Source organism: Phyllosticta citriasiana, assembly GCF_038021145.1.
Source record: "Phyllosticta citriasiana strain CBS 120426 chromosome Unknown IWZ02scaffold_10, whole genome shotgun sequence".
In the NCBI taxonomy this organism is placed as follows: Eukaryota; Fungi; Ascomycota; class Dothideomycetes; order Botryosphaeriales; family Phyllostictaceae; genus Phyllosticta; species Phyllosticta citriasiana.
Genome location: NW_027117287.1, coordinates 1,059,527 through 1,188,070, shown reverse-complemented (window position 1 = coordinate 1,188,070; position 128,544 = coordinate 1,059,527). Strand labels below are relative to the sequence as shown.

The following is a 128,544-nucleotide window of genomic DNA, read 5'->3' as shown; positions in this document are numbered from 1 at the left end:
TAAGGGTGTTTATATAGAAGAACCTATAGATTCTAGAGAGTTCTATCTCTAGGTAATTAGTAATAGGTTCTTCTATTAATAGAAGACGATTTCTAATTAATCTAGACTAGAAGATTCTAGGCCTTAGTAATAAGACAATCTAGAATAAGGGCTAGAATCTGAAAGAACCCGTAGGAATAAGTTCTTAGTAATAGAAGAGGTCTAGAAGAGTCTAGAATAGTCTAGACTTATTCTTAGGCCTCTAACACTCCCTCTAACTTATTACGTAGGGTAATAGAGAGGAATTTAGTAAAGAGAGCCTTAGTAAGTACCTTAGTTAAGGCGTCTATAGGCATCTCTTTAGTAGAGATATAGGAGAATCTTATAAGATTTTCCTTAACTAGCTGCCTTAAGAAGTGATACCTTATATCTATATTCTTAGACTTTTTAGTAGCATCTTCCGTAGTAGCTATAGCCGGTATGTTATCCCCTTTAAGGACTATAGGAGTAGGTATAAGGTCTTTATAACCTAACTCTTCTAAACATCCTTTAATATAAAGGATAACCTTAGCTAGTATACTATAACCTATGTATTCTACCTCCATAGTAGAAATAGAGACATAGGTTAGTCTACTAGCTTTCTAGGCTATAGGCCCATTAGTAGAGTAAATAATATAAGCTGCTAGAGAATGTCTATTAAGCTTATTCCCTAAGTTAGAGTCGGAGTAGGATTCTAGATTAAAACTAGTACCCTTATAGGTAATAGTATAATCTTTAGTTCCTTTTAGATAGGATAAGACTCTTTTAGCAGCTCTAAGGTGCTCTACTAGAGGGCAGCTTAAATACTAGCTTAAAGAAGCTAGTATATAAGCTATATTAGGCCTAGTATAGACTATAGCATATAGAAGAGAGCCTATTAAAGATCTATACTCTTTAATAAGGTCTTCACTAGCCTAATAGTCCGCGGGTGGTCTAGGAAGCTCCTTATATAAATAAGGAGTCTTAGAAGGCGTAATAGAGCTTAGAGAGAAAGTCTCTAAGACTTTAGAAAGATAGCCTTCCTATAATAAAGATATAGTCTTTTTAGACCTATCCCGGGTGACTTGAATTCCTAAATAATAGGAAATAGGTCCTAGGTCCTTAATAGTAAACCTAGACCTTATTAATTCTTTAAAAGAATTAATAATAGACATATCCTTACTAAAAAGTAGGATATCGTCTACGTATACTAAGACCCATATAAATAAGCCTTCTTTAAAGGTCTTAGTATATAAGCAGGCCTTAGATAGAAGCTATTTATAGCCGTTCTCTTCTAAGAAGTGGCTAAAACAGGCTGCCCATGCCCTAGGGGCTTATTTTAGGCTATAGAGAGCTTTCTTTAATTTACAGACTTTATTATTAAGCTTAAAGCCTGTAGGTTAATGTACATAGACGTCTTCATTTATTTTCCTATTTAGGAAGGCGGTTTCGACGTCTATATGTATGATTTCTAGGTCTAAATAGGCAGAAAGGCTTAGTAGTAGGCGTAAAACTATAGGTGAGACTATAGGGCTAAAAGTCTCTTTATAGTTTATACCATACTCCTGATTTTAGCCTTATACTACCCATCTAGCCTTATAGCGGGTAATATTTCCCTTATTATTAGGTCTAATCTTATAGACCTATTTGCCTCTAAGAATTTTATTATCCTTAGGCGGGTCTACTAAGATCCAGGTTTAATTCTTAATAAGGGAATTATATTCTTCCCGCATAGCTCTCTACTAGTCTAGGCTATTAGGAGAATTAATAGCCTAACTATAAGTAGTAGGTTCCCCATTACTATAGAGTAAGTAATAAGAGATATCTTCCTCTATATTACTTAGGCCTTCTATAGTAACATAGCTGCTACTACTAGGGATTCTAACCTCTTTAAAGGTCTCTCTAAGGGGATAAGGTACTTCTTCTATAGGGCTATTAATAGTAGCCTCTATAGTAGTAGATTCCTTAGAGGATTTTTCTCTAAGGCGCTTACTTCTCCTAGGCTCCTCCCTACTAGTATCTATAGTAGTTATAGACCTAGATCTTAGTCTATTAGGAGGGCTAGTTATAGAAGAGGGAAATATAGGCTTAGTATAGTCTATATCTTCCTTATCTTCTATAGTTTTAGTATAGGGAGAAGGAAATTCATCCTCTTTAAAGGTAACATCCCTAGTGCGTATAATAGCTTATTTTTCTATATCCTAGCATCTATAAATATGCTCCCCCTTAAAGCCTAATAATATACCAGGCCTAGAGCGTGGAGAATACTTAGAGGATATAGTACGCTTTTCTCTAGAGATGTTTATAAAGACTTTACTTCCGAAAGTCTTTATATAAGAGAGATTTATAGTAGGAGACCTGCCCTTAGCTATATTTAGCCGGGCTAGAGGCGAAATACCCTCTAGGGACTTCTTAGGGGTCCGGTTTAGAATATAAGTGGCGGTTTTAATAGCCTCTAGCTAGAAGGTAAGGGGGACCTTAGAATTTAAGAGAAGGCAACGGGTAATAGTATCTATTAACCTATATGTCCTCTCTATAAGCCCGTTTTACTCTAGGCTATAAGAAGAACTCTTTTCTAGAGTTATTCCTTTATTTTTAGCTAGTAAATCTAGCTGAGTTCCCCTATATTCTAGGCCATTATCTAGCCTTAAAGACTAGACTTTACCATGCGGCTCTATAAGTTTAAGATGGTAAACTATCTTATTATAGGCTTCTCCTTTAGTAAATAGGGGGAATACCTATATAAACCTACTATAATAGTCTATAAAGGCTATATAGTAGGTGTATCCCCCTATTCCCTTAGGAGTAATAGGTCCTATAACATCTAGACCTATCTTCTTATAAGGTTTAGAGACTACTACTAGTATAGTAGATATAGTATGCTTAGATTTAGCTAAAGGGCATATAGAATAGTCTATTTTACTACCCTTAATAGGTAGTAGTGCCCTAAGAGCTTCTAAGTTTATATGCCCTAACCTATTATGCTATAGGTTTAAATCTACTATATATAAGTGATTTATAGTAGATTCTACCTTAGGTAGTATAAATAGGTTATTCTGAAGTAAAACTTCGGTATATATCTGCTCTCTTTTATCTATAAGTCTTAAGTTCTTTATATCTTAATATATACCATGTGTATATAGCCTAGATATAGAGATAAGATTTATAGATAAATCGGGGATATAGAGAGCGTCTAGAAGGGTTAGATTTATCCTTCTATTAGCGTACTTAAAGGTAATAGGTATAGTGCCTATTCCTTTAGTATAGATCTCTCCTTTACCTAGTTTTATAGGTAAATTTACTTCTTTTAAAGAAGTAAAGAGATCTTTATGTCTAGATATATGGGCTATAGCGCCGGTATCTAGAATCTAGTTATTTAGGCCGGGACCTATAGTAAAATAAGAGGTATAACCCGTAATATGTAGGGTATCCTCTAAATCTATAGGACTACTATTATTTTCTTTACCCTTTAAATTCCTAGCTCTTTTATAGTAGTCCTTTTCTAGATGGCCATTCTTTTTATAATAAGAGCACTTCTTAGTACTCTTATTATTATAAGTAGAGGCGTTCTTTTTAGAAGAAGATTTCCCTTTATTACTAGTTATAGTAATAAGGGTAGTATTACTTTCTTCTTCTAGTTCTTAGTGCCGAGACTCTTCTACTAGACGCTCTATAAGGTGGTCTAGAGTAGTCTCTTCTTTTAGCCCTAGCTGGGCTATGGCGCTCTATAAAGAATAGCTACTAGGTATATTACTAAAGAATATACCTAGTTTCTACCTCTCCGTTAAGGCCATCTTAGTCTAAGATAATAGGGTTATCTCATCTAATAGATTAGCCACCTAGGTATTAATATCTCCCGTATCTTTAAGGCTTAGTAGCCTTATAAAGTGTGAGACTTCCTATAAAAGTCCCTTAGATTTATATCTTTTTCTAAGGGCTTCTCCTATAGAACTTGTAGTTCTATAATGGGTAATGCTAGAATAAAGTTTAGGATCTATAGAGGTCCTAATAAAAGTCCTTATTCTAGTATTATTAACCTCCTAGGTAGGATCTTCTACTTTAGGTTAAGATTTAGAGTCTAGATAGGCTTTTAGCCCTTCTATAATCACTATATCATTTATAGTAGATCGCTAAGACTCCTAGTTCTTAGGGCCTTTAATTTTAGGAATGCTAGGGAATTCTTTTCCCATATTTCCTAGTAGAAGATGTTTCTTTCTTAAGGTATATTAAAGATTTTATACCTTATAGAGGTCTTTAGAGTATAAAACTCTATGTACTTATAGTTTTAAGCAGAAACTATAAGTGTATGAAGTCTTAAAGTTTATTAGGTGCTAATAGGCCTAATGCACCTAATAGAAAGTAGGGAGATTATTAGAGTATTAATGTTTTCTCTAATAACTTAGCCGGGAAGAGAGATATAAGAAATCTAATTTTAGATCCTTATCTGCCGAGTTTTTCTCTTTAAATCAGTATATGACTTCGCTTACTAAGTAAAGTATTCGGGTCGATGCGGGTTAAAAACGTTTTAAAGTGTTATGAAGTTTTAGTGTTCCTCATGCTAAGACACTAGCAGGAACTAGTATAAACGGGTAATACTTAGGCCTAATATGGTAAAGAGGCCGCGTAGCTACACCTTATATTAACGTAGTTAATAGAAATGTAAGGAAATCCGGAGAAAGGTAGAGAAAGGTAAAGAATAGGTAGCGAATAAGGTTATTCTAGACTACTAGAAGGTTCTAGAATAAAATCCTAGGTAGATATAGGCCTAATGGTCCTAGGAAAAATTTAATAGGCTAAGAGCCTAAGGATAGGGCTTAGGATACTAGTCCTTACCCTAAAAAAATGCCTTACTTATATAAATAAGTAGGCTTTCCCTAGACTTCTTTATAAGTTTAGCTTAATAGCTATCTACTAAGATAGTCTTACTAAGCCTTACTTATAAGAGCGGTCTAGTATAGAAAGAATAGTATATTCTTTCTTATAAGTAGGGAAGGAAGTAAAATCCTACTTATAAATTATAAGGTAAGCTATATAGTAATCTATAGATTACTATTAGCCGGGCTTATAACCTATTAGCGGTATTCTATAAAGATAAGTAATATCTTTATTATATACCGTATAGTAGATGGTTTATAGTAGAGAATGTAGTAGATTCTTTACTATAAGAGAACTTCCTTAAAGGACTAACTAGTAGGCTACCTAAGGGTGTTTATATAGAAGAACCTATAGATTCTAGAGAGTTCTATCTCTAGGTAATTAGTAATAGGTTCTTCTATTAATAGAAGACGATTTCTAATTAATTTAGACTAGAAGATTCTAGGCCTTAGTAATAAGACAATCTAGAATAAGGGCTAGAATCTAAAAGAACCCGTAGGAATAAGTTCTTAGTAATAGAAGAGGTCTAGAAGAGTCTAGAACAGTCTAGACTTATTCTTAGGCCTCTAATAATTATGTATAGTTTTCTAGTAGTAGTTACTTTCTAGGCTTAGGTTATATATAATGGTTTAGCTAGGTTTATAGGAAGGATAACCGGCTTTTATAGCTAGTAAACCTTTACTCCTAGCATATAAGTAGTATTTTTAAGGGAGTAAACTTATATAGTAAGAACTAATAATGTATTACCTACGTAACCTATCTTAGTATAATCCTATAGGATGTTACTTAGGTTATAGAGTCTTTACTTTTTACTTATATTATATATAAGGTTTATTACGTATAGGATGTTAGAGAGTACTATATTAATTACCTTCTAGGTAGTATTAAAGTTTAGATAAAATCCGAACCTAGTCCTTTTTTCTTAGTAGGTAGGGTTAGGTTTAGAGGTATCTACTAGGATAGTTCTCTTTAGCATAGTATACTATTTCTTAATTAGGCCTAGTACGATAATTAGTAGGGATAATAGGGGGATAGGACTTATTATTACGATAGCTATTAGACGCGGCTATTAGACGCGACGCGATAGCTATTAGACGCTAGTAACGTAAGCATATTATAACTATACCCTTACGCGATTACTTAATAAGCCGAAGATGATTATAACTAAGCCGTATAAACCGGCTAAGCCGTGTAAGCCGGCGGTACTAATAGATAATAAATACTACTAAGGATATATAGCCTACTTAACGGCTAATAAAACTTTACGCGGTAATAAGAAGATTAATTTCTTATCTATTTTAATAACATAACTAAAGTAGTAATTCGCGTAGTAAAGAGAGAGTTTAGTTCTTATTTTACTTCCTATATAAATACATATAGAAGATAGAAGAGTATATAGCATCTTCTATATTTATAATAATTAATAAGACTTTACTTAACTTCATCTCTTCTCTACTTAACTTTAATTAAGTTCTTTTAATTTTATATACATCTAACTAAGTAGATAGCCTTTAGGTAAAAGCCTATATATTAGCCGCTTAATAATTTATGATAGATATAGAAGATTATTCTAGGTATTATCCCTATCCTACTTTTTTATCACCTAAGGGAGGTGTTAGAATACCTAAACTAGGTATACTATATATATAGCTTAAGCCTTATATATAACCGCCTATTATTTAAGAAGGTAATTTAAGTTATCTTAGTAAGGTACATTAGTGTTATCTAAAGACTAAAGAGTATTAAGTATGTATTAACTATAGAAGTCTTTATAAGGCTATAGTATAGCGTACTAATATTAAGGAGGTATCCTCCCTATACCTACTTATAAGAAAGTAGAAGACTATTCTATGCGTAGATAGTATAGCTAAGAATTAAGCCTATATAACTAGTACTTAAGAGGAGTCTAGTAGTTAATAATAAATACCCTTACATAAAGGTACTAAATTACCTTATAAATCTAAGGAAGGAAGAGGATAGGTATTCCCCTTCTTATTATAATCTTTTTACTCCCTATTACCGGTTAAGCTTAATATATAAGTATAAGAGAAAGGTCTTTTTTACGTAATATAATTTTAGGTTAAAGAAGCTTTTAGGCATATTCTACTAGAAGAAGCTAATAACTATTAATCTAAGATTACCCCCCTCATAAAGGGATAAACATAGGATATTACTATTTATATAAAGATATAAATTAAGACTCTTAAATAAGTTATCCTTAACTTAGTAGAAAGAATTATAAGTCATTAAACGATATCGCGTAAAGATACTATTAAGTTAATAAGTTTATAGTATTTAGAAGAGAATAGATCCTAGAAGAAGAAGAAATATATACTAAGAGTACCTAACCTACCTAAATTAATAAACGGCTAAAACCCTACATATAAGTATTAGTAGCTACTTATAAATAATAAAATCCGTAGTAATAAAGACTACTTTAAAAGAGGTACTACTATAAATACTAAGGAAGCTATTATAAGTTACATCCTCTTAAGGATATAGGGTAAGGTAGTATAGTATCTAGTACTATTTTTATGTACTTACATAAAGATAGATAATCTAGTTCTTAATACCGACTTATATTACTAGCTTAAGTATTTAAGAATCCGTATTAGTAAAAGGATATAAAGAAGAAGCTAAAGGACCTTTATTATAAAATTCCTATAGATCTTTAGAAGTTCTAGTTAGAGTTTATATACCTAGCTTTAGAGGCTAATCTTCTATACGAATAATAGAAAGAGGATTTTCACTCTTTATTAGATCCCCTACTATAAACTCATTTAGTAGGAATTAAATAAGATAACTCTATCTTATTTAAAGAATACCTTTAAAAGGTATACCCTATTATATGAAGTATAATTAAGTATTAAAATAGTAGAAATATATCTTTATCATCCTAGGAAGACTATATAAAGAAATAATAATAGGAATAAGTAGGTAAATCTACTCTTTTAATAGGTAGAAGTTTAAGAGAGTAGCCTTTTTTAAGATTATTATAGAGACCTACTCCTTATATGATAACGGAAAATCTAATATATAAAGGAAAAGCGGAACTCTAAGGTAATATTAGACCCTACTATTAATATAGAAAGTTTAGACACCTTATCTAATAGTGCCTAGAAACTAAAGTAAAGATAGTTAATACTATAATAGAAGAAGAAGGAGAAGAGCGTATAATATTAGAACTATACTCTTCTTTATTAGAAAATAATAAGTCTTAGGGGAAGTCTCCTCCCTAAGATATAAGCTTAGAGCTCTATAAATTACTAATTTATAGGTAAATATTTATGACCTTATTAGAGGATACCCGTTTACTATATAAACTATAATTATAGCTAGTAGTCGTGCTATACCTATTTATGCCCTAGTTAATACTAGTATAAATAGATCTAGCTTTATTCATCCTTAACTTCTTCTATAACTTAGGGAATTAGGGATTAAGAAAAGAAAGATTACTAGTAGGAACCTTAAAGTCTCTAGGTTTAACTAACGCATAAATAAGTAACTTAATTTTATTTATTAATTATAATTCCGTTTCTAATATTAGCTAGTTATAATATACGCCTTTATACTAGATATTAGGCGCTATAATATTATTCTAGGCTGCTAGTTCCTTATATATTATCATATTCTTCTAGATTACTATAACTAATAACTCATTTAGTTAGATCCTCCGGACTAAATTTCTTTTTTAAATCTTTTAAAAGTTCTAAAATTATCTACATAAAGTAAAGATCTACGGATAAACTAATTAGTTTCTTTAATATACATCTCTAATAATATTAAAGTTAATAATTAAGAAACCTTTTTCACCTTTCTTATAGAAATTAACCTACCTATAAAAATACTAACGGAAGTAGTAAACCTCTATTCTATTATACTTAATAATATTAATAAAGCTAATAAAGATGAAGCTTTTAATAAATATCTTAATAATTATTTACCCTCTAAGTATAAAAACTACCGTGACATCTTTTTAAAACTAGAATCTAATTAGCTACTACCCTATTATATAGGAGTTAATTATTAAATTTCTCTTATATATAAGGATTCTCTATGCTTACTAATAAGTCCCCTCTATAGGATGTTCCTAGAATAGCTAGCCGTAGTAAAGGAATACGTCTAAGAGAACTTAAAGAAAGGATTTATTACTAAGAGCTATATACCCTACGCCTCTCTAGTATTAGTAGTAAAAAAACCCGGAGGTGGTTAGCGAATTTATATTAACTACTAATGGTTAAATGATTAGATAAAGAAGGACTTATATTCTTTACCTCTTATCTTAGAACTCTTATAGAGAGTAGGTAAGGGAAAAGTCTACATAAAACTAGATATTTAATAAGCTTTCTATTAAATCCGCCTTTAAAAGTAGTCTAAAGAATATACTACCTTCTATATAAGATATAGATTATTTAAATACCGCGTTTTACCTTTTAGGCTAAGTAATAGGCCTACTACTTTTTAATATTTTATTAACTAAGTTCTATTTAACTATTTAGATGATTTTATTATTACTTTTATGGATGATATTCTTATTATTTCTAAAAACCTATATAATTATACTTAATACATCATTAAAGTTCTATAATAATTATGTAGAGGGGGACTATAAGCTAATATAAAAAAGAGTAAGTTCTTAACTACTTACACGAAATTTCTAGGATACATTATCTCTACTAAGGGTATATTAATAGACCCGTAAAAAATTAAACCTATTTATACCTAGTAATTACCTATAACCCTTTAATCTCTTTAGTCTTTCTTAGGATTCTATAACTTTTATTAGAGATTCCTTCCTAACTACGGACGAATTAGCTAGCTACTAGAGAAACTATGTTTAAAAGTAAAGTAGTAATAACTTAGACTAGTTAAGGAAGAATCTTTTAGGAACCTTAAGAAACTAATATATAGTAAATTACTACTTATAAACTATAATCTAACTTTAGATACTTATACGGAAATAGATGTAAGTAATAGAGTAGTTATAGGAGTCCTATTATAATATTAAAAAGATTATAAATAGAAACTAGTATCCTTTTATTCTAAGGTAATATTAGATACTAAACTCTACTACGGAATACCTAATAAAGAACTCCTAGCTATTATATAAGGACTAGAGGAATAGAGATCTATACTTATAGGCCTTTATAAACCTTTTCTTATAATTATAGACTATTAAGTATTAGAACACTTTACTTCTAAGCACTAATTATCCGCATAATAAGTAAGATAGGCTAAGTAACTTACTAAGTACTAAGTCTAGTTTACCTACTAACTAGGAAAGGAAAATATTATTATAGATATTCTTATAAGAAAGTAAGAGTAACTTAAGACTTAAAAAGAGAAATTAAAGGCCGTATAAGAGTAGTATCTCATTCCTACTTCCTAGATAGTCCTACTTATGATGATAGAGCTAGAAGTTTCTCTACTAATAATTTTCCTTAATGAGCTCCTCTATGTAAATAGAGAAAACCTAGATCTTAAACTATAGAGGGAAATAGCCTATCTTTAACCGGAAAATAAATTATATTAGAAGTTATAGGATGGATTACTTCTTTACTATAGCATATTAGTTATTCCTAACTAGGATAACCTTCATATAAGAATAATTAAAGTAATATATACTACTTATATTACTACCTATCCTAGAATTAATAAAATGTAAAAGCTAGTATAGTAATACTATTACTAGCCTAGCTAGACTTATATAATTAAGAGATATAGCTGAAACTACTATATTTACTACTAGAACTATAAATTTACTAATAAGATACCTAGCCTTCTATATCCTCTACTAATTCCTAACTATCCCTAGTAATACCTAGCTATAGATTTTAAAGAGATACTATAAGACTAAAAGGGATTTAATTATATCCTTATTATTATAGACTAGTTATCCTAAAGAACCTTTAGTTTACCTTACATAAAGAAAATCCATGCTAAAGGAGTATCTTAACTTTTCTACAATTACGTCTACTAAATTTTCGGAAATCCTAAAAGTATACTATTAGATTAAGGTCCTTAGTTTATTTTAGCCTTTATACGGGAGCTATATAAGTTAACTAGTATTAAATAACACTTTAATTTAGCCTATTACTCTTAGATAAACGGAATTACTAAGATAGTTAATTAGGTTCTTATATACTAACTATAACCCTTTATTAATTACTATTAAAATGACTAGTCTAACCTTCTACTATTAATGGACCTAGCTTAGGCTACCCTTCTATATAAGGCTATAGGTCTTATACTAGCTAAAATAGATCTTAGCTTCTTACTATATATATATTATAACTAGACTACTTACATAATAATAATTACTTTACTAGAAGGTAGAGCACAGTCTATAGCTTAGTCTCTCTAAAAAAGAAGATAAGAGGCCTATAAGTACGCCTATAAATTAATTTAATAATTATAAGAAAAGAACTACTAATAAGCTAATAAATACTATTATATACCTAACTTTAACATTAGAGACTTTATTTACATTAAGAAGACTAGCTAGATAATAGACTAGCTAAATCTAAAATTAGATGCTCCTAATATAGGACCATTTAAGGTTACTAGAATGAAAGATTATTTATATGAACTAGATCTTCTAGAAAGTATAAAGGTGATAAACCTTTTCTATACTAATTACCTACATAAAGTAGCTATAGACCTATTACTATAATAGAGATACATAGAACTAAAACCTAAGATTATTAATAACTAGTAAGAATAGGAAGTTAACTTTATCTACGTAAGTAAGGTTACTTATAGAACTTTAAAGTATTAGGTTTAATAGGTAGGATATAATTAAGATAATAAGTAGTATATAGTAAGTTCTTTTATTAGGGCCCCCTAAAAAGTAGAGGACTTCTATACTACTAATCCTTCTACCCCTAGACTACTAAAGAACCTAGAAAAGTAGAAAAGAGCCTTCCTCTAATAAGAATTATAGGAAGAAACGTAATTAGATAACTAACCCGCCTATACTCTAGTAAAGAGAATCCTCTAATACTATAGTAAATAACCCTTATCTATATAAACTAATTTATCCTTATCTATCCTATCCCCTATTTTAATTTTATTCCTTATCTTTTATACCCCTACTCCTCTTCCTCCTCTTTAGTAGGAATTAGAGCTAACTTCTTAAGTTTAGGCCTTATTACACCTTTAATAGAGCCCTAGAGAAAGTTATTAACCTAGTTATCTATTATATAGTGAAGAGTAAGGTACTCTCTAGGCTATATCTTATCCTTACATCTTTTATATTAATTAGGAGGATAAGTACTAGTAAGGTCGCTTATAGTATAGTTAAGGTTACTAGTACCCTAGATATAGTTCGCGTAATAACCCTATAAGAAACCTAGTAACTTATAGTAACTATAGAAGATATAAGTAGAGAGATTATCCTAGTACTTAGTATAACTAGTAGCTTAATTAATACCTATATATTAAATTAAGTAAGCATCACGTGAAGAGCTATAAGATTCTATAGATATAATATTAAAATAGTCCTTAGAAACTAGGATAATAGCATAATAAGCTAAGTTACTAAGGCCTAATATATATATTATATATTAGCTAGTTTTATTACCGCTAAGAGATTTCTATAATAAGTTAGCTATTACGCGAAGATAAGTAAGTAGTAATATATACCTTAGTAAGTTTTTTAAAGGCCTTACGTAGGATAAAGACTATAATCTTATTAGAAGTATCTACCTCTAAGTCCTAATCTAAAGGTTATACTAGTAATTCCGTAGGTAAAGCGGCTAGATAAATAATACTACTATTATCACCCTTATATAAAGGTATACTTAATAGCGCGTTAGCGTAATAGCTACTAGAACGCGTATATAAGGGTAAAGTAGACGTAGTAGGCGTATTAGTATACGTAACATTTACGTAAGAATCTATAGGTAGAATAGTAATATACGCTAGCTCTTAGGAGCTAGGTACTATACCTAGACTAGTTAGCTTTACTTTACCTTTTTAAAACTCCGGATATACTAATGATTAGCTAATTACATATAATATGTTATATGATGATTCTAAGTAGCCTTAGCATCCTCTTAAGGCGTTATATTACCTTTAAGGCGCTTTAAGTAATAAGATTAATTAGATACTATTACACGATAATTAGTTAAGCGTTTTAAACTAAGGACTCACTATAAACGTAATAACTTACTATTATTACTTAAGTAAGAGAGGGAAGATGTAATAATAGGGGATTATTATTATAGGAAAAGTTAATATAAGGAAGATTAGTTATTATAGAAAGGGTAGTAGTAAAGAAGGTTAGTTAAACTATAACCCTAATAATAAGATATACCTAGTAGTCCTATACTTTACGCCCTTACTAAAATAACGCCGGTTAGTTATCTATATAAGTACCTAATAAGCTAACTTAGGCTTCCTATTAGGGGGGGAATATCATAATAGCTATTAGATACGGCTATTAGACATAACATAATAGCTATTAGATGCTAGTAACGTAAGTATATTATAACTACGCCCTTACACGATTACTTAATAAGCTAAAGATGATTATAACTAAGCTATATAAACCGGCTAAGCCGTATAAGCCGGTAGTACTAATAGATAATAAATACTACTAAGGATATATAGCCTACTTAATAGCTAATAAAACTTCGTGTAGTAATAAGAAGATTAATTTCTTATCTATTTTAATAATATAACTAAAGTAGTAATTCATATAGTAAAGAGAGAGTTTAGTTCTTATTTCACTTCCTATATAAATATATATAGAAGATAGAAGAGTACATAGCATCTTCTATATTTATAATAATTAATAAGACTTTACTTAACTTTATCTCTTCTCTACTTAACTTTAATTAAGTTCTTTTAATTTTATATATATCTAACTAAGTAGATAGCCTTTAGGTAAAAGCCTATATATTAGCTACTTAACGATTTATAATACTTATAGGGAAGTCCTAGTCTATTTCCTTAGGTTTATTAGCTAGTTAAGTAGGTAGTAGGCTAGGTAGTATAGGGGTATCTTAGTCTATTTTCTTAGGTTTATAGTTATAGCCGTCTAGTAGAACTAGGTTAGGTAGGGCCTCCCCCTAGGGGGTAGGTACGGGTATACTTATAGTATAATACTTTAGAGGGTAGGTTTTTACTTTCTAACTTTAGTTATATACGTATAAGCCCGCGCTATAGAGTTATAGTAGGTATAGTAATTTTTAATTTTTTAAAAATTTTATATATAGTAATAACTTATTAACGTGTAGGCTTTTTCTAAGAAGTAGTAGCTAAACTAAAGAAGAGTAGATAATAATAATATTAACTATTACTTACTCTCTCTATAAGTATAAACCCTATTATATCCCTTCCTATAGGCTAGAGGTAAAATAAGACTACGACGTATACTATTACTACTTATAAGATTAGTTATTTCCTATAAGTAAGTTTATTACCTAAATACTAATAAGCTTATATAAAAAGTACGGGCTCTAATAGGAGATAAGATAGATAAAAAGAAGCCTTAGAAGACTATATTAATTAGCTCTATAGCTTTAAAGGAGTTAATAAAGTGAACTAAGCTAGCAGATATGCTGTAAAGGCGGCGGCTCGGTAAATAGACATGATATCTAGCAAGGAGCAGAGAGCAGAGTCATCGGTACCGAAGACATGGCCGCTCAACGACACGGGAATAGAGGGCGAAGACAATGTCCCGATTCCGATTGTTCCGTCCTTAAGTGGAGCAAGCGTCGACTCATCCATTGACCAATATCAAGCTGCATATACGCCCTGCATGAGACGGATCTAAGCTCTTCGCAGACGTCAGGATAAGGTTAAATTTGTTTTTGCAAATCACCAAAACGACAAAAGCAAGCGCATCTTCAGCAAAACCAGGGCCAGATGACTGGGAAAAGAGCAGACGGCAAGTGGACCAAGGGGCCAGGGTGGTGTTGACGGTTCGGCGCTGGGGAATGTCGAGGTTCCGATACCGGGGATGCTGCTAGACAAGCTCCCGCACTAGTCCACAAAGGGCGGCCAAAATAATTATCTCGACAGTCATTCGCTGAGCAGGTCGCCGCAACCCAAACTGCTGCTGCGAAATCTCTGAGGACGTCAATCGACATATACCACTGCGCATACGAATTGGCCGAGGGAGCTGCTGTTGCAAGACACAATTGAGGATGCTGCTCCCAAGGTTTGCTGCTGCCGCGGCGCCGGTGCGGTCGATGCGGGCTGGCAGCTTGCAATGGCGGAACGTGTAAGTAATCCACCTCCACCACAACTCTTTTCTCTCCCTCATGACCATTTGACTCACGCCTCGCAGCCGCTCCCTCTCCTCGACCGCCAGCCGCCGCGATGACAAGGATACCGCCCTCAACAAGGTCAGCCGCAACATTACGCAGCCCAAGTCGCAGGGCGCGTCGCAGGCCATGCTGTATGCCACGGGGTTGAAAGAGGAGGACATGAACAAGGCGCAGGTTGGCATTTCGTCCGTCTGGTACTCGGGAAACCCTTGCAACATGCACCTGATGCAGCTCAACAACGCAATCAACAAGAGCGTCTTCGACGCTGGACTGGTGGGCATGCAATTCAATACGATTGGTGTCAGTGACGGTATTTCCATGGGCACAAAAGGCATGAGGTATTCGCTGCAGTCAAGAGACCTGATTGCCGACTCGATTGAGACGGTCATGAACGGCCAGTGGTACGATGCAAACATTTCGATCCCCGGATGTGACAAGAACATGCCCGGTGTCCTCATGGCCATGGGTCGCGTCAACCGGCCCTCGATGATGGTCTACGGTGGCACCATTGAGCCCGGCTGTGGACGCATGCCCAAGAATCCCAAGCTCGACATTGTCTCTGCTTTCCAAGCGTACGGTCAATTCATCACTGGTGAAATCAACGAAGAGGAGCGCTTCGACATCATCCGGCACGCCTGCCCCGGCGGCGGTGCTTGCGGTGGCATGTACACGGCCAACACCATGGCCAGCGCTATCGAAGTTATGGGCATGACTCTGCCAGGCTCGTCGACCAACCCTGCCGTGTCCAAGGCCAAGCAGCTCGAATGCATGGCCGTCGGCAACGCCATCAAGAACCTCCTCAAGGAGGACATTCGCCCCCGCGACATTCTCACCAGGGAAGCATTTGAGAACGCCATGAAGCTCGTTACCATCACCGGCGGTTCGACCAACGCCGTCCTGCACTTGATTGCCATTGCCGACTCGGTAGGCATCAAGCTTACCATTGAAGACTTCCAAGCCGTTAGCGACACGACTCCTTTCATTGCCGACCTCAAGCCGTCTGGCAAGTACGTCTTCGCCGACGTTTACGACATTGGCGGTACGCCATCGCTCATCAAGTTCCTCCTCGGCGAGGGTGTCCTTGACGGCAACCAAATGACGGTCACGGGCAAGACGCTCAAGCAAAACGTCGAGAACGCGCCATCATTCCCCATGGACCAGCAAATCTTCAAGCCTCTTGCCAACCCTATCAAGAAGACTGGTCATCTCCAGATTTTGCGGGGCAGTCTGGCGCCAGGGGGCTGCGTTGGCAAGATTACGGGCAAGGAGGGACTGCGGTTCGTCGGCAAGGCGCGCGTTTTCGACGCCGAGGACGACTTCATCCAGGCGCTGGAGAAGGGCGAGTTTAAAAAGGGCGAAAAGACAGTGGTGGTGATCCGGTACGAGGGGCCCAAGGGTGGACCAGGCATGCCGGAAATGTTGAAGCCCAGCTCGGCCATCATGGGCGCTGGACTGGGCCACGACGTTGCGCTCATCACGGACGGACGTTTCAGCGGCGGTTCTCACGGATTCCTGATCGGCCACATAGTGCCTGAGGCGCAGGTTGGCGGGCCGATCGGCCTCGTCAAGGACGGCGATCAGATCACCATTGATGCCGAGACGAGGGTGCTGGACCTGGACATCAGCGAGGCGGAGATGGAGTCGCGGCGGCAGGCGTGGATTGCGCCGCCGCTCAAATACAACAAGGGCGTGCTTTTCAAGTACTCGAAGCTGGTCAAGGATGCCAGCTCAGGGTGCGTGACGGATGCACCCGACGCGGGGGCCGAGGTGGAGGGATGACGAATCTTGTTTACTGTGGTACTGTACGATTGAGGCGTTCATGGGCGGGCAGGTGGGGGCATCGCGACGGGAATTTGTTCTATTATAATCATGTCGAGGATGGAAAAGTGAACAGAGCAATCACCGGTGTGGTGTTGATCCAAATCTCTTGGCGGTGGCAGCAGCCGAAAGGCAATTTGCAAGCTTATCTGGACCTTGAGGTCTGGAGCCTGGACGACGGGAGGTTACGTGGGTTCAGGAGGGAGCAGAGGCGGGCGGGCGGCCGAAAGCAGACGAGGAGAGGTCGGTGCGGGCACAGGAGGCTGTCCTGTCATTGGGCGTGGGCTGTACCTAGCCGCCCGGCGTGGAGTTGATGGCGCCCTGGCTAGCTTGTTTCCTGGGTGTTTGGGTGGGCCATCATCCATCGCGACCGACGGCCCGCAGCGGCACGCTATTCGACCAAGAGCCCAGGATCGATTGCTGCATGATTGAGTAACTCTGGCAAACTGTCGGTCTGGTAAGCACTTACTGCACTGTAGGCAGTCAGTGAACAGAAGTCGATGCTCGAGTGGTCCCTTCTCCTACCCTCCAGCTCCAGCTCCAGCTCCAGCTCCGTGCCCACGCCAACCAACCGACTGACAGCCCACGCCGCGCCGCTCCGTAACCACCATCCACCCCATCCCCATCTCATCACTCGTCCGTCCGTCCGTCCGTCCGTCCCTTTCTCACGCTCTTTTCTTGCCCTGTTGTTTCTCAAACCTTTGCAACCCCCGTCCCGCGCGCCCTGACCACCACCTGCACACCTGCCCTGCACACAGCTCAGCGCCCATGTCCGCATAGCACAACGCTGTCTGTACCGCACCGCACCGCACCGCACCACGTCGCCACGCCTCCCTGTTTTTTTGGACAACAGCTTGCTGCATTGCTCGCTGCCGATGCTACTGCTTCTGCTGCTCTTGGTTGTCCAGCGTTTCGTCACTTTTACCGGCCCTGTCATCTGGTGGTCGAGGGCTGCCGTGACTGGCTGCAAGACTCATTTCGGTTAGCCAGGTTAGCCGTCGTCTCTCACTCTCTCGGAGCATCCCAGCCTCTCCCAACTTCCCATTGCCTCGCGCAACCCACCTGGCCATCCCGTCTCAACTCCCAAACATCGTCCTGCACCGAGCCACGACACTGCCGGCCCGAACCTGCAGCCCAGGACAGCTGCCGCAGCGAGCGCGACACACCTAACCGCCGCCCATTTCGCCCCGTCCTCGACCTTCTGCCTCCGCGCCGCTTGCTGTTTACGGAAGCGTCATTACTCGACGCCCACACCTCTTCACGCGACAAAGCAAGGAGGACCTCTCCGTCAGCATTCCCTCAAAATTTCCCGGAACCTCTAGACATTGACGGCTCGATTCGCCCCACATGAGCCAAGAAGCTGTGCGGTCGTCGGCAGATCCGTCGACTGCGACCCAGAAGCCGACGGTCAACGACAACGGCCAGGCCGTCGCGCCCCAGGCCAACACTTCTGGTATACTTTTCCCCTGTTTTCCTGCTCAACCATCTCTCAATCCCACCTCCACCTCCGCCTCCAAACTTTCTTTCATTACTAATGGCCCCCTCCTTAGCTCAATCGGCCCCTTCCTCTGCTCCCGTCGCCCCCTCGACCGACGCCCCCGCGACAAACATTGCCAGCGTAGCCGCCGACGCGCCCTCTGCGCCCCAAGCCTCCGCTCAACCTCAATCCTCGCTCAACGTCCCTCCCGCCTCTGCCACCAAACCCGCTGAAGGGGCCTCTGCAAGCGCGACTGGACTGAGCGGCGCCACCGTTGGCGAAGGCGCTGAGAGCGTGGGAGCAGGGTCAAAGCGAAGTTTTTTGGGCAAGAGAAGGGCTGGGAGTACGGCTGGGAGCAAGCGCTCAAACAAGCCCAAGGCTGCGACCACCGAAAAGGCTGCTGAAAAGGCACAGACCTCTGGCGAGGCCGGCTCTGGCCCCCAGGAACAGCCCAAGGCGAAGGGCGTCAGAAGAATACTATTGATTCTCAGCTGTTGCGGCTCTTCGGACAAGGCCCGCAACAATGAGCCAGAGGAGCCCTCAGAGGCACCCAAAAAGCCCGCCAAGCTGCGCTCTGTCCGTAAGACACAGCCGAAGCCATCTGCTCAAAAGGGAGGAAAGGATGTCAGTGCTGCCGAGTCGAGTACTGCAGAGTCAAAAGAACAAACAGTAGAGAAGGAAAACGCTGGCGAGGGTCAGGCTTCTGCGGCCGGTAACCACGCAAAAGATGGGCTGGACAGGCACGGGGATGCTCAGGTGGACAGGCCAAATCAAGAAGCTGCACCAGCCTCGGAGGCCCCTGAAAAGCAAGAGACATCTGGATCTACTCAACCGGAGCGTCTTGACACCAGTGCCCCGGCCGCTGATTCCAGTCCTCAAGTCAACGTGCAGGCGCCTACCCCCGTGGCGCTGTCGGAAGAGCAAGCGATTGCCGACAGGACACCGGAGCAGGCGGCGCGAGACACGGACATTGAAATGACCGATGCTGGGCCATCGTTACCGCTTGCTGCCAACGAGGTTGCGGCCGTTGCCGAGGATCAAGCTGTGCAGCAAAGAGACGCCACGCCAACGAGAGTTGACCTGCCACCCCCCCCGCCACTTGCGGACCGCCAAGCGCAAACCTCTCCTCCTACTGGCACCACTCCACAAAGTCAGGAGTCGACAGTCGCTGTAGGCCCCGCCGATCAACCACAGCAAAAATGGCTTCTACCGCCTGCCAGGCCCGAGTTTCAGGGAAAGAAATGCCTGGTACTGGACTTGGATGAGACACTGGTGCATAGTAGCTTCAAGGCAAGTTTCTCCCATCTTCTTCCTACCCTTTACTGACATTCTTAGATCCTCCACCAATCCGACTTTACCATTCCGGTCGAAATCGAGGGCCAGTATCATAATGTATATGTCATCAAAAGGCCCGGCGTCGATGCTTTCATGAAGCGTGTGGGTGAATTGTACGAGGTTGTCGTTTTTACTGCATCCGTTGCTAAGGTAAGACATTCCGAACAAGCCGCTGCGGCTCTGTCTGACTGTCTCAGTACGGCGATCCTTTGCTTGACCAGCTCGATATTCACGGCGTCGTTCACCACCGACTGTTTCGGGAGAGCTGCTACAACCATCAAGGAAATTACGTCAAGGTGAGACCCAGCTTTGTATCGCTCTCAACCGGCGTGCTGATTGCATCAGGATCTCTCCCAAGTCGGACGTGACCTCAAGGACACCATCATCATTGATAACTCGCCCACCTCGTACATTTTCCACCCACAGCACGCTGTACCAATTAGCAGCTGGTTTTCAGACGCACACGACAACGAGCTGCTCGACTTGATTCCAGTCCTCGAGGACCTCGCTGGCTCCCAGGTCAGCGACGTCAGCTTAGTGCTTGACGTGGCGCTATGAGAGGAGAACGAGCCGTTACATTAGCTGCATACTTGGGCGTCCGGTGGCAGCGCGCCACGGCAACACTTTTCATCGAGACCGAAAAAAAGCCTGCGGGCACCCACGCACGTTGACAATGTTCGCGACATGTCTGACAAGACTGCTCGAACCTGGCCTTGGCGCCTGCTGGTCCCACCACCAACATTGATACACCTGCCGATGCGTCCCCTTTTGGATGCACTGGCATAGATTGTACTTCTAATGCCTGTTATCTGCTTGCCAGGGAAGAATGCAGCGTTTGTTCCTGGCGAACGAGAAATCTCTCTTCTACATGTTGACCCGGCGTCAAATGGCTGTCTTGCCTCGGGAACCACGTCAACCCGCAGGCCCCTGTCCATGCAGATACAGCGCGCCTTTTCTACACTCGGAGCTTGTCTAAAAGAAGCGATTGGCGGCACACACACACACACACACACACACACACACACACACAAAGCAAAATGGGCGTTCTCTATTTTTCTTTTTTCCTTCTCTTGCTTCGCGGCTCTCCTTTCTTGCGCGTTGCTGTCCTCGAGAGGACTTGCATGAACGTAGTCTCTGCGTTTCCAGTTGGTTAGCATTGCGGAGCATTGGCATTGGCACGTTGTCTGTCTTTTCGTTGATTCTCTTCCCCTTCACCTCCCCACCACAAGACAACCCTTTTCTCTACTTTCAAGCGCTGAAGCCATCGTCTTCTCGCAGTATACATGATTGAGCTCTCTTTCAAGAGGGCGCGACTTGAGCATGTCTTAATGCTTTGCCCCCACTCGACACTCGACTCATCCGAAGCACTCTCCTTTGTAGCATTCCTTAAGTTCGATTCTCCTTATCCCGCTTGCTGCTCAGCCCTTTATTTCCTTGCTGCTTTTCTCTTCTTGTTTTGATACCACGGCTTGTTGGCTTACTTGTGCTGGGCAGCCAGACAGCGAGAATTAAAACAACTTTTTTTCTTTCGCGTTGGCAGGAACCCTTTTCTGCAGCAAAAAATTAATGGCAAGTTGTAGGGCGGTAGTGGTTGGCAAGGTGGCCGCCGTCTTTTTTGGTAGCTGCAAAAGAATGAATTACAAATTACCGGGAGACTGATTGGCCACCCACAATGATGCAGTCAGTGACTTGCACAAACCGGAAGACGATTTCAAAGCGATGAGTGGTACATGGCATGAAGACTGACGTCGTCGGTGAGCTCGTGATGCGGCTGCTGCGGGTGGACAGCGGAGGACGTCATACGACGGCTGCGCGCCCAAACAAACAACCAAAGGAACCAGCCCTACGCGACCAGGCAGAACGACGTTAGCCACGCGACTTGCACTTCGACTTCACATGCCTGCAACGCCCTTTGCCGCACGTCCGCAACACCACACCTTCGACCCACCATGACCACCGAGCATTATCAAGATCCGAGCGCCGCTGCGCACGCCCTCAGTCACACGGGCCCCGCCCCCGCGTCGTCAACCGCCCATGATTCCATCGCTGGTGATCCATCTACCGCTACGCAGACCCACCACGACGGCAGCAACCTCGGCGCTCAGCTTCACGCGACAACCATATCCATGGACGACGCCGCCACGCAACAAGAACACAACCCGTCGCCGGCGCGCAGCAACAAGAGCGGGTGGGATGGCAAACTGAGGCTCGAGAAGAAGCCCATCATCACCAACCCCGAGGCGCTCTCCGACCCTGAGTACTCGGACGAAGATGCGCCTCCCGTGGACGTGATCGATGCCGATGAAGGTGTGTTTGTGGTTGAGGAATCTCAGGTGTCTCCCGAAAAGCAAGAAGGCTAACCGCTGGCTGGCACGCAGACTTGCTAGAGGACTATGAAGAGGATACGGATGTGAGCGCAACGTTCTGATTGAGCATTTAGGCGGCAGCTAATGCTCTAGAGCAGCAAATCGACCTCATCCACTGCAAAATCACGTCTATCCCAGCCCTTCACCTCGACCGCTTCACCAAGCTCGAGCGCCTTTCACTCCGCCAAAACCAAATCTCAGACATAGATTTCCCACAACAAATTGGAGCGACGCTGCAAGAGCTGGACTTGTACGACAACCTGATTGCGCACATCCGTGGGCTGGAGCAATTCACTGAGATGAACAACCTGGACCTCTCGTTCAACAAGATCAAGCACATCAAGCGCGTCAACCACATGAAGAAGCTGCGCGATCTTTACTTTGTGCAGAACAAGATTAGCATGATTGAAAATCTCGAGGGCCTAACGCAGTTGCGCAACCTCGAGCTCGGCGCAAACAGAATCCGTACGATTGAGAATCTCGAGACGCTGACGGGCCTGGAGGAGCTCTGGCTGGGCAAGAACAAGATTACAGAGATCAAGGTATTATTCGTCACCGCGAGATTGTGTCACGGACAAGGGACTGACATGTACGACGCAAACAGGGCCTCGACACGCTCCAAAACCTCAAAATCCTCTCCATTCAATCCAACCGGCTGACGTCGATAACGGGCCTCTCGTCGCTGCCGCAACTCGAAGAACTGCACATTTCGCACAACGCCCTCACCTCAACCTCAGGCCTGCAAGCCAACACGAACCTGCGCGTCATTGACATCACGGGCAACCCGATCGAGCACCTGACGGACCTAGCGCCGCTCGCCCAGCTCGAGGAGTTCTGGGCCTCATACTGCCAGCTGTCCGACTTCGCAGAGGTCGAGCGCGAGCTCGCCGACAAGGAGAACCTCGAGACGGTCTACTTTGAGGGTAATCCGCTGCAGACGCGGCAGCCGGCCCTGTATCGCAACAAGGTCCGGCTCGCGCTGCCCCGGGTCAGGCAGATTGACGCGAGTGAGTTTTTGTTGTCCCTTGCCCTTTCTAAAAATGTGTCACATATGTACTGACCTCCCCTTTCCAGCTTTTGTGAGGCTTTAGCCTGCTACCCGTCATCCACCTCAGCGCGCCGTCTGCCCCCTCTTTGTGACCATTCCAGCGTCTTTTTGTTCTCGACACATTCTGCCTCTATGCCCCCTTCCATACTCATCATCATAGTCTGCCGTGTCCTCCACAACGGCCTGCACGCCGCTGCCTCCTTCACGACTGCATAATCCTCGCCGCCCTTCATCATCACCGCCGTTTCCATCCATCAACGTCTGACGCTAGACCCGCATCCACTGGTGCGGTGGCCCGGCCGGCCCCTTTTCCTGCTTTCTTTGCATCATTCTGCGCCTAAGTAAGTGTCTTGTATGTAGACGGGAAAAACAATGATAAATCAAAAAGGACAAACATGTGATCGAAACAACCATACAGTCCTGAGTCAATGTCATAAAGCTGTGTCTCTTGTGGGGTGAGTCCAAGGAAACGAGGGAGGACACACAGGACGACCAGCTCCCGGCCTGCTTGGTCAACGACAGAAGAAAGAAATCACACAGGTAGACAGATGCATGTGAGAGTGAATTTCAGAGTCTATATCTAGAGTGCAAATAGTAGTAGGTTGTAGTGAGCCGCCGCCGCCAGCGTCCATTGATGATCAGCAGCCGACACAGGGAGCAGCAGAAAACGCACTCCTGTCGCTACAAGTGGGATTGATTCATACGCGGAACAAGAAAGGTAGGTGCGTTTTGAAAGATCAGAATGTGACAGAAGAAGAAAAAGATCATTTTTACAGCTTCTCGCCCCCGGCCTCCCTCCTCCTGACGTCAGTCATCGCGTGTGTTGGTTTGTTTGGTCCCTATGTCGTCAAAACATGAATGCGTCTGTCCGTTTTTGCCAATGCGGAAGACCAGCATTCTTTTTGTGCGCGCGCGCGGGACAGGAAGAGGGAGAGGATGCAGAGTAAAAGTTGGAGAGGAGAGTTGAGATTTTTGTTCGGGGCTCCCAGAATCACAACAACAGCACGCCAGGCCAGACCAGACCACGCCACGTACATATAGACTCCGATGGAATGCCGAGAGAGCTTTGGAATCGCCCAAATCAAAAGACGGAAGAAACAAAAGCTTGATATTCAAAACAGACGGCAGAATCTGGATCTCTCAAGGTGGAGACGCGGAGAGAGAGAGAGGTGGTAGGATCAACAGGTTCGTTGGGTGTGGAGAGTGGGATTCGTGACCTCTACTACGTACGTGTGTAGAAGACGACGGGGAAGGCGCGCTGGATTGCAATTGCGCGGTTTAGCGCAGGTAGGTGTCCATGTGGCGGGTCGTGGAATGGCAGCAGAGGCGCAGTTAGCGAAGGAGAATCAACCTGCTCGTTGCCTTTCCGAGGAGGGCGGCCCAAGGCGCCAGTGCTTAGAAAAAGGTCTTGCGAATCAACTGGGATAGTTTTAGCAAGACTGAAACCGGCGATTCTGAGCGAGGCAAGGCTCGATGTTTCCAGGGTTCAACTTACCGCCCAAGTGCCTGCCACACTGGCTACAATGGCACTCGAAATAGCCATGGGCTTCAGACCCCTTGTGCACTTGAAAAGCGCACCGCTCATGGCACCTGCCATAATGCTGTTGGTGGCATCGTGCTTGCCACGGTAGTGGCCAATGGTGGAGTTGAAAATGTTGTAGACCATTGCAACGATTCCGGCGCTGTTGCCCAAAAATGGTCCGCGCCGCGTGACGGCGTTGAGCACGGCGTTGAGTTTGAGGCGCGGTGCCATGTTGGGCGTCGTCTTGTTCAAGCCTTCTGCCAGTCCCCACGCGCCTCCCAGCGACAGCGCCGTCAGGTAGGTTGTGCCGGTACCGTAACACAGGTCATCAGACCAACCACGCGATGGCAGGGCGCCATGCCGCGCGCCAGGTAGGTCGGTCAGAGCACCCTCTTCGATTGTGAGGTAGTCAAGCGTGTCCTCGTTCAGCCCTGCGAGCGGGTGCAGCGAGGATGGGTCGAAGGCGCCTGGGGTGGAGAGAAATGACGAGACATCGGGAGCTGCCGGGGAGGCGTATGACGATTGAGAAGCTTGCGCGTCGGGACTGCTGGTTGTAGTGGAATGGGGCTTGGGGCCCGTGAAAGCATCCCAGATGGCCATGATAGCGGTGGTGGAGGTGATGAAGTGGGCAGCAAGCTAAGAATCAGCCAAGGAAAGAGCTGCGGTGATGATCGAGTCGAGGGCGGGTGGGGAGATGGCGGTGTTGTCACGGCGGACGAGGAGAGGGAGGGAGGGGCGCTGTCAGACGGGCACTGCACTGTCGTCACGGTATCGACGAAGGCTCTTTGCGGCTGGTGATGAGGTCGAGAACCGGCGCTCCGGCCAAAATTATTTCGTCGCTGCCGGCGCCAAGCCCGCCGCCGCTCTACAGGGATCCCGTCCCGACGCCAGTCCCGTGATTCCAAAATTTCCGACTCGCTCTTGTCCTCAAGCAGCACATCTCTTTACTTGGGATGCGTCGACGGTCCATTTTACGCGCAAGATCTATTCAAGAACTTTCTCGCAGAGAGGAGACGGGCGCAGATCTGGTCGACGACTGTGTCGCGAGCAATCGGCCTTTTGGCCGCTTCTTTTTCCACTAATCTCCCAAAATGGCATCTCTCCAAGTTCCGCTGCTGGTAAACGACCTGCGGAATCTCAGCCATGAATTGAATCATCATATCCCGGCTGCGGACGCCGTCACCGACCAAAGCGCAAAGTAAGAGGAATTATCCAGTGTCCGTGGCAGAGCCTCAACAACAACGAGCAATTGCTGATGGTCCAAAAAAGTCATCTTGCTGCCTTGATAGACGCGCTTCTCAAAACTGCGCATCTGATACACATACCAACATCTCACAAATCTGCTGCCTGCAATCCTCTCTGTTCGATCCTGGAGAGGTGCAAGGCCCATGAAGACATCAGGATTAGAGCGCTAGCCAATGTCACAGTGTTGAGCAAGCTGTTTGACATTTATCTCGAGACGTACGACAATGCAAAACCAAAGTCTATGAGACAAGTCTTGCTCACCCTTTGCTCTCTGCTCCCAAAGACCCCCGATCCTGAAGAAAAACAAGTGATTATTGGCATGACCAACACGCTCTTTGGCATTCTCTTCCACGAGGCCGACAATTCCAAAGCCAAGCAATCTCTCCAGGCACTCTCCTATCTTGTCCAGAAGGATGTCTACTTTGTCGACGAGTTGATCATGCTTGCCGACTTGGGTCGCCCACCCACGGGCAGGGCATTTCTTTCAGGACTTATGGAGTGGGTTGCGCACCAGGACACCGCGCAGACCGCGGGCAGCACAATTTGCGTCACTCTGGACTACGCAAAGCGCCAAAACAGTGATTTGCTCAAACCAAGCGCAGACGGATGTCCGGTCTGGGTGCAGCCAATCCGAGAATTCCTGTCGAAAAGACCCGGCGCTCTCCTCAATTTCAAAAGTCATGTCTTTCCAGATTTATTCAAGCCATCCCTTTCAGACTATCTGCGTTTCTTAAAGGAGATGCGCCTAGAAACCCATCTTCGCCTGAGAAGCATGATTACAAAAGAAGGTGACATGGAGATTTCGATCCTCTTCACTTCGCTTCAGGTTGGGAAAGACATGGGGATTGTCCAGGAAGTTGGTATGTTGATTTTCCTATCACAAGAATAATGAGCACTGATTGCCTCAGATTACCGATTCAACAAAAGGATTGAGATACGAGACGGCTTGGTTCTGGTCCCAGACAAGCTGCTGGGAAGACTATTGGCCCATGAGCGCCCACAAACACGGCTCTTGGCACTTGCTCTGTTGGTATCTTCTTCAGCAATCACAAGACCACTGACATTTGGGACATTCGAAGCCCTGAAGCGCAATCTACACCACTTTCACGCCGATACCGACGCAAATTTTCGCGGAGAGACCATAAGCTTAATTTTGGCCTTACTCGATCGACTTCGGGCCGCTGCATATAACCTGAACCGGACTTTGTTAAAAGAGAGCGGAATATCGGCGCAAGATTTGATGGGGAATCCATCTATTCGCGGATCAGAAACGGTTGATACCCTAAGAGCGCACATTGACTTTGTCCGGTGGCACTTGAAATTCCTGAGCTCTGAACTCATTCCCACAGCGGCGTATCAAAGGCATATTTCCGCTCTCAAGTCACTTACGCTCATAATGAAGTCTGGACTTGATCCTTTGATACCGGTAAATGTGTTGTCGAGGTCAGCACAGGGTCAAGCCAAATGGCCATTCACCATCAATGTCCTCAACCGGAAGCCCGTCAGGCAGCTGTTTGATCTCATCATGGACCCTTTCGACGATGTTAGGCATGCTTCCGCATCTATTCTCAAGCTTGGATCACCAGCCCAAGCTCAAGCGGACCAAGCATGTGCACAGTTCCTACTCAATGGAGAGCACATGATGCTGAAAAGTGGACGAGCTGATCATGCGGATGGTGTTGCGCGTGTCTATGATCTCTTGTTTGAAAGAAGGAAGGAGGCCATTGTGTCTGGCTGTGAGGCCAGCAAATCACTTCCTGAGTGGATGTACAGCAAGCATGGTATCATTAAGCATTTGATATTCCGACTCGACCAAACCATTTCTGCAGCAAAGCAAAACATGTCTACTGCTGTCAATGCATACCCTATGCATGGGACACTGTCAGCTTTGAGGTAAGGATCTAAGCCTGTTTATCTAATACTCTGACACAAGTAAGGTATATTGTCGAACAACCATCATTTTATCCATCCATTGCTGCAATGGGTTCCGAGGACTTGCAAATTTGGAAAGCTTTGCACGACCACATCTTGTCCGATCTTCGAGAGATTTGGGATTGTGTCAAAAGCGTCCTCTGTGTTGATGCTCCTGAAGGATACGTACCAGAAGACATGGAAGAAGAGCCAGATCTGACCACTAAAGACATTCTCAGCTACTCTTGGAGAGCCCTCAAGGAAGCAAGGTATTGATTCGAAGAATTTGGCCAATGGTATTTGCTGATTTTTCTCCCAGCAATCTACTGCGTGTCATCGTGTCCAAGGCACCATTCGAGCTGGCTCAACTTGTCATTCTCAGCCGGAGTGAATTCGAAGATCTGGGAAAACTTTGCTTTACCCAGCTGGCGGAGCTAAGGCATCGCGGCGCGTTCTCAACCGTTGCCCAAACTTTTGCGGCTTTCTGCCTACGTTGCAGCCGCTCCCAAGACCAGGAGATCAAGGCCCTCCTGGATAAGTGGTATGCAGAGACGCTTCGTTGTATCCGCGACAAAGGATCCATGATCACCCGTCGGTCAGCTGGTCTGCCTTCCTTGGTTACAGGCATCTTGAGCGCTGCGCCCGAAGGTCCGCTCTTTGACAAGGTCGTTGGTGACCTCAAATCCGAAGCTAGCAATGAGCCGACAGAGAATGCGAATATCGATGGCAGCCATTTACCTCAAGTTCACGCTCTGAACTGCCTAAAGGATGTGTTCACGAACACGAAGCTTTCTCGAGTGTCAGAGCCACACATGGGCGAAGGACTATCTCTTGCAGCAAGCAAACTCGAATCCAACATGTAGGTGCCTTTGAACTTTGCACACTCGCTCGACTGACGCATAACTTAGTTGGGCTATACGCAACTGTGGCTTAATGCTCTTCCGTGCCCTCATCGACCGCCTGCTCGGAAGCGGGACCACACAGAATTGGAAAGAGACCGACCACCTGAGGATATCACGCCTCTCGTACAGAAAATATCCAAACCTTCTCGAAATTATCACATCGCTTCTGAACCCTAGGTCGCGTACCGGTAGCCGAAACGAATTGACAAGCAAGGCTCTGGAAGGTGTGTTTCCGGCATTGCAAATTCTTCAACGAGCGAAACCACCTCCCGAAAAGAAGGAAGAAATCCAAGCGCTAGTTTTTAAGCTGACTGCAAGCTCACACTGGCATGTTCGTGACATGGCTGCCCGCACTATCGCGTCGCTTCTGGATCCGGAGGAGAGAGTGGAGTGGTATCTTTGGTTGCTAGAGCTGCCAACCCATGGGAAGAATGCTTTGCATGGAAGGCTTCTTACTGCCCTTTACTTAGCAAAAGAACATATCAAGTACATGTCGACCTCGTTCAACAAACAAGATTTCAAGGGTAAGCACAGCATGGACCATGAAATGAGAAAAGGCTAATCTTTCAGACGAAATGGAACTCCTCTGCTTTGCTCTTCGGGAGAATTTCAACCATTTGCACGGAAACTCCGACCCGATACGTGAAGCCAATACCCCTATGATCAAATGCCCGTTCACTAGAGCTGCGTACATGGAAATTGTCGTCACCCTGGAAATGGCATGGCGAGCGGCCTCGATCGGTATGCCGAATGGAATGAAGGTCTTGATATGCCTGACTGACAGTGACAGATTCCCCATGGACCACGGGCGGAGTTATGGGCTCTGATTTCCATCGCAGGATAGCGGCATACCGGACAAAATGGACTACCCCGCGCCCGAGACAAAGAGAGCCTAGGGATGCTCTCTTACGACGCGCAGTGATTCAGAACCTCTCGCTGACTACGCCGTGGGATGGAGAAGTCGAACGGCTTTTGGGTCCACTTGGCGATTGCTTCAATGTACTCGCTCGCCAGGATCCAGACACGTACCGCTCCTGCATCGAAATCATGCTTCCCCTATGGTCGGATCACACTCGCCACCGGTCGAAGCAACCGCACGACGCCAACGTTGGACGGGGGATTGGTCTCATCCTGAGCAAGCCGACGCTTGTAACTGAAGACGTAGAGATACACTCGACTATCCGCCAGGTTGTTGCTGAATTGGTCGACAACGGACTGCCGCTTGTTTCGACGATGCAGGGAGATGTCATGGTTGAGTTGTATGAGTGGACCAACAGAGGCTTTGGATCCCCGTCCCTGCAAGAAGCAACGCTACGTCTCCGTGGAGAAATACTGGATCTGAGACTCAAAGAAGAGGAACATTGGCGGACGCTTTCGAGAGAATATGTTCTCTTCAACAATACAGTTGCTTGTAACTTGGATGAGACCATGGTAAGATCTTCTAGCACTGTGCAACATTGAAAGACTGAAAAACGCAATGCTAACACACTGTTAGCCTTTTTCGACCCGATTCGCTGCAGTCTCTGCCCTATCGTCTCTTCGCGGCGTCTGGCATGACCCTGTCTATCTACCCCGAGACCAGGCGTCCCTTCGTCTCCTGACACTCCTATCTCTCATTCAGACGACCTACACGGCGCTCAACGACGACGACGACGAGATCCGTGACAAGGCCGCCACCATAGTCAAGCGCATCATTGGCGCGTCGGACCCGGAGACTGAATCGACGCCCTCGATCGTTCCTCTGGCAGCAGCATCCAAGTTGCTGGGCCACACAGTCCAGCTCGTCGCCTCCTTCTCCTCGACCTCGCCCGGCGACTCTCCAATCCGACACCCAACGCTCCTTTCCATCGTAAACACGTTTGCGGTCTCACGGCTCCTCGCTGCCGCTTCGCCTGCGGCCCCTTCATCCACGCCCTCGTCCTCGCCTCTTTCTTCAACACCGCACCTCAAGCCGGCCGCGGCCGCGTCGTTGCCGCAGCAGCTTTTCGACGAGCCGCCCGTGCCCGACATGCTCGACACGCCCTTTTCGACGCTGCTCGCGCTCGCCGCAAAAGAAGACACGGCGCTGTTTGCCGCCGAGCGGCAGAATCTCTTTATCGACCCGCTGCGCGAAATCACGCAATGGTCAGCCTTTATGCTGGCGCTTCCCCTGCCGCCGCCGCCGCCGTCACCAAACCACGTCGAACATCCCGCCGCCACCACCACCACCGTGTCCCCCGCGCTCGCGCGAGCCTTCTCGACCTGGACCCGCGCCGGTCTCGACGCGCTGACGTCCCTCGCCCGCGGCCGGCCTGACTCGGTGCTGGGCTGGGGCAGCCAGGCCAAGATGACGACGCTGGCGTGGGCCGTGGTGCGCGCGGCGGGCGTGGCGCTGGTGTGGCGGGTGCGCGGCGTGCGGCGCGTGAGCGGGCGCGGCAGCGAGTGGATGCGCGCGCTGTGGGAGTTGAGGGGCGCGTTGGAGGAGGCCGGCGCGCCGGCGTGGTTGAGTGAGGGAGTAGACGAGGCGTTGGCTGCTGGTGTGAGGGAGAGGCTGAAGGTTGTTGCTGCGAGGGTGAGGGGCTTGGTTGATGGACGAACGGAAAATGAGTAGGAAGCACTGTCTTTGTGCCAGGTAATAGACGATGGACATGACTGTCCGTACACTGATGTCGCAGAAAATAGAAGTACTGTACCCACGAGCACGTTTGACCAGCAGCCATAGCGAGTAGACGTGGACAGCAAAGAAATCAGATTAACAATTACAACTAGAAACGCAAAAAAACATGTTGCGTCTTTTCAATCATCCCGCAAGTCCGTCCACATTTTATCCACACGAGTCCAACTGCAAGATGTACTGTGGGGTCATGCCATGCCATGTCATCATTGTCCGTATTCTTTGATCAACGACCCAATAACTTAATCACAGCTCACCTGTCGCATAGGCGATATTTTCCTTCTCCTTTCCTTTGAAAGTGAAGGAAACGAGGAAGGGTTTATCATCGAAAAACCCTTCTTGCGAGCGTCACGCTCACGCCAAGTGGCCCAAATGCATGCATGCATGCCATGCCATGCCACGCCATGCCGTATCATTCCGTCCATTCGTTCCATCTCTTCTTCATTGTTCGTTCGTTAGAAAGACTACTAAAAGTGCGAGTAAGGATTACAAAGTGTGAAAACCCAAAGTGGAGAGAGACAGGCTGCCACACTGTGCTTGAAAGACAAAAAAGAAAGTCGAGAAGAAGGGAGGAAAGGCGAAAACAGCGGCCGCGTATGTGCAATCAGGCTCGCCGGCGCTGTGCTCTGCCTACCGCCCCACGCCTCGTGATGGTGTGCCATTCGTATAGCGACGCGGATAGCCACTTTTCTCCAAGAGGAGCGTATCGGTCTATCCAGAGGAGACTTTTTATGGGCCAGGTACCACACGAGTGTTCCAAGTGCAGCTCATGGAAGGACCTCACACCAAATGTATGGAAATATGACGACGCACGCCTTCCAAAAGACGGAAGCGGAGCTGATCAGGGCCCAGGGCTTGAGAAGCACCGGTGCGGCCGCGACGCGCAGCCAAATGGCATAGAGGGCGACGCTAAAGAAGTGGTAGAAGAGGACAAGGGGCTGGCGGATGATGCCGGCAAGAAGGCCGACGGGGCCCGAGACGCAGGAGCCACCAAGGAGGAAATAGTTGTAGCAGCCGAGTTGAAGGGCTTTGAGGGCTGGGTCTGTTGGCTCTTGTGTTAGTTGCAAATTGTAGGTTTTGGAGGGAAGAGAGATGGCGTACCGTCTGCAGCAAACAAAGCATACAGTGCCAGCGCGAGAATGTTGATGACGGCAGCCCAATTTTTACGCCGCCAATGAAACGATTTCATCTGCTTGAGGACCGCATTGGTTTCGGAAAGCGTCGGAACTTTTTCCGGGCTCAGCAACTCAGCCAGCAATACTACGTCATTGAAGGCGACCGTCATGCCACCACCAGTCAGTGGGTGCCGCATGTTCAAGGCGTCCCCGGCGATGACCAGGCCCGGGGTCCGATTGGTTGCTGGCGGCAAAAACGAGTTGGGCATGCTACGAAGCTTGCCTGCTTGCAAAGCGCGCTCGAAACTCGGCTGCACGCATTTTGGCAGAGCGGGGAGGACAACATTATGTAAATGGTTCTTGACGCCGCCGTTCTTTGGAGAAGCAGAGGGCAAACCCTCGGGCACGTCGATGAGGGCGCGGGTCTCGTGGGTTCCAATCTGGTAGAGAAGTACCGGAGGTCCGTCCGAAAGCACAACATGACCGTGATAGGGACTAGGAAGCTCGGCGTCGATAAGCTCCAGGGCATAGAACTTGGAGCGTACCTGCGGGGTATGCGGATGGTGTTGCTTGCGGAACTTGGATGCATACCCGTCGGCAACGAGGGTGATGTGTCCGAAGTACTGGAAACTTTGAGGTTAGTAACAAGTCTCAATGCTATTTCAGCTGCAGGGGCGGTGTTGTCCTACAAAGTCTTTCTCGCCCTTGGTCGAACACTCGACACCCAACACCTGTCCTGTCCATCCATTCCGAATCACGTCCTTGGCCTCTGTTTCGACAACCAGCACGTTTGGCTCCTTCATGGCAGCTTCCCGCAGCCTCTGAATGAAGCGACCGTGGTGGAAACCCCGCCCTTCTGGCCTCTGAACCTTTTCATCGACCTCTTTGCCCTTGGCTTCGTCCACAATGTTCTGCGGGTACGGAATATGTGCCGCATCGCCATAGTATATGACCTCGTATCCGTGGCATGGAATCGCATCGATCTCGTCCATGCAGTCCTCGAGGCCCAAGTCCCGTAACGCCTGCACACCACCGGGTTGCAACAACTCGCCGACAATGCGGTCAGGCATCTTGAGGCTCTTTTCGAGCAGGATCACGCTGCGGCCCTGGCGCGCAAAGGCGACGGCAGCGGCGCTGCCAAAAACGCCGGCGCCAATGATGACGACGTCGGCATCGTGGTGCAGGACACGGCGTTCCTCTTTGGCGTCACGGAATTTGCGCTGGCTGCTGCTGGCGGATGTCGACGAGGGCGTAGACTCTGACGGGGAGGGCGAGCCGTCGAGAATCAGTGGCATGGCGATAGGGCGTTTGGCGCTCGTGGGCGTCGGTGGTGTGACGATGGAGCTGTAGAAAGGTGATTGGACTTTGCGGCAGGCGCTGGTGTTGAAGCAGAGGACGAGCCAGCGTCGGGGCCGCGCGGAGGGCTCTGGAGATGTTGACTTTGGTGGGGGAGGAGTCGAAGTCGAAAGTCTTTAGGCGCGGGATAGAGGCGAAGGGTAAGGCTGCCAGTAATAAGGTTACGATTTCGTGGCGCACCGATTGGCTGTGCAAGGGGCTTCCCCAAGGCGGTCTAGCAAATGCGCTTTCACATGCGGCTGCCCGTAAGTGGTTGCCCTGACTTTCGCCGGCCGAATGTGCGAGGACCGGCCACGGTTGTCTTGGCGCTCGATGATGCGCCGTTAGCGTTGCACCATGAAATCACCACAACCACGTGCTCATCAGACCATGATGTGTCCATGTCAATACTACAAGTCCACTCTTCTCCCAATTCAGCCTACACTGTCAAATGCTTGATCCGCCATTTGACGGAAAGGACATTACATTACAAAAAAATCTACCTGCCTCTGCTGAGGCCACAAAAAAAAGTCCAAAAGGGTATGTCAGCCTCAGGCGCTCATTGACGAAAAGTCCTAGGTCAGAGCTTTGTCCCTCTGGCCGTCGTCCAAAAACCATATCAAACGAAACTAAGAAACCACAGGAACCACTTCCTCTTTGCAACTCTTTCTATCCAATTAAAATGTTTGCAAAGCCTTTGTATGTTGCCTTGTCACCCAACAAATTGACCAGCTCATCACAGAGCTCTTCCCACCGGTGCGCCACGTTTGCTATTCTTCGGCGAGAGCCTTGGCGGCATCATGCCTGGTGAAGGAGCTCTTGTAGTTTTCGACAGTCTTGATCCCGTGGCAATTTCTGCTTTGCCCGACAGGTCCAGCCTTTTGTCAAGGTTGGCTTGACTCTGGTTGAAGTACGCCTCGAAGAATTCGCTGAGGTGAGAGCCGTCGGGGCTTCCAACAGGGAGGGACGTCTCGAGAGTGCTAGTGCCAAAGCTGTAGCGACGACTCTGGGCGCTAGTGCTACGCGACGAACTCTCGTCCGTCATCGTCGTCGTGTGACCTTGGAAAGGGAAACCGCGGTCAATGGTGCTGTCGGACAGGTTGCGCGAGTGCCGGGGAGAAGAGCTACTTTTTTCGCTTCCGGAGCTGTAAAGCGACTGTCTTGCCATGTAGACGTTTGTTGGGAATGTGTAGTTGGGGACTTGAGGGTTGGAGGGCTGTGTCTTGACTTCCGACTCTGTCAACTGACTTTAGCGACCTTGGCAAATCTTGAGTGACTCGAGAAGCTACTCACGAGTTGAGTACTTCTGCGAACCAGCCGGCGACAGGGATCGAGACTCGTCTTGCGAACGCTGGGGAACATAGTGGGACATGATTTTCGACGGCGAAGGAGGCCAGTTGGTGGGAGACGCGGGGTCCGACATGCTGCTTCCACCAACGGTAAAGTCGACCGAAACAGCCATCGACTTCGTATTCGAGTCTGATTCGGATCGAAATGGCGCCATTCGTGGTACCCGTTCCACGACCGGCTGGTTCGTAGGATCGTGCATCTTGCGGACCGGAGCCAGGAGATCAGGAGACACTCTGGGGATCGAAGTCTGCTGTCCATTGCGGTTTGTCGAGGGATGAAATGCGCTCCTGGGAGCGGCCGGTGATGGGGGCACGTCCATACTCATGTCGACTCCGCCATGGTTCTTCCTGCCATTGAACTCCGCCTCGGACGGCTGCAACTTGAGCGACGAGGACTTGTTCCGCAGAATTGGAGGCAGGCTCTTGGTTGAATCATTTGTCTTGACCCGAGGCAGCTGCGTCACGCTGGCTGCGGGAGAAATGAGCTTCGGCGTAGAGCTGGTACCGATCAGGGTGTTACCGCTGATGGACGTATTACGCGAAGTACATGTCGACGTTGGGCGGGACTGGGACACGCCCCCAAAATAACCTGCCTCAAGTGCGCGGACGCCGAACAAGTCTCCCTCATCCTTGGACCTTTGGGCGAATGCGAGACGGGGGTTGTCGAGACGGCTATTTTCAGCCTTTTCAATCGACATCTTCTCCAACCTAGTCTCATCATTAGCCGGGCACGACTTGAACATAAAAGCAAGTCGACTTACCTTGATCGAGTGTACAACATCTTGATGGCACCGACGATCAGGGTCGCTGCAATCAAAAGACCAAAGATAAAGCTATGTAATTGGTTTAGCTCGGTCAAAGGCAGCGAAGAAGGGAAGGCTGTTACCAATATTTCCATGCTAGGCCAAGGCTATCCCACCAAGACATGATGAATGAATTTTCCGTCAAGTGTACCGAAGAAGGGAACAAAAACAACCTGGATTGCTGAATCAAGCGAGTGACAGTATCCAAGGAAACGAAGGGACCGGAAAGAACAGAATCGAAAAGAGTGGCAGCAACGGCAGAGACGAGACGCTCTGCGCGTGCGATCAGGAATATGGAGCAGGGAGAGGAGAGAAAGGACTCGGAAACTCGGCTCCAAGCGTCAGGCCGGTGGGTGCGCTTTGTAGGAGAGTGACTCGAGGGGCAGCGGGCGCAAGTCCCCACGATGGCTTGAAGATAAACCGACTAATCGTCTCAAATGACCGTGGTCTAAGCTGAAACGGCTTTTAGGTCCCAGTCCGCTGCAACAAAAAGATGTCGCCAGCAGAGGCACAGGAGAGTCGAAAGATTGACAGCGAGGACTGGTAGGTGGCTCGTTGTGAAGTCTGGAGAGACGGACAGTGCCGCGTGGAAGGAGAAGAGGGCAGTTGAGTAAAGCCAAGATGGCCAAGATGTATTCAGTGGCCTTGACGGGAAAGAACGTGTTTTGCGACTCGCGTGTCCTCGTCGATGGTGGCGGAGACGAGCAGAAGTCGTCTTGCCAGATATGGCTGCCAAGGATGACGCGCGCCGTTCCGAGCTTTCAGGGAGGAAGACATGAAGGCTCACTGTGGACGTTTGGCAGCCGTAAATGGGTCAGACCTAGTAGCGGTCGAGGGCATTTCGGCATCTTAGCTCCATCGAAGTCTGGGGGATGTTGTTTGTGGACATTTGGAAGAAGTCTGGTTGTGGCTTGAAGGATTCGGATTTTGCCCTGCCTCATCCCAGAGGTCGACTAGATGGGAATATGACGGCTCTGGGCATGATGTCGGAAGGCCGATCGATGCGGAAAGCCTGGTAGTTCCAAGGCATGGCCATCATGATGGGCTGTGGAAAGCTCGAAGGGACGGGATTGAATGAATGTTTGGAGTTGGCAGCAAGGGGCGTCGGGGAGGGTCGTTTGCTTGGTGGGAGGACAGGAACAGGTCTAGCGTCAGGGCCTGAGTCCAAAATAGAGCTTCGGCCAGACCTTGACACTCAAACGCCCTCGACGCTACGGCTGCTCTTCAACTCCCAAAAAGGGTCGACCTGGGGCCTAAGCAGGGGAACATCATCTACACTTACCCCTTCAGCAATCCAATGTGGTTGCCAAAGATAAAAGCTGAACTTCGCAGGCCTCGTTGATGTCGGTGGGCAAATGGTGTAGGCCGACCAGTTATTGCCCCCGCGCCACCTTCACAGCCTTCGCAACAAACACCATAACAAAACATCCTGAAGCGGGCCATACTGCACCGCTAGACTTGTACTCACCAACCAGCCCTACCTGCCTCGAGCCCGCGCCCGGCCCGTTCGAGGTGGCGCCGCCTTCTGTTGAACCGCCGTGGCCATCTCATGAGAATTCTCGTTGCATGCGCAACTGTAGCAAGCCGCGCGTTTCTCGTCTTCTCCTGCATCCCGCGTTGCACTGGCTGAACTTTGAATTGCGACTTTCCACGGTGCGAGGTCGAGTTGCATCGGTTCATCTCCCGTTTGCCAGATCGAGAAGACGCCTGGCAGGAATCATCACGAAATGCTCGGATCGGGATCCGCTAATGGGACAAAACCGTGGAACCGACTCCAAAAAGCTCAAAAGTCCCTTGCATCGCTCGGAATGCCATGACAGCGACGCAGCGGTGCGCCCTGCCCAGCTTGGCCACCGTCGAACCTCATCCTGGGTCACCGTCTTTCGATATTTGCTGACGTTGAAGCCCTTGTCCTCAGGTTGTTCGGGAGTTCCATTGGACTGGATCTTTAGTAGGTAAAATGTCGTCACCAAGCTCCATCAGAATTACACCGAAGCACTGAATCACGAATTCACGATAATGCCTTGTTCAAGACGGCTTCCCACGCAAATGACAGGGCTAAATATTTTTGGAGCTTCTGCCAAGCGCCCAGCATGATTTGCATGACAAGACGTGTGATTTTCAGGCACCCGGCCTTCTGGCTTCGCAAGGCTGTTCAAGCTGGGAAAAGTTCTGCCTTGGAGGTCTTCCACGGGCTTTGCTGAGTTTTGGATCTCACCAAACCGTCGTTCGACTTTTGACCGTATTGCTTGGTCAGATTCTTGGAAAGAACCAATTTTTTTCGTCTGGGCAAAGCTGGGCAAACACTACATGAACATGTCTACCAACTCGAAGCCTGCATGCGGCTTGGCATCACCAAAGATTTCTGCCTCCGGAAAGTTTCACACCTGTGCGACGTGGCTAATCCAAAAGGAATTACGATTACTCCAACCTGCCAGACCCACAAGGAGCGTACGCTGGAAAATCGGGACGCACAGCGCCAAACTTCCACATTGAGATTACGTTGCTGGAGACGACACGAAAACTTCCTTTGCTTTTCACAGTCAAATGTTAACGCTGCGCGTTGCAAATCTGTGGGGCTTTGGGTTGGTCATTCTCTGCAACTTGGCCTCCATTAGAACAGTCTTCTCCGCAGCTGACGACAGAGGCAAGCGATGAGCGGCATCATGTGGATTATTGCAGCCGGGGAAAAAGGGTGCCGACGGGCCATTTGGACAGCGCGCAGCACCGGCTCCACCATACCGCACGGGTTCGGCTGCTCTTTGGGTTGCTGCTCGGCCGACGGCTGCGCCCGTGGTGGTGTGTGGTTGGCAGCCTCTCTGGCATAGCCGAATGTACAAGCGAGTGGCTTGACGCAATGAGCCTCACGGCTATAATGGCCCAGTAGCCGTCCCCCCAGCATGTCTGCAAGCTCAGCCAGCCATTGATTGATTGTATTTCTCACATCACCACGACTGACAAGCTTTTGTAGATCAAACGGTCTTTGATACTCATTCAAGCAGTCAAGCTTACAGTCTACGCCCCTTCTTTGCATCCCATAATACCGCCACGAGTGTCAACAAATGCGAGTTATCCTCAACCATGCCACCGGAGAATTTGAGGGGCCGCTTGAAGACAGCGGTCGACGTCGGACCCATGAAGGCGTGGAGAATTCCTTCAATCCCATCGACATGTGCATTGGGGCCACGAAAAGCCACCAGCTGCATCTGTATCCAATTACTTGGGAAAATAGGCTACGGTCAACCTAGATCCGGTCTGCCCTATGCACGCTGCAACTTAGTTTGGTCTTCGAGCACACGCTTGCGCTGAGTTACTACTCGCATAACTCTTGGAAAGACCCTCTTTTGGCAAAGATGTACAACCTCAAAAAAAAACGACCCGAACATGCACCTGACGTGATCGCTCTCTTCGTTTTCAGCCTGCGGAGCCGGCGAAGTGAGCCGCAGCTACATCCTTCAGGCTGCAGCATATGATTAGAACACTGATGGCTTTCTAGATTTTATAAATACTCGAAGAGTTGCAGTAGTGCTCTCATGTTCTGTTTCAAGCGCTGGTCGGAGTCTTGACTTTCATTCTACTTATTTGCCCGGCACTCTACAGTCTTTCAACAGTCACATTCTGTCTGATCAGAAACCTCATTGGGCTATTCATCATGCATTTTCCCCGTCTTTTGGAAGTGGCCATCGTATGTGCCGGAATATCACACTCTTCGCCAACAAGAAGATTCAATGCCTTCAACACTTCGACCATTTCAGTGGCAGACTTTGCCTCCAACGCTCTGAACGTTGCCAAATCCAGCATCCTGTCAACCGGAGAATGCACACCGGAGAAGCTTGTTGTTCGCAAGGAATGGTAAGTCTAACTTACAGCCCAACCTCCCCCCTAGGAAAAAATATTTGTCGAAGATGGGGCTAATACACATCAGGGGCGCTCTTTCGCCTGAACAACGCATCGATTACACCAACGCAGTTCTTTGCCTGCAAAGCAAAAAAGCAAAGACACCTTCGGACCTCGTTCCAGGCGCCAAGTCACGCTTCGATGACTTTATTTCGACACACATAAACCACACTTATACGAGCCATTACACGGTAAGAACCGAAATTCCCGCCTGGCAGCAGCACTGCATAATCTGACCACCCATCAACTAGGCCTCGTTCCTCCTCTGGCATCGCTGGTTCATCTGGGAGTACGAAAAGGCGCTCCGTGACGAGTGCGGATACAAGGGTTACCAACCGTACGTACAACCTCTGTAACTCCAGACCTGCTTAACCAGGCGCCTGGCGCGTCTGACACTCGCTACTGCTCGTGCTCTTAAATTCTCCCCTGTGCCGCTGCAGCACCAGCACTATACTGTCGCGCGCATTTACTCAATCATCTAGTGTCCGATTACACCCTCAACGCTAACAACACCGCCTTGACAGATACTGGGACTGGGCCAAGACAGCCGAGACCGGCCTTGCTGTCTCGCCGCTCTTCGACGGCAGCGCGACATCGCTCAGCGGCAACGGCGAGTACATCCCCTCGAATGGCACGCACGTCGACATCAATGGGATCGACCTGCCCGACGGCACGGGGGGCGGGTGCGTCACGTCAGGACCGTTCAAAAACTACACGGTCAACCTGGGACCCGTGGCGCTGACGCTGCGGTCTTCGAATGAAAACGGCACAAGCATCGGCAGCACGGCGACGCAGTGGGATTGGAATCCGCGCTGCTTCAAGCGCGACCTCACCGACTACAGCGTGCAGCGGTTTTCGAACGAGACGAGCGTGCGCCGGCTCATTGCCGAGAGCAAGGACATGGAGCAGTTTGAGATGACGATGCAGGGTTACCCGGGGTCGGGCGAGTTGGGCGTCCATGGCGGTGGGCACTATGCGCTTGGTAAGCCTTGTTTTTGTTTCTCTCTCAAAAGTTTTCTGCGCTTGTCTTTTTCTGCCGCTTCTTCTATTGCCGCGCCGCCGCCGCCGCCGCAGCCCGTGCAGGTCCTAGGTACTTGGCTGTCTTGCAGTGGCGCGGCGCAGCGGGGGCCGCGGCAGAGAACGACGGTGAAATGGGGTTGGGGATGAGAAACACAGCATGCTGCCAAAAAGGCAGGCAAGCAAGCAAGCACGCACGCAGACTGCGCGGCACTGCGTCAAAGTCGTGTACCCAAAAGACCCAAACCAGTCCACGGGGACATGACATTGCATCTGCAGTGTCACTTGCTGGCAGCTCCGCATGACCATCGCCATCTCACCTCTCTCTCGCTTTCATGAAAGTCTGCAAACGCATTTCCTCATCATCATCATCATCACTCTTGCCTCTCCCTCCCTCCACCAAATCCCACCCACCCCACATCCCCAACCCTCCATTCCTCCTCCAACTAACACAACAACCCTCCAAACAGGAGGCGATCCCGGTCGTGACTTCTTCGTCTCCCCCGGCGACCCAGCCTTCTACCTGCACCACGCGCAGATCGACCGGACGTGGTGGATCTGGCAGCAGCAGGCGCCGTCGACGCGCTGCGCCGGCGCCTCGGCCATCTGGGGCACGCGCACCTTCCTCAACGAGCCGCCCAGCCCAAACGCCACCTACGACGACCCCATGGACTTGGACTGGGCGGGTGCGCGCTACGGCGAGGTCAGGAGGCTGAGGGATGTTATGAGTACGGTTGAGGGTGGCTTTTGCTATGTGTATGAGTGAGTGAATGAGTGAGTGGGTGGGGACGGAGCGAGAGAGGAAATCTGAAAGTTTGGATTGTCGGTTAGCTGGCTAGGTTTCTCTTTTCCACTTGTTTTTGCCGTTCATCTTACTTAATACTTCTAGCACTAGGCGCCGGTGAGGCGTGGCGTAGCATTGGAATAGGCAAGGCATGGCAAGGCAAAGCATGGGTATGGCACGGCTTGGGCGGCGCATCCAACTACTGTCGTTGTAGAGAAAACAGAAATTGTGTATGATTGATTGCATCGACAATCAATTCTCTTTGTGCTCTCCTTGCTTTCTGTGTATTGGTATCCAGGTCTATGTTTAACGGGTATAACAGTGTATCTACGAGATGGCCTGTTGGCATGCATGCCTGCCTACTCCCTCTAACTCCCATATCAATATCCTCATCCGATCCGATTGCATCCCATCCATCCCATCCGGTATGCCCATGCACACGCTCCTGGCTATGCAGAGGAGGAAAGGAAAAAAGAAAAAGGGGTCATGCCAGGTGCCAGCCAGCCATGCCAACCAACCAACCCGAATCGGCGGGCAAGGAAACGAATGGAATGAAGACAGAGAGACAAACAAATGGTATAGTGCAGTTCTGCAAAAGAGCCCCTTTCAATAATGCCCGGCCGTTCCCCCAAACCCCCAACGTCCAACCGTGATGCCACACACCCGTCGTGTCTCCCTTTTTTCACGCTGCCGACTGCTTGCATCCAGTTGTCATCGGAGTCGTGGATTTGCTGCCTTTTCTTTTGTATCCGAGATGCGCAGCCGTAGATATGCAACCAACCCGCTAATAAATCGACCAATCTATCATGGCCTATGGAAATGCCGCACGCATCGGCAGGGGAATTCGTCAAGCCGTCAAGTATGTACGCATTCGATCCGAGACCGTGGAGGAAAATCTGTTTACCCAATGATAATGCAAGCGTGATGCCAGTATGCGTCCGTAGGCAAGGGAGCCAATCTCCTAGCAAGTGGTGAAAACCTACTTCCGTCGTCGTGAACTCGCCAAAAAGTCGTCTAGCCGACTCCGATCCTTTGTTTGGATGTAGTACTTGCCGCCCTCATTCGTCCAGCTGACGCTGTCGCTAAAGTATTCCCGTTCCACACTACGAAACAGGTTGACGCGGTCGTTGATGTTGAAGCTCTTGATCTCATGATCCGGATCAACAAACGGCTTCAGACTCACAATCTTTGCGCCCTCTTTGAGGTCCAGGAAGCGGTCGAGCAGCGCGCCATTGAGCTTGGGCGAAAAAGCCTTGTTGTTGACGATGATGACGTCGGCGCGGTTCAACACTTGGCCAATTTCCGCGTTGTCAAGAAAATCGTCGGCGAGGAGGTGAATCTTGCCAATCGAAATGTTCCATAGCCGCGCTCTCTGCGCAATTTCGCGCTTTTGCAGTGCCGCACAATGACTGGGGTTGGGCATGCTTTCAATACCCCACGACTCGCAGCCCACTTCCAGAGCCGCTTGGAGCGCCACGTTACCAACGCCCGAGCCAAGGTCAACAAACACTTGGTCCGACTTGAGACGTGTTTCTTGGAAAATACGATGAACGAAGCGCGGAAGCAGCTCCCCGTAGACGTTGTTGGAACCTGCTTCGTAGCGGCGCAAGGACGAGACGCGCGGCGAGACCGTACGGGCGTATGTCTGGGACAGGATGTATTCCGTAAGAGGCAGGGGCATGGACTGCATTTCGTCTATGGCCTTGTTTGTTTTTCCAGATGTCAAGGCATCGTAGACGAGTCTGTTGAATTCTTCTAACACGTCTTTGAATGAGGTGAAAGACTGCTGTTGGATCGCTCGCTTGAGGCGGCGCGGAAAGCCAGTGCCATCGTCGAGCAGTTCTTCAGCTTCATGAGGAAAGTAGTATTTGCAAATGGTTTCGACCGATTGAATAATATCTTCGAGAGGCTTGTAGCCCTCATTGTCGCGGGGATAGACGAGAGAAAACCTGCCGAAAAATTAGCATCGGACACGCGTGCTCAGCGACCTTAGGCGTACCGTTCACGCTGCGCCCTGCTCGGGTACTGCAGCTCCACAATTGGTATCTCGTCCAAGCCTTCAAAGGCAGGCTTGAAATCCTTCTTCAGATCAAAGCCCGAAACATCTTTGTCTTTCCAATCCTCGCGGGTCACCAGATCAGCGCCGTGTAGAAACCTGAGCGCCATAGGAGCGTCATCTCCGCTGTCTTTCAGCCGTATCCGTCTCATGACATCGGGCTCGAGACTATCGCTACCCCGGACTCGTTTGCGCGGCGTCAGGCGCTCATCCTCGCTCCCTTCGCTGCTGTCTCCCCAGCTCATTGGCGTTGCAGGCGTGGGTGCTTTGCGCTTCGTAAGAGTCCACCTTTTGCCATCGGTGGAGAGACTTGCCGCAGGCGCATTCCTTCGGGTGGGCGAGCTAACGGAGCGAGTGGTGTTTGGTGGTAGCCTGCTGGACGGTGCAGGCAGCTTGGGACGCGGTCGCGAGGCAGGCTGAGGTGAGGCGGGCGGGTTGGAGGAGGAGGAGGAGGAACGCTTGACTGGGGCGAGGGTTTTGACAACGCGCGTGGTCGGCTTTTTACTGAAGTCGATGTTCATGGCGGGCTAAACTAGGCTGGTGAAGAAACCCAGAAGCCTGGTTGGCCCAGCTCCTCGCCGGATGCTCGTGTGAGGGCGGGGGAAGGAAGAGCCGAGTTTGTCTTTTTGATTTTCCTGGCAGAAATTATCGGTAAAAGAATGTCTGTGGTGGAACAAACGAGCGAGGAGTGGGAGAGGGGCGGGTTGGCTGAGCGGCGAGAGAGAGAGAGAGAAGTAGTGGTAGAGATGAGAAAAGCGAAGCGCGAGTCGAGTGAGTAAGCACGTCCAGGACTCCAGGTCGACGCGCTCATGGTCGGATCGCCACGCAGCCCTACCGCTCATTCACTCACTCACTCACTCACTCACTCACTCACTCACTCACTTGGCTGTCGGTTGGTCCCTGATTTCCATCCAGTGCCTTGTCAGCCAAACTGCGACATGGATGAAAACATAATTTTGTTCACTTCTGGGAGTTCTGTTCCGTCATGTTTCGGTACTGTCACGTCTGCAACCAAATCTTTACCATTGGGGCTTCATTTTTGCTACTTACACCTCGCCTCGAGCACTCCTCATCTATCAAAAAGCAAACGGAAAAGTCGTCCACGCCTTTGAAACGGCCCTTGACATCCACGAGTCGACCCTACAGCGCTGACCATCTCCGCTCGTGTCAACTTTTTTGTTCAAATGAAACTCAGATGACGTCAAGCACATGTGCAGTCGGGCCTGCACTCACGCCATCACGAACCGGAGAGCCTTCTGCGTTGTGTCGTTGGAGGGGAGAATTGAAAACTGCTCATCTCAGACTAGCTCAAAACCTTTTGGAAATTTTTTTGCTCATCATCGTCAGCTGCGTCGCATTTCCATGCTTAAAGAAGCACTCGACGCCCATCACTGATGGGCATGCCGTGTGCGCACCAATAGTGAAGGTACGTAAAGTTGCTTATTTTTGGAGAAAAAGAGTTGGGAAGAACCCCTCTACTGCTGAGAGCAAACACCGCAGGCTGAAAAGGAAGATGAGAACCGTCGCGAACCAGAAATACACCAATGCTTCGTTCAAATCCATCCCTGCGGTCCGCTTCTCTCGAAATGGTCGTACGTTGGGGTATGTGGGGAGTCTAAGGCTTGTGTGAAGGTCGTCCACCTGCTTTTTAAGAGGCCATGGCGCGGGAGCCGCCCCTGCGGTTGTTCTTCTTGTTAGACGGGACGGTAGACCATCCGTCGTCGTCCTTTGCTTCGGCTGCCGGAGCAGTGTCGGCGCGCCTCCAGGACTGCTCTTGCGGCTTTGCTTCCTTGGGAGCCTCGCTGGGCTTCGAAGCCTTGTCGTCAACAGCGTCGCCGTTGGTCTTCTCCTCGTCACCCTCGTTGTTGTCATCCATGCGTTGCAGGATTTCGTAATTCCGACCAGGAGTGGGGCTGTCGGCACCATTCTCCTTCTCATCTTCCTTTTTGCTACTTTGACCCGATGCAGACCTCTCAGTCTTGGGCGCGGCCGCTTCTTGCTTGCGCTTTTCCTCGCGAGCCTTGTCGTCGGCCTCTTTCTTCTGGCGAATCGCAAGCTGTCTCCTCTCTTCAATCTGCCGTTCCTTGGCAGCAGTGTCGATTGGGCGCGCAGCGCCGAACGGGCTAGCCTTGGAGTCACCCGAAGCGGAAGTGGGGGCAGCGGGGGTCTCAGAAACGGTGCGCTTTTGGAGGTTCAGCTTTGGACGGGTGGCGGGAGCCGCAGGCTTGGCCGCGGGCGAAGATGGGCTGCTGATCTCGGGAGTAGCGGGCTCGGGGGATTTTGCGGCCGAGTCTGGCTTCATCTTTGAGCGCCACGAGTCATCAAGGTCTGCAGCAGTCGGCTGCCTCTCAACAGGCGGCCTACTCTCGGAAAAGTCGCGGCGCGGCCTGGAGTTGGAACGAGCCTCGCCCCAGTTGGGAGACATTTTGCGTTCACGAGGCTCACGAGGCTCGCGAGCCTCACGGGGAGGGCCAGCAGCGGGGGTCACGGGAGACAGAGGTCCCTTGCGCTCCCAGTTGCCAAAGTCGCGGACGCGGCCATCGCCTTCGAATGGACGGCGACCACCACGCTCACTGCCAGCGTCAGACTCGGGGCCGCCGAAGCCACGGTTGAAGCCGCTGCCAGCGCTGCGGCGTTGACCCTCAATGGGCGGAAGCGGGCCCTTGCGGGTCCAATCGTCAAAGACGCGAGACTCGACACGGTCCTTGGCTGTACTACGATTTAGACGACGTCCACTGTGGTGTTTCAAAGGATTTCAAGTAAACTTACGCGGCTCAGCAACGCTGACCTTGATGTTCCTTCCTTGGAATTGGGTACCGCCGAGGGACAGGGCCTTCTTCAAGCCTTCCACAGTTCCAAATTCAACATAGCCAAAGCCTTTGGGCCGGTGGTCAAGCTTGTCCTCAACGATACGAACGTTGGTGACGTCGCATCCATCGAAAAAGTCTTGAATATCGCCCTCCGTCGCATCATAGGACAAGTTTCCGAGGTGGGCGGTGAATGGGGGCTTCGTTGGGAGCGGGAGTTCTTCGCGAACAGCGAAACCGCGGTCGGCAGCACGGTCTTGAGGCGATTAGTAATTGGAGAAGCGTGTTGAATGAGGTATGTCGTACCAACAGCGCCCATGCCGCCTCCAGAGGAACCGAAGGTAGGTCTCGAGCTTCCATAGCCGGTGCTGGGGCCTGTGCGAAATGATGTCAGATGTTGCGCTGCGGGGTTGGCGAGGTAGGAGGGCAAGTCAAGAGTGACGAACCGCCTGGACTTGTTAGCTCTTGTAGGAACCTGCATGTGCATGGTGTCGTGTATACTTACTAGTGACGGGGAGATCTTCCATCTCGTCGGCCCAAGAGCCCAGCGCTGGCGCGACAATGTCAGCTTGGATTTGAGTCCAGGAAGATTCAACGGGTGCCGCATACACTGATCGCCCAGGAAGTCCCCCAGGGACATCTTCTGGGTCTTTTGCTTTGGGGGAGCTGTGAGGAAGGCGATTAGTATCCATTATGATAGCGAGTGTGTGTGGCGAAGAGGCTCGTTCGATGCGCGAAGCGCGGTTGTCGGTAACGGGCGAATTCGGCACAGAGGAAATACGCACCCATGATTGCGGCCGTCAGTCAACGCGCAGAACGAAGAGAGCGCGTTGGCTGTTGTGGGTGTGAGGACTGTGGGCGCCCTCGGAAACGAGACTTCGGTAGGTGGGGGTCTCAATCGGGAATTGTGTCGTTGCGCGAACGGTTGTGTGGATCTTGTAGGCTGAAGTTGAGGGAAAATCGCACTGGAAGTTTACCGTCACGTGAATCCGTCGGCCCGGGTCAAAGCTTCAACGTTCGCATTGTCGCTCCAGCTCTGCCTCTTTGCTACAACGCCTCCTCCTCTTCCCTTGACATCGCACGCCAAAATGGACTCTGAGGCCCGCGCGACCGAGTCCTCGCTCCATCAGGACTGGCAGTCCATCGCCGCCTCGGCCTTCAAAGTGGGACTCTTTACTGGTGAGTTCTCAACAGTTTGTTGCTCTCCTCACGTGTATACGAGTACCTCCACCGCGTTCTCATTTCAGCCGCCTCAACCTTGTCAGCTTCGGTACATGTATGCGCGATGATTTCATGTGTCGCGTCTGATTTGCAGAAAGAGCCTGGGACTTGCATGCGTACACTTGGTTCCATCACGGTGGGCCAAAGGTCGACTTTTACATCCACCCACAACTCTTTCTTTATAAAAAGCTGGCTTTGTGTCAAAGTGCAAAAACACGCTTCAATGGAGCCTTCAATATATGCGCGTGGGATTAATTGGCTATTAGCTGGCTGCATGTCTGCTAGCGGGGCGAGCTTGCAGGCATGTCCATGAAACTTGACCGTCTTCTAACTGTTGGCAGGTGGTGCTGGCGTATTTGTTGGAGGTATCCAAGGAATTCTCTATTCCCAAGTCCCAACGTTGTTCGCCGCCTTTTCCACGTTGCAATGGTTGACAGCAGGAACCACTTACTGGGGTGGGTTCACCAACGACGTGTGTATCATGACCAGCTAACCGAGAGCAGCTGCACGGAACGTCTATCTCAACCGGCATGGGCTTTTAGCCAAGCCTCAAAAAGAACTCTTTGGCCTTGACGTGGATGCAGTCGACACATTCTCAGCCAGTGAGCGAAAGACGGCCAGTGCAATCGGCGGTGCCGTTTCTGGAGCGGTTACTGCTGCTTTAACACGTCAGTCTTCAACCCCCTCTCGAACTTTGATTTCCATCCTTATTGGTATTAGGAGGCAAACGCAACGTTATACCTGGAATGATTGTATTCTCCTTGCTTGGATACACCGGACAGGCCTTCATCAACAGCCGGGAAGGCAAGCATGACGGCAACGAAGTTGCAGATAGCGACCCAGACCAGAAAACATTTTGGCAACGGCTGGCCTCTTCCAAATTCAGCCCTGTCACGATCATATCTGATGCGGAATACGAAAATCTGCTCAACGATAAACTCCTTCGCGTTGAGACAGAGATCGCTTTGATTGATGACCACATTGCGCATCTCAAGCAGATGCAGAGCCCGCATGCAAATGAAGAGAAGGAAAATTGATGTGCGGGACACAAGAGTTACTTGACAAGCTCGCGCTGGGGCGCAGCACGGTCGCCAAAGGAACGTTGAGCATCAACTGGCACGTCCATTCTCAAAGCTTAAAGGCTCAGTCTTGTGCCGTCACTCCGCAAAGGCTGTCCCTAGCCGACAGGCGGTGATGCGGCTGACTGGCAAAGCCTTGACCTGCATGCAGGAAGAAAGCAAATTCAGCCCAATGGCCCGGCGCGGCGGAAACTTGGACGACCACTTCATCCTCCATGGTGCAGGCTGTCTACATGAATGGCGACCAACAAGTGACTTCTATGAACAGCAAGTCTGAGCCACACTGGTCCGTCACATCGGCCGTGGTCAGCAAGTTGATGTGCCACAGAAATTGGTGCTATGTTTGGTTGTTTGGGGATCCGACAGCTCAGACTGGTCGGCTTCGTCCGTGGCTGCGAAAGCTCAGCTTGTTGACGGGACGGGACAGGCGACCTGCGGCTGAAGAGCAGTCGGTGGCTGTTCCTATAATGATAGAATCGGTTCGGCTGGCTGGCGCAACCTGGCAATATGACGCCTTTTACACCTCGAACCTTACAAGCATGGACACGGGATCCCGACACAAGATGTGGCGTCGCAACGCTCGGTGCGAAACAGTGGTCCGATGGAGTCGGGACAATCGACTCTTTCTAACTATCCTTAGAACCAAGACAGGGGAACACTGTCGACGTTGGCGTTCAGCCTCTTCGCCAGCCTTGCCAAGCGCGATTGAATAAAATTGTCCATGGCATAAATGGGTGGTTGGAACGCTGGGAAAGTCCTCGCAGAGCACTGGATGCCTTTCACAGCGTTCCGAGACGGACCAAGAAGCTTCGCTGATAAGCATCTGACGCCAAACGGGTGGCGATGTGCTTGCCGCTCCTCTGCAACGTCACCATGGCGCATGTGCAAGAGCACTTGAATCCAGGAGGAGCGCGCGGGCCACACCTTACTGTGAGGGACACGCTTGAAGGGTCAGCAAGATCAGCAAACGGCGATGTGGAAGTACCTCTGGGCGGGTGGGAAAGCGCAAGAAGAGAGAGGGGAGGGAGACAGCAAGAAGGAGATGGGCTGGTGGTGGTGATGCAACACAGGCCAGCGCAACAGCAGCAGCAGCAGCAGCGGGCGGGAGATGCACATCGGACCGGAGCGCGGAGGTCGGTGCAGAGCGAGTGGCTGAGGTGGGAACCAGTGGCATCCTTGGAGCTTGGCTGGTGGGTGGCTTCCTCTCCCCGCGTCTGCCCGCTCCGCCGGCGTCAGCCCTGCTGGCTCGCCACGGTCCCGGCACGGCTTCCTGCTTCCTTTCAGTTGGCCGTTGAACCTCAACTTCAATGGATCCTCGTCCCGGTCGTCGTCACTCTCTTGTTCGCTCCTCGCCGTGGTCGCATCATCCGTTCGTCCGCTCCATGGCGACTCATTCCATCATCGCCCTCTGCATCACCTCCTATCGGTGAGAGCCTCCTGGACATCGGTTCCCTTCTGAACGCCTTTTGCTGCAGCCCCGACGCAACAAGTCGCTTGTTTCCCATCCTTTGCAGCATGTCGGTCAGATTCCAACAGCCATAGCCCTGGTAATTTTCACCGGTCCTACCAGTCCGGGGGGCTGGACCTGCCCGTCTTGGGCCTAATTCTTCTTTTCTCGGTAGTGAGATCGAGATATATCTGCAAAGCTGCCAAAACCAGGAACAGCCTTTCCCGCTAGCCCGGCTCTCCTCTGGGGTCCGAGCGTCCCTTTTGTGAACAGCTCCTATGCTAGACTGCTTTACCAAGTGTCGAGTGAAGTCCTACGAGACCTTAGCTTGGGTCCGTCGAAGATGACTGCATGAATTCAAAGTGGATCCCTGCGTATGGCATCATCGTCTCTGTGAATTTCCAGCCCCGTTGGGTTCAGCGTCGTCAGCCCCTGTAGGAAGCTTGGACGTGTCGACTCAAATGGGCAATGTTTTCTGAGACGCATCTGACCTGTTGTCCTCTTTTTCCCTCGGAGTTCCAATCATTTCCCCCCTCTTACCTTTCCCTACATGCTCCACGTCCTCCCCACGAGGTGCTCCAATGAACCACCACCACCCCAAGATGGATCGTGGACACTTTTCCATAAACCCTACGTCTCCAACAGACAGCATTGCTGACACTCTTGGATTCAACCGATCGAGCAGAGTCCTTTCTCTGGGATCAAAACACAGCTCTCTCCAGTCAAAGGTGGAGCCATCAGCATCCAAACATGATTCCTTTGGACCGAGATACGAGTTCATCAATCCATCAGCATCCGGTAGCACAAACGAACTCATAGCAAACCCACCTCCAGTACCTCAAATACCTTCTCGTTTCGTCTCCACTCCAGCGCACGACGAAAGATACCACTACGACGATGAAGCTCCCACACCAGACGAGAAATTACAAAAAGCCAGGGCCGGGGCCGGAACTCCCCAACACACCCCAATTCAAATGTCCTTGGTACATGAATGCTTTTTTGTTGCTACTGTTGCAGCAGCGCATCTCATGATTCAAGCAGCCCTGGGCCTTGCCTTGGCCCCGATCGACGTCATTGGCCAGGACATGCGAACCAGTAATCCAGGAGAGCTCTCGTGGTTCATCGCCGCCTACTCTTTGACAGTCGGAACCTTTATCCTCATATTTGGAAGAGCTGGGGACATATTTGGCCACAAGCAAGTGTACGCGCTAGGGTACGTGTGGCTTTCAACCTGGAGTGCATTGGCTGGGTTCGCCGGCTACACGCACAACCAGATATTCTTCGACATAACCAGGGCAATGCAGGGCGTCGGTTGCGCCGCTCTGTACCCCACCGGTATCGCTCTCTTCGGAAGGACTTACGCACCGGGTATGCGCAAGAATATCGTGTTTAGCATTTTTGGCGCCATGGCCCCAATCGGGTTCGTTATTGGTGCCACCTTCGGCAGCATCTTTGGTCAGCTTCTGTGGTGGCCTTGGGCTTTTTGGGGATATGCCATCGCTGCATTGGGCCTTGCTTGCTCAGTCGTAATCGTGGTGCCAAAGGCCCTCGGCGAGGTTCCGCCTAACCGTGGTTTCGACACGATGGGAGCGTTGACGAGCGTCATTGGTATGATTCTCATCAACGTCGCATTCAACAACGGACCCCTGTTCGGATGGAGCACTCCGAATGTCTACTTCATCCTTATCATTGGAGTGCTATTCCTGCTCTTCTTTGGATGGGTTGAGGCGCGGGCCGAAAACCCTCTGATTCCGAAATCTGCTATCAACTCCACGACAATCTTTATCCTGTCGCTCCTCACGCTCGGATGGGGCAGTTTCGGCATCTGGGTTTACTACACCTGGCGATTCCTGACGCTTTTGCGACATCAGACTCCATTATCGATCTCCGCAGAGTTTGCGCCTGTTGTTGTTGCGACCCTCTTCGCTTCCGGACTGACGGGATTTCTGCTCTCGCACACGCCTGTGAGCTTCGTCATGGTGCTCTCCTGCCTCGGTTTCTTCCTTGGAAATCTGCTCGTGGCGCTCATGCCAGTCAACCAAGTCTACTGGACTCAGACATTCCTCAGCATTGTCATCATGCCGTTCGGCATGGACATGTCGTTCCCGGCGTCGTCTGTCATTCTCTCGAACCACATGCCGATGGAGCACCAAGGCCTGGCGGCAGCACTAGTGACGACCGTCATGAATTACTCCATCAGCATCACTCTTGGATTTGCGGCGCTGGCCGAGAGCAATGGAGACAGAGGTCCCGACGGCCAACCGGATCTGTTCCAGGGGTTTCGGGATGCCTACTACGTTGGTGTTGGGTGCGCCGGGCTGGCGGTCTTCCTTTCAATAATATTCTTCATCAAGAGCATGATCAAGGACGGATGGAAGGTCACGGATCCAGGCCACTAGTCCTCAAGGCTCGAATGAGAACGCCAGCCTCACTGACGGTCGATTGTATGAATAGACAGGGCAACGCGACACCTGTGAACGGCTGGGACGGGGCGGGGACGGAATCATCCAAAAGGCGAGGCGCTGGGAGTTTTGCATATGTCTCTTTTTTCCTCTCTTTCGAGCGTGTACAGAGCTGCATGCGGTCCACACAGCAGATATTCTTGTTCTTTGAGGAGCAACGAACGCGGGGATTGATGAGGGATAATCCAGTGGCAATACAGATTGTCCACCGCTGTTTTCTTTCGCACTTGTCGGCGTTGTTACCTATACTTGCCTACCAGTCCTTTTAATGGTATTTGATAATGACTGCAAAGTTTGTCGCAATCCCCATCATGGTTGTGGTGTCCCTAAACCTCCGTATTCTGGGGATGTTCTCAGATTCGCGACGCAACACTGCACTTTCTTCGCAATGAAGATGGGTCGTTTCACACGTTTTTTACAGAAGAAACGTAGGGCCAAGACTTTGTTTGATTGGTGTTGCCCCTGACCGCTGACCTTTCTTTAGAAATTGCTGCATCCGGGCTAGCCGTCATCCACGGCGTCATCCTCAAATACTAGCGCTTGCTTGCCCACCAAGGCCATCTTTTCGACTGCACACGATTGCTAAGTGATGATTGTTTAGTAGCAGAAACAAGGATCACAAAAAGGTCGCAATTTCATGAATGCAGCTCGAAAATGAAGGTTAAGTACCTCCTGCTTTGCGGCGAGTTCCACACCTCGTGGTGGACACCTCTTCACAGCCACAGCGAGCCGCCACCATCCTGAGAAAATCCCGACAAGAGAAGTAGCGTGAAAAGCCTCGTTTCGCAAAGCGACATGCGGCCACATTGCCTGAAGCCAGGATTTGTTTATTTGGCGGACGCGGACCCTTCGATCCTCGCGAGGATCCTCCACAATTCTCCTTACGACAAACGGACGCATCGAAATGTCCCAAAGCACGACCAGAAACTTCAACACCAACCGCTGGTACCAGATCCTGCCCAGCAACGATAGTCTCGCATTGTCGGGAACGGCTACCTGGGAGGGAGAGGGCTACGGATCGGTGATTACCCACGACCAAAACCGCACCGATTATGAGCAGCAATGGCAGATATACTCTTTCAGCAGTACACTCGTCGTCCTGCGGACGCGCGCATCGGGCCCCGATAACTACCTGCGGGTCCAGGGGGCGGATTGGTATGGCGACGGGCCAATCCCGAAGCCGCGCATGTCCAACGCGTCGACGCCGGACTTGTCCATGTTCTGGAGCATGGGGAAGTGGGCCGATGGCTCGTTCTACCTCTGGAATGCTGAGAATGGGACAAACTACCATCTGAACACGACGTTGACCAGCTGGGGACATACGGAGATGATATCGCTCAATCCACAGCCGAAGGAAGGGCAGTCCTTTTCCTTTAAAGAGTTGGGCGAGATCAACAACCAGACTTTTTCTACCATTAATGTAAGAAGTGGAGATCGTGCTCTTGGATGAGAGAAGTGTGGGTAGATAGCTAACTTGTCCTGCGTATCAGACTCCACCATCAATAGCCCTGGCAACGCCGGCAACGAGTACAGATGAGGCGTCAAGCCGAAGCGCAACAAGGACCCACACATCCTCTTCGTCTTCCTCCACCAAGTCTTCCAGCAAAGACTCGTCCGGCGCATCTAATGGCCAGGTCATGTCTTCGTCCGGTACCGGTGGCGGCCTCTCCACCGGCGCCAAAGCCGCAATCGGAGTCTGCGCCGCTGTTGCTGTGGTTGTCCTCTTCGCGCTTGGCCTCTTCTGGGTGCGGAGATGTAGGAGAAGACGGCAGAACAAGGCGGTGCTTGAAGTTCTCAAAGTGTACCCGCAAGACCTAGTGCATGAGGCACCTGCATTGCAACACCGTCCAGCACCGGCAGAATTGTATGCGGTGTCGAAGGCTCCGGAGATGGATGGAGGTGCAAAGTTCGAGATGGATGGAGCCGTAAAGTATGAGATCGACGGTGGTGAGAAGTACGAGATGGGAGACGGCGGGCGAGAAAGGCCTGTATATAGGTAGTAATGGCTAGGTCGGCCGGGAACTGTTTTTGGGATTTCCGTGGGCGGTATGGCGTTCTCTCAGCATATTATCTTTGTGAAGCTTCTATACCCATCGAGTTTGAGCACGTGGTCAACGGGATTCCCGATTCTGAGGATCGAATTAACCGCTGCATGTGGCTTCGGTGTTGCTGAATCATTCCGTTGGGACCGCCGACTTGGCCACTGCTTGACTTTTGAGCTCTTGTCATCCAAAAGTTCCCATCCCATGCATTTTCCCCCCGCTGTAAGAGCAGACCGAGAAAAGTCTCTTCAGACTTTCTTGCGCCTGTTTGGACCTCGGGCGTCGGGGCCGGAGGACCGGTGAGAGACCAAGGGGCTGGGTGGCTGTGTGGTGAAGAATCAACCCCCCCAAGAAACTTGCCCCAAGCAAGCGGGAAGTGTACGACGCTCTGCACTATCGCCATAGCCGTCTGGACGAGCAGCATCAGATGGGGTGTTGTTCGCATCAGAGAGTGTTTGGTTGTCTAGACCCTGGGAGGACACGGAGCATCGGCACTACGTCAGTGGTCCCTGCGTCTGATCGCTGCCGTGGTGCTGGTGCGCTAGAGCCATGGGGCAACATACAGAAGCGAGAACTGCCAGAGGCAACGTCGTCCACCCACCCTCCGCCCGACATCTCTTGTGATAATGGCAAGGTGGTCTAGCCGACGCTCATAATGTTTGCGGTTTTGCCATTGGCACCTTATCGACTTATGCGCAAGCCCAACATGAAGTCTTGCCAATGTCTTGTTTCAGCGGTCCCTCGACGTCATTGGCATGGGCCACTACGCGCCGTCTCTTCACAATCCAATGCACACCATGGCTATGGACTTCCGTCGGATTCTCGGGATCTATCCGAACGTGCATCGGAGAATAGGATTGATACCACAGGAATACAAGATTTTGCCAAGCTTCGATGATCCAACGGCAACTCAGCACCATGTCCTGGATTAAGAAGAGCACTAATAGCTATCTTTAACCGCAATTACATCGCCCTGGCTCAAGAATTCCCTTCATCACGACCGAAAACATGCGATTGTTCCTTGTTCTGGGTCGTTCGGGGCAAGCCGAACTTCCCGTATCACAACCACATGGCTCTACCCTTCAATGTATTGTTGTCGCGATTTCGTGGCCGGTTGACAGCTCATGAGGTGCTCACAAGCTCTCCGCCTTCCGGATATGCGGTATCGTTACTCAAAACCCTATTCAAAGCTGAACTAACTCTTATCAAACCAAGCCACATCAGTTCCGGTGGCTCAGCGTGGAATCAGACGGTTTCTAAGACGACCACAGCTGAGCATCATACATGCAATCGGATGTCAACATCCGGGTCGAGCGAAAGTTCTCCGATTTCCGAGGTGTTCGTTTCACCATGCTGGCCACATCAACGGTAGACTATTGACCACACCGCCATGTATCGTTTCCTTGCCCCGAAACACTAACATGGCCCGCAAAGAGCATGGGTGGGTACAGCCGTGTTGGGCAACCTACGAGTTTATTTACGTCTCTCCTTCGGTCGGGTACGGGCCGACCCTGCACGGCTGATCAACATGAGATAAGCCTAAGGCGCAACGGGGATATGAACTTGTGCGTCTGTTGTGTTTAAAGTTTGCCTAGGACACGCCCAAAAGACAATGTCGAATCGAAAACCCCCGCCTCCTGCCGGTCCCGCGTCAATAATCGCGCGACTGAGCATTCGAGTGTACTGTGGAGAGGTCTATAAGAAGTCAAGACGCAACGTTGACGACGCAGTGTTCAGCCTCATTGAAGACCCACTTCGTCAACCCCGAATTCGATCCGAAACTCACCCCTTTTGGAACTATTCGTGATCAACACCATCTGGAAATAAGTCTATATGCTCTCCTTTTTATGTCCGGACTCGAAGTATATTAGTTCTGTCTTGCTATATCTTCCAGGAGCAGCCACGGAATCTTGAGCTTCAGGACGCCTTGAGCACTCGCCTACATCACATTTTTCAAAAATACATCATTCTCTTTCAGATTTTTGCCTCTCGTTGAAAGTTGCTTTTGTCAACAGAACTTGCTGTCTTTTTCGTTCCATCGCCCTTCGCACACATCTTACCATGGGATCCATTGGAAATGCCGCGTCAGTCAAGACAGGGGGACTTTCCCCTTTCACTGGAAAGACGCTCACTCGTCGAGTGGACGACATTGCAAATTCCGACCCCGGTCGCACTTGGGTGACTGTCCCTTTGACCAACGATGTTTATGGAGAGTGGAAGGACATAACATTTGGAGAGCTTCGCCAGGCCATTGATGGATTGGCACGTTGGATAGAGAGCAAAATTGGCGCTGGAAAAGACAGGGAGACTGTCGCTTATCTTGGGTAAGGGTTTCTTCCAGTCATAGAATCAAGCCAACTGATTGCTTCTAGTATCAATGACATCCGCTACACGGTAGTGATTTTGGCCATGATGAAGACCAACCGCAAGGTGAGACTTCTCTTTTAAACCACAGTGGGTGTCAAGGCAATGGCAGCTGTAGACAATAAAGCTAGGGCTCTTGGAGCTTTTATCCACTGTCATGGGCCGTGCATAGGAAGCACTCATGCATCGCCTCAGGGGTATCGAGAGACAGAGTCGTGCATCACCGCGGGCGCACTCAGGGAGCTGCCATTTCTTTTGATGTCCGCTTTGGTACTATCTACAGAAGACTTACGAAATTTTTAGGCCCTGCTTCCCTCGCTCCGCAACTCAGATGACGGCCAAGCAAACCTTGTGGCTGGCACAGGGACCAAAGAATACTTCTATTCTGAGGGAGTCGAAAAGCATCTAAATGCATTCACTTTCAACTCCCAGTTGCGAGGTTTCCAAATCCCCTCTTTTGAGGAAATGTTGACTGAGGGCGCCAAGGGTCTCTACCCGACTCGCGAAGAGGAAAAGAAATTTCCGGAAAAGGAATTTGAGAAGGTGCTGGTTTTGCACACCTCGGGAAGCACCGGACTGCCTAAGCCGATCTACGTCACGAATGGCTGGCTGTCGACTCTCGAACATCAAAAATACATGCCAGCTCCTCCCGGCCGTCGCAACGCCATTGCAACTCAAATGTCCGACGATAAGAACATGTTCACCATGCTGCCCTTTTTCCACACAATGGGTATTATGACGATTGTTCGCTCAATTTACTCCGGTCCCTTGTTGCTGCCGCCTCCAGGCAGAATGCCAAACGCCGAGTTGGCGACTGATATCTTGCTGCACAAGAAGCCTTGGTCGGGACTTTTCACTCCTTCGATGCTGGAGGACATGAGCGAGAGCGAGAGGAGCCTCGAGGCCCTCGCCACCACTGAATACATCTTTTTCGCCGGTTCGCCCCTGGCAAAGGAAGCAGGCGACAGAATCATCAAGAAGACGAATCTCGTTTCCATAATTGGTTCCACAGAAGCTTGCTTCACTGCAACCTTGCACCACGAAGACCCTACAAGCGACTGGCAATACTTTGACTGGTCGCCCCACTCAGGTATTGTCATGGAAGACGCTGGTCAAGGCGAGGGGTTGCACGAGTGTGTCATCAAGCGCATTTCCCACCCAAGCTATCTCGGTGTCTTCTATTCATTCCCTGAGATTGAGGAATGGAGGACAAAGGATCTTTTCGAAGCCCATCCCACCAAGCCAGGCCTGTGGAAGTACAAGGGCCGCAGAGACGATGTCCTGGTCCTGAGCAACGGCGAGAAGTTCAATCCAGTCACGTACGAAAAGACGGTCGAGGAGCATCCGGACATTCGTGGCGCGCTCGTCGTGGGCCAGGGCCGCTTCCAGCCTGCACTTCTCATCGAGCCGGATTGGGATAGAGTAGGTGCCCGCGATCTGACTGCTTTCCTGGACTCGATATGGTCAGTAGTTGAGAAAGCCAACAATGATGCCCCATCGCACGCCCAAGTTTGGAAGAACAAGATTGCCTTTACCAAGAAGGAGAAGCCTTTTTCGCGTGCAGCCAAGGGCTCGATCCAGAGAAGAATGACGGTCTCAACCTACGACAAGGAGATTGACGCTCTGTATCTGAACGAAGGACAGGGCTTCGAAGAGAAGCTTGGAAAGTTCGACAAGAACTCTGATCTCCCCGCCACCATGGAATTCCTTCGCAACGCGTTCAAACTTGTCCTGACCAGCCTTCAAGGCAGTTCCGAGTTGGCGGAGACGCTGGAAGACGATACCGACATTTTCGACCTGGGCGTCGACTCCCTGCAGGTCATGGCCCTTTCCAGTGCCTTGAGCTCTGCCCTCAAGTCCGGAAACGAAAAGGGCAGCCGCGACGCCGCCGTGATGCCCCGGGATATTTACAGGAACCCAACCGTGGAGAAGCTGGCAGCTGCTCTCCTCAAGAAGATCTCTGGCGCCGGTGGCAATGAGGTCTCCCGCGAGCAGAAGATGGCCGAAGTACTGAAGAAGTTTACTGCGAATCTTCCTGAAGCGACCAGCGTGCCGTGTGCCGCACCTCTCCCTCAAAAGCACACCTACATCCTCACCGGCACTACTGGCGCTCTTGGAAATTTTATCCTGCAAGACCTCATTGCTTCTCCCGACGTCGCAAAGGTCTTTTGTCTCAACCGCTCGAGAGATGCAGAGGCTCGCCAGGCCAAGTCATTTGCCGAACGTGATGTGACCCCTGACTTCTCAAAGGTGTGATATTCTTCCCTCTTTTTTGTCGAATGGTTTGCTCATGCCCAACAGGTTACATTCCTCCACACCGACTTCAGCAAGCCCGACTTCGGCCTCCCGCAAGAAGTGTACGACGAGCTGGCCCGCAAGACAACGGCCTTCATCCACAACGCGTGGGCCGTCGACTTCAACCAAGCCCTAGACTCGTATGAACCTACGCACCTGGCGGGCGTTCGGCATGTAGTGGACTTCTCCCTGCGCTCGGCCCACCGTGCCCAAATCCTCTTCATCTCCTCCATCGCCTCAATCGGCAACTACCCGTCGACAGTCTCTGAAAAGGGTCCCTTGCCAGAGCGCTACTTTGAAGACGACCGCGTCCCGCTACCCCAAGGCTACGGCGAGAGCAAGCACGTCGCAGGACGCATCCTAGCAGCAGCAGCAGAAAAGTCAGGCGTGCCATCGAGCATCATCCGGTGCGGGCAGCTGGGCGGACCGCGCAGCAAAGGCGTGTGGAACCGGCACGAGTGGCTGCCCAGCCTGGTGCACTCGAGCAAGAACATGGGGATGGTGCCGTCGACGCTGAGCTCGTCGGACCGCTCCGTCGACTGGGTGCCCATGGACGCGGCCGGCCGCACCGTCGTGCAGCTTTCGCGCCGCCGCCTCCAGCTTCTCCAGCAGCAGCAGCAGCAGCAAGACGCCGCCGCCTCCGACGCCCCCCACCGCCAGCTCCTCGACGTCTTCCACGTCTCCAACCCGCACGTCGTCTGCTGGCGCGACCTCGCGCCCACAGTCGTCGCCTTCTACGAGAAGCAGCAGGGCAGGGAGATCCGGGCCGTCGCGTTCGACGAGTGGCTCGCGGCCCTCAAGGCCGTGCCGCTGACGCCCGACGAGATTGCGGCCAAGCCGGGCGTCAAGCTCGTCGACTTTTACAACGGCCTCCGCGTCGAGGGCGGCGCGCTGCCCGAGATGGATAATGCGCATGCGCGCGAGTATAGCGAGTGCTTGCGCGAGCTGCAGCCTGTTGATGCCGCGTTGATGGAGCATTGGCTGCGGTCGTGGGAGTTCTGATGTTCTGATGCTACCTACACGGCGATGCGGCTAGCGAGCTAGCAACTATAGCTGTCTTGCCCCCTCCGCGTGATTCATCTTGGGATAGACTTGTGGGGCTTTGTTGTGGGATCTTCTTGTTCAGACTGAATCGATTGATTGGAAGCGGAGTTATCGGGTTTAGATGTGGAGTCTGGAGCCTTCCTTGTGGGTAGAAAATGAATTGTAAACTTCAGCTTCTCGCTGTCCTTTAAACGATCCACTGAAGTGTCGATGACGATGAGCCCAATGGCCATAGATTGTTGGCAGATTCCGGAACGATGTCGCTGGAGAAGTTTGCCTCCGATCTTAAAGAGTCGGGGAACATAAGAGGCAGTGAGTGGATTCAGGGGTCATTCAAGGCTTGAGGGCTCGCAACCCAGATAACACGCAAAACAAGTACCGACTGCTTTGGTTTCACTGTTTGTTCGTTCTCCTTTGCTCGCTGCTGCCATTGTCCGCTGCTGCCGTGTCGACTACGCCTTGCTCCAATCCCGACGCGCAACAACGCCAGTTGCATTTTGCGTCTGCGTACGTCCACGTCGTCACTCGACACCCCTCCTCAAAAACCCTTGGGCTCGTTTGTTACCCGCTAACCATCAAAACTGAATAAAGCCACTCGCCCTGGGCGTTGCTGCTGCCACTGCTGCTGTTGCCAGCGCCGTCGCTTCTTCCTCTTCTTCTTCTCGGCTGGGAAGCCACACAACGCAACGCAACCCAACCCGCTCGCTGTTCCGCGCGTCTTTGTGGTAAAAGATCAACAAGATTAGGAAAGAGAACATGGGAAGGAGAAAAAGAAAAACACTCTGCCTGCGCCGAGCCCGTATGCTTTTTCAAATGGACGTGCGTGCGTACGTGCGTGACGATTATCATCATCATCTGCTGCTTCTGCTGCTGCTTCCGCTGCTGCTGCCAAGAGATGCAAAATATAAAGCCAGTTCTGTTGAGCCGACTTTTTTTTTCCGTCTGACCGTGTCGACGTTTTGATTTTCTGCCATGCCGCAACCCTAGTCTGGGCTGAGCATGTGCTTGAACTTTTCGATCTATCGGAAGTGTTAATCTATCGTTGAACGATTTGAGAAAGAAGCTGTTGACACGCACCTTTGTCGAGAGGTACTTTTCCACCTCTTCACTGCCTTTTTGGCCCATCTTCCACGCCAGGGGCACCATGGCCACACGCTCCTGGACCACGACCTCGCGGTTGGGGCCCTCGATGGCGCGCACCTTGTCCGGGTTGTTGGTCAGCAGCCGGATGCCCTGCTCACCGCCCAGGTCCAGGTCCACGAGCATGGCCGTCGCCAGACCATAGCTCCGCGCATCGGCCGGATGCCGCAACAGCAGATTGGCCTCGTAAGTGTCGTTGCCCAAGTCTTGCAGGTTGTACGCCTTGAGCTTCTCGGCCAGTCCAATGCCGCGGCCCTCCTGGCGCAGGTATATGATGACGCCGCCGCCGCTCTCGGGCAGCGACATGAGGCGCGCGGCTTCGTCCAGCTGCTCGCCGCAGTCGCACCGTGCGCTCCACACCGTCTCGCCCGTGTAGCACTCGGAATGTATGCGCACGAGCGGCGGTATCTCTTCAGACGCTCGCTCCTGTTCTGAAGCAGCGCCCGCCGCAACGCCCTCCTCCCGCTTGATCTGCTCAATGCGACTGCTGGTTCGGCCCGGGTAGAGCCGGCCGACGTAGGCGCCGCGGATCATGCGGTCGCGCTCGCTCTCGCCGGGCCGCGGCGCATCCAACGACCGCGACCGGATGCGGTTTCCAAAGACAATGGCCAAATGCTCTTTCGAATCCAGGTCGTTGTGGTAGACGTGCAGGAACATTTCCTGGCCCGTCGTCGTCGGTATGCGGGCCCGCACGATGCATTCGACGTGCGGCAGCTTTTCGACCAGCTTCGGCTTTTCGGAGGACGGCCCGCCACTACGGCCTTCGGTCCTGCCTTCAACTGGCACGGATTGTGCGCCACTTTCGACGGCGGGAAAAAGGCGCCCCGGTGTCGCTGGCGGAGTGAAGGCGGGCGATATGATGGAGGGAAGCTGCGAGACTTGTTCGCCATGGCGGGAGTCAGATGTCGACGTGGCGGCGTCCAGAGCGTACAGCTCGTCCGAGTCGAGGCGCAGCTCTGAAATGTTGCGGGTAGGCGGCTGCGGGCGCTCAGGAAAGCCTCGCGGTGTAGCTTGGTCGGGAGTGAAGGCGGGAGAGGCGTGTGCCGGCAAGTCTTGCGACATTGTGGCGGTGGTGAGGACGGCGATGGTGGGGCTCAGGGTCGTCGAGGTGTGAAGACGGGCGGGTTTGAGAGGTGTCGGATCACAGCAAGATGAGGTTGGGAAGACGGGAGGGGCCAATGGGGAATATGTACATGATGGCGTGGAGAGGAAGAAGGAGTCGGAAGTGGGTTGACTGCTGACGCGATCAAGCGGCGGTCCGAGTAGTCCTCGTCCTTCCTTGGAGAGACCTCGGCGACGGGACGTGGGCACGCGCCTCGCTTGATGCTCTGTAAGCAGCCGTCATCCGTTGCCGACTGGGTGGCTTTTCCCACCGTCTTCCAGATCCGATGCTCTCAACACCATCGCCAAACCCATGCTCAGCCCTATGTCCAGGTACCAATTCGACGAAATGCCTCAGCCATCATCGCCGGGGTTTGTAAACTTTGAGCAGTCGTCGCTCACGCGCAGCGCGTCGTCTAGCCCCATGTGACCACAACAGGGCGGGCAGGATCAGCACTTGTCCCAATCCGCGTCTATTCAGTCGTCACGCTGCAGATTATGATTGTATTGACGTCTGCGGGTCGAAGAACAGGTGCAGTCATCCCGGTCGGCCACTCCGCAAGGTCAGATCACTGTCAGTGAGCTGCGAGAATGGCGCAAGAATGGTCCGGCTGGAAGAGCCGTGGCAAGATTGCTCATGCCCAATCTAATGCAAGCGATGCACAGTGAACAGAAAAGGGCAATATACACAAGGCGATGCAAACAGATAAAATGCAACCAGGACAAGACAAGTAACGCACGACCTCAGTGCGTCTTTGCCCATTCACGATACCACTCCAAGCATTCGGCATTGGCAACTGAAGCCGACGTCTTCACATTCAGACCGCAGAGAATCTGCTTGACAGCTCCCTCGACCCTAGTGACGCAAGTTAGCACAAGCTTAGAGGGGAACCCCGAAGATAAACACTCACTTCTTCCCGTTTGTCGTCACGGGAATCTCAAAACACTCGTCAACGACGCCTGGGACATGCCTAGCACTCAACTGTTTTCTGATCGTGGTCTTGATGCTGTCGACCAAGTCCTGCGTACACGTCTTGCCATCAGCCATTTTGAGGAACAGCACGACCGTCTCATCGAGGTCCTCCTCGCGGCGGCGGCCCACACACAACGCGTCGGCGACTTCGGCGGCAAAGTGCGCAAGCACGACGTTGTAGATCTCGGCGCTGCCAAACCGAACGCCCGCCGGCTTGAGAATGCCGTCGCTGCGGCCCAGCATGACGAGCCCGCCCGTCGCCGGATTGAAGCGCACAAAGTCACCGTGGTGCCACACTGGCTGCAGACCGTTGCTGTCCGGCGCGCAGAACTTGTCGAAATAGCTGCTGCGGTACTTTTGCTCGCCCGTCGGGCCCCAGAAGCTGACGGGCTGGCAGGGGAACGGCTTGACGCAGACGAGGTCGCCTGCCTCGCCTCTGTCTGTTACGTCGTGTCCTTGCCAGTCCCATGCGCGGATCGCCATGCCCAGGCCTGCTTGCTGGATTTCGCCGGCGTAGACGGGAGAGAGCGGGCTCGGCGCTCCGAAAAGCGAGATGATGTCCGTGCCTCCTGTGATGCTGCCCAAATTTATGGGAGGAAAGGCTGAGTAAACATAGGAGAAGGCGGAGGGAGCCAAGGGGGAGCCGGTACTGTATATTGCGGTAAGATTCGAAAGTGAAAGGGTTGAAAGCGGAGAAAGTCCCTTTTGCTCGAGCACAGAGAGATATTTTGCTGAGGTCCCAAAGTGCGTGATTCGAAGTTCCTCGACAAGGCGCGGCATGGCGAGATCATCAGCTACCGAAGGTGTTGCTTCGCCGGCAGTTGCTGAAGATGACGAGTCGACGTAGCGGAAAGGCGATCCGTCGTAGAGGACGAGCGTTGCACCGCTTGCGAGACCAGACACCAGCCAGTGCCACATCATCCAAGTGCACGTTGTAAAGTAAAAGAGGCGGGAACTGCTGCCGATTGAACAGTGGAGGATGTGTTCCTTCTTGTGCTGGATCAAGGTTCCAATGGCCCCATGGACGATGCATTTCGGTGCTCCTGTAGTGCCGCTGCTGTATAGGATATAGACAGGGTGGTCTGGAGGCAGCTGAGCAAAAGCGAGCTCAGAGTGCGGGGAACTGGTCAAAGCAACGAACGAGGAGTATTCGAATACTATTGCAGTGGACTTGAACGATGATAGGTTGACTGGCACCCAAGGCACAGTCGGCAGGACAACGACACTGCGCAGACTGGGAAGAGATTCGACAATCTCGCTCAGCTTGGGGAGCACGGGATGGCTCTTGCCATTGTAGTAAGACGCATTGTCCGAGAACAATAACACAGGCTCAATTTGCCGCAGACGCTCGACCACGGCATGGACGCCCGTATCAGGGGAGACTGCAGTCCAAATGGCTCCAAGAGACGTAGCGGCCAGCATGGCCACCAGAGCATTAGTATGGTTAGCGACATATCCAGCAACTCTGTCACCCTCCTTCAGCCCCACGGCAATCATGCCAGCCTGACACTCCTTGACGCGATCTCTCAGCTCTTTCCAGGTGACATTCTCCCTCGTGGTCTCCGTGGCCGCAATCACGGCGACGCCATTCGGGTCAACCTCGACGCCAGCAGGAAAAAGCAAATTCTCTGCGAAGTTGAGCTTGGCCCCACCAAACCATGCTGGTCGGGGGAACATTCTCGTCGTGTCCTCGACAACCTGGCGTGATGCATGAGCAATTGGAACCCCCCAAAAACGACGAAACGATTGGGGCACGCCACGGAAATGGGGAGGGAAGCACAACGCACCTCGTGGTAGGGCTGAGACACCCTGATGCCAACATAGTCCCAGATTGCAGCCCAGAATTCGGCAATGTTTTCTATGCTCCAATGATGCAGCTCTTTGTACGATTGGAGATGCAGACCATGCGTTTTGTTGATGCGCTGCAAAAAATCCCACATTTTGGTCGTCTGCGGTGCAGGATGGGTCCAAAGCTTGCGAGGCGCTGTTTCCATGCCATTGGCGCCATTTTCAAGGTTGATTGCCATAGTCAAGTGCCTTGCTTTGATTGTGAGGATGGATGCTTTTTGGAGGGCAAGAGGTCAGGGAGGGAGGACTGACAATTAGCTGGTCGGCCCTCCCTGCACAACCTTCGGATCCCCGCAAAGCACGGATGCATTCCGCTCCACGCTCCGCCCCCGGGAAACCGCCCCTGGGCGCGGTCCGCTCGGCTATTCACGCATTTTCCGATCGTCTCTCCAATACCGACAACCTGCTTCTGCTTTGAGTCGTTGAAAAGAATATTGTTGCACAATGAACCCTCAAAACTTGATTGGTTTTAAGCGCTCATACCGAGAGCGTATCAAAATCAATGCCAACCTAATTCAAAGCCTTTCGTCAAGTGACTGATCACCCAACTCAAAATACCACCCCAAGAATACCACCAAATGACTGCTTTCAGACAAACACCTGGAGACTTTTTCATGCCACCCCTGCGCCAACAGCGCCTTGCCTCGTCCTCAGGCTGCCTGCACCATCGCTTCCGTTCCCAAGCAACACCACCACCACTCGCCTAATCGCCACCCCCTCGTCGCCTCTTCTTCTTCCAATCCCAACCGCATCTCTTCGATGGCCCCAATCTCCCTCAATCCTGCCAAGCAGAGTTCAAGCTCCCACTCGCCAATTGCTTCCTTCAACGCCTTTCTGATGCCCTTGGCGCCAATTCCCGGCCGTCCAAAAATGACGTGCAGCACACCGGCCACGGTTCGGCACCACCATTCGCGGATCGGGGATAGCTGAATGTCGTACCAAAGCGGGATCCAGTCCTCAAATGAAGAGCCTTGTGGAGGCAGCGGAGGCTTTTGCGGCAGAGCCTCGATTTTCTTGATGTGGAGCAGTGGGTTGCCAAAGATGTAATGCTCAGTGGGCACAATGTCCATCTCCCAATGCATCCTAGTGCGGTCCATTTGCACCGTCTTGTAGTGACCTTCTGTGAATCCAAATTTGGTCAGGCGCGGAAACGGGGCGCCAACAGTATGATTGACCTGTGGGAGCCTCGGAATGACTTTGATGTGTCCGCTGTTTAGAAGATTGATGGTGGCGAGAACCTTGCCCTCGTTGGCAGCCGTGCGGATGGAATAAGCTTCTGCGCCACTGGAAAAGGCGGTATCAAGTTCGATTTTGAAGCGCATTGCATCGATGAGATGCGGTGCTTGGAGCTGGCGCTCAAATGCCTTGGGAAAGTTCTTGTCCACGCCATACTGGCGGCCGGGTCTATTACCGCGACCTTTGTACTCATTGCGGAACCACTTGGTCGCTGCCAACTCATTCGTAGCCTTTTCGATGAGCTTGGCGTTCAGACGACTCAACTTTTCCTTTGCAGCTGCCGCATTGAACATGTGGTCTGGTGCCACAATTGTGGCGCGCACCCAGCTTTTTGCCTTCTCGATCACAGCTTCCGCGAAGCCTTTGCGTTTCGTTTTGGACACAGGTTTGTTGATGGACGTCAGCGAGATGTAGAACGAGTACTCATTGTAGAGCTCTTTGCGTCTGGCTGCGAGAGTAGCTTCGTTGAACAATGTCTCTCTTGGTGGGTCCACCCGGTCTATATTCTCTTCGATGATGAATTTTGCATCCAACGCCTCGCGCGACGCAGGTAGCTCAGAGTTTGGATCAAGCTCCCGAGGTGGCTTGACGGATATGTTCTGCATGGTCCACTCGACAATGAATGACCAATCGTAGTCATCTGGTTTGTCGTAATTCAGCGGCGGTACGTCGCCGCACTCATAGGCGAGCAGAAAGGCTTTCTGGAAATCGTCAAAAAGCTTGTCCAAGACTTGGGCACAGTGAGTTTTCAACCAGGTCCAACGATTGCGGAAAGCGGGCAAATCCCAGTGTGGATGCATGTCAAAAACTCTTCGAATGACATCCCAACTGGTGGTATTGTCCAATCCTCCAACGAGAGATTGAACCACGACCATTGCATACAACAACTTCTTGGTATCTGCGGTTGTGATGACGCAGTTCGGGTCCGCAAAAGGATTGCGATTTGAGGTGCCGAGAACGACCTTCTTTTTCACCAGAGGACGATTAGGTCGAGTGTCGGGCGTGTTGACGACCGTCTTTCGCCTGAAACGCTTCGCCGGTGGAGGCCCAACAGTGATAGACATGCCAGGCGCATCGTCATCGTCTTCCACGTCGAATGGAGGATCCAATGGAGGCGGCTCAGAGATGGTGTAGTACTCGCTCCAGTGGTCATCGAAAAGCGGTGTCGAGCTCATGTCAAAATCAGGACTAATATGCTCCCCATAGAAGTTGTGATTAATAAAGTGAGGCTCCTTGACACGATGATTGGCCAATACTGGATCTCGGTCCCCGAGTCTCAACGACTTTTCCCAATTCTGAATTTCGAGAGTCTCGCGGTCAAACATGCTCCAGTAAGGGTTCTCCCGGCGGCTATGGTCGCGCTCCTTGCCCTTCATCTTGCTCCTTTGTTTAAGCTCGGCTAGAGACCGTGGCATCAAATTTTCGAACAAGCGCTGATAGTCCACGCGCTCAACACGATGCGTCCAAAGCGACAACCTCGCGTTCCGTGTGACAAAGTACTCGGTAGAAAAGGTCCCACTACCACAGTAGAATCTTTGATCAGGATCGGTGAGGGTAGCCAACTGTTGTATCTCCCATTCTGGATCGTAGGTCTCCGGACCAGTGTGGTGCCATTTGCCGGTCTCATGCGCAGATTTTGACCTTTGGAGGGAGCTCTCAATGACGGGCGTTCCTAGTCGAGTGTGGATTTCTGGTTCTGTTCTGGCAAGGGAGCTGTGTCGACTTGAAGAAGCAGAGCCAGTGAATGATGTGTCCCAAGAATCCTTGGATCGACGACCCCTGGGGGACGGCGCGACAGATGAAGCAATGGAGAAAATTGATCCTCGACGGGTTCTCCTAGGGTATCTGGGAGTACCAGGCCTTGACATGAGGACACTTTCATAATCACTATCTGTGACCTCACTGTACGTAGTGGGATCTTCAAACACAAAGTTGTCGGTCTGAAAAGTCGAAAAGGAACCCCTTCTCTCTGCGGGCAAGAATTGAGGCAGCTCGGACATTTCGGGAAGTCCATATGCTGAGCCAGGACGGTTGTGCAAGCTCGTTTCAATTGCTGACCAAGGTTGGATCTCAGCATCCGATCCAGAGCGAGGGCGAGGCAGACCTGCCAGGCGCATGCGGCCAGTAGCACGGCCACGGAGAGCGCTACCCCTTGGTCGGCCACGAGTAGACCTGGTCGATCTGGGGCCTGCTCTTGGTCCTTTCTGCAGACCACGCTTTAGGTAGGCCTCCCGTCTCTTGTGGTCTTCTGCAGAGCGCAACTGAGTCTCACGAATCCACTTTGGGAGGCTTTCGCGCTGCACAGTGAGTTCTGTCTCCCTCTCGTAGCGCTCGCCATACCAGGAATTGCCCAACTCGTCTTCATAGTGCTTCATTTCCGGCGGCCAATAGACGCGTGGCATTGCCTCAATGACCTTGCGCTGCGTCTCGAGAACAAGAGGAGACTTGGGATCAATGTGTGGCAGCGTGAGAATGTGACGGGATACCATCGCTCCTTTCTTGTCCTTGAAGGTGTAAGTAAGTCTTCTGACTTTGCCAGTATCAATGGCGTTTTTGATCGTCCTTTTGACTGTGTCGCGATCCACGAGCCTATCAGACCCGTGCTCCTTTTTCCAAAGTCCAATGAATGGCCTTTGAATCTCAAAATCTCCAGGAAAGACACCGTTGCACTTCTCAAGGATGTCGCAGAGAAGTTTGGAACGGTTGTAGTTCAAGATGCCCCCACTGCCGAGCTTGACGCCCTGTTTTCGCCCCTGTTGCCACTTGCCTTTTTTGTGTTTGATCGGTACCTCTGAAGGATTGGGGTTTATGAACGGCTCGTTAGTCGCACGTTCCTTGCCTTTGCGAAGAGTTGGTCCTGTCCATTTCGGCTCCTGCTCGATGGGCGATGGCTCTTCAAGAATAGGCTCGGAAGCTTGAGCCAACGCTGTGGCATTGTGCTGCTCATCTTTCAATCCTAGTGGTCCTTCTGGTCGATCTTGGGCCTCTCCATTCCCCTGAGCCACCTGGGAGTCTTGCATCCGAATCGCGTTCTGAGGCACACCGTCACGACTCTCTTTTTGGCCAGGCGTTCCAAGAGACGGGTCGGAAACATTTTGCAATCTGATTTGAGAGTCTTCAGATTCCTGAGCTGCTCCCTCACGTGAATTTTCATTGTTACTATCCGCGGTGTCTTGAGGCGCTTGAGCAGACTGGGATTCCCGTGCTGAGCTTGGAGGCGTTCTTTGGTCTTCATCTCGTGCACAGGCAGTCGCGTCTTGCCCGTGCCCAGATGACTCACCAGATCGCGGCTTAGCAGTTGGTTGAGCCGGATCAGGCGCCTGACGTGGTGTAATCTTTGATGTAATTGCCGTTGGAGTACCTGTTTTTGCATATGGACTCTTGTAACCACGCTGGGCACCAGATGAACTGGGTCTCAAAGAATCGTAAAGGCCCTGGTGGCGCGGGGCACCTCTTTCTGGCATGGAATAGGGGCTTTGATAAGGAACAGCCTTGGGGTTTTCGCGGTTGAAATACCTCTCGAGAGCAGTTTGGTTTTGCCGCACAGGAGCAGCAGGCGGTTGAGGCTGGCTAGGCTTTCGTTGCTCCGAAGAGCAAGGCGCATCTGTCGTGGAAGGGGGACTTGTTCCTTGGTCGATATCGGCAGGGTTTGCAGCGTCTGGCGATGTCATATGACTGGACACATCATTTGAGACTGTCTGCGCTGGAGTATCGTCCTTGGATATCTTTGCTGATTTTCGAGGGCGAGCGGTAGCTTCGGGGTTCTTCCTAGGTCTTCCTCTTTTCTTGGTAGCCGGTATGTTATTTGCTACAGTACCGGCCTCTTTTGATGGACTGGACACTCCTGTGTTCATGGGCACGGTAGAAAGCTTCTCATATGCTGATGGCAACTGTTGAGGAGCGTTGGAAGACATTTCGTCGAGAAGCGGAAAGATAGGTGGCAGCTCTTGATGAAGAGACGTGCTAGGTTGCGAAGCACCGACCGTGGCCGAGGTAGAGTGAACCCCTTGGTCGTTGACACCTGAGGCCACGCTGTTGCTGTGATTCTCAATCATTACTGAGGGCTCACCAGACGACACCTTCTCAGCGTTCTCAGCACCTCCGACTCCTTCCTGCGAGGCTGTGCCACCACCACAAACTTCAGCGGGAGTGTACAACCTTGGCCTTTTAGACGATTGATGTGGCCGAGGACTGGGAGGAGGGGAATCCTCAGCAGATCCCTTTGCCAACATCGGAGCCCTGGCTCCTGCTGCTGCGACTTTTCTTGTAAATTCAGATGAGCTCAGTTCGACGTGTCTCAGGGCAGGAAGCACGATTACGGCCACCAATGCCTTTTTGGGCCGACCTCTTTTCAGCGGATCCCGGGGCTTCTGTGATCCAGGCGGGTTGATGTACAACCCAGGCTGAGACATGTTACCTGCTGCATGCAACGACTGCTCTTCTTCATTGATCATTCTCCGCAGGATGATTTCAGCTCTTTCGGCGATGGCAAATGAATCAATGCCCATGATTTCAAGCTCCCGCTCACGCCTCTTGGCCTCTCCTGCCTGTCTCGTCTTTTCGGCTTCAAGGCGAAGCCTATGGCGTTGGCGACCGGTCAACTTTGGTCCATCTTGAGCCTCTTGCGTTTCATTACCGGCTGGAGATTCTGTGTCATCGCCTGCGGTGATTGCATTGGTCGTGCCAAGAGATGCATCCGCTGTGACGGGATCTTGATCGACGGTGGATTTGTCTGATACTGGGAAAGGGTCGTCAAGTCCAAGGCCCATGGCTCTTTTCCCTTCCTCCCACAGTTCGATAGGGGCTGCCTTCTCAGCCTTGGCTTTCAGTCGATATTTCTTTCCAGCGTTGATTGTTGGAGGGGATGCCGGGCTAGCTTCTGGAGTTGCTCTTGATGAAATAACTTTCGGGCGACGGGGAGTTGAAGGGGATGTTTTTGTTAGAGAAGGATTCTGGAAATCCTCTACCTCTACCTCTACCTCGATATTGCCCTGCACTTCAGGAGTCTGCTGCGAGTCGCGTTGGGCCTGAGCATGTGTTGTAGCCCTTTTCAACAGCGGAGTTTTGGCTGTGGGCTTCTGAGTTCTGGCTGCAGGTTTGGTCCTTGGTTTCGACTTTGGCCTGGGAGAATCTGTGAAGCTGGAGTCGCCGTCCTCATCAGAATCAGCCGGCAAATCACGAGCCCCAGCCTTGAATCCTTTAGTTATGAATCGCGGAATATAGCCGCGACTTGGAAGAGACTTGAGACCGCTCTGGAAAATCGCCTTGTTGGATTCTTCCAAAGTTGCCATTCCGTCTTGACCTTGGAAGGCAGAGGGAGTGATTTGAGGAAACCCCCATTCGTCCATGGGCCCATAATCTGTTTGAGCTTTCTCCCTGATATGTTTCCCACCTTTGGCACGTGGTTTAACCTTGCTGACATTTGGGTTGACTGGTTGCGTCACCACGACCTCCCACGCGGCCTCGCCTCGATCAACCGCAATCTGGAAATTGGCGAATGAGCGGTAAATGTAGTGAATATATTTTCCGCTGATGCCAGTGTCTCTGACCACAGCAAGATGTCTCAAGTGATCAGGTTGAGAAATGTGCCAAATGTCAGAAATGCGACCCAACATAGAGTCAACCGGACGTTTGTAGAAAGACCCCAGTGCCCTGCTGCGGATGATGGCTGTCGTTGTGCCTGAAGGGCCCGCGTCGTCGATGACGTCCCAGAATAAGTTGGTCAGGGGACGGTCCGGATCCCATTGCGGTGGAAGCCTCTCGATTTCCTCGACATCATTTTCAGCTCCTAGCGGCGCCTGACCCGCTCCGTTTCCATCATTGTCCTCGTCTTCAGCACTTTCGACGTCATGCTCGGCATCTTCGTCGCCGCCAGCATCCGGCTGCTCATTCTTAACTCTATTTGCTGCCCTCATACTCATCGTGACAAACACGACTCGATCACGCGGCGTGGGCTGACGGGTCAATTTGATGCAACGATACCATTTTTGTGTGACGACCAAGCCCTTTATTTGCGCCTTGACTTTCTTCACAAGTCCAAGCCCTTCGAGACGTCGCATTGATCGCCACAACGACTTCATCTCCCAAGTTTTCGTCTTGATGCCGAGCTTGCTCTTGCAGTCGTCAAAAGTGATGATGGTGCATTGTTTGAGGATATCCATGAGGACGTCGAAGAAACGGTCGTAGATGAGCAGACCTCCCTCAAAAATCACTTCCCTGACCAACTCGGGAGGAGAAGTATGGTCGACGTCAGACAGGGCCTTTCGTCTCTCTTGTTGGGCCTTTGCAAACTTTTTGAGGGTGCAGAGGCTTGTTCGGGTGCCCTTGGCCAGCACATGAGTCTTGGTAATGTATCCATTTTTCTGGAGGTTGTCGGTGCGTCTTGGTACTGAACGTTTGTCCTGGCCGCTGATGCGTGTAATTTCGGGTTGAACAACTCCATCCTCGCCATGGGCAGCGATAATGGATAGGACAATGAATTCGTGTCTGGGCACTTTTTTGGGGTCCACGCCGTGCCCCGTGATGGCTTGCCACATGCGATCTTCGTTCACGAAAAGCCGAGGAGCTTGGGGATTTGCCTGCGTATTCGAAGAGGCATCATTTTCAGGAGCATCCGTAGTTGATTCGCCATTTTGCGTTGTTTGCGAATTCTCTAAACGCTCAAACTCGTCCAAAGTCGGCGGACTCCCACGGTGGTAGTTTTCGATGCAAATGTCGCGATGGACAGTCAACCAAGCCCAAATTTTTTCCTGGAGACGGCGATCAATGTGCGGCGGAGGGCGGGTTGCGCTCGCCTTGCCGGAGCTTCCAGTGTCTTCAGGCTGGGAGTAGAATTTGAGAAGCAAATCCTTGAAGTCAGAAGAGCTTGCGCCTATTGATGGTGGCTTGATCAGCAGCTATCGCATGCAGTGGAGCGCAGCGAAGCGAAGGAAAAGGCGGCATCCGAGTTTCGAACGGTCGACCTCACTTGGCCTGCTTGGTACTCATTGCAAGGCAGTGGACAAGGGCCAAGGAAAGTGAAACAGATGATTCGCCGCAGAATTTCTGCAGCTTGCGATGCGGCATTGCCGTTGGATGGTCGCGCAACGTACCTTGCTCACCCCGCAAGGCAATCTCTTCGAGCAAAAACTCGATCAACTCGTCAAAACCTCTGGCCATATTGGGCCACACCGAAAACAGCTCCAGGAATTTAGGTGGGTCGTAGCGAAGTAAGATCACGGAAGGAGTAAGTGTGGATCGAACGGCGACGATGATGTTCAAAGGCGGTGGGAGTTGCAGAGCGGGCTGCAGGAGCGCCGATGACTCGCTTAGCTTAGCTTAGGTTTACCTTGGGATCCCTTGGCTCGTGCGCTCACCCGGCCGGCCGGGGTCCGTGCGCGGAAATTTATCCGACGACGGTCACCGCCATCCATTGCTACAGAGGCATTTCTACATGCAGGTGTCTAGTGCTTTCGAGCTCTGGAGATTGATTCGCTTCTTTTTGGGCTGTCAGCTACAAAATCAAACACTAGGCTCTTGCAGAACAACTTGCGCTTCACAACCAAAGGCCGGTAAGGATTCTACTTTTACTACCAAAGATCCCACATGGTATTTGGTGATTGTGCACAGCAGTTGTGCATTTGAATTGAGACATAACGCTGGACAGAATAGCACCAAATGACAGTGATACTACTCACAAGTTGGAGGGAAGCATCCCTAAAACTCATACAAAAAAAAATAAAAACAAAAAATAAAAAAAAACCCCAACTACAAGGAATCGCAAATGCACCCGTGAAGCATTCATGCTCAGAATGATGCGCTGTTTGACCAGGAACGGTTCCCGTTTCCTTGAGAGCGGCGTAGTATGTCCACAGCCTTAATTTGTCTCACGTCACCCCAAAACGTGATACGTCCCACGGCCTGTGCATAAAACTGTGTCTCAAACCATGCAAGCTCGTTTATCCGGCTGTAGGCAGAATGACCCGACTCTGCCTCTTCAATCAAGAAATTTGTGGACTAGCTCGATTCTTCTTTTGCCATCCGGATATGCAAAGGACCCTAGCCCTTCCTCTTCGCGTCCATCATGGCCCTGTAGTTCTCAATGATGCTCTTCCGAGTTTCGCCCAGCTCTTCTCTCCTCCTCAGACTGCCAGCAGCGTTGGGTATATTCTCAACCTGTACCTTTGCGCCATTCTTGACCTTGAACTTTTCCTTTGGTATAGTAGTGAATGTGGGCGGTGCCTGTGCGACGTCGTTAAGGCCTTTGGGGGCCTCCCTCTTGGACTTGAGCACAGCCCATGGATCGTCTTCGTCTCCAACTTCGCCCAGTCTACGCTTGCGTTTCGATTTCTTCCCGGCTCCCTGCGCGGCCAACGGTTCCGTCTTGTCGTCAAACATGGCATTGAGCTCGTCGTCCTCCTCTTCCGCTAGCTCCCGCCTCTCCTCCTCCGCGTCTCGGAGCTGTTCTTCCTCTTCCCGCCACTTGATTATCTTCTTTTGAATTTTCTTCTCCAGCCTGGTTTGAGCACCCTTGTAGCCTTCGATGCTTTTCCCCTTGCGCGCAAGGCCAGCGACAGGCAGCTCCCTATCGACGCGGGCGACAAAATCTGACATTTTTTCCCCTGGCATGATTTTGGGTACCTCTTCAGAGTTTTTCGCAGGAGGTTCTGACTGTTCAGCAGCGGGTTGGCTGCTATTCAGCTTGCGCTTCTTGCCCCGCGGCGCATCGCCATTGTCCAATCCCTTGAAGCCCTTGCCAGTCTGCGACAGCTTCATCAAGCGCGCGAAAGCCTTGGGGGTGTCATCTGTGCCGTACCCTTGGACGCGCTTGCTTCGCCTTTTGTCGTTTCTCTTTTTCGTCGTGGACGCAAAGTTGTCGCTCAGCGTGTTGGACTCGCGGACAGAGAGCGGTTTCGCACGGGCGCTAGGCGCAAGGTCGTAGCTGTCATGGTCGAGGGTGATCAGCGGATAGCAAGAAAAGGATTGGCATGGGACTTACGCCGCATCTTCGACCGGGCCCTTGCGCTTGTGCTTGTGAGGCATGTCGGGAGGCGTGGACGGCTAGGCTAGGTTGGGGGATTCCAGCAACGAGGGAGAACGGCGGGCTGAACGGTCGGAGACGATGGCACTGCAGTTGGAAATTGTCATGCGCGAGGCTCAACCAACAACCGAAGGCGAAGATGATGGGGGAAGGTGAAGCGCGCCGGGCCTTTGGCCGAGAGGTGTGGCGGGCCCGGGCCACAAAGCTTGGCCTGGGCCTGACAAGGGCCTGTTGACCAACGGATTGCGCTGCCGGCGAGGCGTGCTGGACCTCACTCATCATGACGACAAACCATCATTGCATGCGCCCACAGCCAGACATGAGCCCAAGTCGAGGCACGTTGCGACTGACGCCGGGCACCGCCGGCCGCACCTGATCTTCCTCCGCGCTGAAGTGCCAGCAGATGCTGCCCGGCCATCGGCTCCACCGCCAGCTGCTTCAACCGATTTAATACGGCCCGTGGTGCCTCTTCACACGTCGACTTTGACCGCAAATTCAAGCTTTCGACTACTTGGGCCGTGGCTTCTGCTCCCTGGACGAGCCATCTGCTAACACAGGGAAAAAAAAAGGAAAAAAAAAAAAAAAAAAAAAGCGCAGAGAAGACCATCCGTCGTGCCAGAACAATCTCGGCCCGCCACGACTACCGTCTGGTACAAGCCTTTCGTCCCACGAGCGTCAGACCAACTCTCCAGGGACAAGCTACATGACTTGCGGCTGTCTGTCACGGCTAGAAAGCAGGTACGTTTCAATCGATTTCTTAAATACGTCTTTGCGGGCTTCACTCTCCCCTCGACCCTTCTGATCTCCTGTCTTTGCTCGCGACCTTTTTCATCTCATCCCTGGCCCACGCCTTGGCTCTGATTGGTCGTCCCTGGCCATGCTCTCGTCACTTTAACCCATGGTTCTGAACTTTCAACGCATCCGCCTTGAAATCTCTCTCCAACAGCATTTTTCACGTCTCCTCGTCGAAAATGTCTTTCGAGACCAAGACCATCTATGCTGAGACTGTTGTCCACACTACAGACGAGGGGATGCCGCCTGCTTGGCGAAGGCTCTTCATGTCTGCCCAGGCACGGCGCAAGTGGGCTGCTGAAGAAGCCACGCAATACGAAGACCCATCAAGCGTTACGCTACTTGGGGAGGTTCCAACTCATAAGTCATACAGTCTCAATCATGGCCCTTGGCCTGCATTCAATCTACCGCCGTGGGCAAGAACAACAAGACAAATTGTCATAGGCATCATCGTCCTTACGCTATCTTTGTTGTGAGTGCTCTTCGACTGCGCTGCCCAGAGCCCTTTACTAATTCCAGCAGTGGTGTTGTGCATCTCACAAACGTGCTCATCAACCTGGGCCCCCTCATGTGGGACTCGCACATTCCAGGCTTTCTTCCTCACCGGGGAGAACCAGGCTTTTACAGCGAAGGCCTTGGATATCCAACCAATGTCACCCGAGATGTCCAACCAATCCCGTGCCATTCCCACAACGACTACTGGCGACGAATTCCCCTTTTCGATGCGCTCCACTACGGCTGCATTGGGGTTGAAGCGGACGTCTGGCTACTTCCTTCAACCAACAACGCAAACACTGAACCGGAGCTCTATGTTGGACACAACACTGCTGCGCTTACGCCAAACCGCACGTTTCGCAACCTCTACCTTAACCTCATTCTCGACGTCCTCGACCGGGCGAATGCTCCCGAAACGCTGCTCGTCTCCAACTCAAGTGCAGCAGTACCTCGCAACGGCGTTTGGGACGAAGACCCGCGCCAAACGCTCGTGTTGCTCGTCGACTTCAAAACGGATGGCCCAAAACTCTGGCCTGTCGTATCCGAGCAGTTGGAAAAGCTTCGTTCACGTGGCTACCTCAGCCACTGGAACGGACACGACTTTGTCGAGGGCCCTGTGACCATTGTAGCCACCGGCAACGCCCCGTTCGACCTCATCATCGCAAACACGACATACCGCGATATTTTCTTCGATGCGCCACTGTCCCTGATGTACGAAGACCCTGATCCAGCGTCTGGGGCGCAGCAGTCCATTGGTGGCGCGGACGACGTGCCGCTAGACACAATTCTTGCCGCGTCTGGGCAAGGCAACACCGGGCTACCCCCTAACGTCACGGCGGCCACCTTCGACCGCTCCAACTCATACTACGCCTCGACCCAATTCAGCAAGACAATTGGTCGCTCGCCGATCCTGCGTGGCGGCCGAATGTCTGCCGAGCAGTTGCGGCTGCTGAGAGGCCAGATAAAAGGGGCACAGAGACGAGGCTTGAAGTCTAGGTACTGGGGCACGCCGGGCTGGCCCATTGGTGTGCGGAACGGCGTATGGAAGACACTAGTTGCCGAGGGCGCTCACATTCTCAATGTGGATGACCTGCGCGCCGCGACGCAGTGGGACTGGAGTCAGAGGCGGCACAGACCTTGGATATGATTTCCCTCAAGCATGCAAGGGTCAAAGGCGTACTGTTAAAGCGTGGTCCATCGTTTGTTTCTTCGTCACTTGAGATACCAGATTCCCCTTTGGTTTTGCGAGAGTTGTTGGCATTTTCGGGATTGCTACACATAGACTTCTTCAAATTCGATTGAATTTCTCACACTCGTCTACAGCTACACACCTGGGTATCATTATTCTTGGCTTACTTCAAGCACAACAACGCTCCTTCACCAAATTCCCTCTCAACGCTTCCTTCCCTCTTGATCATCCCGCCCAGCCAACTTCGCGCTCCCTCCACAGTCTTTGCCCCGACCTTGACAAGTACCGAGCCCCGAACGTTTGCCGCAGTCCATAGCACACCGTCCGCTGCTTCCTGTCTCAACCGATCTGCGCGCCATTTCTCCTGTCCGGAGAGCTCCGACTCGAAGTCTCCTGGCGCGGCCGCAGCAGCGCCCGAACTCCACGACTTTGCCCCTATCCGCGGGAGAGCGGCAAACTCGTCCATAAAAAACGCACCCAGCGCCACAAAGACCGGGCCACAGAGGACCAGCGTGCCGACGGCTGCAAGCCCGTCCATGCGGCCCAAGACATCGCCAGCGGTGGTGACGCTGCCGCCCTCGACGCCGTTGTGCAACATTATATTATCGCGGATGAGCAAGCGATCCTTCGCATTCGGCCGAGCCGACCCATCGGCCTGAGAAGCGGACGGAGAAGGGGCCAGGTAGACTTCGTTGCGCGAGACGTAGCTCCAGAAGCCCCAGTGCTCGCCCCGGGCGCTGCGTCCCTCGCTCACCCAATCCAGTGCGCAAAGGCTTGCCACTGGCTGGCCTGCACTGCCTCCTGCAGACGAGTCGGCTGCCAGCCTGTACCTTTGTATCTGGGTAAAGCTGCTTTCGCTGAAGGGTTGCACTGGGTCGGGAAGATAGCAGAGCGCTGCTCTGGGCGCTAGGTCTACTGCCATGGTTTGCCCTGCGCGGTGCTCAGACGCGGATGATGGTGCTTTGAAGATCTTGGTGCTGCCTTGCGTCAGCAAGACCAGCCGTGTTGTAGGTGCGAGTTTTATGTGCAGGTCAATGGTGTCGCCGGCGACAAGGCCGCCGCCATAGGTCAGGAAGAAGACGGTATGTACGGTGGGAGCGGCATCTTCGTTGGATGAGGTCGCTTGTTGGAGAATGATGGGCTCTGGCGCAATGAGCTTGAGGGGATACTGGTAGGAGAGTGTCTTCAGGACGGGAGTGGAGGGTGGAAGCAAAGCAAGATCGATTTTGCCGCGGCCTGGCTGCGAGGCCGAGGGCGGAAAGGGGTTGCTGTAAGCCATTTTCGAAATGTTCTCGTGTCAACTCATGATTGTGGAGTCGATACACGAGGAGCTTTCCCCGTCGTCGATTTTTTTGATGTTTATCTCCAGCCAGGAAGCGCGTTGGGGGGAGCTTTGACCGAGGGGCAGCTGCACCGTTGTCCAATGACGCGGGGTATTTATACGTGGTCGTTTGACAAGAGCGGCTGTGGGTTCTAAGCGGCATTGAGTTATCGCGGCAGGCTTCCAACGGCCAGAGCGCGGCACACAGGAACGACCGAGCGCTCCAAGCACCTCCGCCGCCCTCGCCAGCAAACGCGTCCCTCCGATCCACCGCGAACATAACCCACCACCGGCGGCTGTCGCGCCTCGCATCCTTCAACCGAATTTGCGCAACATAACGAGTCCCAAGCTTGTCTTCCTTGCCCGCTGTCCGCCGTCGCTCGTCTCGTTCATCTCAGTGGGCAACAACACCTCTCCCAACGCGTCGGCTACGACACCTTTCTCGCGAATCGGTTTGCGCCCGGAAACTCGACGCAGCCAACCGCCAACAGCTCCTCTTCCGGTTCCATGCCAGCGCGTCTCTCCAGCATGGAGCCCTCTTCGCCGGAAGTCGACGCGCAAGCCCCAGCTGACACCACCACCGCCGGCAGTCGCCGCAAGTCCGGACGCGTGACTAAGAAACCCGAGACAATTTACTCTTCTGCGCCCGCGCCCTCCAAGCGCAAGCGCAACGAAGCTGACGAGGGCGATGATGATGAAGGCGCCGACGCAGACAACGCGTTGGACGAGGAGGAGGAAGACGAAGAGAGCAGCGAGGACGAGCCAGACGAGGAGGAGATTCGCGAAAAGAGGCGAAAGAAGGTCGCGGCCCGAAAGAACAAGCCGCAAAAGAAGCCTGCTGCGAAAAAGAGCAAGCCTAACGGAGAGCTTAGCCTGGCGATAAGGCCAGCTGGGAAACAAAAGAAGGCGAAAAAGCCGCGCCCGAGCAAGATTGCGGCTGCCGAGGAAGTCGGTGGTCTCTACGGTACGCCTCCAAGAAGAGCCTTTTGCTTGCGCCGGCGCTGACTGTTTAATTTTAGCTGATGTCTTTGCGAGCGGGGACAACCTTAACGATGTGGCGGCGCGCTGGTTGCACCGATTCAACGATCACAACTCGCGCGAGCTTGCGGAGCTCATAAACTTCGTCCTCAGGTGCGCTGGATGCGATTCCAAGGTCGATGACCACGACATGGAGGACCCCGACAACTGTGACAGCAAGCTGAATGACATACAAGAGGAATACCAAGCTGTGAGTAAATGGGTCAACGTGGGGTGAGGTTGTGGTCTGACAGTCTATCAGCAAAACAACGTTGACTATCCATTGATCGCAAAAGGCAGAGGTACTGCAAACTTTCGCCACAACATGGTCGGCTTCTTTAGCTCACTTGTCGAAACACTGGCCGAGTCCGAAATGATGTACAACAGCCCCGAGATCATGGAGAACATCCACATCTGGCTCAGCACCATGTCTTCGGGAAAGAGTCGGCCCTTTCGTCATACTGCAACTGCCATTTCCACTGCCATCATTAGCGCGCTTTGTGAGGTAGGAAAGAAACTTGTCGAGAAGAATTCGAGGGCGATACGCCAAAAGGAATCCGAGGCCAGGCGCAACAAAAACAACAAGGGCAGAGTGGCCGAGCTTGATCAGAAGAGCAAGCAGGCGATTGAGCAGCAAGAGAAACTGGAGGCCATCATCAGGGATTGGTTCGACACCGTCTTTGTCCACCGTTACCGCGACGTTGACCCTAGGATACGGCTGGAGTGCGTCCAAGGTCTGAGTGACTGGATCAACACTTTCCCAGACCTCTTCTTCGATGGCAACCATATTCGATACCTTGGCTGGGTTCTTTCAGATGTATCAGCCGCCACGAGATTGGAGGTGGTGAAGCAGTTGCAAGGAATGTTCAAGGACTCGGATAAACTTGGTGGCCTGAAGACCTTCACAGAGAGGTTCCGCCCGAGGATGGTTGAGATGGCTACCCAGGATGCAGATCCAAGTGTTCGCGCCGCGACCGTCGAATTGCTCCACATCCTCCTTGACGTCGGTCTTCTTGAGCCCTCCGATATCGACAGCATTGGCCGCCTGATCTTCGATGTTGAACCGCGCGTGAGAAAAGCCGTGGTGGGATTCGTGGCATCGAACATTGAAGTCGTGTACGATGCCAACGTTGACGAGCTGGGAGGCCAAGAGGCCCTTGATGAGGCTTTGGTCACTGTCGATAATGACGACGACTATGAAAATCCGAGGCTTGAGTGGCTGAGGCTTAAGTCCTTGGTAGAAAACTTGCAGGTCTACGATGAAAGCGACGAAAGCCTACCGAGTCAGATTGATCGATTCGTCAACAGCCATGTCATGGTCGCCGCCGGAGTGGAATCGCGCATCCAAATTGCTGCCGAGGCACTCTACGACACGCTACCAGAGCTCCAGAAGTGGGAGGTCATTGCCGGATATCTTCTGTATGATCATTCCCAGAGTTCAGGTGGTGCCCAGACCAATGGCGCAACAGAAGACCCCGAATCTGCATTCAAGCTATTGTGCAAGCTCACCGAGAAGGACGAGATTATTCTACTTGACATTTTGAATGCGTCGGTAAAAATGCGGTTAACGCACACAATGGAAGCCGGCAAACCTCACAACCAAAAGTCCAAGCTCACCAAGGCGCAAAAAGAAAGCTTGCAGGATGAGCAAGAGGTTGCCGCTCGACACTTGGCCGTTCTGATACCACAACTACTCAACAAGTTTGGCGCCGTGCCCGACGCAGCCTCTGCTGTGCTTCGCTTGGAGCATGTCCTCAACCTAGAGGTGTTCCAGGAGCTGCGCCAGGACAGCACGACCTACAGTCAGCTACTCGACGATATCAACAAGCAATTCATGAGCCACGGCAACGAAGCAGTCCTTGTGGAGGCAAGTCGAGCGCTATTGCACGCGAAGAGTTACGAAGAGCTTGGTGAAATCACCGAAGGGAAGCTACAGGTGCTGTGGGAAGACACGGTGGCAGCGCTTCATGCATTGCATAAGGGCAAACCGCTTTCACAAAGAGGCAACCTTAGCGACAATGTTCTCTCCGCCGTTTCAAACACCGTTCTTCGCATATCGAAGCTTGCGAGCATATCCGACTGCGTCGAGCCCCTTGAAGCACCACCCGCGATCACGCCTAAGAAGACGAAATGCAATAGCAGCCAACCTGCCGAAGCTTCTGACGCTATCACCATCCTCATTGATCTTGTTCGCCGCGGCGTGCCCAGCTCTGACACTTCCACCGCTCAGTCGGCCACTGAAGATGTCATTGCGGTCAATGCGGCCCAGTCTCTAATGTTCTATTTCCTGTGGAAGATACGTTACTGGGAGGTCCTAGTCAAGGATACCTCAATAGGTTCTGTCCCAGACGACGATGTAGAAGCTATTGCCATCCGTCGCGACGCGTTCAATTCCGCTCTTGAGGAAGTCCTCCGCGAACGCCAAGGTGCAGACGAAGTCCGCCTCACGGCTGCAGGAATTACCCTCGACTTGTTCACGGCTTTCTCATCACTCAGATCGGCGCGCGCTGCAAGAGACGAGAAGCGCGAGATCGAGAGGCAGAAGAGAGAGAATGCTCAGACCAATGGCAACGGTGACCATGCAGCTGGGCAGCAAGATGAAAACCAGGACACCGATGACTTCTTGGCGCTTGTCCTGAAGGTACCAGCCCCGAAACAGAAAAGTCTGCTGCAAGTCCTTGGCGCCGCCGAGCGTGCTTTTGCCAAAAAGGCGGGCAAAAGCCTTATTGGTCCTGCAGAGGATGACGAGCCTGCTGACATTGAGGACGAGCCCGAATCAAGTGACGACGAGGAATCCGACGAGGAAGATGAGTCTGAGCAGAGGCAAATGATCAAGGCTGGCGAAGCATTGCTAGCTGAGCAGCGTCTGTGCGAACTCGCAGCCAAATTCGTCCTTGCCATCGTGGCGGGGGTATTGGATGGCAAGCCGTCGAAAAATGGGCTTGACAACGAGTGGACAGACGAGGACGAGATGGGCGAGGCGGGATACAATTCGACTGGTCCCATCCGCCGCCGTCTGGAGCGAAACAAAAACCGCTTGGGCAACAACTTCAAAGAAGTCGTGGCGTACCTGGAGGCGGGCCACGGCGAGAAGAGCAAGAAGTCATCAGCGGCGAGCAAAGGCAGAGCCAAGAGCAGAGCGACAAGCAGTGCTCCCCCAAACGCTGGCCGAGGCGGTTCGACGAAGCAGCAGGCGGCTGCAAAGAGCGCCGAGAGGGTCGTCAGCGAAGACGAAGACGACGAAGAGGCCGAGAGGGAGAGGGAGGAGGAAGAGACGCGCCAGCGCGAGCTGGAGGTGCACGAAGACGAGGAGATGGCGGACGACGGCCCAGAGGGTGAAGGCGAGGGCGAGGGCGAGCAAGAAAGCGTGCTGGGTGATTGAGCGCACGTACATATCAGGTAGGTAGGTAGGTAATTCGGGCATGGCAGCAGGCGCACGTATAGCGAGCGGGGCGGACTGGACAGTCAAGGACACCACTGGCGTTTTTAATGCTGCGGCAGGTTTTCTTCCTTTTCATTTCCTTTGCTTGCTTGTACTGCAAGTCCTCCTGAGGCGGGAACATTCGGATGATTCAGTTGTCACGTGACGAGGGCTGCTGCTGCTGTTCCACCATCACACATTACAGTCGACCATGCATCCCCCGACGTCAATGGATTGTGGCCCCTTTTTTTCCATTCATCTTGTTTCTCCTTGCGTCCTTTACTAACGTGTATCCCCTTTGTGTTGCGTATTTGTTGTTGCGACAGGGCGAGGCTTGCTGCTTTGCTTCACTGATCACCATGAGGTGCTCGGTCATGAATAATCATCTTTTTCCTTGTCCACAGTAGTACGGCTCAATGCTGAGTGAGCGAAAAGCTTCTCAGGAGCCTTTGCATTTCGTCTCTTTTGGCAGTGAAGATTACTTGATCAGGACTGACTGCCTTTTCCGGCAGTGAGTGATGGGAATTTGCTTTTGGGAAGGAAAGGGAGAAGGCAGACAGGTAACGAGGTGGATTGGAGATGCTCGTACATGGCACACCGACGGATAGGTGGTCTGGCAGGAGTAAAGCATACAGGAGGTACGCAGGGCATGCCTAAAAAAACCACTTGGGTACATGTAGGTACTGTCCTGTCATGGTGTCGCCGCCTTGCCTCCTCCATCCACCACAGGAACGAACCCACGCACAACCAAAATAAGCAGGGGAGTCAGTGACCCCCAGCCAGCAGCACCCAAAAACAACAAGCACGCCGGCCATCATCGCCAACACAAAAAAGAAAAAAAAAAAAAAAAAAAGCCCCTCGCAGAAACCAAAAAGCTCACTTCAATACCCAGACCTACTCATCCCGATTCTGCATATCACAAAACCGAAGACACCACAAAAGCAAAACAAGAAGAAGAAGAAGAAGAAGAAGAAGAAGAAGAAGAAGCAACGCACCCACAAAAACAAATCATTGTTCCATCGCCAAGAATCGAACTCGGGTCTCCAGAAATCAGTGAGCTTGCCACGCTCTGCTAGTCGATGCCCACATGCGGCTAGACGGGGCGCTTTGGCTGTGTGAGAGTCTGGAATGCTAGACCACTACACCACGATGGATGGATGTTTTTGCTGTTGTTGGGAAAGCAGGGATCGGTGGGGTATATGTAGGGTGCAAGTTGGGTCTTGATTGATATGGCAAAAGTAGACAGGCAGGACGAGTGAGGCTATGACGCAATTTCGGAAGCAGGCGTTGTTTGTAAGTCATGTATACATGTCTTGAGATACAGCAGGTGGTGGATATACAGCATATGCACGTACGTGCGTGTGTGAAGACATGAGGACATGAATGTGCCACCGGTCCGTCTACCCCATGACCCTGTTAAGTCGGATGTCCCATCCAAAACAAATCCAAAAGCAAGTGGTGCGTATGTACAGACCGTTATCTCTCCTTCCGCGACAGATCCATCTACAAAGACAAGTCCTACCCATCTCCCAACCCCATCAATCTAACGCCGGACATTGGATGCCTACGCCGTAGCCCCATTGCCGCCGACGGTGACGGTAAACGTCTTTGGGGCGCCATACACAGCGCCGCTCTGGTCAGAACCGCCGCTGGGCGCGACATCGTCGTACGGGAACGCGTAACCTCTCTTGTCGAGGTTAGCATCGTGGACGATGCGGGAGTAGTGGTTCGTGACAGGGTTGGTGTAGTAGTCGCTGGTGCTGGCCGCAGGCGTGTTCGTGTCGACGAGGAACGTGCTGCGGTTGAAGGCTGCTGCCAGGCGCGGGATGATGGCGTTGCGCTCGACGGAGCCGGAAGGGTTGGCAAAAGGTCCGGTGGAGTTACTGTGGAGAAATTAGTCTTGTGCATAAACAGAGTATTTTGTGTCGACGTACCTGAAAATGTCGGCGGCAGAGGGTTTGGCAAAGGTCTCGGATCCGACAGTCAAGACGCCGTTGCTGACCTTGCCGGCAAGAACTCCATAGCTGGCTTGTGTGTCGACGTTCAGGGTGTCTGACGAGTACTTGTTCCAGACGGCGTCGACATAAGAATCGTAGTAACCGCTAAAGAGAGAGCTGTTGGTGATGATGCCGTCGTTGGGAGACAGTGCTCGAAGGTTGCTTCCATCAGACGCTTTGACAATGAGACTGGACCATCCTTGGCCATCGGAAGCACTTTGAGCCTGTAGACCGGAGCAAACAGCGTCGAGGCCGTTTTGGTCCATGCCAGCGACGTGCGATGTGGCACCCGAGGTATTTTCAAAGTCCAAGGCGATTGGAATGGAAACAAAATCAACATAAGTGATGTTGGCATACAGCTCGGTGGTGTTCCACGTGAACTCGGCAAAGTCCCAGCGCTTTCTGATGCTTGGATCGGTGGGGTTGGTGACGGAGGGCTCGACCAGGGCCGGACCTGGGTTGAGCAAGAAAGTCAATTCCTCGCCGATGCAGAACCAAATGCGTGCGCCAGCTAGGTGTGGAATAGTCACAGTAGTTGTGCTTCCCGGGGCCCCAAGCGGAATTGAGCAATTTTGACTGAGGGCAGTCTGTGTATTCGACGGAGAGGTTGGATAATAGGCCGTCTTGCCGTCGGACTGGAGTAAAAAGAGAGAATTATTGTTGTCGAGGGCTCTTCCGGTGATGTAGGCATAGACAGTGCTCGAGTTTGTTTTGTTGACAATGCCAATATCAAAGGTGGTGGCAGTAGCGTTGGCCATGTTGGGCTTATTGGAAAGATTGACTGCGGGTGCGGCCTGTTTTTCGCTTGGGCTCGCTGGTACAGGGCGGTTGGTGGGAACGGGAGGAACCTTGGCTAGTTTCTTCGAGGAGCTCCCAAAACAGCCAAATAGCTTCTTGACTGCGTTGCTTGCTGGCATGATGAGAGATTGAAACGGAGGAAATCAGCAAGCTGGACTGAGGCTTTATATTGATGCCGTTTAGACACTAGATGAGATGAGACAAAATCACAAGATGCGGGCACACTAGGCAGCGGAGGGCTAGGAGCTGAAGGAAATGGGAGGACAAAGTCAGTCCGGCTCAATCATCTGAATCAAAAGGCCAGCCAGGCGTAGGTGAATCATGGACAAGGGCGGAGAGTATTTGGCAGGTTTGGAGCGTCGTCAGGAGCAGAAGACGTCAGCGCATGGGCAGCCAAGAAGAACAAGGCCAGGCGCGTGCCGAAAGGAGAAGGCTGGGGCCAGCAATTGCTCCTTGTCGCGGCGGCGAGGGGCGGCATAAGGCTCTTCCAATTGTAGGGCTGCAAATCGCATGCCATGAGCAGAGCTAGCATGGAGTCGGTCATCCGCGTGCGCGTCTTCCCCAGACTCTTCGCAGCGGGCCGGACCAAGGCGATATGTTCGCATGACTGCCTGAGGGGCGCCGGCGCTGTCAATCGCGTGGGAGAGCAGTGCTCGGCAGTTGCAAACAACGGCGTCGCAGGGAACCCAAATTTGGTGGCTGAGCAAAAGACATGGCATGGCGACCGGGCGGTTGGTAAGGTAAGACTCGAGTTGACTCGGCCTCGCGCGCGGTCGGTCGAGAGGAAGAATGTGGTGGGAGCGAGTAGAGGTGACGTTGGTTTTGAAAAAAGAACAGTTGACCGTCGACCGAGTACTTCCATAGAGCTATTGACGCTAATCCCATGCAGGCAAACGCTAGCGGCACACGCGCCGAACAAGACGAGGGAAGTGACTGACTGACTAAGTCCTCCCACTCCACCCACCACCTCGTGAATTCTCCCAAAAACCATCGCCATGCTCCTTTCCTGCTCGGGACTCGCAGAATCGAACTCCTCCACATTATCGCCTCGTGCTTGAGGCCACCCACCCAAGAATCCCCATGAATGACGGGTCCTCCCTCGGTCACGACCTCTCCGCAAACCTCACCTTTTGCAACTCAAAAATCCTCGCTTTGATCTCTCACTCTCGGCGCCCAGGAAACATCTACCTCTGTCGCTGATGACTTGGTCATGCCAGCCTCTGCCAGCCATGGCGCCGGAAGGCGTCTCGACTTGGAAGGAGCCATAGCCCTTCCAACGTTTTGGCCTGAACCGATTTGATCGCTTTCCCCATCAACCAGGGCCCTTTGAGGTGCGGCCAGCTCACGCGGCGAGTTAAACCTGGCCTGAAAGAAAAGATCTTGCCATTTTTTTCTTTTTGTTTCTGCGGTTCTTGCCGACTGAGCTTGGTGCTGCTCGAGATTCGCGGCGACTTTTGAATCCCTCGTCCTTCCGGCTCCCTCTTGCCTGATCTGGTCACCAACCCGTCCGTCTGCCAGGTACCAGAGCAACGCGCCGCAACAACATTGGAGCCCGCTGGTTACGTCTCAAAAACAGGCATGATTGTCAAATGACTAGGTACGCTTGCAGAGTCCGGCTAGAAATCCGCTGTCTTGAAGAGCTCCCGCACATGACCCACACTATCACTTTGCAAAGCTCCGCGTCATCATTTTGCCGCTCCAGCGAGTTGAATTCGATCGACGCTCAAGCTGTATGATTTTGGGCCATGGCCACGTGGATCATCACCTTTGGAGCCTTTTCGAGGAATTCATTGTCTCAACTAGATTCCACGTCTCATCGCCACCACGTCTCTCTCTCTCTCTACGCCCAAGTTCGGGAATTTTGCGGCCTCGCCGCTACTGCCAGCTCAACACCCAGTCTTTCTTCCACGCAGCCGTCCCATTACCCATCACGTCACCGAGTCCCGTCAAAACTAGTACACCATTCTCCTTATCCCACGTCTTTCCATCATCTTTCAGCTCGGTCTTGCCGAATTTCACCGTTTCCGGTTCCTGTTGCAGGCCCCACAGCTTGACCTCCTTCAACGTATTTCTGTCCTCCCACTCGCCGAAAGCAGACACGCTCAACCGTCCCCCAGCCACTACAAATACTACGTTCAGCGTGGCGTTCGGGGCCACGCTCTCCCCATCGTCCAGATACAGCGAACCCCTCGCCTCACCGCTGCTGTCCAGCGCAATGAGCAAGCTCCAGGGAGACTGCCGCGCTGCTGCTGTCGTCCGTAGCGCCTCCTGTAGAGGAAGGACATGGCCACCACGCACGAATACGGGAACATGCGTCGTTGGAGCATCCAGCGTCTTGTTCTCGCCGGGCTTCGCAACTACTTCCGTCCCACTATACCAGTCGAACCAGCGGGTGCCCTGGGCAACACCAGGAAAGACGCCCGCAGTCTGGTTGGCGTTGGGTGCGAGGACGGGGACGACCATGACCGCTGGGCCCAGCAGAAATTGCGTATCGACGGCAGCAAGAGTAGGATCGGTGGAGAACTCCCATGCCAGGGCACGCAGGACCGTGTCTCCACTCGAGTGGGCAGAGCGGAAGAGGGAATACATGTACGGCAGCAGGGCATAACGGACGGCCATGGCGCGGCGCGCGGCCTCGGCGACTGTAGCCCAGCGGTACGGCTCCTGCGGCACTGCGGCGTAAACGTTGTGGTTGCGGTAAAAGGGCATGAAGGCGTTGAGCTGCATCCAACGTGCGCACAAGTCGAGACCGCTGTTGCCGTTGAAGCCGCATGTGTCGGTGCCGAACATTGGAATGCCATACAGCGCAAAAGTCAGCGCCTGCGGGATGCCAAAATACATGTACGCGAAACGGCTGTAGTTATCGCCGCCCCAATGACCCGCTTGTCGACCGCTCCCAGCAAAAGTCGATCGTCCTATGATAAACGGACGTCTCCCCGGATGAACATCGAGCAGGCCGTGGTACGTGGCGTTAAGGATCTGAAGTCCATACAGATTGTGGACGTCATATTCTTCAACGCCGTTGAAATGCGTGGCGTTTGGGCTGACGGCGTGAACACCAAGGTCGCCCTGTACATTTTTGATGGCATAGGGGGGATGATTGACGTTGCGAGTTCCTGGAGTCGGCGTGGTACGCAGATAGCTGACGAGGGACGAGCTACTTGCCGTCGCCGTTGCAGCTGCTTGGCTCGAGCTGGCCGACGAAGCCGCCGCCGCTTCAGTCGCGTTGGTCACGTTGAAGCCTTCTGGATAGTCGACGACAAGGTTACCAGGCGAGCCGGGTAGCGAAAAGGCTGCGTGAACGGGGTTCAGACTGAGATTGTTCGAGCCGCAGGAGCCAACACAAAACGACGACACCTCAGACATGTCGATCCAAATGCCGTCAAAGGGGATCTCCTTGTGCCAGCGGACCAACTCGTCAGTCCACCAAGGCACAGCTGTGTCGACTTGCCAGTCGGGGAACACGGTGTACCCGGGCCTTGAAGACAAGTCAGCGTCAATTCAAGCCATTGTGGCACTGACTCACCAGACAGATCCAATGTACTGACTGCCATCAGGATTATTCAAGAACGCTCCTACGGCGTTTCCACGGTCGTACGTTGCATAGGCGTCCGAAGCGTTGTCCGGATTGGGGATATAAATGGCACTGTCGACGATGGGGATGTAGTGCAGCCCCTTGGCATGCACCTTTTCCAAAAATCGGCGACCCTCCTCAGCAGGGTAAGCAATATGGTCGGTCGTGAAATCACGGTACCCTTCCATGTAGTCTATGTCGGTCCATATGTTCTCCAGAGGAATCTCAAAGCGCTCAAAGGCGTCGACAACCTCCTCTAGCTGCGACCAATTGGCATAACCCCATCGGCACTGGTGGTAGCCAAAAGTAAAATACTGCTGCATGGCCGGCAAACCAACAATGCCTTGCTGGTATTGCTGTGTGACAGCCGCCGCTGTCGACCCTGCAAGGAAGAAGAGATCAATACTACCACCAAGCAGCCGCCATGTGAGGCTGTTTTCCTTGAGAACGACCTCCTGCCCGTGGGCGTTGCGCAGGAACACACCGTGCGAGTACGACACATACTCGCTGCTTGCACTGGCACTGTCTGCGTCCTTGAACAGCGATAAGCTGCCATTGTCGGCGACTTCAAAGTAGCGCGTGTCGAGGTAGTAGGGATGACTGCCGTAGCTGTTGCTGTCGATGGGGTTGGCGATGTCGACAGCGTAGATGGTGGCCGTGAGATTCCTGTTCAAACGCAGCCCATGAATGCGTTCGCCCAACCCATATAGGTTGTAGCCTTCTGGAAGCGCCGTCCGAAACTCAACGAACTGGTCCTCGTAGACTAGCTTGCTGCCCGTCGTGTCGAACAGTACGTCGCCGGTCGACCGCCGGATCACCTTGAACGAAAACGATGGCTCGTTGCTCCAAGACACCTGCAGGTCGTTCTTTTCAATCGTTGCATTCGCATCGTTGTCAAGCGCAGGCCGAGGGACCAATTCCTCTGGCAGGATGAACCACGAGCTGTTGGATGCGTCGATGTTGGCCGGGCTGATGTTGATGGACAGCCGATCCGCATTCTGATACTGCACCGTCAAGTCCAGAATCTCGACGTCCGTTCCGTACACATTGCATACCTCGCCGTCCAGGCTCAGCGTTGCCGTAAACCCGTACGCATTTCTCCGGACGCGCGAGGCTTTGTACCCGGGGCAGACGTCTTGCGCATCGACTGCTTCGGGATCATCAACATTCGCAATCAGTGGTGCGCCGGTGTCCGCGTCTGCCGGGACCGTGAAGCGCGGCGCATAGCTTGTTGACGCAGCGGCAGGAGTCGTGATGACAGTGAAGCTCTCTGATGCGCCCATTGACTGGTCGGGGCTCGCCGACGACTGCGCCTGAACGCGGACTGCGCCAATGGCAGTCATGACGAGGCCGGCAGCGAATGCGCGAATCAGTGACGCCATGATGAAACGACAGCGAAGGACGACTTTGTTGAAAGCGAGCGCCGCGCCGCTAAACAAGAAAAGACTTGAGCGTTGGAAGTAGCGTCTGTCTACTACAACCTAGTGGGAAAACAAGGGGGGGGGGGGGGGAACGCTGATATAAAGAGAATAGCTCTCGCACCTCCACAAACCATGGAGGCATCCTCACTTACATCACGCGGTCCTGTCCTGCAGCGGCGCGGCGGTCCATGTGCGTTCGACAAACGGGCAGAGGCTCCGGACGAAAAGAGAGGACCATGAGGGAGCGAGCTCCACTTTGTCTGCTCGCCCTGGCTGGCTGGTCAAGACAGTTCCCCGGCACTACACAGCATCTGCATACGATGTGCGGTGGACATGATGACCCCGCGGAGGGTGGTTGAGGTGAGGGGAAGAAAGAGATGATGATGACATGATGCAGTGGAGCAACGCTGCAGGCGCACGCATGTATGTTGAGCTGCTGCAGGCCCGCATCACACACAGCAACAGCAGTGGCAGCGCGACTGCGGCGTATGTAAGTGTGTGCTGCATACGCACGTAACCGAGCCAACGAGAGGAGCGCGTGGAGTTGCGCGGCAGGGGTAGAACAAACGGCTGTGGGTAGGAGACTGAGCAGGGCGAACTACAAGGAAGGAACGAGTTGGGCAGGTGATGCATAGATTCTGTCACCTTTCTTGCGTGTCGGACATGAAAAAGGAGCCGGAGAGTTGGTGGTTTATTTTCGATGCACTCCCGGTCGTCAGGCGTTGAGGAAGGAGGGCTACTGCAAATGTCTGTTGCTCATTTTCCTCTGACCACCCAGGTCGGTCAACAAGGGAGACGTGGGCTGACCAGCCAAGGGTAAACGATGCTTTACCTGCCGAATACTCTCTCTAAATTCAAAAAGCTAGCAGCAACTCGCTAGACCTCGACATCGCACCCATCACCCACCCATCATGTACCGACTGACCCCCTACTCCCGCACAAAACGGAAGCAACGTCAAATGAGCAAGAAAACAACAACAAAGAGAACCGCACGCCACCACTTACTTCCACGCTCAACAACACCACACCACCTACCTACCCCCTTGTCCATCACGGTGACCTTGATCTAACCCCAGAAAACAACAATCCCCGCACCTGCCCCACCCGACGCACAAGGGGTAGCCCCACGCCCCCACTATCTCAGGACCTCCGCTTCCGCTTCCGCTTCCGCTTTTGTTTTGACCGCACCTCACTCACTCCATCTCGTGCCATGGTCGCCTCTCGTCTCATTTCGCTCGGCCCTTTTGGATCTCGGGGCGCGAATCTAGCTGCTGTGCGGCGAGAATTGTCGTGAGACTTTTACTGATTTGTCTGGTTGGTGGTGTGGTGTGATATGGTGTGGTGTGGTACATCGCTCTGGCTAACAAGACAAAACATGTCAAGCACAATTTAGGCAAGACAGAGGGAAGCTAGCCGGCCGCTCCCACCGCCCCTCCCCTCATGCTGTCATCTCTGGCGCGCGCAGATACGAAAAACGCACCACATAGCGCTCAAAACACCACTAAGAACAAAAAAAAAAAAAAAAAAAAAAATTCTTCAACACATGGACAATAATATCTGGCAAAAGCGACCGCGACAACAACGGTAACAGCGCGTGAAACGGGGGAGACAAAGTTCCTTCCATTCTTTGACTGAAGCTGCCAACTGGCGCGACGACGTGTTCGTTTCGTCTCCGCGTCTATTCTCTCTCCTGCTTGAGCGCTGCCCGCTCCTGCCCCCCTCCTTTTTGACTTGTTGATATGTCTGATTTATTTGCTAGCCAGTCAGCCAGCCAGCCAGCCAGCCAGCTTGTCAGTGACGATGGTGTCTCAAGAACGATGTTGGTGGGTCGATGATTGTTCGATTATTTGAGGGACGAGAAGAAGAAGAAGGAGGAGGAGGAGGAGGAGGAGGAAGAGAAGGAGATGGCTGCCAGCAAATAGGCAGAGCAGCGTCGATGATAAATTGACGGAGCGAGGGCGAGGACGGACGGATTTACAAATATAAGAATGGATAGGTCGCTAGATATACATGGGGTGGTAGGTGGCAAACATGGAGTAGCTCAAGGGTGAAAGTATCAAGGGATGGATTGTGAGAGGGGCAAAAATGCAAGAATGGGGGAAAAAAAAGCCAAGTAAATGGGATGAGGAGGACAGGAAGAGTTATCAGAACGCGCGTCCATTTTTAATAGTCTCTACACATTAAAAGGAGCCAGCCCACTGGTCCCAACAGCACTCTTAGGTCGTATATGAGGAGCACTCTCACACAGCCCGCCGCTCCAGCCAGCCGGCCCGGCGTGCAAAGCAGCCCAGAGCCGCAACAACACTGTACACTACTTCTTTCCACAATTACCGCGATACGAGGCGTGGAGACGGCGGGTGGCGTGCGCAAACGCCAAAGTAGCGCGCACATGGAGTGCCTTGCCGTCTTCTACCACCACCGTCCGTCCATCAGGAGAGACAAGAGAGAGGAACGAAGAAGGAGCAAGACATTAATAGAAAGGAGAAAGCAACAAGGTATCATAGTGGAAAGATTTGGATATGAAGGGTCAATCAGTAGTAGTAGGATTCAATCAAGAGGCAAAGAAGAAAACATTTGAATGACCCGGAAGTATTATCTCAACTGCTGCTGCTGCTGCTGCGGCGGCGGCGGCGGCTACTGCTGCCACTGCCAAGGAACAAGAAAAGCGGGGGAATGAGGAAGAGGACAAAGAGAGAAAGCGACCTAATTGCAAAGAAAAAGACCAAGTAGAAAAGACTCTCTGGAGAAAGTTAAAAAGAAAGGGGGGGTTGTATAGTAACATGGAACGGAGAGACAACAAGGGGAAAAAATGCCAGGCCCGAAATCAATTCCCAACAACGCCGCCGGATATGCAGCCCGACGAAAGGTAGTGCATTGACAACGTACACTTTGTAGAGTGGTGGTGCAAGCTAGAGACCCCCAAGCAGGACGGCGGATCGGTGAACAGGTTTGAAAAAAAAAAAAAAAAAAAAAAGGAGGGGAAGGGGGAGATAGAGAGGGGAAAAGAGTACTACTAGGAAGAAACCGTGTTGAGAACATGGGGTCAGAAGAAGAGGGATGGTGAGAAGGAAAGTAAAACAAAACACAAGAGACTTCGCCGTATTGCCCAGCCCGTTCCCACTCCAAACCCACGCTGCTTCGACGACGACGATGCCTCAAGGCATCAGAACATCGATGATTGCGACCACCACCTCGACCGACCGCCCAATCGCCGGCCCTCGCCATGACAAGTGCCGAGCCAAGCAATGTCATCAAAAGAGCGCGAAACGCGCAAAGACCCTGTCTGTCGAGGCCCAATCTAAGATCTTGTTTTCACGGTTGTCCGCCCATCAACCACCGCGAGCCTTTCCGCGTCGGCGGAATAGATCCATGACCCTGCGGGCAGCTCCAGAGCTACCCGCGTACCGCTGCTGATCTTCGTATGCGTCAGCGAACCGGCGATTCTTCTGCAGTACCCGTGCACGACCCTGACTCGGTTCCGAGCCGAGCTGCTCGTTGCTGTCGAAACCGGGCGGGTATTGCGGACGGTGCGGCAGCTGCTGTGCCTGCTGCTGCCTTTGGTCAGGCTCGTTCCTGTTGTAATAGCCACCTTGCTGCGACTGGTAGCCGTCGTCGCCATGATTGGGGTAAGATGTTGGCGCAGGGTAACGAGGCTGTTGTGTAGGGGCCGAGGCTTGCAATCCTGAAAAGAGACCGCTTCGGCGCTTGTCTCGGGTACTCGTGGTGCGCTGGCGCTCCAGCTCGTCGTTGTACGCAGTTGGAAGCGTGCTGTTGGTGGTGCTAGGACTGGGAGATGGACTGTCGCGACCATAGCCCATTTGGGTCCTTGAAGATGCCCGTTGACGGGTAGGTGGCTGGTACGAACGGCGATCCCCGGCGCCAGGCTCCTTGTTGCTGGCGAAATTCTTCATAGAAAACGCAGCAGGAAGCAGCGAGAAACGACGCGAGGATCTGTCCCGCGGCGGAGCGTTTTCGCTCGTTTTGCGGTTGAAGCTGAAAGACGTACGCCGCGACGATTCGGCCGAACGTCTGTGGCCGCCGCTTCCTTCGCTTGGAATCGAACTCGTCATGCTGACTGGAGGATAAGACTTTTGTTTTTGACCGCTGGGCTCCGCCGGCTTCCCGCTGCTGAATATCCCAGAGGCCCTGAAAATCTTCTCGCCAAACCCACTGACCGTGTTGGAGCGTCTGTGGGAAACGCGATTCGAGTGCGTAGACCCTTCGGTCTTGACCGGTTGATAGGTCGAAGAGGATTCTCTTTGCATGGACGTTCTCCCGCCAGCTTCTTGTTGCGCTGGGTCCTGTGGCATGGGCGCAGAAATGACATATTGCTTTCCCTTGGGTTGCGAGAATCGACCCTGCGCATTGGTCGCTGCCACGGTTGCAGCGACAGGCTGGCCGTAAGAATTACCACGCGAGGGGAGTCGAGACGAGCCACCCATGGTCCCACCAGTCGAAGGGCGCGCGGATGACGTGATGGGTTGGTTGGAAAAAGGCACGTCCGACACGGCGCGTTGGGTTTCCCGGGTCGGGCGTGTTGGAGGCACGCCGGCCGCTGAGACTGCCCCCGTCGACATGCGATTTGGGTTGGCGCTCGCAGATGTGTAGCCATCCGTAGAGGGCACCTCGACCGGGCCTTGGTTCTCGACGCGCAGACGCGTTCGTGAAGCGCCGCCTTGCGACGCGGTCCCAGTGGAGGACCCGATCGGCGGAGAGGCCTCTCCTCGCTGTGTCTGTGTGTGGGGCGCCACGTACTCGACCTGTACCGTTCTGCGTTTGGCGTCACGCTCCCGTTTAGCTTGCGAGCCGGTATCCGCCTGATCAATGTGGCCGTGTTTCTGGTGCAAGCCGCCGACACCGGCAACTGAGACATGTGTTGGCTTGTTAGCTTCCCTGACCGAGGCACTGCGTGCCAGCTGTGGAACTTCGTAGGGGTCTTCTATGATTGGTTAGCCGCGTGGATCACTATGCCAACGTGACGTAGATTTGACTCCAAGGGGGTCGCGCAAAATTGCATGAACGACTTACCTGCAGGTACCGTTGCATTGGCAATGTCGCTCGAGGTGGTTGTGCTACTCGTAATGAATCCTACGACATGCGCATATTCGCTTAACCAGCTGTGTCTCGCTACCTCGAAGAGGTCGGCTCGCTTGCGAGGGTCGGGCACAAGAATGCGTTTTAAAAGGTCGCGAGCGTGCGGCGTGACATATTCGGGGAATGTAAGAGGGGTGGAAACAATGTACTTGTAGAGCAGATTGATGTTATCGCCCTCGGGGTTGGCAGGGTCGTCGTCAAACGGAAGGTAGCCTGCCAACATGGCGTACTACACGAGGTTGTTAGCAGCAGTCGTGAGACGTTGGGACCGAAACCGAGCCTTACCAAGATGACGCCGCAACTCCACACATCGACCTTGCGGCCGGTGTAGAGGGAATCACTGACAACGAGCTCCGGTGCCGCATAACACGGGCTACCACAGCTGGTTTGCATCAAATCTCCGCGGCGATGTCCGCTGTCACCAACAAGATCCAAGCCCATCTTCTTTACAAAGTCCTTGTTACCCAAGTTGTATTCGATTTCGTCGCCCAGGTCATCGTTGGGGTCAAAAGTATTGGCAAAGCCAAAGTCCGTAATGATGATGTTTTTGTTTCGGTCGAGCAGGAGGTTTTCGAGCTTCAAATCGCGGTGAACGATGCCCTTTTTGTGCAAGTAGCCTACGCCAGAGACCAGCTGAGCAAACAAGCGACGGGCCGAGTTGTCCTTGAGGTATCGGTGGTTCAAAATATAGTCGAAAAGCTCGCCTCCAGAGGCGTATTCCAGGATGATGCCAATGTGACGCTCGGTTTCCACCATTTCGTGCAATCGCACAATGTTTGGATGTTGTAGGCCGCGAAGAATCGAGATCTCGCGGTAGATTTTGGGCAGCCGACTTGGATTCGAGCCGAGGACCTCTCTTCTTATGAGCTTGATAGCGACTTGGACGCCGCCATCCTTCTTCCAGCCCATCTTGACCTTGCCGAACTCACCCTCGCCAAGTGTTTGTCCCAAGATGTAGTCGCCAAACTTGGTCTCCCTCCGAGGCTTGTCCCGCGAATGGTCTTGCCGACTCTTTCCTGCACCGCGTCCGCCATCGTCGACGCCTTCGCTGCCGACCAGTCCTAGACCAGTTATGGGCGTTATGTCGGTTCCGCCGGCTTGTGGGCGCGTTTCGACCATGCGGGCTTGTTCGCGGGCAAAGTCCTCGCTGGGATCGGCAATGACGAGACGATTGATGACTGTGCTGTCCTCCCTGGGCAGACTGGAGCCCATTGGCGTGCTTCCCACGGCCGTCGCGGAGCGACTGTGCGAGGGGCTGTTCTTGGAGCTGGCGGTGGGCTGGTACGATGGTTCCTTGGACGACTGCTGGGAGCGGCGGCGATGCGCAGCGTTGACTGCGGATTGGGCGGGATCCTCCCTCATGTGCTGCGAAGCGGCGCGAGACGAAGGTGGACGACTCGAGGTCGTGTACGGATCCTGAGGCGCGGCAGTAGCCTTGTGGGTGGAAGAGGTGCGAGGCGGAGGCACGGGGCCGGCTTGGTGAGAATTGTAAGCTGATGGTGTGGAAGCGGGCGACGCGTGGTTGGACGTTGGGCCTGGGTGTGCGCGAGGCGTGGTCGCATCGGAGGCGTTGGAGGTGGACGGCGAGTAATGGTGCGGTTGTTGCGGTGTGCACTCGCCATTCCCACTCGGTCGCCGCGAGGCTCTCCGCTGCTGGGAAGGCGAGCTGGTCTGATGGGGGCCGGCAGCGGCGGCGACGGCGGCAGACGACGATGGGGACGCCTGCTGCTGCTGCTGCTGCTGGTGCTGGTGGTGGTAGTAAGAAGAGGAGGGCTGCTGGTACTGGGTGCGACTGGAAATGGGCGGGCCAGACTGCTGTACAGCGGCCGAAGACATTGTTGTGCCCTCGCTGGCTGGCGCCTGTCGCTCCTGGGCGGCGATCAGGGTTCGGTCCAGAGCGGCGACGGGATCGGGAGGTTTGACGGCCAAGGTGGGAGGTTTGTTGATGGTGTGGTCGGGCGTGGGTCTGGGTCTGGGTCTGGGTCTGGGGGGATGGTGGACGGTGGGAGCTGTCTTGTCTGTGAGGGAGTCGGGCGGCGGGCGGCGGACGGCGGACGGCGGACGGCGGACGGCGGAGACAGGAAGTACAGTAGACAGACTCAGGCAGGGCGGCAGGGTAGGGTAGGGTAGGGTAAGTAAAAGAGGTTCACATGTGGTAGATTGCGGTGGTTGTCTGTCTGCTGCCCGTCGTTCGGGTTAGCTTAGCGAAGAGGTGGAGCAGTGCGTGATTGGGCGTCTCTCCTGGACGACGTTGGATTCGGGAGGGTGCTAGGACTGCAGGGGGGCGGGGGGTGGAGGGAGGGTGTTCGCAACAGGCGGGTCGGGGAGCAGAGCAGAGCAGAGCAGAGCAGCCAAGGCTAAGGCTAAGGCTAAGGCTAAGGCGCGTCGGCGTCGGCGTCGGTGTCGCAGGGACTTGACGGCCGGTAGAGGCAACAACAAGAGGCAACAACAAGAGGCAGGCAGGCAGGCAGGCAGGCAGCCTAGGTAGGCCGACAAACAAAGTTGATGTTGTTACTGTCTCAGTTAATCTGAACGACGTGGGAGACGGACGGCTTCTCCTGAAATTGATGGCTGGCCACCAGCACACACACACACACACACACACAGCAATCTCGCTCATCCATGGATCGCCCTGGCAGCCGGCCCATTGGCGATCGCGATACAGGCCTTTTTTCGCTTTTCTTTTCCCTTTTCCTCGTCCGGTGTTTCATTGGCGCAGCCCAATCCAATGTCTAGGTACCGTACTGTTCTTACTGTGTCCAGTCCCTTTCTTTGTCCGATGCCGTCGCATCCACCTCAGGCACAGCGACCCCACGTGCCGAAAGTGTTTCAGTCTCGGTGCCCACTGCCTGGACTCTCGTATCTCTCGTACTCAACTGCCGCCCGCTGCTGTTGCTGCTGCTGTTGCTGCTGCTACTGCTGCTGCTACTGCTACTGCTACTGCTACTGGTGCATCTCTCTACTCGACCGACTCTCTCGACGGGTCGTCCCGAGCATGCTCATGCTCCTCTCCATCCAACCAACCAACCAATCCCGCCAAGGCCCAGGCCAGATGCCGCTGGTGCATGCTTGCATGCATGCATGCTTGCTTCACCACCTCTCCTCCTCTCTACAACTCGCCGTTGACGTCTCACCCCTACCGGAACTGGCCAGCCTATGCCCACGCGACATGGCCGTAAGCCCTTCCCACCCTCGGCGCGCTATTTCATCGTAGCGCGCTTCTGCCGCTTCCCCCTTCTTCCCCCCTGCTCCGGTTTCAACCCTTTGCTCGTCTCTCGTCTGCTTCCTTTGAAACTCTCGACTCTACTCTGATTCTTCCAAAAATATGCACAAGCTCGGCGCCTACCGCCACAGATCCTGTCGCGACCTTCCGCCCAAAATTTTCGAAATATCCTCCTTCCATCACTGTCTGCAACTTGTGCAACATCTGCCCAGTGCTCCCGCAACTTCAATCTGGATGGCCGAGATTCAACCTTTGATGCGCGGACCCTTTTCTCGCTTCTTCGCGGCCCGCCCGTCTCGAACGCCCGTCTTGGACGTCATGCCTCGGCGCTCCCGCTTATATCCGTCTCCGTTGCGCCTCCTCTCCTGGTCTATCCTACGCCTCTCCGACTACCAGGTTTCCTTCACCACAGCACATGGATGGCCCCTTTTGCACCAGAAGCCTTGCGAGATGCGCCCGACTCTAGTGCAATGCCTCTTTCGTCGAGGCCAAGAAACCAACACCACACGACTGTCCTGCGAAGACTTTTGCGGAGAGCCCCAAGAGCCCAACGGTCCAAAATCCTACGTCTCAAGGCATTCAAGCTACATGCGCGACACTTTCCAAACTAAAAACGTTCGCCAAAGCACAGCATCACTGCTGCCATGAGCAGCGTCAACCCATCTGAAAAGCAACCGACAGCCCGCCGGCAGGACCAGATCCGGCAACTACCCCTTGACATGGAGGACCTCTCCACTGGAGCCCCAAGGGGTGACCCCGCGGTCCCTGACAGTAGTGACAACCTTATCAGCAGCCCTGCACCACCGACCCAAGCCATGAGCAACCCCCACAACGACGCGGGTTATCGCGCCCAATGGCGCTCCCCGTGCTTTTCCCCTAGGAGCGCCGCGTAGTGTCAGTACCGGACAGCATACGTGGTGTGCACCGCGCTAGCAGTCAGTCAGCCAACTGCTGCCAGCTACACAAGGTCAGGGGACCGCCGTCTTCCCACGACCTCGCTCAGCAGCCCACCGACGACCATGACCAACGGCATCATCTAACCCGTGCTCGCGCAGAGCGAATCAGGCAACTGGATTGCCGCTGTTGGCCGTGAGCCTGGCCCGCTGCTCGCCCGATGCGGCAACGAGCTAGCTCTCTAGACACCTCGCTCACGCTCACGTGTGTGGCCTTTGACTTTGGCTGCTTAACCCTATTTCAATATAACCCACACACCACGTCACTCGCCCCAAGCGTCAACACGCGTGCTGGGCAAGCCCCGGCCAAGCAAGCCTGAACCTGCTCGCTCCGTCCGGGGCCCTCCGGCTTTTCCGGCGCGCACTACTCACTTCTCGTGGAATGAAATCCGCGCGCACCGTCTTGGTCGTATTCTCCATGTACGCTCTTTGTCGGCTTTTGCTCCAGCATCTGTGTATTTCGCCTGTATAACGACGACACGTGGCATCAGCACCGTGATATTTTCAGCTGAAGGTGAGTCAGGTTTTTAGTTGATCCAGCTCCGGCCCTCTGCCTGCGTCCATCACCGCATTCCGTGTGTGGCTCAGGAAATGCCATCATCGCCTCGATCAGAACGGGAAAGAGTTTGCGCTGCTGCATGGGACGACTTCCCAGTCACGACTTCTCAGAAAAAGCTACCGTCGTGACCGGCTGAGTGTTCTCCCGTTGTGGAATGGCAGTGACGTTGATGCGGAGGGGTCGTGGTAAGTAAGGTATGCAGCCAACTTGAGCGTGAGCAGCTTGTGTGGTTAGAGTATGCATAGTAGGGTATTTTGCCCAAGTGAAGGAAAAGACGGCTCTCGACAAGCAGGGGAGGCGCAGCGGTAAGAAGAACATGTTGCTTGCGCAACGCCGGCCGGCGACACGGCCGGACAGTTGACTTGACGTTTCTCCACCGTAGTCTCTCTGGCTTCGTTGTGCTTTTTGTCACCCAGCCAGCTGACGTCATTGCCGTCGTTTTTTTTTCTTTTTCCTCCCAGTTGTCAGAAAGGGAAACCCTAGTTTGCCGCCGTCTACATGGTCGTCACCCAATACCGCCCAACCTCAGTCTGCTCCAGCCTCCGATCCCATCCCATCCAATCTATCAGGTTGCCCTTCCTTCCATCTCCTCTTTCTCTTTCCCTGCCTCCCTCCCTCCATCGCCCTCACTAAAACAGGAAGAGCAGGAGAAGCACTGACAGGAAAAGCCGATGACATCGAGCCTTTCAAGAACAAAGAAAAAAAAAAAAAAAAAAAGAGAGAAAGAGAAAGAAAAGCCAAGGAGATTGAGAGAGAGAGAATCACATCACGCACATCTTCCACCGAAGGACTAGGTAAGTAAGCACCGTCATGCACGCACAAAACAGAAGAGGTAGCACCAGACCCGGAAAATGTATGAACACGGGACGAACCCCCTTTTTCAAATTTTTTTTATTTTTTCTAATCTAAGCGTTTGCGTTATCCCATGAGCCAGTGAACGAATAAGCAATGAACGAGATGTGTGTAAACGGACTACCCACCAGACCTCGGCCGCCTGGTGAAGACTGGGAGGCCGGGTCAGGCTAGCTGCTGGTGGGGTAGGTAGGTGGGTCGGTGGATGGGAAGATGAAGAGGGAATGCAGATATTATTGAGTGCGTACATGACGGGGTAGAATAAGGGGGGGTGGGGGGGGGGGGGGGGGGGGGGGGTGATAGAAAAAGGAGGGGGAAAGGGGGAGAGAGCTCTTCCCACTGCCCGCACCCAACGCCAGAAAGTGCAAGAACCAAGGGCATCTCGCCATCTCGGCAAAAGAGCAGAAGCCAAACGGGTGCAAGCATTACAAATTAAAAATTAGAGTGACGGAGAGGAAAGAAAATCAAACCGAAAAATGAAGATTGAGGATCCTACGGAAGGCCAGTCGTTGTTGAAAGACCGACTCCTGGGAAGTGGCGTGAGTGGAGAGTAATGTGTCGAAGGAAGGGCGGTCATTTGGCATGTGCGTGGTGCTGAAAGAGGATGGTCTGTAGAGATCGGGCTGAGCGAGTCGGTAGTGACAGTGAGGGAGGAAAATGCTGTGGTGTTTCGGCCAGGGGGTACACAACAGCGCATACGCCGAAGAATAGAGGCAATATTCTGACGTCCACCAGGGCAGAGGAAACAAAACCAAGAAGTCTTTTGGCCTCTACTGTCGAGGCGCGTTTGCGCTGCGTCGAAGACAGCTGACTTGGTGCAGAATGAGACGCGAGTGATTCAGGCGCGTCATCCTGACAGGAGCAGTCAGGGCGCAGGGCTCCTTGAGAGCTTCCATCGCGAGCAGATCTTGGTCTGCAGCACTGGCAATGCCCAGTTCGGGGAGAGTGCTCGGCATCCCGAGGAAGTCGAATATGGTACGAAGCAGTTGGCCGATGAAGCATCTGCGCCGGTCGAGCCTTGCGCGCTCGAAGACCTGACGGCACGCTGGCGTCTCCCACAGCACCTCGGCGATGTGATGGTGCGTGCCGCGCATCCTCTGGAAGGCGTGAAGCTCCGACTGGATACGGACGACCTTCAGAGACCACGCAAGGACGATAGGCAGAATGACGGCCGCCATCTCGCCAGGTTTGGCTAAGCAAAGCTGTTGCGCTGCGTTGCAAAAGGCATGAGAGGCACCTAGGCTGACCGGAGGAACCGATGCCATTGGCGTCATTGCCAAATTCACGCCCTGGAGAACCATATTTCGCGCAAAGATATTGTAAGGGTGACCTCTGCCAAGAATAAGTCCGGTACACAGGCGTCTGAGCGCGTTGGTGAGCGTGGCCGTCATGGTTGGGTTTGCGTGGATAGAAAGGATGCCTTCGACCACGTGATTGATGCCTTCCACTCCCTGCCCGACCCACTCTATTGCCGACGTTCCAATTGTTGCTACTCCATCCATAATAATGAGCTGTGGATAGTTGATGTTCCGCACTAGCGTACAATATTGCTCCGCTGCTTTGTTGTACCCATAGGCGCGTGGGGTGTAAGGGGCGCCGCCACATGTCGTAGGGATACAGACGAAGAACAAAGGTGGTACATTTCCTGGCTCGTCGCGGTCGAGCTGTTTGCCTTTGCTGTTCGAAATCTCCACGTCCGTTGGCCTCATCAGAACTTCCATGTTTCCAGGGGTGGTCTCGAAGAGTTTGCTGTGTGCGTACAAGACGACCTTTGCCAGGTCGATGATGGCGTTGCGTCCAATAACAACCAAAGCGTCAGCATGAAATTTCCGTAGCTCTTGGACGATTTGGACCGCCTCAAACCAGTCGCCGGTACCCGACGCATACCAGGTCATATTTGGGATGGGTCCAAAGGCTCTTTGCAATTTGAGTGCGATAGTGGGGATGCTCATCGGACCTGGTTCAACAGGGGCTTCGGCCAGAATGAAAACTTTCTTTCGATTGCATCTTAAGACGACGTTGTGCACGCAGAGCTGATCAAAGGACAGGCCACCGGAGATGACAGGCTGGACCGGGAGGGGGAGTTGGGGAAAAGCAAGTCGTTTGGCTTCCCTGCGACCGTTCGGACCCAAGCAATTCCCGACGAGATTGGCGGTGTTCGGCTCGCCCATTTGGACGACCGATCAAAGAGTCGTTGATTGATTAGGAACGGGCGAGGTGTAAAAGTTGGAGTCGGAGGATGGAGCTTGGATGTGGCTCGCAATTTTCTTTCCTGTTCTTTAGCGGCCACGGTTCTACGGGCAGAGAAGGGAGAGAGGGAGAGAGGGAAACACTATGCAGGTCTATCGTGGGAGATTGGGCATTCTGAAAGTCCTTATAGCGACTGCACTGCCATGGTTCTGTTCTCTCAACATCTCAACTCAACCTTGGGTCGACCAACCAAGGGAGAGTTCTTTTCTGGTACTATGACAAGTACTTCTGCATCCTCCTCGTGCACACGTCGTATCCGAGTACCAGTAGCGTGTCGAGAACTCCTGGGCCGTGCTTTCCTCCTGACAGTGCCTGCCTCAAATGCTGCCAAGTCTCTTTCTTTGCTTCCTTCTTTGCTTTACCTTTCTCCTCGTCAGCCACATCCTTCGCACGAGACTCTGCGAGAGCATTTGCAGATTCTTCGATTGCTTGTCGCAGTGATTCTTTTGTCCAACCTTCCGGTTGAATTTGGAAAAAAGTCTTTTGCCACGCAGTCTTGACAGCTTCCAACTGTTCATGGGCTACTTCGGTCGACGAGTTTCCAATGGCCGCGTCCGAGAAAAAGTAGTCATGCTCCTCGATGAAGCCTTCCGTCTTGGTAAAATTTTTGTTGTCGATTCGGAGCACGTCAGAAACACGTGCCCGTAGACCTCCATCAGTGAGCAGGTGTTCGTCAACCTTGATCTTTCGGTCCTCTTCGATCAGAGTGACGAGTTCATCTACAACCTTTTCAAAGTAAGGATCGCCAGGGACCAAGTGCTTTTGTTGATGATGGTTTTGCAGGTAGCTCAGCTTGGCTTCCGTGACCACTACACTACCAGTTGTGAATTTCAGGGTAAACTGCGCCATGTCAGTGACTCTCTTGGGACGAGGAGTTCAAAGAATCGACAAACATTCTTGATCAGCTCTTCCATAGACATGACGTCGCTCCTGTTCCTGTGCGACCACCCAAGCAAAGCGACAAAGTTGTTCACTGCTTCAGGGAGGTATCGTCTATAGGCAGAGACATCAATATCCATATTGCGCTTGCTCAGCTTGTTGCCGTTAATGTCCACCAAGAGGCCCACGTGGGCAAAATTTGGCGGCTGCCACCCAAAAGCCTGATACATGGCGAGATGCTTTGGCGTCGATGGCAGCCACTCTGTACCGCGGATAACGTGGGTGATTTTCATGTGGTGATCGTCCACCACATTTGCGAGGTGGTATGTCGGGAGGCCATCCGATTTGAGCAAAATGGGGTCGTCATACGCATCATCTTTAGGGTTCGTTGCTGGCTTCAGGCCTTTGCCAACGGATCCGTACACTAGGTCGAAGAAGGGCGGATATCTGTCAGGGACCCGCAAGCGAACTACATGCTTCTCTCCTTGGCTCGCTCTGTCATCAGACTCTTCCTTTGGCACGTTTGCACACGTTCGGTCGTAGTCTGTTGGCAAGCCAAGCTTGGCTCGGTGCTCTGCCAACTCGGACAATCTTTGCGGAGTGCAGAAGCAGCGATAAGCATATCCAGAGTCGAGAAGCTTGTGAGCATGCTGTCGATAAAGTGCTGTCCTTTGAGATTGCTTGTAAGGGCCATATGGGCCACCAACCTCAGGACCTGGACTCGTGAGCATTTCGAATTCCGTATTGAACGATCTACTTACCCTCGTCCCACTCTAAGCCGGCCCATCTCAGATCATCAAATAATCTCTTCTCAGCATCGGGGACCGTTCTTTTCTTCTTCCGTCAGCCAATGGCTTCTGTTCTTGCAAAAGTAAGGGAATACCTGGTCAGTGTCTTCTATGCGCAGCAGAAATTGGCCACCAGTTCTTTTTGCGATGAGATAGTTGAACAACGCAGTCCTCAACGAGCCAAGATGCAAGTAACCAGTAGGCGAAGGGGCGAATCGCGTTCTTGCTGGGCCATCCGGAACTTCGGTTTTTCTAGGAGGCTTTTGGGGTCGTTGCGGAGGGGTGCTGCATGCTCGTCTGACTTCAAGGCGCCACCCAACAGATAGACATGATTTGCAAATGAATGGTGCCCGCAATGTGACGGTGCGCGGCATTGTACCCTGTGTCCGCTGAAAGAGATGTTCAAACAACTGCAGACCTCGAGTCGCGACGAATGGCACACTCCGCTCGGCAAAATCCCGGCCGCGGGCAAGTGCGTCACCTCGTGCTACTTGATCACTCGACGCGCCGGCGGCGGACCCACTCCCACCCATGTAGACATTAACACCATTCACCACCGCATGCGTCTCCTCGAATGTGACACCCCCAATTCCTTGCAGTCTCGTGTCGTGTCTTTCTCTTCATGTGTATCCAGAGCACACGCCCGCGCCGTCAGCTTAATCCGCACAACCCACCATGACGAGCTCCAGCAGCTGGCTCTCCGACTACACGTCCGCGCTGACAGCCCGTGACCGGCGCGAAAAGAGACAGGAAGCCCATATCACAGCCTGTCCGTCTTCTCCCATTCCTGCCAAGTCTACAGACAATAACAATTTTCCAGACACCAAAATCGCCGACCGCACAGCTCGTCTTGAAGCAGAGCGTCTCCAGGCTCCTGTTCCTTCAACCTCCTCCCAGCCAAGCGCTACACCCTCCAACAAACCGCACAAGCCGAGCCCCTCGCGATTCGGCCGCTCCAGTCCCGCCAGCGCGGCCGCTGCCGAAGAAGCTTCGCCCACCGACGCGGTAGCCCGATTGCGCGCCGACCTCGCGGCGACCCAGACGTCGCGGGCACAGCTGCAGACGCAAGTGTCGACGCTGACGACGGAGCTGGCCAGTGTGCGCAGCAGATACACGCAAAATACGAAGCGCGTCGAGGAGCTGCAGCGCGAGAAGGCGGTGCTGGAGCGCAAGCTGCGGGACCGCGAGGGCGAGCTGCGGGGCAAGAATCGGCTGGTTCAGGAGGTGCAGGATGAGCTGGTCAGCTCGAATCTGCAATTCAACATGGCGGAACAAAAGGCAGAGGAGCTAAGTAGGGAGAATCAGGAGTTAGTTGAGCGGTGGGTCAAGTACAAGGAAAAGGAGGCAGAGAGGATGAATGACTTGAGCAAGTGGGAATGAGGTCTTGCCACTGGACTGGAGTGACGTTCTGAAACTGCCATTACAACGATGTTCGAGCGCTAATTCGAAGGCTCGGAAACATATCATTAGAAGATACCCATTAATCTAAGCATTGACTTTTGATCTATGTGGGAAATGCGCAGGTCCATGCACCTGATATTGGTATGTGCAGGGCGTAGTGCATGCACGTACGCCTCAGATATGAGAGGGGATTGTTTCTCATGATGCCTCCCTCATTGCCGCTCAAACCACCCAAAACCTCTGTCCAACCGGAACCGACCCGTTACCGTAAGAGGTCTATCCTCTGGCCACTGTAGCCTCCAACGCCGTGACATGCAAGAGGATGCCATTCTTTACCGCAAGATTCGCATCCTTTTTCCCCTGAGACTCCTCTACTCCCCGGGAAATCATGGAACAATTTACTGCGTTTGACACTGGACGCCTTCGGGCATCTCGTCATCATCGTCTTCCCACGCAACTTCATCCCTTGGGTCATCCGAGTTGGCGCCAAACTCCTCGATATCAGCGTCAAACTCAACTTCGACCTCTTCCACGTCACTGGCTTGAATCTCTGGCTTGGGTCCCGGGAGCACATTGCGGATACTCTGGACAACAGTCTCATCCTTGATCCAGCCATCCTCGGGGAACTCGATTTTGACCGTGAGGAACAAGCCGCCTCTGTCGTCGGTCCTCTTGATTGGCATACCCTCTCCGGGAACCTTGAGCACTTGGCCAGGGCGCAGAACCTTGCCGCGAGGCTGCTTGACATTCAACAAAATGCCACGGCCGTCGAGATGGGTCAGAACGACGCGGTTGAAGCCCGTCAGTGCCTCCGCCAGGGTGATTTGAAGCTCGGCCTGAAGATCGGCGCCTGCGCGACGGAATACGGGGTGGTCCTTTTCGACGATTTCGAAGATGATGTCGCCGGGCTCCTGGTCTGGCGATTGGTCGGCTTCGCCCGCGAGGACAATCTTCTCGCCTTCGCGGGCTCCGCGAGGCACGTAGAGCTCGAGAATATTCTTCTTCTCAACGACGCGCTTGCCCTTGCACTTTTTGCACTTTTCCTTGTCCTTGTAGACCTTACCGAAGCCATCACAGTTGCCGCAGATGGTGACACTTGGAATGAGCAGCCCGCCACCCATTTGAACCGTCTGCTTCTGACCTAGAGGGTAATGAGCGCTGGTAAGGAGTGTTGGGAAGCGATACAAACCTTTACCACCACAGACGCTGCAGTCGTGCGGCTTGGTCTTGTCCTTGCCTCCGCTTCCGTTGCAAGTCTCGCAAATCACGTTTTTTGTGCTTGCAAACCGCGTGGTCTTGCCCTTGTATAGCTCCTCAAGCGTAACCTCGTACTCTTGTTCCTCATTTTTGCCTTTTCTGGGGCGTTTCGGTGGTCCTCCCATACCTCCCATGCCCGGCATGCTGCCCATTCCGCCCATACCATCCATGCCGCCAAACACTTGTGCCAGAATATCGTCCAAGTCGGGTCCGGCGCCTCCGCCAGCACCTGAGCTGGGATCGAAGGCGGCCATGCCATGTGTGTCGTATAAATGGCGCTTTTCTTCATCGTAGAGGATTTCATATGCTTGAGAAACGGCTTTGAAGCGGACTTCAGCTTCTTCGCGCTCGGCTTCAGGGACCTTGTCGGGGTGGGAGGAGAGGGCAGCCTAGGTTGAGGAAGCGTCAGAAGGAATTTTGAATGGCGCCAACAAGATCTGGACTGTCGACATAGTCATGATGCTTCGTACCTTGTGGTAGGCTTTCTTAACCTCGGCCTGGGAGGCTTCTTGCGAGATACCAAGGACCTCTTTGAATGTTAGCGATTCAACACGGCTCGTGAAGCTTTTGCTGAGAATTTACCGTAGAGGTCGATGTCGCCCGAGTCGCTCACTGCGCAAGGTTAGCTCGTGTGTTCCGCAGCTGCGCATGTTGTGCGCGCAAATAGTCACTCAAGCTCACTTTTTGGCGGCGGAGATCTGAAGAAAATTAAGTTGTGTTGACGTCAAGTGCAGTGCGGGCGGATGGTGGAAAGAACCTAAGCGGCGGATAGGATGGCAGCGCGAAGGCAGGCTAAAAAGATAGAGATGGCAGGCTTGCTGAGTACCTATGTACAGGTGTCGGAGAAGAAATCGAGAAATTTTTATCGACAAAGCTCAAGCGCATACTGCTTCGCAAACTTGAGCGGGACGGCAGGCATGGATCTCAGATGAATGATGCAGCTCCCGGCACCATTTCTCCGACCACCGAGGAGTCACGACTGCTCACCTACCTAGGCTCATCGCAGAACCCTGCTCCTTTTGCAGCATTTTAGTGACCGACGGGTATAGCTATAAATGTCCTTCATGCAGCATTCGCATCAACAAAGTGATCTGCTGCTGTGCTGCGTGTCTACAAAAACATGCGGGCAAATGGTTGGCCAAAATAGGCAGTTCCTAGATAGAAGACAGGCATTTTGCAGCCGAATTTCAGCCGATTTCCTACAACCAAACTTCCAGTGCCATTACCACACGCGATCAGCTTCGCGCCTGCTCACCCTCCAGGTCACGCCAATCGGTCATGGCAAGCAAAAGAGCAGCAGGCCCTGTGATGGGCCTGGCGAGCTCCACAACTCGCAATGGCCTGTCTTATAGCCCCGTCACCGTACGTCCCAGACAATTCCGCGACCTCGACACTTTCAGCAACAGCATCAGCTAACCGCTAATCCGCAGTCCACACCCTCGATGACACGATCAATTTCCACCGACACCAGACTATCCGACATTCCCCTCGCCAATCCCAACCTCAATACCCTCCCGATACCCAAGCATCTGCGCCAGCCCAATGCCTACGTCACCCTCTACCGCTTCCCGACCATGGAGCCCAAGAAATTCATGGCCTACCCGTCCTCTCACCTTCTCGTCCCTCTGCGAAAGGACATTTTGCACCGAGCCGTCGTCTACGAAGGCGACAAGACGCGCCAAGGTACGGCCAACACCAAGTGGCGCGACGAAATCAACGGTAGCGGAAGGAAGCTGCGTCCACAAAAAGGCATGGGCGCTGCGCGTCTGGGTGACCGGGGCAGTCCGATGCTCAAGGGTGGTGGTGTCGCTTTTGGTCCCAAGCCGCGCGACTTTGCGACGGGCTTGAACAGGAAAGTCTACGACTTGGCCTGGCGCATGGCTCTATCGTTTCGCTATCGCCGCGGCGAGCTGATTGTCGTCGAGGACAATGCCGAGCTGCGGAACAGAAACCCAAACTACGTGCGCGAGGTGTTTGAGAAGAACAAGTGGGGCAATGCCGATGGCAGGACTATGGTCGTGACCACCAAGAGGCGGCCGATGCTCTTTGACGCCCTGGCCGTGGCGGGCGAGACGGGTCGCGCGAAGATTTGGGATGACGTCGATGTCAAGAACGTGCTGAGCTTGGGCAGGCTAATCTTCGAGAAGAGCGCGTTGGACAAGATTCTGGAGGAGCACCAGTCGGATATCCGCCCGCCGGGAACGGTTCCCCGTGGGGTATTCCGGGAAGGGACGCCGCCAAAGTCAATGTTCCCGACTGACAATTCCGACACATACCATTTTGTTCCATCTCAGGACAGGGAATGGTCGAGGGGTCAAGAAGACCAGCGAGACTCCATCTTGACGCAGTGAATGGTTGAGGGATGAAGAAGTATAACACAAGGTACCACCTTTTAAGTCGAGAAGCCATAGCAAAATTTCTTCAAATCCAAGTAGAGGGTTGATCCAATCCTCGAGATACTTACTCTTCTGAACTCCTTGCGGCTCCCAGCATCCGACGTCCGTGAAACAGAAGCGGTCCTGGGTCGGTTCAGCAGATCGTTGCAAACGAGAGACTGTCGAGCTCATCAATGTGGAGGTGATTAATTACACATTCTCAACGTCGATGAGGCAAAGGCAATGGTCATGCTGATAGACTCCTTCTTCCACACGCCGTCGGATCCCCCCTGAATAGCTTAGTCACGTGGGAGTGAGATTTGGATGGAGTATGAGAAAAACGCCTGGCTTTTGCGATGGCGTGCGGCATCGGAGTGGGTACTTGATCTTACTTCAGGATCACGGATATCACTCCCGACTTGCACTTGAGATGTTGCGAAGGTGTAGTTTTGATTCTATCTGCTGGCGAGCTTTTTCAGGAGCTTCATCTCATGCCTTGAGCCCACGCCCACGACTCTTTCTGCAGATCAGTTCGTAAAAGGTTCCCGATTTCCCTGCGACACGAACAAGTGAGCGACTCTAAGTAGATCATGGGTGTATGACTCCAGATTAGTTGACTGAAGGCTTCCGAACCAAGTGCATCTCTTCGCGTTTGATCGCATCGATCATTCGATGAAGCCTCTCCGTGTGCTCATCTCGGTCGTGTTCGTTCGGAGCAAAGAAACCAGTGCGAGTGCTGCGCAACCTTCCAAAGTCGCCGCAGCCAAAACCCATCGCCTTTCCCAGATCTTTTGTTCTTTCGAAGAGCGGCCACAGGTCGCGGACAAGGCGATTGTCGATGTATCGCGAGCGCTCTTTCCGAAAAAGCATGGGACGTGCAGATGTGCGGGCCTCGAAACCGAGCAAGTGGTCGACGTGGACAGTCTCGATCCTGGGTAGGAGCAACATGGCATGATACAACCATGTTCTGGAGGAGCTGTGGCAAGCGACTGGGAAAGAATAACGCGGTGCCAGAGGGGCGCAAGCGCAGCGGGAGTGCCCTTCCAATTCAACCATGCGAACGAAGCGCATGTTTCGGCGCATCCCAAGGACAAAGTTTTTGATAGCTCCCGGTGGATTGATGTAGTTGGAAAGACAACGGCTGTCGTGGAAGTAGAAGATCGCCCTGTTGTGAAGCAACTTGACGTACTCAGCGAGAAGAGACGGACTGAAGAGTGCCAGCGCCAGGGGCGAAGTCTGTGGCTTGGTCAAGGGAAACCGCCGTTTAAGAAGCGCAGCGAACTTCTTGTTTTCCAATTCCGATTTCCACATGCCGTTGCAACGTTCGGTGCGCCTGAAAACCACATATTGATCCGGCTCGATCAGATATTCGGCAATTTGGCAAATAAGTTCGTTTGGAAGCGAAGACGCCATGCCTCTCAAATCTGCAAGATCGATGGACGGAAATGATTGTATCAGGAACTCTGCCAGCTTTAAGGGATGGAGTAGGCGAGAAAGTGAATGAATTTGCCTTGACTAAACAATCACTCGGACTGTTCTGGATAGTTTTGGAAAACCCTCAAAGCAAACAGCTGCGTCCATTTGGGGCTGGAAAGCAATGTTGATCAATCAAGGCAAGTTGGAGGTTCAACCTTGCCTTTCGATACCTTCTACCCGTGGTCCTACTTGGTGCTCAATCGTATGAACATGCCAATTCGCGCAAGCATGAGACATAAACAAGTCAGGCTGGATGGATACCGATGTTAGTGTGTGTTTAGCTTATGAAGCCAACAACAAGGGAAGAGATGCATTTGTCACTTGCATTGTAATTGAAGTTGGACTCCCGTGAAGAGAGCGTTTTGATTGTTTGAGCCATGGTCTATTTGAAGGAAATGAGATACAAAGTGTCATGAAAGGTCCACGCGGAAAATTACATGCGCTTCCTCATCTCCTGAACCGTTCAGGTAGCGGAGTCTTCCTCTGGCTGTCCAACCGGATCCCTCGTCAACAAGTCCAATTCTTTCTCCCTGACATAATCAACAGCACCCCAAAACTTCCTAGGAATATCGCAATGTTCTCCTGACGCGACATTCTGGGTGGAGCATGGTTCAGATTCGAGGTCTTTCCTTGTCCATTGACCAAATTCGCCAAAGTCAAAGAAGAGAAATCTGTGCTTGTCGAAGGCTTCCTCAGCAAGCCTCCAAACTTTGCTGAGAAGGCATCTGAAATGACCTTGCTTGTGGGAGGGGAATGAGTGGTTGCAGTATGGTGGGCGTAAATCTCCGTATTTGTCCCCCCTCAGGTTGTTGTGAACCTTCTTGACCTCGGGCATGAGGTGCATACATTGGTCCAAGCACTCGATGCTGGCATAGCACAAGCGACCACATGGAGTCCAAGGCGTGCACTTGAAGCAGGAACCCCGCCGGTTGTCTCTTTGCCCCCTGATCCAACCCCACCATCGCGCAAGGCGGCTAAAACGAATGCTTCTATGCAATGCGAGCTTTGACGGCGTAAGGTCTTTACGGCACATGTATTGACAGAGATCGCCGCTTCCGTAGAACTGAAACACTGCCTAGTTGTGGAGCACTTTGGCGTATTCAGCGAGAAGAAATGGGCTAAAGAGCGCTAAGGCGAGGGCAGAGGGTCGTGGCTGTTTGAACTGTTTCAACCACCTCTTGCGATTTTTGAAAAAGTCCCCCACTTCTTTGGGCCGTTCCGCAGGCCCATAGGGTCGAAACCATTCGGAGTCCCATATAAGAGGATCGTGGCGTAAAACAGCATGTTGTTGCGGATCCATTAGGTAGTTCGCAACGATGTTGATAATTTCGATTTGCAAAGTGGATGACATGCTTCAAAGCAGGATTTGCCTTTGAACAGGTGTTGTTGGGCGGCGACTTCCAGCTTTAAGAAAGGAGGGGTAGTTAGCAACCAATTGTCTTTGTTGCCCAACCATTATGAAATCTAGAAGAGCAAGGCGTGAATTGGCACAAGGAGATGTTTGAAAAGCAGCGTCTAGCAGCTTTGATAACGTCTTGGAAAGTTGGAGTTGACTCGCCCAGGCTCTTGGTCAGACTAGCGGTAATATTTTCCCTTTTGTGCAGGCCAGGCTCGACAGGGTAGCACTCTGTTGCCAAGGCCAGGCCACGTTCTTTCCACTTGGCTGCAGCTGTGAAGCTCTCCTGTTTGCCGCCGACATAAACTCGGGTTGTATCAATCTCATTGTAGCCCTGGGATTGGAAGTGATCGAGACATTCGGTTTAGGCTTCCAGAGAGGTCAGGCGGGCACCGGAGGACTCATCAGGAGCGCACCATGATCAGATAAGAGACACGGCAGGCGACTGACATCTGCGTGTTGGTGCTTACCCAATGGTCATCAGGCCCAGAATCACACGTGGCTTGGGCCGCTGGACGACCAAGGGCATCTTGAATCCGCAATGTCGTCAGAGGGGAGGTCGGTCGAGCGTTGCCGGGCAAAGCGGACAGAGAGGAAGGCAGAGGATTGAAGGAAGGAGAAATTTTGTTGTTGACATGGTGAGGTATTGGTAGTATATGGCGCTATCGGTTAGGCGGGCGGGCCGTGCGGGGGTGGGGGACGCTGCGGTGCGGTGGAGACGGGGAGGGAGGCGAGCAGGAGTGGAGACGTCTCTCTCATCATCGAAGGGAGAGATGGATGATGATGGTGGTGGTGGTGTTGTTGTAGCAAGAGACACGGCACACGGCTGCGGTGAGGTGTCGGGTCGCCGGCTACGCATCCAGCCAGGGACCAAAGGCACAATTCCCTTCCCTCGTGATGGCGTTTCAGAAGCACCCGCCCACCCACGCTCCCCGACCGCCAAGCACGGAAAGGCCAAAGTTGCAGGTGCACACACACACTGCCTCGAGGCTAACGGTAACGGCTCTTTACTCTGTCACTCGCGGCCAAACTCCACAAACACCGCATGGATGCATAACCCACCCGCCCAGTCCGCGAGTAATAAATTTCCTCTTCGGGAACCTTCTCTCCTTCATCCACATCACCGCGATCCAGAATCTTCCGCCTCGTCCGACCCCCTCAGCTCTCCTGTCGTCCTGTCCTCCCACCATTCGTCGAGAACAACGTCACCATTCGTCAATATACCGCCCCCCGCGACCAGCGACTCCGCCGCTCCCAACATTGCCCAACACGGCCCCGCCATCGAGTTGCAAGATCAGGAGGTCGAGGCTGCCGAGACTGTTAGCGAGCTCGCTTTTGAAGATTGGGAACTCGGAGCAGGCAGCCAAAACGGCGACCCCAGGACCAGTACCGACCCAGACATGCCTTCGGACCTCAGGCCGTCGTACCATCGACACTCAGAGGGTCGCTCCCATCAGCCCTTGCTCGGCCACAAGAGGGACGACCGCGGTAGCTATGATTCCCAATCGCGACCCATGCTAAATGGCCGACGGAGGACATTTCACGAGAGGGATCCCGATGTCGAAGCCGCAAATGCCACCCGGAAGAGATACATGTACGCCGGAGGCTTCTTGCTGCTTAGTCTGGTCAGCTTTGCGATCCAGACGGAGACGGCTGTCTACATCCAACACAACCTTGGCTGGAACAAGGCGTACATGATGCTGTGAGTCGCGGACCCTTGATTTTCTCTTTCGGTCCTGGACCGCCGTTAAGTCATGGTTACTAACATTTCTCCCTTGCAGATATCTGACCCACGGTTCATGGTCACTTTTATGGCCTGTTCAACTGTTGATTCTGCGCGTTCAAAAGTGGAGCATGCCATGGCCGGCATTTTGGCGCCGCCATGTGCAGATACTGCGGACGACGGCGCAAATGGTAGAACACAAGACGCTTCATCCCAATTCTCGCCAGGCAGCAAAGTCGCCGGTGCCGTACATGATCAAAATGACAGCTTTTGTGACTTGTGCCTTGACCATTGCCGGTGGCTCCTGGTACGTCGCAGTAGACTTGACGACGGCCAGCGACCTGACCGCCATCTACAACTGCTCCGCCTTCTTCGCCTATGCTTTCAGCATTCCATTGCTTCATGAGAAGGTGCGGTGGTCCAAGGTCTTTGCCGTCGGAGTCGCAATTGCTGGCGTTTTGGTCGTGGCCTACGGCGACACAACTCCGGCTAAGCATGGAGGCAAGTCAGGGGGCGGCACCGGTGGTGACAAGGCTCCGCCAGAGACCAATGAAGCCAGCAACCGCGCGCTTGGAAACCTCGTCATTGGCGTCGGCAGCGTGCTCTACGGTTTCTACGAGGTTTTGTACAAGAAAGTGGCGTGTCCGCCGGACGGATGCTCCCCGGGGCGTGGCATGATTTTTGCCAACACCTTTGGTAGTCTTATTGGGTCCTTCACCTTGCTGGTCCTGTGGATTCCGATTCCAATCCTTCACTTTACTGGACTCGAGACGTTCGAATTGCCCCGGGGAGAGCAGGCGTGGATGATGGGGATCTCTGTGTTGGCCAATGCTAGTAAGTTTGCTCGTCAACGGATTAAACAAACACTCGCTGACTTTCTGATAGCCTTTTCTGGATCTTTCTTGGTTTTGATCTCCCTCACTTCGCCAGTCTTGTCGTCAGTCGCCGCACTGCTTACCATCTTCATCGTCGCCATTATCGATCAACTCCTGCCTCCGCCCCTCAACTCGCCCCTCTCTGCTGCGGCTGTGCTGGGTGGCTGCCTCATCATTGGCGCTTTCCTCATGCTCAGCTGGGCGACGTATCGTGAGATGGACGAGGAGAGGCGGAAGAAGTTAGAGGAGGATGTGAGCGACTCTGATGTCGAGAGTAGGCTCGGCGACTGATGACGGCATATACGAACATTCAACATTTTCGTTTCTACAAGTAGGGAGGCTTTGATCTTGGAGAAACACGCTTGTGGATCTCTGATGTGCGTTTGTCTAACGAATGGCGTTGACTACAAGGAAGAATCGCATGTCACCAGCCGGCCTGTTACGCTCGGCAGTGGTTTCGGAGTTGGGACTTTATAAGCATAGACTTTAGATAGCAGGGAAAGCGGATACGATGAAGTATCCGCGACTTTTACCCGCTCAGCGTTGGAATTGAGGAGAATTTTCTGTTGCACATTCACTGAGCTCGACCTCAGTCATCACCGACGGCCGTCGCACAGCCTCACTTCCCCGGATGAAGTAAATGCCGAAGTTCAGCCCAGCCACGGCCGCGACAACCAACGTCAACCCCCCGGCGCCCCGCTAGGCACAACAGCTACCACGTCCATCACCAACTTCCGTGCTCCTTTGAGTCGCGCTCGCCATCTACACCCTTTCTCAGCTCGTCTTTGGTCTGTTCTTCAATTACCATGGCGGAGGCACCCATTGGTACGTCACAGCTCCCCCAAGCTCCTGAGCTCCACTGACGCATCCCCGACTTCAGTCCTCGATGGCGGGACTGGGTTCCTCAAGGCCGGTTACGCCGGACAGGTGCGTCCGCCACTTCGATCGCCCTCCAAATCACTTGGTCAAGCCATTCTGACGATTGACGCGCCTGCGTAGAACTTCCCCGACCACCAGTACCCCTCCATCGTTGGCCGCCCTATCCTCCGTTCCGAAGAGCGCGATGCGGGCGATATTGTTGTGAAGGACATTATGTGTGGTGATGAAGCTGCGGCCGCGCGGTCACTGCTACAAATCACGTATCCTGTATGGTATCCCCCAGCGGCATTGGTCCCCTGAGCTCCGGGTTCACTCAGCCGCAAGGCAGACGCGTGCTGACTTGGTATCGCATGGCATAGATGGAGAATGGTATCATCAAGCGTTGGGACGACATGCAACACCTCTGGGACTACACTTTTTTCGAGAAGATGAAGGTGGATACGACTGGCCGCAAGATCCTGTTGACCGAGCCGCCCATGAATCCCCTGAAGAATCGCGAGCAAATGGCTGAAGTCATGTTTGAGCGCTACAACTTTGGCGGAGTCTACGTGGCCATCCAGGCTGTGCTCGCCCTTTATGCGCAGGGTCTATCGTCAGGTGTTGTTGTAGACTCGGGTGATGGTGTCACCCACATCGTCCCGGTATACGAGAGCACCGTGCTCAACCACCTTACGCGGCGTTTGGACGTGGCTGGACGTGACGTCACAAGGAACCTGATTGCGCTGCTCTTGAGGAGAGGATACGCTTTGAACCGTACTGCCGACTTCGAGACTGTCCGCCAAATCAAGGAGAAGCTCTGCTATGTCTCCTACGACCTCGAGCTGGACCAACGCCTCAGCGAGGACACAACGGTCCTGGTAGAGTCATATACCCTGCCCGACGGCAGAGTCATCAGGGTTGGCAGCGAGCGGTTTGAAGCTCCTGAATGCCTGTTTCAGCCGCATTTGGTGGATGTCGAGCAGCCTGGCATGGCCGAATTCCTTTTCAACACCATCCAGGCCGCCGATGTAGACGTCCGTTCAGATCTCTACAAGGCAATTGTACTCAGTGGTGGAAGCAGCATGTATCCTGGTCTGCCAAGCAGACTGGAGAAGGAATTGAAGCAGTTGTGGTTGACAAGAGTTCTCAACGGCAACCCGGAGAGGCTCAACGTGAGTATTGTCCGCTGTAAACATGACGTGTGGCGGTGCACTGACAAATCAAACAGAAGTTCAAAGTGCGCATCGAGGACCCGCCGAGGAGAAGACACATGGTTTTCATTGGTGGAGCCGTCTTGGCCAACATTGTAAGATTGGCCCGTATTGGTCGTGTAATTTTCGATACTGACTGGGATAGATGTCGGACAAAGAGAGCATGTGGGTTAGCAAGGCTGAGTGGGAGGAGCAGGGCGCGCGTGCATTGGAGAAGCTGGGCGGAAGATGATGTCAAGACAGGGCAGGCGAGACTCGCAGCACGAATTCATGAGGCCGGAGGCGCAAAAGTCGAGGCCGGCATCGAAATCAAAGTATCGAACAGTCCCCCAAACAGGTCGCGTCCAGCGTAAGTGCAGCAGAATCAAGAGATGTCAGGCCTAAAACTCGAGACCTTGGCCTAGCATGTGCAGCGGTTCATGTGGACGATGCATCGAAAGGATGTCGAAGTTTTCACAAGGCATCCTAAACCCGATGAGTCTAGACAGCGATCTCTTCAGGGCAAGCGTTTGATCAAAGGCATGCGTGACAATGGTGGTGGGACGCGGCTAAGGAAGACCCTGTGCCTGGAGCCGAATGCCCCGCCGCCATGGTTGTTGACATTCTGGAACCAAACGAGCGCAAAAGTGACAATGGTTTTTTGCTTCTCCACTCAATCGCAACATAGGCATCCAGCTCGTTTCTGATAGAACTCGACCCTGTCGACCAGAATTGTAGCAGCCACCGCAGCAATGGCGCAACAAGTGCCAGCCATGCCCTTGTAGCATACCCGGTGCGCCATGAATACAGCCATGACAGGATCGAGATCAACACCACCATCACAACCATCTGACTTTTGGATTGACCGCGCCGGAGCCTCTGAACGACGAAGCCGACCCTCCTCGACGACCCAGGGCCTCCTATAATCAGCTCGCCCATGCACACCGTCTATCCCGACATAGCCTACAGTGTCCGCTGTACACCCTGGCACATGCCACGACCCTGACGCTTGAGACGAGACGGAGCTCCCTGTCTGCCCCTCATTGCAGCTTCAGCCGCTCGGCACCGCCAAACGAAGCCTCAAGACGGACTTGAGCACACAGGCCACCCGCCTAAGACTTGACCCTACCCGTCGAGCGCCGCACCCAATTGCAGAGCTGCCCCTCCACACGCGACAAGACCCTCTTTTGCCCTGCGATTTTGGGACGGGGGTACGTACCGCTGTCCACGGTACAAGCAGCGAGACGACCAAGTCCACCACCAAGCCTATGCCGCTCTTGGAAAGGCAACGGTCGGCATCCCAGGCGATGCGCCTAGATCTAAATCGGACGTAAACACACAGGACCCCATCCGTTAATCCGGTACCTTCTCTGCCCTGGCCGCAGTGCCGGTCGCGTGTGGAGCGCTAGACGAGGGCGTCGAGCACCGATAGAGTAATCGAGGGTGTTTCGAGTCGTCTCACAGGCTCGTATCTTCACACGCCGTGATGATGATAATGATGATCAGAAACGATATTGGCCTTGTGGCCTCATCAGGTCGTATTTCTCCCTCTGTCTGTACCGCTATAGCGGCGTCGACGGGCGACCCGGCTGACAGGGCAGGGCATCGCGTCTTCCCTGCTCCTTGGACGCTGATGATGCCTGCTCGCTCCAGCACCACTTTCAGCCCACGCTCGCTCGTTGGCTGTAGGCCGTCGTCCGCCGAGCACGCAAAGCAGCATCGAGCTCCGCGGCGCCTCATGGGTCGAGCGGCGTGGATGTGCTGTACTGTAAGTAGTAAAGCAGCATCGGAAGGTACGTAGCTACGTCACTCGTTGGCTCGACAGACTTTCAGGCGCGCTGCTCTTGCTGCTCTTGTGCTGCCCTGCAATGCCACACAGCGCAGCCCACGCGGGGCATGCGAACTGCTTGCTCGTTGGCTTGGCTGAGGTGTGGGCGGCGTGTGCATTTGTCTTTAAAGTACGCCTGTAATCTGCATGGCAGCCATTGGGATGAATTGGAGCGCGGTACGTACTTAGCCGCAGTCAAGAGGACGACGTTCGTGGTTGAGGGCGTCGAAGTATGGCGGGGTGGTGGGCGAGAAGATTGAATGGCGTACAATCGGTGTTTGAGATGAGGTCAATTGGTGTCCTGGACTCGACCTGAGGCATTGGCTTGTGAATAAGCTGTGATGAAGACGATTGACCAAGACTACTGATTCGGCCACAAGTGCAGCCCAAGACACCATGCGCGCGTGAACTGTGCGGCAAAGCGAACGGGGTACCTATTGCATTGTTCCCATTGTTGAGAAGATGCGGAACGGAATGCAAAGGACGGCCGTGTGACCGCATTGGCAACGGCTTGCACGAGCAACGCGGACGAAGCCGTTGGGATTCTTTTTCGTGGTGGACATGGCGCCAGCCACAGCTGCAAAACTTACGCCAATCGGTTGTTTCCATGATCTCGCTGCTCACATTACACAAGGCACCTCAACGTCAGTGGTCTTCTGGACCTGTCCATCACATTCTGACAACATGCATTCCGCTATTTTACCCGACGCAACTTGTGCCAGCTCGTCCCTTTCTGCGTTCAATCCCAGCAGCCATTGACGAATCAAAGGCCGGCTGCCGGTTGCCAGCATGCCCCGCACTCTCACGAGTCTGTCTCTTCCAAGCACGCGGTTTTGACTGCTGCCGACCTGTCACGGCAAGGGGGACTGGAACGACTGAACCTTTTCGCTCTCTGCTCGAGCTTCGCGTGTCAGGAATCGGACCACGGCACAAGTGGGGTGCGTCGTCGTCAGTTGAGTCGTTAGAGCGGCGAGCAGTTGCTGACAGACGCAGCGCGGCAAGCGAACGACACACGGACGACGACAAGGACGACGACAACTGCTCGGTTGCTGTTGTGCTTTTTCTCGATTCGCGATTCGGGCTTCGGCGCTAGCACACCACCACACTGGCGCTGTTTTTTTTTTTTTTTTTTTTTTTTTCCTTTTCTCTGCTGGCCCTGCTCTCTCTTCGCCGTGCCAACTGGCAAACACGGCCGCTGAGCAGGCGAAAGCGGCGGCCGGCGCTTCTCCTATCGCCGCTCTGCATGCTAACCGCGCCGCGCCGTCCCAAAAACTCGTACGTGCGGCTTTGCTGGTCCGCCCTCGAGAATCGAAAGAGAAACCCACCTCTGCGGTTCGCTCGCTCGGCGGCGTGTCCGGCGCCAATAGCCGTTGCTGATCTATGGGGCTGCCGCTCTGGCGCCGCCGCCGCCGCGCCGCCGTTGCTGGGCTGGCACTGACTGCCTCTTGTCGTTCCAGGAATAATATCACCGCCGGCGTCCTTGGCGAACACCCAAGGTGGGGGACAGAACGTGGTGGGTGACGTCGTCTTGGAGGCGAGCAGTCACTTTTTTTCTTTGATTTCAATTGCGTCATTCTGTCATTTTTTGTTTCTCTCTTTCAAAACGCCACTCGGAGCAGTCGTTTTGTTCTTCCTCCACAAGGCTGAATTCTCAGGGTCCAGCGGTCGTGTATACGAACACGGGTCTCACGGCTGCCCTGCGTGCGTACGTGCTTGGATGCTGGCCGCCGTGGCTTGAGCGCAAGGAGTTGGCAAAGCGATGAGACAATGGATCAGAGCGGCGCCGTTGCGACATTGCGATTAGGGAGAGAGCTTGACTCGAAAAACACGGCAGATCATTCCCCGTGCAACAGAACGACAAGACGGCGCTGACTTGTGACGAACAGGGCTGGCCTTGGGGTGGCAGGACAAAACCAGGAGCTCGAGACAAAAAATTCCCATTGCCGATGTTGACCGGCATTTGGCACCTCATCGCCGCCATGACGGACCATGGGAATGGCGGCGGCCAGCACTGTCACCCCGTGGCGTGCTGGCTACTCGTGCTGATCTCATTATCGAGGTCACGGCGTGGGCATAAAACAGCAGGAGAAAAAAAGGGCGTCACACAGCGGCCATCGACAAGATCTGCGCTTTCGACTTGCTGTAGAGAGTACACCGGGAGCCTCAGCACACTTTAGCCTTTGCTGATCCCCCTAAGTAGCTGGACAACAACTCAGCGACAAGCATCGCAGTCAGCAACGCCAGGCTTCTCGCATCACCAACACCAACACCGCCATTTGCCTCCCCATCTATCATCATTCTGACGTCCTTTAGCAACAAAGACGACGACGACGACGACGACCAAGGGGACATGGATACATGCTCCACATTTCTGCCCTACCCGGGGAGCCTCCACGCCCAACCAAATCCGCGGAATACCCAATCGAGCACATCTGTAACGACGACGCCTACTAGCTCGTTGCCCAATCGGGCAACCGAGCCTCCTCGCGGCTGTTTTCCCGCAACGTCGCCACATGGTTCCATCCCTTCCTCCTCCAACCCCCTCTTCCCTCTCTCCCCGCAGAAGACCGGTTGTATCACAGGGACCCCCTTATCCACGGCCGCGTTTACCCTCGTCTGGCCGTGCTTCCCCGCTTCGAGGGGCTGCTGTGGCTGGCGCTGGGCTGACCGGGCCCTGCATGATCTTGGCTGAGCGCATCGAGGCTCCGCGAACCCTGCCAAGCTAGCTACTGCTGCTGCTGTGGTGCTGGGAAACAGAGCCCTCTATGTGACACGAGCGACGAACCGGTCAAACGGGCTTTGCTCGCTGCTAGGTTCTCCCTCGTCTCACTCACCGCAAACGCTTCAGCCCCGGGCTGCGCGTCTATGTATGGGTTCTCGATAGTTAGTCGACCTGTCCGTCCATTGCACAACGCCGCCATTTGCGGTGGCTTACAGCTTCCAAAGTCGCACAAGGGCTAGCTTGTGTGCGACCCTCTGCCCTATGAACCGGCGACAGATGACGCAAGCGCATGAATGATTTACATACGCGGTGCCCAACCAACCACCGCGGAACGCGCCGCTAGATCAGGATAATCAGCAGCAGCAGCAGCCCAACCGACATTGACGCTAACCTGCAAACCTGTCTTTTCTCTTTTTTGCCTCTTCTCGGCCTCGCCGGTGAACCTCGCCTCGACTGAATTGATCTGCCGTCAATGTTTTCTAGCGCCGCCGCTATTGCTGCGGAATGACATCTTTGCCAGTGTGCAAAAAGCCGCGCTTCTTTGCATTCGTTCGGTGCTTGATGCCTGCCTGGGTGGGCGATGTGATGACGAATCGTCCCTTGCAGACGTCCCTGTCGAAGGTACCTAGGTACGTACATACGTACCTGCTAATGGATTCGGGACTCGGAAGCTCCGTTTGCGACGACGGAAGACACGAGGCTGCTGCGGACCGAACGGAAAGCATAACTGACGCGTCGTGTTGTCCGAGAGAGCCGTCCGTGGTCTCTCGTTCGTGGCTGGCTGACTGGATGGATGGGTGGATGGCCGGGCCGGGTGGCACCGAACATTAGAGTAACTTTGGAAATTATTTGATAAGTAGGGTACATACACAGACCGACCGGCCTGTTTTTTATAGAGGTGCAAAATGCGGACGAAAGAAGGAAAAGAGAAGAGGGGGGTTTGCGGGCAAAGCAGAGAGAAGCGGTACGTAGATGCCGAAGTACATATACCTCTACACACAAACGACACGCACCACGCACCCAAAAATATCACAATGCCGCACCTGCACCTCAATTCCCTCCCACCACCACCACCGATTCTCTAAACGCTCCATCCATCCATCCATCCATCCATCCATCCATCCAGTCAGTCTAGACACGGCCATCGCTCGCCGCCCTTAGCTACCCTACACACCTACACACCTACCTAGCGTCGTCCCCTCCCTCCACCACACCTATTCCTCCCCCCCCCCCCTCCTCTTCCTCCTCCCCACACCCTCAGCACGCGCGACAAGAAAACCCAGACAGGGAACATCCCAGCCACACCACCACCACCACCACCACCACCACCACCCTCTCATGGATTTTTCGTGTGCGCTGAGTGAGGGGTTGGGGTTAGGTGTGGACGCCGCAATGCAGGGCAACATTTCTCGTGTCTTTACTTGTACAAGTCTATTTGCCACTGTGAAATTGAGGGAGTGTGTGGGTTGGTGGATGGGTGGATGGATTCACATGGAGTTGATGTTGTGGTGATTGTGGTGATTATGGTGGTGGTGGTGGTGGTGGTGGCGGTCCATGCAGTAAGTAGTAGGCTGTGAGAGGTGGGCAGGCGAACCTGATGCAGGTACGTACCTTTATTTTTTGTAAGACGGCGCGCGCTCCCACCACCACCACCACCACCACCACCACCACTAGCCTTTCCATTCCGTCTCTCCGTCTGCGGACGAAGGCCGCGTCCACACCACCATCACCACCACCTCCTCCTCCTCCTCGTCATCACACGCAAGAGCTGGAGGGGGGAAAATAAAAAGAAAAGAAAAAAAAGCTTCGTTATTCCCGGCGCCAATGCACGCCGCGTTGAATCGACGTCGTGGAGCAAGCACGCGACACGACTTTTGACAACCCAAGCTGGCGAGCGGCACGGCACGGCACGGCACGGCACGGCATCAATCCAACCATCCAACCATCCATCTATTCGTCCATCCTCTTTTCTCTCTTCTCTACCTCTCTTTCCCTTTCAGCGCAGCGCAGAGGAATTTCTCGGAACAACGAGCATGAGAGCCGTGAGTTGATTGGCAAAACCACCTACCTACCTACCTACCTACCTACGTACCCACAGTGCCCATGCCTGTTTGTGTCAGTGGTAAAGGCAGTGAGGTGTGAGGTGTGTGTTTAGTCAGGCACTCATCGCCTTCAAACCAAACAATTTGCCTCGTCGCGGCACGCACCAGGAAGGAGTGCCATCGCGGAAATGACCTACCGTGCCTTCCTTTCTGCCTCGAGAACGGTCTCAAGACGCGAGAAAAGTCTAGGCCGTTTGGTTTCTTCGGCCGATTGATTCCTAGTGACGGACGGATTAGGCTGTCTGGGTGAGACTGGTCGCCGGTTGTGTAGGCAGGCAAGCAGGCAGGCAGGCAGGCAGACAGGACGAGACGAGACGAGATGAGAGGTGGTGCATGAATGTGGTGGGGAAAAATAGAAATGTGGATGGATGGAGGGGAGAGGAAAAGAGTCATGAAGAGACACAAATGGTGTGTGCTAGAAGGTGGGGCAGACGGGGCGGCGGCGGCGACGGCGGCGACGACGGCGAGTATGCCATGCGCATGATGTATGTACAAGTACTTACTGAACCCGCCAGAAAAAGGCCATGTACTATGGTTGGTGTTATTACCAGATAAACAGAGCACTGTACACCGGCAAGGGACAGGGTCGTCGGCTTCTCCTCTCCCCACCTCCGAGCGAGCAAATCTCCATAGACGACTTCATCCACATCACGAGAGCAAGAGCCCAAAGCCGAATAAAATAGCGGTGGTAAGGCATCTCCTCATCTGCCGTAGGTACGGTAGACAGGACGACAGCGACGGGCCTGACGTGAAAAAGAGGTTGGTTGGCAGCCGCCTTGCCGAGCTCCGTGAGTAGGCACCTTGTATCCACTCACGATGCCAACCTAACCAAGCAGCCCGAAGCAATGAGGAGCCAAGGCCAGGCCGGACGACTTTGGGTCGTCGAAGTGGATTGCGGACGGACGACCAAGAATCAGAAAAGAGGCAGTGTTTCATGTGGGGGCGCCAAAAGAGGAACACGATGAGCGGTAAGGTGTGCCAAGGTGGGCAGGGTAAGGTGAGGTAGTCGAGGTGAGGTAGGGGAGAGCATATCTACCAACTGACGCGGCAGGCGTGTCAGGCGGTCCAGGTTTACGTCGTCGTTCGTGGGGTGCGTGGTGCGCTTCACCGGTTTGCGGGCGAGGAGCGGCGGTTCCTGAGTCGAGCGGCGGGTCAGGAACTCGCGGTACTTGTTGGTGGGACAGAGGTAGGTAGAGAGAGAGAGAGAGAGAGAGAGAGAGAGAGAATGGGTTGGCTGGCTGTGGTAGTGGTGGCCGTCGGCGAATTGTCCGTCGGCCGGATATGCATGTGTGTATGTATGTACGCATGCATGCAGATGATGCAATTGTAGAGAGCGAGGAAAGGAGAGCAAACGGAGCGGTGGAGCGAGGCAGAATGAGCGGATAGGTTGACGTCTTAGAGAAACCGTGGGCCTTGCAGATACAAAGCAGCTTTGCGATCGAGCGCCAGCGATCATACGTGGAGAGGTAGTAGAGGGCACATACACGTCTCTCTCACTGTCTGCATGGCCACTCTTCTTTGGCCTGGCTGGTTGGCAAACGGAGCAGAAAGCGTCAGATGCGACGAGTAGCATATCTCATATCCAACCAGCCAGCCACAAGGCGAAGAAGACGACGACAACAATTGCGACGCAGTCAGACAGACGAGAAGAAAAAAAAAAAAAAAAAAAAAAACCCCACATCGCTTCGCCTCCCTTCGACAATCGTTTGTAAACACTCACTCAACCACCACATGCCGCAGCAAAACGCAATCCTCGTCTCAACCACTCACTCCATCCAGTCAGCCGGTGCCCTTGCATTACACAAGAGCAGCGCATCCATCACACGGTCGTGTGCAACTGCTGCCGTCCCGGCGTCCACATGGGCGGGAGGCCGGTTGTCCGCTGTCTGTTCGGTCTGTCGGATGAGCCGATGCGCGCGGTTGCTGGAAGGTGGAGCAAGGTAGTCTGCCGCTGTCGCTGCACCACAACAGACGGGTACGGGGTCATCCGCAGCGGGCCTGAGGAGACGAGTGCATGTGCATCAGGGCGAAGCAGCCAGCCTCTCAGACAACAACAACAACACCAAGAGGTCAGGAAGGAAGAGAGCGATTGGGACGGAGAGCAGCAGCAGTCAGTCAGTCAGTCAATCAGTCAGTCAGTCACAGAAAGAGGATGCAAATTGGGCGATCCTGCGTAATTTGCTGCTGCTGCGTTGTGACCTGTTGGATTGGGTTGGGTTGGGATGTCAGTCACTTATTGCGACTTGCTGCGATGCGCGTGCTCTGCACATCCATCGCATCAGGCCCTGCTGTCTGGTCGGTCATACTGTCTGTACCTATCCATATTGTTCCGCAAGAGACTGGATGCTGCTGCTGCCAGCCAGCCCATGCTCGCTTGAGCCATCCCTGTCGCTGAACGCCCGTCCATAACCTGCACGAGACAATTTTCTCGGCTGCCCAGCCGAAAACCGCTTGGTTTGCGCCGCTGCACTCGATCGATCTCCATCTTTACCACCGGCTTTGTTGCCACAACACCGCAAAAAATTTGGCACCTGCTACCTTGGCGAACGTCATGCCTCACATGGGTCACGGGCTCACGTGGGAACATACGTAGTAGTGTTTGCTTGAGATGTTCGTTATCCATTTGAACTACCTGAAAGGCTTTGTATGCCTATGCCGCAGCCACCGAAGGCGCGCATTTCTTGTTGAAATCCTGGTCAACACCATCGTAATGAAGCTATCCAAGAAGTCTCCTCTGCAGCCGTAGCCAGAGTGCGTGAATAACGCCTATGACACGAAACCCCGAAAGAAAAAAAAAAAAAAAAAAAAAGAAAATCCCACTTTCCAGCACTTGGTACAGGGGGAATCAAACACTAAGG

The 128,544-nt window shown here is 52.2% G+C and overlaps 36 protein-coding genes and 1 non-coding gene across 37 annotated transcripts; 16 read left to right on the top strand and 21 right to left on the bottom strand.

The window, feature by feature from the left end:
- The first annotated feature begins 14,840 nt into the window (after positions 1-14,840).
- IWZ02DRAFT_43050 (dihydroxy-acid/6-phosphogluconate dehydratase) lies at positions 14,841-17,040 on the top strand. Its single transcript, XM_066766076.1, has 2 exons — positions 14,841-15,103; positions 15,170-17,040. The coding sequence occupies exons 1-2, from the start codon at positions 15,027-15,029 to the stop codon at positions 16,926-16,928; spliced, it is 1,836 nt and encodes a 611-aa protein (XP_066620957.1). The 5' UTR covers positions 14,841-15,026; the 3' UTR covers positions 16,929-17,040.
- A 1,163-nt stretch (positions 17,041-18,203) lies between these two features.
- On the top strand, positions 18,204-20,347 carry IWZ02DRAFT_43045 (HAD-like domain-containing protein). Its single transcript, XM_066766072.1, has 4 exons — positions 18,204-19,734; positions 19,780-19,929; positions 19,977-20,075; positions 20,125-20,347. The coding sequence occupies exons 1-4, from the start codon at positions 18,502-18,504 to the stop codon at positions 20,335-20,337; spliced, it is 1,695 nt and encodes a 564-aa protein (XP_066620956.1). The 5' UTR covers positions 18,204-18,501; the 3' UTR covers positions 20,338-20,347.
- Positions 20,348-21,905: 1,558 nt separating this feature from the next.
- IWZ02DRAFT_381123 (uncharacterized protein) lies at positions 21,906-23,205 on the top strand (the record flags this gene model as incomplete). Its single annotated transcript, XM_066765147.1, has 4 exons — positions 21,906-22,086; positions 22,158-22,189; positions 22,244-22,687; positions 22,750-23,205. The coding sequence occupies 4 exons, from the start codon at positions 21,906-21,908 to the stop codon at positions 23,203-23,205; spliced, it is 1,113 nt and encodes a 370-aa protein (XP_066620955.1).
- A 1,383-nt stretch (positions 23,206-24,588) lies between these two features.
- On the bottom strand, positions 24,589-25,315 carry IWZ02DRAFT_470933 (mitochondrial import inner membrane translocase subunit tim23; the record flags this gene model as incomplete). Its single annotated transcript, XM_066768832.1, has 2 exons — positions 24,589-24,612; positions 24,689-25,315. The coding sequence occupies 2 exons, from the start codon at positions 25,313-25,315 to the stop codon at positions 24,589-24,591; spliced, it is 651 nt and encodes a 216-aa protein (XP_066620954.1).
- A 294-nt stretch (positions 25,316-25,609) lies between these two features.
- IWZ02DRAFT_483713 (putative death-receptor fusion protein-domain-containing protein) lies at positions 25,610-31,471 on the top strand. Its single transcript, XM_066769174.1, has 9 exons — positions 25,610-25,913; positions 25,985-26,820; positions 26,869-27,853; positions 27,898-28,140; positions 28,191-28,730; positions 28,780-29,297; positions 29,344-29,514; positions 29,564-30,204; positions 30,269-31,471. Exons 1-9 carry the CDS (start codon positions 25,807-25,809, stop codon positions 31,361-31,363), a joined length of 5,136 nt encoding a protein of 1,711 aa, XP_066620953.1. The 5' UTR covers positions 25,610-25,806; the 3' UTR covers positions 31,364-31,471.
- A 722-nt stretch (positions 31,472-32,193) lies between these two features.
- Positions 32,194-33,836, bottom strand: IWZ02DRAFT_381739 (squalene epoxidase-domain-containing protein; the record flags this gene model as incomplete). The annotated part of the gene is made up of 3 exons (XM_066765182.1): positions 32,194-32,468; positions 32,528-33,164; positions 33,231-33,836. The coding sequence occupies 3 exons, from the start codon at positions 33,834-33,836 to the stop codon at positions 32,194-32,196; spliced, it is 1,518 nt and encodes a 505-aa protein (XP_066620952.1).
- Positions 33,837-34,791: 955 nt separating this feature from the next.
- IWZ02DRAFT_42946 (uncharacterized protein) lies at positions 34,792-36,400 on the bottom strand. Its single transcript, XM_066765992.1, has 5 exons — positions 36,112-36,400; positions 35,987-36,058; positions 35,170-35,933; positions 35,005-35,092; positions 34,792-34,935 (listed from the first exon to the last, which is right to left on the bottom strand). Exons 1-5 carry the CDS (start codon positions 36,150-36,152, stop codon positions 34,896-34,898), a joined length of 1,005 nt encoding a protein of 334 aa, XP_066620951.1. The 5' UTR covers positions 36,153-36,400; the 3' UTR covers positions 34,792-34,895.
- Positions 36,401-39,371: 2,971 nt separating this feature from the next.
- On the top strand, positions 39,372-41,868 carry IWZ02DRAFT_42649 (uncharacterized protein). Its single transcript, XM_066765905.1, has 5 exons — positions 39,372-39,880; positions 39,954-40,116; positions 40,177-40,262; positions 40,450-40,907; positions 41,413-41,868. The coding sequence occupies exons 1-5, from the start codon at positions 39,681-39,683 to the stop codon at positions 41,706-41,708; spliced, it is 1,203 nt and encodes a 400-aa protein (XP_066620950.1). The 5' UTR covers positions 39,372-39,680; the 3' UTR covers positions 41,709-41,868.
- Positions 41,869-42,542: 674 nt separating this feature from the next.
- IWZ02DRAFT_42592 (histone H3 methyltransferase) lies at positions 42,543-44,535 on the bottom strand. Its single transcript, XM_066765899.1, has 2 exons — positions 43,726-44,535; positions 42,543-43,675 (listed from the first exon to the last, which is right to left on the bottom strand). The coding sequence occupies exons 1-2, from the start codon at positions 44,301-44,303 to the stop codon at positions 42,706-42,708; spliced, it is 1,548 nt and encodes a 515-aa protein (XP_066620949.1). The 5' UTR covers positions 44,304-44,535; the 3' UTR covers positions 42,543-42,705.
- An 895-nt stretch (positions 44,536-45,430) lies between these two features.
- On the bottom strand, positions 45,431-47,253 carry IWZ02DRAFT_381304 (uncharacterized protein; the record flags this gene model as incomplete). The annotated part of the gene is made up of 5 exons (XM_066765159.1): positions 45,431-46,491; positions 46,552-46,845; positions 46,896-46,991; positions 47,095-47,139; positions 47,199-47,253. Coding segments are annotated over 5 exons (1,551 nt in total), but the record flags the coding sequence as incomplete, so codon positions are not given.
- Positions 47,254-47,630: 377 nt separating this feature from the next.
- Positions 47,631-49,290, top strand: IWZ02DRAFT_42702 (uncharacterized protein). The gene is made up of 4 exons (XM_066765911.1): positions 47,631-47,768; positions 48,152-48,265; positions 48,314-48,478; positions 48,531-49,290. The coding sequence occupies exons 1-4, from the start codon at positions 47,678-47,680 to the stop codon at positions 48,845-48,847; spliced, it is 687 nt and encodes a 228-aa protein (XP_066620947.1). The 5' UTR covers positions 47,631-47,677; the 3' UTR covers positions 48,848-49,290.
- IWZ02DRAFT_42571 (uncharacterized protein) lies at positions 49,278-50,674 on the top strand. The gene has a single exon (XM_066765897.1). It carries the CDS (start codon positions 49,733-49,735, stop codon positions 50,429-50,431), a length of 699 nt encoding a protein of 232 aa, XP_066620946.1. The 5' UTR covers positions 49,278-49,732; the 3' UTR covers positions 50,432-50,674.
- A 636-nt stretch (positions 50,675-51,310) lies between these two features.
- IWZ02DRAFT_381563 (uncharacterized protein) lies at positions 51,311-52,735 on the top strand (the record flags this gene model as incomplete). Its single annotated transcript, XM_066765174.1, has 1 exon — positions 51,311-52,735. One exon carries the CDS (start codon positions 51,311-51,313, stop codon positions 52,733-52,735), a length of 1,425 nt encoding a protein of 474 aa, XP_066620945.1.
- A 967-nt stretch (positions 52,736-53,702) lies between these two features.
- Positions 53,703-55,772, top strand: IWZ02DRAFT_492555 (uncharacterized protein; the record flags this gene model as incomplete). Its single annotated transcript, XM_066769859.1, has 3 exons — positions 53,703-54,218; positions 54,289-54,786; positions 55,575-55,772. 3 exons carry the CDS (start codon positions 53,703-53,705, stop codon positions 55,770-55,772), a joined length of 1,212 nt encoding a protein of 403 aa, XP_066620944.1.
- A 750-nt stretch (positions 55,773-56,522) lies between these two features.
- Positions 56,523-60,692, top strand: IWZ02DRAFT_406008 (uncharacterized protein). The gene is made up of 4 exons (XM_066765672.1): positions 56,523-57,164; positions 57,213-57,270; positions 57,508-59,454; positions 59,506-60,692. Exons 1-4 carry the CDS (start codon positions 56,902-56,904, stop codon positions 60,499-60,501), a joined length of 3,264 nt encoding a protein of 1,087 aa, XP_066620943.1. The 5' UTR covers positions 56,523-56,901; the 3' UTR covers positions 60,502-60,692.
- Positions 60,693-61,526: 834 nt separating this feature from the next.
- IWZ02DRAFT_381873 (GTP cyclohydrolase-like protein II) lies at positions 61,527-62,745 on the bottom strand (the record flags this gene model as incomplete). The annotated part of the gene is made up of 2 exons (XM_066765193.1): positions 61,527-61,562; positions 61,621-62,745. 2 exons carry the CDS (start codon positions 62,743-62,745, stop codon positions 61,527-61,529), a joined length of 1,161 nt encoding a protein of 386 aa, XP_066620942.1.
- Positions 62,746-63,349: 604 nt separating this feature from the next.
- IWZ02DRAFT_42526 (acetoacetyl-CoA synthase) lies at positions 63,350-65,870 on the bottom strand. The gene is made up of 3 exons (XM_066765892.1): positions 65,545-65,870; positions 63,696-65,455; positions 63,350-63,640 (listed from the first exon to the last, which is right to left on the bottom strand). Exons 1-3 carry the CDS (start codon positions 65,782-65,784, stop codon positions 63,529-63,531), a joined length of 2,112 nt encoding a protein of 703 aa, XP_066620941.1. The 5' UTR covers positions 65,785-65,870; the 3' UTR covers positions 63,350-63,528.
- Positions 65,871-66,007: 137 nt separating this feature from the next.
- On the bottom strand, positions 66,008-71,807 carry IWZ02DRAFT_457642 (uncharacterized protein). Its single transcript, XM_066767949.1, has one exon. It carries the CDS (start codon positions 71,608-71,610, stop codon positions 66,256-66,258), a length of 5,355 nt encoding a protein of 1,784 aa, XP_066620940.1. The 5' UTR covers positions 71,611-71,807; the 3' UTR covers positions 66,008-66,255.
- A 3,071-nt stretch (positions 71,808-74,878) lies between these two features.
- IWZ02DRAFT_435130 (uncharacterized protein) lies at positions 74,879-75,862 on the bottom strand (the record flags this gene model as incomplete). The annotated part of the gene is made up of 2 exons (XM_066766420.1): positions 74,879-75,761; positions 75,819-75,862. The coding sequence occupies 2 exons, from the start codon at positions 75,860-75,862 to the stop codon at positions 74,879-74,881; spliced, it is 927 nt and encodes a 308-aa protein (XP_066620939.1).
- A 267-nt stretch (positions 75,863-76,129) lies between these two features.
- On the top strand, positions 76,130-78,433 carry IWZ02DRAFT_457638 (uncharacterized protein). The gene is made up of 3 exons (XM_066767948.1): positions 76,130-76,598; positions 77,026-77,124; positions 77,175-78,433. The coding sequence occupies exons 1-3, from the start codon at positions 76,564-76,566 to the stop codon at positions 78,292-78,294; spliced, it is 1,254 nt and encodes a 417-aa protein (XP_066620938.1). The 5' UTR covers positions 76,130-76,563; the 3' UTR covers positions 78,295-78,433.
- Positions 78,398-79,980, bottom strand: IWZ02DRAFT_42403 (UreD urease accessory protein-domain-containing protein). The gene has a single exon (XM_066765880.1). The coding sequence runs from the start codon at positions 79,613-79,615 to the stop codon at positions 78,500-78,502; it is 1,116 nt and encodes a 371-aa protein (XP_066620937.1). The 5' UTR covers positions 79,616-79,980; the 3' UTR covers positions 78,398-78,499.
- Positions 79,891-84,149, top strand: IWZ02DRAFT_42304 (uncharacterized protein). The gene is made up of 3 exons (XM_066765869.1): positions 79,891-80,621; positions 80,677-80,885; positions 80,937-84,149. The coding sequence occupies exons 1-3, from the start codon at positions 80,165-80,167 to the stop codon at positions 84,054-84,056; spliced, it is 3,786 nt and encodes a 1,261-aa protein (XP_066620936.1). The 5' UTR covers positions 79,891-80,164; the 3' UTR covers positions 84,057-84,149.
- Positions 84,150-85,109: 960 nt separating this feature from the next.
- On the bottom strand, positions 85,110-85,249 carry IWZ02DRAFT_t89. The gene has a single exon. It is a non-coding gene; the product is annotated as a tRNA-Glu (tRNA).
- A 117-nt stretch (positions 85,250-85,366) lies between these two features.
- On the bottom strand, positions 85,367-87,250 carry IWZ02DRAFT_483696 (uncharacterized protein). Its single transcript, XM_066769173.1, has 2 exons — positions 86,030-87,250; positions 85,367-85,978 (listed from the first exon to the last, which is right to left on the bottom strand). The coding sequence occupies exons 1-2, from the start codon at positions 87,007-87,009 to the stop codon at positions 85,660-85,662; spliced, it is 1,299 nt and encodes a 432-aa protein (XP_066620935.1). The 5' UTR covers positions 87,010-87,250; the 3' UTR covers positions 85,367-85,659.
- IWZ02DRAFT_42290 (uncharacterized protein) lies at positions 87,110-88,326 on the bottom strand. The gene has a single exon (XM_066765867.1). It carries the CDS (start codon positions 87,885-87,887, stop codon positions 87,210-87,212), a length of 678 nt encoding a protein of 225 aa, XP_066620934.1. The 5' UTR covers positions 87,888-88,326; the 3' UTR covers positions 87,110-87,209.
- Positions 88,327-88,765: 439 nt separating this feature from the next.
- On the bottom strand, positions 88,766-91,747 carry IWZ02DRAFT_381131 (alpha-glucosidase; the record flags this gene model as incomplete). The annotated part of the gene is made up of 2 exons (XM_066765149.1): positions 88,766-90,368; positions 90,417-91,747. 2 exons carry the CDS (start codon positions 91,745-91,747, stop codon positions 88,766-88,768), a joined length of 2,934 nt encoding a protein of 977 aa, XP_066620933.1.
- Positions 91,748-94,838: 3,091 nt separating this feature from the next.
- Positions 94,839-98,778, bottom strand: IWZ02DRAFT_457623 (uncharacterized protein). Its single transcript, XM_066767947.1, has 3 exons — positions 97,265-98,778; positions 96,914-97,208; positions 94,839-96,824 (listed from the first exon to the last, which is right to left on the bottom strand). The coding sequence occupies exons 1-3, from the start codon at positions 98,339-98,341 to the stop codon at positions 95,215-95,217; spliced, it is 2,982 nt and encodes a 993-aa protein (XP_066620932.1). The 5' UTR covers positions 98,342-98,778; the 3' UTR covers positions 94,839-95,214.
- A 4,394-nt stretch (positions 98,779-103,172) lies between these two features.
- IWZ02DRAFT_42276 (uncharacterized protein) lies at positions 103,173-104,883 on the bottom strand. Its single transcript, XM_066765862.1, has one exon. The coding sequence runs from the start codon at positions 104,735-104,737 to the stop codon at positions 103,337-103,339; it is 1,401 nt and encodes a 466-aa protein (XP_066620931.1). The 5' UTR covers positions 104,738-104,883; the 3' UTR covers positions 103,173-103,336.
- On the bottom strand, positions 104,884-106,923 carry IWZ02DRAFT_42279 (glutamyl-tRNA synthetase-like protein). Its single transcript, XM_066765864.1, has 4 exons — positions 106,579-106,923; positions 106,457-106,529; positions 105,710-106,410; positions 104,884-105,656 (listed from the first exon to the last, which is right to left on the bottom strand). Exons 1-4 carry the CDS (start codon positions 106,855-106,857, stop codon positions 105,030-105,032), a joined length of 1,680 nt encoding a protein of 559 aa, XP_066620930.1. The 5' UTR covers positions 106,858-106,923; the 3' UTR covers positions 104,884-105,029.
- Positions 106,924-107,015: 92 nt separating this feature from the next.
- IWZ02DRAFT_423553 (autophagy-related protein 16) lies at positions 107,016-107,990 on the top strand. The gene is made up of 2 exons (XM_066765874.1): positions 107,016-107,252; positions 107,304-107,990. Exons 1-2 carry the CDS (start codon positions 107,159-107,161, stop codon positions 107,861-107,863), a joined length of 654 nt encoding a protein of 217 aa, XP_066620929.1. The 5' UTR covers positions 107,016-107,158; the 3' UTR covers positions 107,864-107,990.
- On the bottom strand, positions 107,991-110,084 carry IWZ02DRAFT_423550 (uncharacterized protein). Its single transcript, XM_066765873.1, has 5 exons — positions 109,823-110,084; positions 109,724-109,753; positions 109,612-109,670; positions 109,074-109,530; positions 107,991-109,025 (listed from the first exon to the last, which is right to left on the bottom strand). Coding segments are annotated over exons 1-5 (1,290 nt in total). The 5' UTR covers positions 109,824-110,084; the 3' UTR covers positions 107,991-108,282.
- A 223-nt stretch (positions 110,085-110,307) lies between these two features.
- Positions 110,308-111,492, top strand: IWZ02DRAFT_501116 (mitochondrial 54S ribosomal protein uL4m; the record flags this gene model as incomplete). The annotated part of the gene is made up of 3 exons (XM_066770271.1): positions 110,308-110,503; positions 110,572-111,357; positions 111,436-111,492. The coding sequence occupies exons 1-3, from the start codon at positions 110,420-110,422 to the stop codon at positions 111,490-111,492; spliced, it is 927 nt and encodes a 308-aa protein (XP_066620927.1). The 5' UTR covers positions 110,308-110,419.
- A 633-nt stretch (positions 111,493-112,125) lies between these two features.
- Positions 112,126-112,929, bottom strand: IWZ02DRAFT_492538 (uncharacterized protein; the record flags this gene model as incomplete). The annotated part of the gene is made up of 1 exon (XM_066769858.1): positions 112,126-112,929. One exon carries the CDS (start codon positions 112,927-112,929, stop codon positions 112,126-112,128), a length of 804 nt encoding a protein of 267 aa, XP_066620926.1.
- Positions 112,930-115,788: 2,859 nt separating this feature from the next.
- On the top strand, positions 115,789-117,277 carry IWZ02DRAFT_381425 (uncharacterized protein; the record flags this gene model as incomplete). The annotated part of the gene is made up of 3 exons (XM_066765169.1): positions 115,789-116,090; positions 116,170-116,945; positions 116,997-117,277. 3 exons carry the CDS (start codon positions 115,789-115,791, stop codon positions 117,275-117,277), a joined length of 1,359 nt encoding a protein of 452 aa, XP_066620925.1.
- Positions 117,278-117,598: 321 nt separating this feature from the next.
- IWZ02DRAFT_42141 (actin family) lies at positions 117,599-119,428 on the top strand. The gene is made up of 6 exons (XM_066765846.1): positions 117,599-117,811; positions 117,867-117,913; positions 117,986-118,132; positions 118,225-119,016; positions 119,073-119,150; positions 119,201-119,428. Exons 1-6 carry the CDS (start codon positions 117,793-117,795, stop codon positions 119,285-119,287), a joined length of 1,170 nt encoding a protein of 389 aa, XP_066620924.1. The 5' UTR covers positions 117,599-117,792; the 3' UTR covers positions 119,288-119,428.
- A 2,032-nt stretch (positions 119,429-121,460) lies between these two features.
- Positions 121,461-122,824, bottom strand: IWZ02DRAFT_42045 (uncharacterized protein). The gene has a single exon (XM_066765831.1). The coding sequence runs from the start codon at positions 122,434-122,436 to the stop codon at positions 121,714-121,716; it is 723 nt and encodes a 240-aa protein (XP_066620923.1). The 5' UTR covers positions 122,437-122,824; the 3' UTR covers positions 121,461-121,713.
- Positions 122,825-126,310: 3,486 nt separating this feature from the next.
- On the bottom strand, positions 126,311-127,345 carry IWZ02DRAFT_42011 (uncharacterized protein). The gene is made up of 2 exons (XM_066765827.1): positions 126,487-127,345; positions 126,311-126,429 (listed from the first exon to the last, which is right to left on the bottom strand). Exon 1 carries the CDS (start codon positions 127,257-127,259, stop codon positions 126,600-126,602), a length of 660 nt encoding a protein of 219 aa, XP_066620922.1. The 5' UTR covers positions 127,260-127,345; the 3' UTR covers positions 126,311-126,429; positions 126,487-126,599.
- Between the last annotated feature and the right edge of the window lie 1,199 nt (positions 127,346-128,544).

What these genes read in the sequence shown, in the direction of transcription:
- IWZ02DRAFT_423553 (XM_066765874.1), top strand. Translation starts at nt 107,159, where the DNA reads ATGACGAGCTCCAGCAGCTGGCTCTCCGACTACACGTCCGCGCTGACA. An exon ending in GGAAGCCCATATCACAGCCT is followed by an intron (nt 107,253 to 107,303) that starts GTCCGTCTTCTC and finishes ACAATTTTCCAG; the next exon opens with ACACCAAAATCGCCGACCGC.
- IWZ02DRAFT_42011 (XM_066765827.1), bottom strand. Translation starts at nt 127,259, where the DNA reads ATGCTACTCGTCGCATCTGACGCTTTCTGCTCCGTTTGCCAACCAGCC.
- IWZ02DRAFT_457638 (XM_066767948.1), top strand. Translation starts at nt 76,564, where the DNA reads ATGACTTGCGGCTGTCTGTCACGGCTAGAAAGCAG. An exon ending in CTGTCACGGCTAGAAAGCAG is followed by an intron (nt 76,599 to 77,025) that starts GTACGTTTCAAT and finishes TAAGTCATACAG; the next exon opens with TCTCAATCATGGCCCTTGGC. An exon ending in GTCCTTACGCTATCTTTGTT is followed by an intron (nt 77,125 to 77,174) that starts GTGAGTGCTCTT and finishes TAATTCCAGCAG; the next exon opens with TGGTGTTGTGCATCTCACAA.
- IWZ02DRAFT_43045 (XM_066766072.1), top strand. Translation starts at nt 18,502, where the DNA reads ATGGCCCCCTCCTTAGCTCAATCGGCCCCTTCCTCTGCTCCCGTCGCC. An exon ending in TGGTGCATAGTAGCTTCAAG is followed by an intron (nt 19,735 to 19,779) that starts GCAAGTTTCTCC and finishes TGACATTCTTAG; the next exon opens with ATCCTCCACCAATCCGACTT. An exon ending in TTACTGCATCCGTTGCTAAG is followed by an intron (nt 19,930 to 19,976) that starts GTAAGACATTCC and finishes TGACTGTCTCAG; the next exon opens with TACGGCGATCCTTTGCTTGA.
- IWZ02DRAFT_483696 (XM_066769173.1), bottom strand. Translation starts at nt 87,009, where the DNA reads ATGCCAGCAAGCAACGCAGTCAAGAAGCTATTTGGCTGTTTTGGGAGC. An exon ending in TCTGCCGCCGACATTTTCAG is followed by an intron (nt 85,979 to 86,029) that starts GTACGTCGACAC and finishes ATTTCTCCACAG; the next exon opens with TAACTCCACCGGACCTTTTG.
- IWZ02DRAFT_42592 (XM_066765899.1), bottom strand. Translation starts at nt 44,303, where the DNA reads ATGAACATCGACTTCAGTAAAAAGCCGACCACGCGCGTTGTCAAAACC. An exon ending in AGCAGGGCGCAGCGTGAACG is followed by an intron (nt 43,676 to 43,725) that starts GTACGCCTAAGG and finishes ATTTTTCGGCAG; the next exon opens with GTTTTCTCTCGTCTATCCCC.
- IWZ02DRAFT_42045 (XM_066765831.1), bottom strand. Translation starts at nt 122,436, where the DNA reads ATGACGCAATTGAAATCAAAGAAAAAAAGTGACTGCTCGCCTCCAAGA.
- IWZ02DRAFT_42649 (XM_066765905.1), top strand. Translation starts at nt 39,681, where the DNA reads ATGCATTTTCCCCGTCTTTTGGAAGTGGCCATCGTATGTGCCGGAATA. An exon ending in CTTATACGAGCCATTACACG is followed by an intron (nt 40,117 to 40,176) that starts GTAAGAACCGAA and finishes CCCATCAACTAG; the next exon opens with GCCTCGTTCCTCCTCTGGCA. An exon ending in CGGTGGGCACTATGCGCTTG is followed by an intron (nt 40,908 to 41,412) that starts GTAAGCCTTGTT and finishes CCCTCCAAACAG; the next exon opens with GAGGCGATCCCGGTCGTGAC.
- IWZ02DRAFT_42403 (XM_066765880.1), bottom strand. Translation starts at nt 79,615, where the DNA reads ATGGCTTACAGCAACCCCTTTCCGCCCTCGGCCTCGCAGCCAGGCCGC.
- IWZ02DRAFT_42279 (XM_066765864.1), bottom strand. Translation starts at nt 106,857, where the DNA reads ATGCCGCGCACCGTCACATTGCGGGCACCATTCATTTGCAAATCATGT. An exon ending in CGGCTTAGAGTGGGACGAGG is followed by an intron (nt 106,411 to 106,456) that starts GTAAGTAGATCG and finishes TCACGAGTCCAG; the next exon opens with GTCCTGAGGTTGGTGGCCCA. An exon ending in TGGAAGAGCTGATCAAGAAT is followed by an intron (nt 105,657 to 105,709) that starts GTTTGTCGATTC and finishes GACATGGCGCAG; the next exon opens with TTTACCCTGAAATTCACAAC.
- IWZ02DRAFT_42526 (XM_066765892.1), bottom strand. Translation starts at nt 65,784, where the DNA reads ATGGCAATCAACCTTGAAAATGGCGCCAATGGCATGGAAACAGCGCCT. An exon ending in TGTCTCAGCCCTACCACGAG is followed by an intron (nt 65,456 to 65,544) that starts GTGCGTTGTGCT and finishes GCATCACGCCAG; the next exon opens with GTTGTCGAGGACACGACGAG. An exon ending in GTGACGACAAACGGGAAGAA is followed by an intron (nt 63,641 to 63,695) that starts GTGAGTGTTTAT and finishes TTGCGTCACTAG; the next exon opens with GGTCGAGGGAGCTGTCAAGC.
- IWZ02DRAFT_42946 (XM_066765992.1), bottom strand. Translation starts at nt 36,152, where the DNA reads ATGTCTTGGTGGGATAGCCTTGGCCTAGCATGGAAATATTG. An exon ending in GGCCTAGCATGGAAATATTG is followed by an intron (nt 36,059 to 36,111) that starts GTAACAGCCTTC and finishes CCAATTACATAG; the next exon opens with CTTTATCTTTGGTCTTTTGA. An exon ending in CAGCTCCGGAAGCGAAAAAA is followed by an intron (nt 34,936 to 35,004) that starts GTAGCTCTTCTC and finishes TCCCTTTCCAAG; the next exon opens with GTCACACGACGACGATGACG.
- IWZ02DRAFT_483713 (XM_066769174.1), top strand. Translation starts at nt 25,807, where the DNA reads ATGGCATCTCTCCAAGTTCCGCTGCTGGTAAACGACCTGCGGAATCTC. An exon ending in AGAGCCCTCAAGGAAGCAAG is followed by an intron (nt 28,141 to 28,190) that starts GTATTGATTCGA and finishes TTTTTCTCCCAG; the next exon opens with CAATCTACTGCGTGTCATCG. An exon ending in ATGGCGAGCGGCCTCGATCG is followed by an intron (nt 29,515 to 29,563) that starts GTATGCCGAATG and finishes TGACAGTGACAG; the next exon opens with ATTCCCCATGGACCACGGGC.
- IWZ02DRAFT_43050 (XM_066766076.1), top strand. Translation starts at nt 15,027, where the DNA reads ATGCTGCTCCCAAGGTTTGCTGCTGCCGCGGCGCCGGTGCGGTCGATG. An exon ending in AGCTTGCAATGGCGGAACGT is followed by an intron (nt 15,104 to 15,169) that starts GTAAGTAATCCA and finishes CACGCCTCGCAG; the next exon opens with CCGCTCCCTCTCCTCGACCG.
- IWZ02DRAFT_42304 (XM_066765869.1), top strand. Translation starts at nt 80,165, where the DNA reads ATGCCAGCGCGTCTCTCCAGCATGGAGCCCTCTTCGCCGGAAGTCGAC. An exon ending in GGAAGTCGGTGGTCTCTACG is followed by an intron (nt 80,622 to 80,676) that starts GTACGCCTCCAA and finishes GTTTAATTTTAG; the next exon opens with CTGATGTCTTTGCGAGCGGG. An exon ending in TACAAGAGGAATACCAAGCT is followed by an intron (nt 80,886 to 80,936) that starts GTGAGTAAATGG and finishes ACAGTCTATCAG; the next exon opens with CAAAACAACGTTGACTATCC.
- IWZ02DRAFT_42571 (XM_066765897.1), top strand. Translation starts at nt 49,733, where the DNA reads ATGTGCTTGCCGCTCCTCTGCAACGTCACCATGGCGCATGTGCAAGAG.
- IWZ02DRAFT_42290 (XM_066765867.1), bottom strand. Translation starts at nt 87,887, where the DNA reads ATGGCGATGGTTTTTGGGAGAATTCACGAGGTGGTGGGTGGAGTGGGA.
- IWZ02DRAFT_457642 (XM_066767949.1), bottom strand. Translation starts at nt 71,610, where the DNA reads ATGGGCCTTGGACTTGACGACCCTTTCCCAGTATCAGACAAATCCACC.
- IWZ02DRAFT_42702 (XM_066765911.1), top strand. Translation starts at nt 47,678, where the DNA reads ATGGACTCTGAGGCCCGCGCGACCGAGTCCTCGCTCCATCAGGACTGG. An exon ending in CAAAGTGGGACTCTTTACTG is followed by an intron (nt 47,769 to 48,151) that starts GTGAGTTCTCAA and finishes AACTGTTGGCAG; the next exon opens with GTGGTGCTGGCGTATTTGTT. An exon ending in GGTTACTGCTGCTTTAACAC is followed by an intron (nt 48,479 to 48,530) that starts GTCAGTCTTCAA and finishes TATTGGTATTAG; the next exon opens with GAGGCAAACGCAACGTTATA.
- IWZ02DRAFT_406008 (XM_066765672.1), top strand. Translation starts at nt 56,902, where the DNA reads ATGGGATCCATTGGAAATGCCGCGTCAGTCAAGACAGGGGGACTTTCC. An exon ending in TGATGAAGACCAACCGCAAG is followed by an intron (nt 57,271 to 57,507) that starts GTGAGACTTCTC and finishes CGAAATTTTTAG; the next exon opens with GCCCTGCTTCCCTCGCTCCG. An exon ending in TGACCCCTGACTTCTCAAAG is followed by an intron (nt 59,455 to 59,505) that starts GTGTGATATTCT and finishes CATGCCCAACAG; the next exon opens with GTTACATTCCTCCACACCGA.
- IWZ02DRAFT_457623 (XM_066767947.1), bottom strand. Translation starts at nt 98,341, where the DNA reads ATGAGGGAGGATCCCGCCCAATCCGCAGTCAACGCTGCGCATCGCCGC. An exon ending in GGAGTTGCGGCGTCATCTTG is followed by an intron (nt 97,209 to 97,264) that starts GTAAGGCTCGGT and finishes AACCTCGTGTAG; the next exon opens with TACGCCATGTTGGCAGGCTA. An exon ending in CAATGCAACGGTACCTGCAG is followed by an intron (nt 96,825 to 96,913) that starts GTAAGTCGTTCA and finishes AACCAATCATAG; the next exon opens with AAGACCCCTACGAAGTTCCA.
- IWZ02DRAFT_42141 (XM_066765846.1), top strand. An exon ending in GCAACCCGGAGAGGCTCAAC is followed by an intron (nt 119,017 to 119,072) that starts GTGAGTATTGTC and finishes CAAATCAAACAG; the next exon opens with AAGTTCAAAGTGCGCATCGA. An exon ending in GAGCCGTCTTGGCCAACATT is followed by an intron (nt 119,151 to 119,200) that starts GTAAGATTGGCC and finishes TGACTGGGATAG; the next exon opens with ATGTCGGACAAAGAGAGCAT.
- IWZ02DRAFT_42276 (XM_066765862.1), bottom strand. Translation starts at nt 104,737, where the DNA reads ATGGGCGAGCCGAACACCGCCAATCTCGTCGGGAATTGCTTGGGTCCG.
- IWZ02DRAFT_423550 (XM_066765873.1), bottom strand. An exon ending in TTAAGAAAGCCTACCACAAG is followed by an intron (nt 109,531 to 109,611) that starts GTACGAAGCATC and finishes TCCTCAACCTAG; the next exon opens with GCTGCCCTCTCCTCCCACCC. An exon ending in CAGCGTCTGTGGTGGTAAAG is followed by an intron (nt 109,026 to 109,073) that starts GTTTGTATCGCT and finishes ATTACCCTCTAG; the next exon opens with GTCAGAAGCAGACGGTTCAA.